At 43.4% G+C, this 144,179-nt stretch overlaps 1 protein-coding gene across 1 annotated transcript; it reads left to right on the top strand.

Annotated features, from left to right (window-relative positions):
- Positions 1-65,492: 65,492 nt before the first annotated feature.
- FEM1C (fem-1 homolog C) lies at positions 65,493-127,363 on the top strand. The gene is made up of 3 exons (XM_073624642.1): positions 65,493-65,682; positions 71,621-72,331; positions 121,825-127,363. Exons 2-3 carry the CDS (start codon positions 71,788-71,790, stop codon positions 123,132-123,134), a joined length of 1,854 nt encoding a protein of 617 aa, XP_073480743.1. The 5' UTR covers positions 65,493-65,682; positions 71,621-71,787; the 3' UTR covers positions 123,135-127,363.
- The last annotated feature ends 16,816 nt before the right edge of the window (positions 127,364-144,179 follow it).

Raw genomic sequence — 144,179 nt, 5'->3', positions numbered from 1 at the left:
GCACCCACTATATTGCCATGAATGCAGCACCCACTCCATTGCCATGAATGCAGCACCCACTCCATTGCCATGAATGCAGCACCCACCATATTGCCATGAATGCAGCACCCACCATATTGCCATGAATGCAGCACCCGCTCCATTGCCATGAATGCAGCACCCACTCCATTGCCATGAATGCCGCACTCCATTGCCATGAACGCAGCACCCACAGTATTGCCATGAATGCAGCACCCACTGTATTGCCATGAATGCAGCACCCACCGTATTGCCATGAATGCAGCACCCACTCCATTGCCATGAATGCAGCACCCACTGTATTGCCATGAATGCAGCACCCACTCCATTGCCATGAATGCAGCACCCATCGTATTGCCATGAATGCAGCATCCATCGTATTGCCATGAATGCAGAACCCACCGTATTGCCATGAATGCAGCACCCACTCCATTGCCATGAATGCAGCACCCACCGTATTGCCATGAATGCAGCACCCACCGTATTGCCATGAATGCAGCACCCACAATATTGCCATGAATGCAGCACCTTCTCCATTGCCATGAATTCAGCACCCCCTCCATTGCCATTAATGCAGCACCCACTGTATTGCCATGAATGCAGGACCCACTGTATTGCCATGAATGCAGCACCCACCGTATTGCCATGAATGCAGCACCCACTGTATTGCCATAAATGCAGCAACCACCATATTGCCATGAATGCAGCACCCACTCCATTGCCATGAATGCCGCACTCCATTGCCATAATTGCAGCACCCACTGTATTGCCATGAATGCAGCACCCACTCCATTGCCATGAATGCAGCACCCACTGTATTGCCATGAATGCAGCACCCACTCCATTGCCATGAATGCAGCACCCATCGTATTGCCATGAATGCAGCACCCACCGTATTGCCATGAATGCAGAACCCACCGTATTGCCATGAATGCAGCACCCACTCCATTGGCATGAATGCAGCACCCACCGTATTGCCATGAATGCAGCACCCACAATATTGCCATGAATGCAGCACCTACTCCATTGCCATGAATGCAGCACCCCCTCCATTGCCATTAATGCAGCACCCACTGTATTGCCATGAATGCAGGGCCCACTGTATTGCCATGAATGCAGCACCCACCGTATTGCCACGATTGCAGCACCCACTGTATTGCCATGAATGCAGCAACCACCATATTGCCATGAATGCAGCACCCACTCCATTGCCATGAATGCCGCACTCCATTGCCATAATTACAGCACCCACTGTATTGCCATGAATGCAGCTCCCACTGTATTGCCATGAATGCAGCACCCACCGTATTGCCATAAATGCAGCACCCACAGACCCACTCCATCCCTCAGGGCATTCGACATGCCAAATAAATACCCAGCAGGATTCATCCTTTAACCCCTCATTTACATGCTCTCCCTAACTGCTGCTGACTTGCGGCTGGTCCCATCTGAGATGGCTCCCTCACAGGCTCACACACACTCACCTCTTTTTTTGTTCTCCAGTCCATCGATCACTCACTGTATGCTGCCACACTGCCGACAGGGAATGATTCCAGATGAAGTCCCACGCAATTCCAGATCCGGCGCGGTCAGGAGGAAGGGTGGAGGAGAAGACAGCTTACAGAAGCAAGGGCGGGACTCCAGGAGCAGCCTTTGTGCATGTGCCACCCGCGTTCAAGGACTCGACAGCCCTGCCGCAGCACATGACCACATTCGCCCAATCACAAGATGCCAGCTGCCGCAACATGGCGGCCGTATCACAGGGCACACAGTGACACAAACTGGTGCGGGATTTCGCCCCCCCAATGTTGCGCCCGGTGCCATGGCCTGCCAATTTGCCCCCCCTCAGCCTGCGCCCCTGGCAGACGCTGGTCTCACCAGCCGTTTGGTACACCCCTGATTACACTTGGTCTGCGGTTGTGAGGCCGGTTGGATGTACTGCCAAATTCTCTGAAACGCCTTTGGAGATGGCTTATGGTAGAGAAATGAACATTCAATTCAAGGCCAATTGCGTGCTCCCTCAAAACTTGCTACATCTGTGGCATTGTGCTGTGTGATAGTTACATAGTTACATAGTTAGGTTGAAAAAAGACACAAGTCCATCCAGTTCAACCATAAAAAAAAACAAAAAAACCCCAAAAAAACAAAAAAAAATATTGTACAATCCAATATACCCAATTCTTTACCCACAGTTGATCCAGAGGAAGGCAAAAAACCCCAGCAGAGCATGCTCCAATTTGCTACAGCAGGGGAAAAATTTCCTTCCTGATCCCCCAAGAGGCAATCGGATTTTCCCTGGATCAACTTTACCTATAAATGCTAGTACCCAGTTATATTCTGTACATTTAGGAAAGTATCCAGGCCTTTCTTAAAGCAATCTACTGAGCTGGCCAGAACCACCTCTGGCGGGAGTCTATTCCACATTTTCACAGCTCTTACTGTGAAGAAACCTTTCCGTATTTGGAGATTAAATATCTTTTCCTCCAGTCGTAAAGAGTGCCGCCGTGTCCTCTGTGTTGACCGTAAAGTGAATAACTCAACACCAAGTTCACTATATGGACCTCTTATATATTTGAACATGTTGATCATATCCCCCCCCTTATTCTCCTCTTCTCTAGAGTGAATAAATTCAGTTCCTCTAATCTTTCCTCATAGCTGAGTTCCCCCATGCCTCTTATCAGTTTGGTTGCCCTTAAAACTGCACATTTTAGAGTGGCCTTTTATTGTGGCTAACTTAAGGCACACCTGTGCAATAATCATGCCATCTAATCAGCATCTGGATATACCACATCTGTGAGGTGGATGGATAATCTCGGCAAAGGAGAAGTGCTCACTAACACAGATTTAGACAGGATTTGTGAACAATATTTGAGAGAAATAGGACTTTTGTGTACATAGAAAAAATTTTAGATCTTTGAGTTCAGCTCATGATATATAGCGGCAAACACAAAAGTGTTGCGTTTATAATTTTGCTTAGTGTAGAAAGAATTAAGGAGGGTAGGGAGGTTAGCTGATAAATGGCCCTAAAAATAGTACTAATGGCCCTCACGGTATTATCTCTTGCCTCCCTATCCGAAATAAACCCAGTTTGATCAGGGTGGACTAGACGAGCAATAATAGGTTGCAAACTCCGGGCCAGGAATTTCAAGATACGTTTTATATTGCAGTTAAAGCATTTGTTACCCCCCCCCCCCCAAAAAAAATGGACCCTGATCCTTTAAAGCATGTTATATGACACAGTGGTTGTGCTAAGTCATTTGGCCCCCTGTAACACCTAAAAAAAACCTGTCTGATCCTGCCAGTTTCTCCCCACCCCTCCACCCCTCTGTAAACTGACCACGGTGTATCATGGCTGCTGAGACCAGACACCATGGTCAGTTTATGTGCCTCTGTCATCAGCAGCCTCCTATCTGCTCTCCTCTCTGCTCCTGTGTCCTCCCCTCTCTGTCAGTGTGTGAGCCGCCCCGCCCCCCTCCTGCTGCTCTCATAACACTAACCTGTATACACCATTAGCACTGCCTCCTATTGCAGTGTCCCCCTCTGTGAATGATTTATAAATATAAATGCTGTAAATACCTCATTTAAGAGCCAAAATGACCAGCCAGCTCTCTCCTCTTCTCCTCCACACTGACATCAGCAGAGGAATCTCAGCCCCACCCACTGCATCTCTCAGAGCAGGAAAGGAGAAAGCTGGCCAGTCATGTGATCGCAATCTCAGTAGTGAAATTAGGTATTTGCATCATTTATTTTTATAAATCACACACAGAGGGGGATACTACAATAGGAGGCAGTTCTGATTAGGGATGGGCGAACGGTTCAGCCCGAGCATTAGTTCGAGCCGAACTTTGTTGTTCGGACGTTCGGCTAACAGCCAAACAAACGGGTCGTCTGTTTGTTCGCCCCCCCTGAACTGACCACAATGCATTGTGGCGTTGAACAGTGCATTGCAAGCCCTGATTGGCTGAAGCAGTCAAAGCTTCAGCCAATCAGGGCACAGAGCACTGTCAGAGTCATGATTGGACACTGCCATCATGACTTTATCCAATCATGGCTCATTCCCGCCCCACAGTATAAAAGTATTCTTTCAATGGCAGCCATTTTCAGTTTGATTTTGGTGTGGAGAGATAGAACAGGGCTCTGTTCAGTGCTATTAGTTAGTGTGCTATACTGTGCTATTTTGCTTCAATCTTCAGTGTAAAATACTAGTTTAGTGTCTGTCTAGGGATAGTGTGAGTGTAGTGAGGAGGATCAACATTCAGCTTTTCATAGTGTGCAGCTAGAGTAGGGACAGTTCAGATAGCTTCAGTGTAGTGACGGTTGAACACTGTCTATTTGATTGCATTACTGCCAGTTTAACGCCATATTGTATTGCGTGCATTACTGCCAGTTTAAAGCCATATAGTTTTGCGTGCGTTACTGCCAGTTTAACGCCATATTGTATTGCGTGCGTTACTGCCAGTTTAACGCCATATAGTTTTGCGTGCGTTACTGCCAGTTTAATGCCATATAGTTTTGCGTGCGTTACTGCCAGTTTAACTACATATCGTTTTGCGTGCGTTACTGACAGTTTAACGCCATATCGTTTTGCGTGCGTTACTGCCTGTTTAACGCCATATAGTTTTGCGTGCGTTACTGCCAGTTTAACTCCATATCGTTTTGTGTGCGTTACTGCCAGTTTAACGCCATATCGTTTTGCGTGCGTTACTGCCAGTTTAACGCCATATAGTTTTGCGTGCGTTACTGCCTGTTTAACGCCATATAGTTTTGCGTGCGTTACTGCCTGTTTAACGCCATATCGTTTTGCGTGCGTTACTGCCAGTTTAACTACATATCGTTTTGTGTGCGTTACTGCCAGTTTAACGCCATATCGTTTTGCGTGCGTTACTGCCAGTTTAACGGCTTATTGTTTTGCGTGCGTTACTGCCGGTTTAATGCCATATAGTTTTGTGTGCGTTACAGCCAGTTTAAGGCCATAGTTCTGTGTGCGTTACTACAAGTTTAACGCCATATAATTTTGTGCGTTACTGCCAGTTTAATGCCATATCATTTTGCGTGCGTTACTGCCAGTTTAACGCCATATCGTATTGCATGCGTTACTGCCAGTTTAGCACCATATAGTTCTGTGCATCACTGTATATTTGGCGCATTATATTGCAGTATATTATATTGTATCCATGGAGTGTCTCTCTGTAGTGTGAGTGCTCAAATTAAAGGGCACCAAACACCTCTTTACATTGATTAAAGTGCATCTACGTACATATTTCAACTTCTCCTTTACATTTGTTTATAAGCACCGCCCCCTCCCTCCCAATAATGTCTGGGAGAACAACAAGGAGAGGCAGACGTTCCCTTGGCACTGTAAGGGGGCCAGCAACAAATGTGTTCACAGGCAAAGGTGGACGTGGTGGTCAGTCCTCAGGCAGGGCATAATTTCCTCTGTTTAGTGAGTTTGCCCGTGCTATCCAGCCACAGCATGCAGAGGAGGTGGTGGACTGGCTTACTAATCCTTCCTCATCCTCCTCATCCTCTGTTACACAAGCAGAGACCAGTGTGCAGTCCCCTGCAGTTGCCAGAGTGGATAAACTTGCCTCCTTGTCCACATCTATTCCTGCCATAGCCCTAGCCCACAGCGTTAGCCACTTGCTCCTTGATGATGCCCAGCCATTACTGGATTCAGATTTTGGTTCTGAGGTTGAGGATGACAGGAACATGAGCCTAGAGAGAGGGAGGAACACTGGTAGACAAATTGGCATTCATGTTCCCCAAGCCGCAGCGTATTGCCAAGTTGTCTTCAGTGGTAATGATGAAGATGGAGGAGATGGAGATGATGATGATGATGATGAGGTCACTGATGTGACCTGGGTGCCAGATAGAGCAGAGAAGGAAACTGAAGGTGAGGCGGCACAACCCCAAGGAGGTTGGCATCAAGTAAGAGTAGAGAGCAGCCACCCTATTCCATCACATTCTGCAGCTGTTATCTCCCGGCCCACTCCCCACAGCTCAGCTTAGGTTAGAGTGGCTTAAAAACCACTTTAATAAGCAAATTTGGTTTGTAATTTTGACATAATGTGTGATCTTTCCCTGGTTTAGGAATAACCGTAATATTTGCTAATAATGCTTCACTGGGTAATGGCGAGTCAGCTGTATTAGGATTAAAATACTCAACCATAGGGTCTAGTAAGATTGTCTTAAATCTTTCATAATAAGCATTAATAAAGCCATCCGGGCCTGGGCTTTTTCCATTTAGAGAGGAAGAGATCACCTCCCCAAGCTTGTTGGCTGTGATTGGCTTTTCTAAGCTTCTCACATCTTCTTGGACTAGCCTTGGAAGGTTGACCCCCCAAATAATACTTAAAGAGGAGGTCCACACAAATTACTGACTTAATGCTATCCCCTTCCATGCATTGCATAGATGCGCAAATGACAAAAACATTTTTTAAGTGCTGTATTTACCTTATAATTTGTCTTTTATTGTGGCACTTCCTGTCTGTTACTCCCGCGGGAGTAGGCGTGTACATTCCTTTTCCCCAGCGGCACACTGTCTCCTGGGAGCTAAGTGTCAGCATTTCCAGGAGTCAGTGCGGATCGCGACCTCAAAATCTCGCAAGATCGTCTGCTCTCCCTCCCCGTACTGACCCTTGCTTCGTCTGTGTTTGTTGTGTATATTTTTGGTTGCCATCACAATGGGGTGGGAACTTCCGACGCCGCTGCCCGTTGTGATGGCAACCTGCTTAGTTTACGGCGCTCCGAGCATGCGCGGAAACGAGCAGTGAATGCTGGTAGCTCAGCATTCACTGGAACCACGAAGTTAATGCTTGTGGGCTTCACATGCCCACAAGCAAGATGAAACAAGATGAAACCGGCCGTACCCTTTTTTTCATAACTTCGTTTCTTAATGGAAACCAGACATCGGGGGAGATAAATCACCAGAACAGTGAGTGTAACATTGAGATTATTTGATTGTGTGCATGGTTGAAAAAAAAAAAAAAAAAGGAAAAGTCGGTGGACCTCCGCTTTAACTAACTGTTGTCGCTGTTCGGTTGTCTTAGTCAAATCATTTGTTTTAATATTAAACAGGGGGGCATATTATGAATATAGGTACTATATTTATTCCCTTTTATTGTACTACAGGCAGTCCCCGAGTTACGAACATCCGAGTTGCGAACGACTCCTACTTACGAACGGAGTTGGCGTGACGTCACTGCCGGCCGCTTGCGTTCCACGCTGGTCCCGGAAACTGCCGAGTAGCCATCTTGCAGAACAGGACACATCTCACACTGCAGATGTACTGCACGCCCCACATACAGTACAGGACTGCATGCCCAAAAGCGCCCAAAAAAACACCTCCTGTGGAGCTGGTGAGATCACATACTGTTCTCTGTGTGCACTACTATATGCCCTGTACCGTACTTGTACCTGTAACTTATGTGATAGCTGGACTGTGTTACTGTACATTCTATCCCTGTGTCCCAGCATGAGCTCATGTCATCTGCCTATGTGGAGCTCTCATTCAATCGTGAGTTTTTTATACAGTACTGTACAGAGGTTGCTTGGTCCTGAATGTAACTCTCCTTCTGGGTCTCTTTTAGCCCTGTTTTTTGTACTGGATCCCACATTTAATCTCACTTCCTGTCTCTGAGACTGGAGTTACACTTAGAAATGTACTGTTCCCACTTACAAACAAATTCGACTTAAGAACAAACCTACAGTCCCTATCTTGTTTGTAACCTGGGGACTGCCTGTAGTAAGCATCTTGCCGCATTGGTTACCTGACTCATAAGCTTTGTGAGTCTTATATCTAAATTTGCTCTTATTCTATGAGTATCTGTTCATCACACATATATATATATATATATATATTGGATTAAATAAGTGTAAAACACGGCCTACCTACACTGCTCAGCGCTAAGTTACTTATGAGTTATTAAACAGATGGAAAATATTCAAGCACTTTTTGTGCAAATCCCCTTAATCACTATCAATAAACGGATATAGAAAAGCTGCTGTTATGAAATCAAGTAAAAATATAAAACAATAAACATAAGAAAGTTCAGTTGGATCTATAACAGCGCTTATGTTAGTCCACCAGATTTCAGACCGACATACATATGTTCCTAAACATGTAACTTGATGTGATGACAGTTAGTGAGTTCCACTCTGGAAATAGCAGATGATCCTAAATGGTTGTCAAAACGTGCACCAAACACCAAGATCTTCACCACGTGAGGCACACTCCCCCAAGGGGTTACACTCACCAAAGCTCAGAATATCTCAAGCCTTAAAGTGAATCCTTACGATACTTTAAAGAACAGTCATCAGCATTGCAGGCGGGTTTGGACAGTGTGAATCGCTCCAATTAGATAGTCATAAAAAAACCAAAAAGATTCCAACATAGCGTAATCCTGTTTCACACATTTATTAGAACCCAAAAACCCATCCCTTATACAAAATACATACAAGCTGTTAAAAATCAATAAAGCATGTATAAAAGCGTAATCACCAGTCTGCTGCTCAGGATAGCGTCTATGTAGATTCCACAGCCACGTGGTGTCCTTCCTGATAGTATCCAGCTGACTGAGACGCAAACGTCACTTTCTGTTGCCGTGGAGGTCAAGCCCTGACCCTTTCCGTCATATCTGACTTCAACTGAGGGCGTGATCTCACAGCGTGACAACCAGGCTTTCCATCACGCCTAATGGGAATCGGGCCCAGTATTGCGTTCGGGTTTTCAAGTAGGTGAACAGCAGCTCTATGTTGTTAGGTATATATTCTAGGAGTTCTCTGGTAACCTGTATTCCTAGATATTGTATGGAGGACACCCTGTGTAGTGGAAGAGACGCAGCATCACGTGTAGGCGGGGACAGGTCTAGGGGTAAGGTCTGCGACTTAGCCCAATTTATGCGCAGTCCTGAGTGTTTTCCAAAGTCTTCAATGGTCTGGAGGGCAGCTTGCAAAGACGGGCCCGTATCCTCCAAGTACAAGAGCATGTCATGCGCATACATGCTCACCGTCTCCACTAGGGATCCCAACTGTAGACCACGGATATTTGGATTTGTTCTGAGTGATATGGCAAGTGGTTCTGCAGCTAGGGCATATAGTATTGGGGATAATGGGCAGCCCTGCCGAGTCCCCCGCCCCAGAGGGAAGGGGTCAGACAACCACCCATTCGCTGCCACTCGGGCCTCAGGGGAGAAGTATAGCAACCTAACCCATTTAATAAAGTTCTGACCAAATCTGTATCCCCTCAGGCATTCCCACAGGAATCCCAACTCCACAGAATCAAACTCCTTAGCGGCGTTTAACGTTATCACTGCTCTAGTGCCCACTGTCTCATGACACGCCTGAAGGTTCATGTGGAGTGTAGGGATATTCATGGCTGTATTTTTTCCGGGCATAAATCCCGTTTGATCAGGATGAATAAGGGATAAAATAATTGGGTTAAGACGGGTAGCTAATATTTTTGCCAATATTTGATGTCTAGCTGCAGTAAAGAAATTGGACGGTAGGAGTTGGGATAATGGGGATTCTTGCCTGGCTTTGGAAGCACGATAATTACCGCTTGCCGGAGGGATTCGGGGAGGGACTCGGATTCAAATATATAATTGTAAAGTTTCAGAAGTTCAGGGATCAGAACCTCTGAATATGCTGCATAGAAGTCTAACGGTAGACCATCACAACCAGGCTTATATTGGTCTGCCTCTCAGCCTGTTTAACCTTCAAGGGTAAGGGTAACCAAGCAGACTCAAGTGATCGGATCCTCCATCTACACATTGCACAATTACGTGCACCTTTTGACAACCATTTAGGATCATCTGCTATTTCCAGAGTGGAACTCACTAACTCATCATTTCAAGTTACATGTTTAGGAACATATGTATGTCCATGTGAAATCTGGTGGACTAACATAAGCGCTGTTATAACATAGGACTGATGCAACGATCCAACTGAACTTTCTTATGTTATATATATATATATATATATATATATATATATATATAATTGGATTTCAGCAAGATTATCAACTTCTTGTTGTTTTTCCTTTTTAATACATGTACCATGTGCAATGAATAGCCCACTTTTTACTGCCTTATGTCCTTCCCAAATAAGCTTGGGGAGAACACAGCTGTTCTGTGAATCCCTCAGGGGTGTGTTAGAGAATCTTAGTGAACAATCAGCATCATGAAGGCAAAGAAACACACAAGACAGAGATAAAATTGTTGAGAAGTTTACAGCAGGATTAGGTTATAAAAAAAATATCCCAAGCTTTGAACATCTCATAAAGCACTGTTCAATCCATCATTTGAAAATGGAAAGAGTATGGCACAACTGCAAACCTTAACCTACCAAGACATGGCCATCCACCTAAACTGACAAGCCAGGCAAGGAGAACATTAATCAGAGAAGCAGCCAAGAGGCCCATGGTTACTCTGGAGGAGCTGCAGAGATCCACGGCTCAGGTGGGAGAATCTGTCTACAGGACAACTATTAGTTGTGCACTCCACAAATCTGGCCTTTATGGAAGAGTGGAAAGAAGAAAGCCATTGTTGAAAGAATGCCATAAAAAGTCCTGTTTTTAGTTTGCAAGAAGCCATGTGGGGGACACCGCAAACATGTGGAAGAAGGTGCTCTGGTCAGATGAGAAAAAAATGTAACTTTTTGGACTAAAAGCAAAACGCTATGGGGGTTATTTACTAAAGCTGGAGAGTGCAAAATCTGGTGCAACTCTAAATAGAAACCAATCAGCTTCCAGTTTTATTGCGAAAGCTTAATTGAACAAGTTGAGGTAAGACCCCATTCACACAGGGACGACTTGTCAGGCGACCTAGTCGCCTGACAAGTCGCCTCCCGTTCTGTACTATGGAGCCGTTCTAAGGGGAGCGACGCAAGTCGCTCCGACTTAGAAAAAGGTTCCTGTACGACTTCGGGGGCGACTTGGGGCGACTTGCATAGACTTCTACGCAGAAGTCGTTTTGCAAGTCGCCCGGGCATTCGTTTGCAGGTCGCCTCACTGAGGCGACCTGCAAGTCGTGTTGCCCCTGTGTGAATGGGGTCTTAGAAGCTGATTGGCTACCATGCACAGCTGCACCAGATTCTGAGTGCTCCAGTTTTAGTAAATCTACCACTATATGTGGTGAAAAACTAACACTGCACATCACCCTGAACACACCATCCCCACTGTGAAACATGGTGGCAGCATCATGTTGTGGGGATGCTTTTCTTCAACAGGGACAGGGCAGCTGGTCAGAGTTGATGAGAAGATGGATGGAGCCAAATACAGGGCAATCTTAGAAGAAAACCCATTAGAGTCTGCAAAAGACTTGAGACTGGGGCGGAGGTTCACCTTACAGCAGGACAACAACCCTAAACATACAGTCAGAGCTACAAGGGAATTGTTTAGATCAAAGCATATTCATGTGTTTGAATGGCCCAGTCAAAAGTCCAGACCTAAATCCAATTGAGAATCTGTGGCAAGACTTGAAAATTGTTGTTCACAGACGCTCTCCATCCAATCTGACAGAGCTTGAGCTATTTTGCAAAGAAGAATGGACAAAGATCTCACTCTCTAGATGTGCAAAGCTGGTAGAGACATACCCAAAAAGAGCGAAAGGTGGTTCTACAAAAGTATGTACTCAGGGGGGCTGAATACAAATGCACACCATACTTTTCACATATTTAATTATAAAAACATTAAAAATATTTATAATTTTCTTTCCACTTCACAATTATGTCTTACTTTGTGTTGGTCTATAACATAAAATTCCAATAAAATACATTTACGTTTTTGATTGTAACATGACAAAATGTGAAAAATTTCAAGGGGTATGAACACTTTTTCAAGGCACAGTAATGAGGCCCAGTTCACACTGCTGCGTTGGAAATTTAGCGCTAATTTGATTCAATTGTCTTGAAATTTTTTCATTGCAAAATCTTTATGTTTCCTTGCGAATATACTGCGATTCTACTGCAAATATTGCGAACTGGTGGGAGGGGATCGCGATTTATGTCTGACCAATAGAACCCATTGTTTATGCTGACGTAAAAATAGCTGTATTTACTTCCTGTTCTCTTCCTGGTTTTTGTGGAGTGTGTAGAGAGGAGCATGGACAGCATGTATCACTATTCATTGCCTTTGGTTATGGCTGCAGTAATAACTGCTACTGCTGCAGTCATAATTAAAAAAAAAAAAAAAAACAGTTTGAGGAGGAGGAGGATGATGCTGCCAAGTAGAAGATACTGGGTCCACCCTGTTATTGCAAATAGGGAGGAGAGAGGCCAGTTCAGGATCATCTATAATGACCTACGTGCACTTGATGTGAAATTTTACAACTATACTCGTATGTCAGTGGGCAGGTGAGTAATTATGTAAAAATTCAACTTTCTCCCCATTCCTCCATTCAACCCTACATCCCTCACCCCTCTATCCACCCTCCCCCCCCACTATCCATAACCCCTCTATCCCTCCCCCCCCACTATCCCTCACCCCTCTATCCATCACCCTCCATAACACCCAGTACATCCCTCTTCTGCACAGCCAACCTCCCTCCCCCCCACTTACCTCTCACTCTTATCCTAACTGTCCACACTTTCACCCCACTTCCTCATCTGATACCTTTTCCACTATCTATGTAATCTTACCTCTTCAGTTTTGATGAATTGCTTCGACTGATCTACAGCCATTTGGAGCATCATAACACCAACTTCCGCAAGAGTGTGGAGTCAGCTGAGCGATTACTAATCACCTTAAGGTAACATATTTTTTTAAATAATATGCTATATTTCAGATTTAGTACCCATCCCCATGCAAACAGAAACCACTTCAAAGTATCTTATAGATTTTTTTTTTTATTTTCCCAATTTTTTGAGAAAATAAAATTAGCCACCTTGTCTTTAGAGCGAAAACTGTAAAAAAGACTAATAATTATCCTTCTCATTCCTTTCAGGTATTTAGCTACCGGCAGTTCATTCGCCAGTTTACAATATGAATTCAAGCTGGGCAAATCGACTGTGAGTTCTATTGTGCATGAAACCTGTGCAGCTATCTGGCAAGTTTAGAAAGATTAGGTGATGAAGAAGCCGACTAGTGAAGACTGGATTAAAGTTGCCAAAGGTTTTTGGGAGCGGTGCAATTTTCCAAATTGTGTGGGTGCAGTAGATGGAAAGCACATAAGAATAATATGCCCAATTGGTACTGGCTCAAAATACTTTAACTACAAAGAATATTTCTCATTCATTCTAATGGCAGTGGCTGATGCCAATTATTAATTTACCTATGTGGATATAAGATCATATGGAAGTAGCTCTGACTCCAGCATCTTCTCTCATTCTTCTTTTGGCAAGATGCTACGTGAAAACTCACTGAACCTTCCTGATAATCACCAACTTCCTGGAACAAATCAACCTCTAGAGCAATATGTCTTTGTTGGGGATGAGGCATTCCTAATTTCTGAGCTCCTTCTACGCCCACACAGGGGCGGATGCAGAGCCTAGTCTCGGGAGGGGCACTGCCAGAAAATACAATTTTTTGCAGGCAATTTATCAGGGTAATGGCTGGTTTTGGCGCTTCAATCATCACGGCACCATGGTTGTTATGGTGTAAGGATGATTGTATCGCATTATTTCTATCATTACATTGTAATATAAAATGAAATAGTTCAACTCACCATAGTGCAGAATCAGTGGGAGCCCCGAGTGTGTCACTTGCCACATCACCTGCCACACGTGCGGATTGTCCACTTGCCACGTCACCTGCCACAAGTTGCAGATTGTCACTTGCCACGTCACCTGCCACACGTTGCGGATTATCCACTTGCAACTTCACCTGCCACACGTTACGGATTGTCCACTTGCCACGTCACCTGCCACATGTTGCGGATTGTCACTTGCCACAAGTTGCAGATTGTCACTTGCCATGTCACCTGCCACGCGTTGCGGATTGTCACTTGCCACATCACCTGCCACAAGTTGCAGATTGTCACTTGCCACAAGTTGCAGATTGTCACTTGCCATGCCACCTGCCACAAGTTACAGATTGTCATTTGCCACACGTTGCAGATTGTCACTTGCCACGTCACCTGCCACACATTGCGGATTGTCACTTGCTACATCACCTGCCCCAAGTTGCAGATTGTCACTTGCCACATCACCTGCCACACGTTGCAGATTGTCACTTGCCACGCCACCTGCCACAAGTTGCAGATTGTCACTTGCCACATCACCTGCCACAAGTTGCAGATTGTCCACTTGCCACGTCACTCTGCAGACTGCAAGGTGGAGAAGATAGAGAGAGGAGGTGGGTGGAGCCAACACTCACTCAGAGAAGGAAGAATGCTGTGCCACTGACAGTGGACGCTGGACATTTTAACTAGTCTGTCTAAATTGCAGCATTAACTGTTCCCCTATTTGTGGCTCCTGTCACGTCGGCTCTGGGACTCACTGACGTCACTTGTCTGAGACTCGAGTCCGACGTGGCTCACTGACTTCACTCGTTGCTAGATGCCAGGCGGCCCAGGCGCTAGCAACGAGTGCAGGGAAGAGGCTCCACCCACCTCCTCCACCTCCTGGTTAGTGCGGCGCAGCGGCTTAATAACATTAGACGAGTCTCTCTCTCGGCACCGCTGATCGGCTGATGTGAGAGAGAAACTCGAGCAGAGGCAAGTGACAACATGACATGTCAGTGTGGTAATTTCGGGGAGGGGGCAATTGCCCTGTTGCCCCCCCTGGATCCGCCCCTGCGCCCATATGCAAACAGAACACTTACCATTGACAGGAGGGTTTAATTACCGACTATCAAGGGCAAGACATGGAGTGGAGTGTGCTTTTGGCATACTTGCCAATAAGTGGCGTTTCCTGCACTCACCTATCTGCCTGAGTACGGAGCATGCCCTTGGTGCAGTGCAAGCAGCATGTGCATTACACAATTTTGTTCGCGCTCGAGATGGGTACATATTTGAGGACTCTTTGATGCATGACCTCAAACAGCCAACATGGATCAGAACCTATGGCAACTACAGTGGGAAAAATGTTCGCCAGGATTTTACAGAGTACTTTATGTCAGCAAATGGGCAGCTATCGTGGCAGCTAGATGCAATTGAGGCTTAGGTCAAAACACTCTACTCTGCTGAACCTACTGCATGGTGTCAATTTTCCTTGATCAAAATAAAGAATTATTTGATAGTGTTAACGTGAGTGTAATATGGTCGTTATTTTATAAGGTGTGTGTGTGTTTGTGTACATATAGATCTTCCTATACCATATCACAGATAACCCTAACCAAGCTAACCCTAACAAAGGAAGGAAAAAGGGGAGTAGGATGAAGAGAAGGAGAAGATGGTCATGGTACATGAGATGGATTATTTGCACCATAGTAAGAAATAGTAAGCAATACAAGCAATGCAGACAGATATCACACCCAAGTTGTCTTCCAAAAAAGTATTTATTAATTCTTTTTACAATCAAACTTTGTAAAAATAAAAAGAACCACATAACGTGGAGACAACACTCTCCGTCTCCTTTTATCTTTCCCTTTCTCTCACCCTTCATCCTCATCCTCCCGATCCATCTCTTCCTGCAGTCTAACTTCCTCTGACCCTCCAACTTCCTCTGACCCTCTAATTTCCTCTGACCCTACAACTTCCTCTGACCCTACAACTTCCTCTGACCCTACAACTTCCTCTGACCATACAACTTCCTCTGACCCTACAACTTCCTCTGACTCTCCAATTTCCTCTGACACGCCAACTTCCTCTGACCCTCCAACTTCCTCTGACCCTCCAATTTCCTCTGACCCGCCAACTTCCTCTGATCCGCCAACTTCCTCTGACCCTCCAACTTCCTCTGACCCTCTAACTTCCTCTGACCCTCTAACTTCCTCTGACCCTCCAATTTCTTCTGACCCTACAACTTCCTCTGACCCTTAACTCTTTATCTGTCTGTCTTTAACACACATGTAAGTCAGGTCCATAAATATTGGGACATCGACACAATTATAATCTTTTTGGCTCTATACACCACCACAATGAATTTGAAATGAAACAAACAAGATGTGCTTTAACTGCAGACTTTCAGCTTTAATTTGAGGGTATTTACATCCAAATCAGGTGAACTGTGTAGGAATTACAACAGTTTGTATATGTGCCTCCCACTTTTTAAGGGACCAAAAGTAATGGGACAGATTAACAATCATCCATCAAACTTTCACTTTTTAATACTTGGTTGCAAATCCTTTGCAGTCAATTACAGCCTGAAGTCTGGAACGCATAGACATCACCAGGTGCTGTGTTTCATCCCTGGTGATGCTCTGCCAGGCCTCTACTGCAACTGTCTTCAGTTCCTGCTTGTTCTTGGGGAATTTTCCCTTCAGTTTTGTCTTCAGCAAGTGAAGCACATGCTCAATCGGATTCAGGTCAGGTGACTGACTTGGCCATTGCATAACATTCCACTTCTTTCCCTTAAAAAACTCTTTGGTTGCTTTTGCAGTATGCTTCAGGTCATTGTCCATCTGCACTGTGAAGCGCCGTCCAATGACCTCTGAAGCATTTTATTTATTTATTTATTTCAGGTACTTATATAGCGCTGTCAATTTACGCAGCGCTTTATATATACATTGTACATTCACATCATTTTGCTGAATATGAGCAGATAATATTGCCCGAAACACTTCAGAATTCATCCTGCTGCTTTTGTCAGCAGTCACATCATCAATAAATACAAGAGAACCAGTTCCCATTGTCAGCCATACATGCCCATGCAATGACACTACCACCACCATGCTTCACTGATGAGGTGGTATGCTTTGGATCATGAGCAGTTCCTTTCCTTCTCCATACGCTTCTCTTCCTATCACTCTGGTACAAGTTGATCTTGGTCTTATCTGTCCATAGGATGTTGTTCCAGAACTGTGAAGGCTTTTTTAGATGTTGTTTAGCAAACTGTAATCTGGCCTTCCTGTTTTTGAGGCTCACCAATGGTTTACATCTTGTGGTAAACCTTCTGTATTCACTCTGGTGAAGTCTTCTCCTAAATGTTGACTTTGACACACATACACCTACCTCCTGGAGAGTGTTCTTGGTCTGGCCAACTGTTGTGAAGTGTGTTTTCTTTACCAGGGAAAGAATTCTTCAGTCATCCACAGTTGTTTTCCATGGTCTTCCGGGTCTTTTGGTGTTGCTGAGCTCACCGGTGCGTTCTTTCTTTATAAGGATGTTCCAAACAGTTGATTTGGCCACACCTAATGTTTTTGCTATCTCTCTGATGGGTTTGTTTTGTTTTTTTCAGCCTAATGATGGCTTGCTTCACTGATAGTGACAGCTCTTTGGATCTCATATTGACAGTTGACAGCAACAGATTCCAAATGCAAATAGCACACTTGAAATTAACTCTGGACCTTTTATCTGCTTCTTGTAAATGGGATAATGAGGGAATAACACACACCTGGCCATGGAACAGCTGAGCAGCCAATTTTCTTATTACTTTTGGTCCCTTAAAAAGTGGGAGGCACATATACAAACTGTTGTAATTCCTACACTGTTCACCTGATTTGGATGTAAATACCCTCAAATTAAAGCTGAAAGTCTGCAGTTAAAGCACATCTTGTTCGTTTCATTTCAAATCCATTTTGGTGGTGTATAGAGCCTAAAAGATTAGAATTGTGTCGATGTCCCAATATTTATGGACCTGACTGTACATAATGTAAATTTTAGAATGTATACAAAAAACTGCACCAAAACCTCCACCTCATCCTCCCTCTCATATCCCACTCTCTCATCCTCCCTCCCTCGCATGTTCATCTCCCCTCTCACCCTAATCTTTTTTCTCTGCCTCTCTCTTTCCCTAGCTGAGACCTCAAGAATAGGAACAAATATAAAAATATGACATTCACATTTAGAAAACATAATGTAAAAAAATATATATAAATTAACATGAAAGTGGCAGTGCCATTAACAGGTAGGCATCTGTAAATTCAAATAAGTAGTTGAACTCTGTTCCTCTGGTTTTGATTTTGATGCTGAGGGATATTGCCTCAATGACACAGGCAGGGATATCACTGTATCTGGTGGTCCACTTGGGGGCCCATATTGTGGATTGATTGGAGGCATGATGGTGGTAACTTCAAGTGATTGATTTCTATATTGATATTGACTTGGTTTGTGCTGTTCCATAGGTCTTGACGCCCCAGTGGATATTGGCATGGGTGGTATTTGCTCGTAGAGCTGTGGTGGTCTGTTTTGTTGTGGGAAATGCTACGAATTTGAGTTGAGTGGTCTCATATCCATTGTTCTTGTCATATCCGGGGCTCTCATTGGTGGGGATATTACTGAGGCAATTGGTGAAGGAATGGGATAGGGAATTCGTGAACTAGGGGTCTCATACATGCTAGAGTGGTCAGCAAAACTAGAGGGATAAGGGTTTGGTGCAGGGTTTGAGGCAGAAGCAATAGGAGTAATATTTTGAGTACTAGTACTCTCGTGCCTTAGCACTGAAACTTGGCGTGGCATACTGAAGGAATGTATGCAATGTTGCACTGCAATCCTCATGTCAAAGTAAAGGTCTGGCAAGACCTCTTTGAGAAGAGGCACCAAACTAATGGCAAACATAGTATGAGGGCATCGCTCGGCATCGATTTGTTCAGTGATCCCTGACACTATGTGGAGTAATCTGTTCTGCTGCCCTGCTGCCCTGCTGCTTCGCTTCCTGCGGGAGGTAGATGTTTGACCTTGCCCTCTGCTGGAAGGTCTAGAAATGTCAGTATCCTCATTATCTTGCTCCTGAGTAGATGACAAGGCCTGTACCTAAATCCCCTCACCCTGTACCTCCATTGTTGAATCCTCTCGATTTGTGCAAGCAAATGATATTCCTTCTTCAACCTCAACAGTAGCAGCATCAACAGTAGCAGTATGCTCCTCTTCCTCCCAACTTGCTTCTGTGCTGAAATACAAATATGTGAAATTATGAAATACAAAATATGAAGATGATAGGGTGAGAAGTGAAGGTTAGGGGAAGGAAAGGTTAATTAGAGAGAGAGAGAGAGAGAGAGAGAGATGATAGAGCGAACTATTCTTGTCTGATAACTTACTTCCTTAATTCTAGAACTGGCTTGAGAAAATCCATGTATCTGGCGAAGGCATAGGGATGCTTTGGGGGGGCACCAGACCCACTTCTTGATTCACGATCCAGTCTCTGGTGTCTTTGAAGTGTGTCCTTGAGGCTCCGCCACCTAGTAAGTATGAGTTCTTCAGTAATAAAATAATACATAAATAATTCATTATATATTTTTCTTCCAGGTACATAGCAACTGGAAATGCATATGGCAGTATAAATGTATTATTGTTCAGCAGTGCTTCCAATTATTTTTTGCGCTTTCTGTGTCAACATACATTATCATTCCATAACATTACATTGGTGGTGGTCAGTGGGATTGGTGGTCAGTGGGAAGAATGTGCCTTGTGGGATGCATGCCCTTACATTAGTGGTCGGTGGGATTGGTGGTCAGTGGGAAGAATGTGCCTTGTGAGATGCATGCTGCCTTGTGGGATACATACTCTTACATTGGTGGTCAGCGGGAAGAATGTGCCTTGTGGGATGCATGCCCTTACATTGGTGGTCAGTGGGATTGGTGGTCAGTGGGAAGAATGTGCCTTGTGGGATGCATGCCCTTACATAGGTGGTCAGTGGGATTGGTGGTCAGTAGGAAGAATGTGCCTTGTGGGATGCATGCTGCCTTGTGGGATGCATGCCCTTTCATTGGTGGTCAGTGGGATTGGTGGTCAGTGGTATGAATACATAGAAATATACTTACGTTTATGTTTGCGAACTTGAGATGTGAAGGCTTCCCAGTCTGCATACAAACTTTTACAAAATCTCATCCCAGCCTCTGCTCTTCCAGGCATTATTTTTATATTCAGGTATACGGCTGTCCCATATATATATAGCCTGGCATGGACTAATCTGATGAGCTCCTCATTGTTGATGCTGTTCCGACGCCTGGGGGCCATGATGGTCTTATCTGTTTGCAGATGGACACGAGACAGGAAACAGGAAGTGAGGGGGCAGAACTGGGAGGAGGAGCAGGAGGTGAGTAATTCGCAGCATATCTGAACCAACAATGCGATTCCTGAACGATTTGCATTGATGTCTATAGAGACTATATTCGCAACGCAACGCTGTAAACTCGCACTAGACCCTTTTTATTATCGCATTGCATTAGTAGAGGATTCGCAACACATAGATGTGAACGACCGTCATTGAAAACAATGACTTTTAAGGATGACATGCATATTTGGCTTTTTTTTAGCACATCGCATTCGTTATCAACTCGCAGCAGTGTGAACCGCGCCTTACTGAGTTTAAACCCTGCATGTTATATGGCAAACATTTAAGCACTACTATGAGGTTTTTTTAATCCAATGAGTTGAAATTATAATACCGCCTTCGTAACAATAATTCTCCTTTCCCAGCCCACTTATATACTGTATGTATCTGACCCCCGCAAGTACATAGTAAAGCTCATAGTGGAAAAAGAAAGAAGACACCCCCCCCCCAAAAAAAAAACCTTTGGAGACATTTGGGAGGTATGGGCAGTCCTTCCCCAGGGCCGCCTACATCTCCCCCAAATATACTGCATGTCGCAGTTATAACTCCTATCCAGGGAGCTACGCCCCTTGGGGGAAAAAGTAACCCAAGACGATACCAGTAGCAGGCACCCCATCCCCAGCATATATGCATTACGTATTGAATCACTACCAACAATCATTCAACCTACAATCCTTTAGTGAACTAAGCATAGCAAATTATATATCTGAGGATCCTTAAAGCAGAACTCCGGCCAAATTTTTTTTCCGTGTCCTTGTTGCTGAATCTGATCTCCTACCTTCACCCACTTTACCATCCATGTTCTTCTGTAGTTCCTCTGTAATAGGCTGCTGAACTTGCTGAAAAAACATTATTGCCTGCTGACATCCTGTTTATAAGACTGCTGGCTGCTATCCCTCTCCTCAGCTCAGCCAGCGGTCTGGCACGTCCCCTTGTAGTCCTCTGAAAGCCGAGCAGGAGGAAGCAGACATGTGGGCGGATGGGCTCTCACAGCCCCCCGGTCTGTGCCGCCTATGGAGGAGGTGTCCTTCTCCTCCCTGACACCACCATCCCCGCCACCTGCTATCTCCGTGCAGAGCGGGGATGATTATCATCAGTAATCCCTTCTATGACACAGCAGGGATCTCCCACGGTGTCAGGTATTGTATACGAGAATGCCGAGCGCTGATGTCCTGCCCCCCCCCCCCATTATTGGCACAGTGCGCTGTCAATCATAATAATGGTGGGGCATCAGTGCTCAGCGTTCTTGTATACTAAACCTAACACAGCGGGAGATACGCGCTGTGTATATACAAGTACCGTATTTATCGGCGTATAACACGCACCGGCGTATAACACGCACCTCAATTTAGGAGGGAATTTTAAGGAAAAAAAACTTTTAGGAGGGAAGTTGAAGGGAAAAAAACTTACATTTAAATGCCCATCATTGCAGCCTTCTCAGTGCAGCCTTGCCCCAGTCCAGCCTTGCCCAGTGCAGCCTTGTCAGTGCAGCCTTGCCAGTGCAGCCTTGCCAGTGCAGCCATGTCAGTGCAGCCTTGCTAGTGCAGCCATGTCAGTGCAGCCATGTCAGTGCAGCCTTGCTAGTGCAGCCATGTCAGTGCAGCCATGTCAGTGCAGCCTTGCTAGTGCAGCCATGTCAGTGCAGCCATGTCAGTGCAGCCATGTCAGTGCAGCCATGTCAGTGCAGCCTTGCTAGTGCAGCCATGTCAGTGCAGCCATGTCAGTGCAGCCATGTCAGTGCAGCCTTCCCCAGTGTCCAGTCCAGCCTTGCCCCAATCCAGCCTTGCTGAAGCCTGTGAGCTTCAAAATCGCCGACCGCGATTTGAAAATGGCGCCGCCGGTGCCGAAATACACAGAGCCGGTCCTCGGCTCTTCTCGGCGACTCTCGTTTACTTTCGGTTCCACTCGGACGGTGAGCGGAGCTATCCGAAACTAGCTGAGTATACTCGGCTAGGTTCGGGCGGCGCTCGAGTGAAACCGAAAGCCGCCGAGAAGAGCCGAGGACCGGCACTGTGTATTTCGGCGCCGGCGGCGCCATTTTCAAATCGCGGTCAGCGATTTTTTAATTCTGACAGGTCAGGATCGCAGGGGATCGGCGTATAACACGCACCCGCGATTTTCCCCTGATTTTAAGGGGAAAAAAGTGCGTGTTATACGCCGATAAATACGGTAGTTACTGATGATAATCATCCCCGCTCTGCACTGGTGGTCCCTGACATGCTGGTCCCATGCTGGTCCCTGACATTCGGCACTGGTGGTCCCTGACGAGCGGCACTGGTGGTCCCTGACGAGCAGCACTGGTGGTCCCTGACATTCGGCACTGGTGGACACTGATAAGCTGCACTGGATTGCATTTATATTAAATGCATTAAATTTATTCATTTAAAATGTATTAAATATTATATTAATATGCATTTACATTAAAATGCTTTGCATTTATAAGGCTGTAACCTATCATACTGTATGTTATGTATGGCTTTCTGGCTGCAGAATGAGGGGTGTGATTTATGTTGAAGTGGGCGATTTCACATTTACATGTACAAGCCTAGTGTACCTCCCACATTCACTCCCATCCCAAGTATTCATGGGAAATGTAGGCTGATTACAGTTAGAGAGAGAAGAGGATATGATGCAATCACTGTTCTAACACCTCCTCCTTGACAGAAAAGATGAAGCATTTTTTAAATCAGAAAACTGACTTCCTGAAAATTAAATCAGTCATATCTCTTAAGCGGTAAGAAATTTCACAAATATAGTACCTGTTTACACCCTGTTCCAAATTATTATGCCAATTATATTTTTCGCCTTTACCTAAATAATTGATGTAAAGTTGTAAACAACAGTCAGCATAATTCTTATGTTATCATCTATTAAGAGTACAATTCAAATTTTATTGAACAAACCTCCTAATGATAACAGTTTTTATTTTTCAAAATAAAAAACTTACAATGCACTGTTCCAAATGATTACACGCAGTGGGGGTTATTTACGAAAGGCAAATCCACTTTGCACTGCAAGTGCACTTAAAAGTGCACTTGGAAGTGCAGTTGCTCTAAATCTAAGGTGTAGATCTGAAATGAGTGGAAGCTCTGCTGATTTTATCATCCAATCATGTACAAGCTAAAATGCTGTTTTTTTATTTTCTTTGCATGCCCCCCTCGGATCTAGAGTGACTTTACTTCCAAGTGCACTTTCAGTGCAATTTCAAGTGCACTTGCAGTGCAAAGTGGATTTTCCTTTAGTAAATAACCCCCAGTAAGTTTCAAAACACTTTGTCATTTGTTGTGTTTGCAGCATATTTACTGAAATCTAAAGCTATTTCATTCAAACTTTGAACAACATTTTAACTTTATAAACATTTTAACAGATCAAGTTACATTTTAACCCCTAGACCCCTTATTTGATAGCAGCTTCAGTCTTGCATCCATTGAACTTGTGAGTTTTGCTTGTGAGTTTCTGCTTGAATTTGTTTGCAAGATGTCAGAATAGCCTCCCAGAGCTGCTGTTTGGATGTAATCTGCCTCCCACCTTCATAGATCTTTTGCTTGAGGATGCTCCAAAGGTTCTCAATAGGATTGAGGTCAGGGGAGTATGGAGGCCACACCATGACTTTCTCTCCTTTTATCCACATAGTAGTCATTGATGCAGAGGTATTCTTTGCAGCATGAGATGGTGCATTGTCATGCATGAATATGATTTATTACGGAAAGCATAGTTCTTCCTTCTGTACCAGTAAAGGAAGTGGTCAGTCAGGAACTCCACATACTTTGCAGAGGTCATCTTTACACCTTCGGGGACCCTAAAGGGGCCGACCAGCTCTCTTCCCATGATTCCGGCACAAAACATGACTCCCCCACCGCACCACTTAACAACCGGTCCATAGCCAAGGCTACAAGGCGGTTGCTTAACTCCGGGAGGGCGTATAGTGACGTCCTCCCAGAATTCTGCTCTCGCGCGCACCCGAGAACATCCGTGACCGCCGGGTTTTCATGGATCCCGGTAAATGTCCGCTAATCGCAGCCGTTTACCATGTGATCGCTCCGTCAAATGACAGAGCGATCACATGTAAACAAACCAGCGTCATCTCATGACGCCGGTTCCTCTCCTCCCCTCTCTGTACCGACCGGTACACTGCGAGCGGAGAGGGGGAGGGATCGGATGGCAGCAGCGCTGTGGGCTGGATCTGTAGTGCCCACAGCGCTGATCTGTGACAACTGCCATCCATCTAATGCTCTGCAATACCCTGCACTACTCTGCAATGCCCTGCAATACTGTGCAATACTCTGCAATACCCCACAATACTGTGCATTACCCTGCAATACCACGAAATACTCTGCAATACCCCAAAATACTCTGCAATACTCTGCAATACCCCACAATACTGTGCAATACTCTGCAATACCCCGAAATACCCGCAATACCCCGCAATACCCTGCCATACCCCGCAATACTCTGCCATACCCCGCCATACTCTGCCATACCCAGCCATGCTCAGCCATACTCGACAATACCCTGCTATACTCTGCCATACTATGCAATACCCCGCCATAATCTGCAATACCCCACCATACTCTGCAATACCCCCCAAACTCTGCCATACCCCGCAATACTCTGCCATACCCAGCCATACCCTACCATACCCAGCCATACTCTGCAATACTCAGTGATACCCAGCCATACTTTGTCATACTCGGCGATACCCTGCCATACTTGGCCATACCCAGCCATACTCGGCCATCCCCAGCCATGCTCAGCCATACTCGGCCATGCTCAGCCATGCTCAGCCATACTAGGCCATGCTCGGCCATACTCGGCCATACTCGGCCTCTGTATGTATACCACATGTGGAAGTCTCACACATGTGGTATCGCCGTACTCAGGAGGAGTAGGAAAATCTATTTTGGGGTGTCTTTTTTGGTATGTACATGCTATGTGTTAGAAATATTCCACCTGCTTAAATATCATATATTGTGTAAATGCATCTCGCTGTGACATCAAACAGGGCAAAGGAGTATATAAAAACAAGGGGTGCAAAGAAAGGTACAAATGGGAAAGTCAGATGTGCATATGTACTCAGAGAGATTACATTAGCATAATAATATAAAAGGAAATTGGTGACACATGTCTATCATAACAGAAAATATAAAAATGTTGCTCAAAAATTATAAGAATGGATATGATATGATAAACAAGTCCATGTGTGTAATAAAAATCACAGGGAGAGTAAAAAGTTCCAAACTTGTGCAAATGCTCTTCACTACGAAGTGTAAGGCATATTAAATGATAAGCAGGATCTTCTTAAAGCACACACTCCATCATGGGAAAATATAATGCCCTTACCGGATAAGTTGGACTCACAGGCCGTTGGCGGTGAGTCATACAAGCTTGCACCGTCAAGACGGTAGGGTTAGGTGTAATTCCAATCCAGAGGAAGTGTCTGGTAGGTCAAGAAGAGCCACCGGCTCCGATCTTCAAATCTTGGTAGGGTTTGGGATCATCCGCTGAGTTTGCCGCGATCTCCGACAATGTTCACAGTACAAACGAGGAGAGAGCCAAGAAGGAAAGGAACAAAGGCCTCCACATAGTGTAAATCCGGTTAAGCAAGGAAAATTTATTTGTATAAAAAATTCCATAAAAATTCCAAAATAAAAAGGGTAGTAAAAATTCGGTTCAATTGAACAAAAATGGCGCAGTAAGTGGTAGCTGGGATAGCACAGAGAATCTGACGCGTTTCGTCTTCTAAGACTTCTGCTGGGGTATGGGTTATTCAGCCACCAACTGCGCTTTTTATAATAATGAAATAAAAACAGTAAAACATCTATTCCCAACACCTGTGCGGCGTGACATCCGGGTTTGCTGACGTCCATACCGGTCAGCTGTCATGTGACAATTTGCAGGCCAATCATATGTTGACTAAAGGTATAGAGCCAAGCCTCACTATCAACCTCCAATCAACTCTTCCATCTTGGTCATCTGTAGAACAAAGCACGTGACAACCATGTATTTCAGCGTCAATGTGATGACGCAATGTATACTCGGGGAGGGTGTATCATCAGAGACAGGAAGCAGGAAGTTATTCCGGGCTCGTAAAGCCGGAAATGGCTTCACAATAGATGGATATATAAAAATGAAGCCCAAACTGGCTACTTAGTGGATGGATGTAAGTCATCCTGAAGAGTGTAAATAGCATGATAGGTCATCAAACCGCACAGTAGACATTACAGCCATATATGAGATAAAAATGTATATGAAAAATATAAAATATATATAAAAATATATATAAAACGTCACCGTATAGATGAAGTGTGGTACGCAAAGCCCCGAACCATATATAAATCGGAGGATATACGCACCACACTCAATCTGCATATACCCAATAATAAGAGAAACATTTTAAAAGGAGGAACGAAGAAAGAAGAAATATACAGGACAAAAACGAAATACAAAGAACGAAAAAATGGCATACTCCCCAGAGATGGGTGGTAACTAAATAGTCAAAAATAAATAATCCAAAAAAAGGACCCGATTTACCAAGGAAAGGAGGACAATATATAAGTATGAAAATATGAGTGTATATATCCAATGTATATATACATCTCCTGAGAGTGCATCAAGTTCCAAAAATATATAAATACAAATCCCCTTGGAAAAAGGGAAAACACCTATTACACGTGACCCAGAAGTGGTTATGACTTATGATTGGTTTATAAATGCATTGATATCCCAATCAATGTTGAGCCCATGGGGTGTATAACATTTCATTTGGTGTATCCAGAAGGTTTCAAGTCTGGATACCCCTCTAAGGTTGGACTCTCCTCTCCAATGGGGTACGAACTTATCTATGATTTGAAAGGTAGTACAAATTGGGTTTTGATTATGGTAAAGTAGATAGTGTTTAGGCACACTGTGGTTTGTACGTCTTTTTTTATAGCTGTAATATGTTCGTTGACTCTTGTGGCAAAATTGCGTATTGTCCGGCCTATATACTGCTTCCTGCAGGGGCAGGTGATAAGATAGACAATATACTTCGTTGCACATGTTGCAAATTGCTTCATCTCATATTTTCTTCCCGTAGAGGAAGATGTAAAGGTTTCTATCTTACGTGCTTTGCATGCATTATATTGACACACTGTACACTTACGGCATGGGAAGAACCCTTTCATATTATGAAAGAAAGATGGAATGTTGGGGGATCTATTACATTGGGTGCGATTTGGCCTCTAACAGATGGAGCACCTCTGAAGGTCACTCCAGCTCGTTCAGGGAGTAAAGGGCCTAATATAGGATAATTTTTTAACACTTTTCAGTGTCTGCAAATTATATCTTTGATCTGCTTGTGTTGGATTGAAAAATTGGTCATGAAAGACCATCTATGTTTATGTTCTTGAGATCGCTTTGGCTGTTCCTACCATCATTCCTAAAAGACACTAGAGACACTATTGCAACATTACAACAGGTAACATACAGTGATGATTTGATATTGGTTACACGTTACATCTTTGTATACGTGTATACCTCATGATTTGGGTCTAGGGGCAGTGGATCTATTTCTGTCGAGAGACAAGACCATCCCTAGAACTCAGAAGAGATTCATTATGGACCTCCTACGGTTTGCCACTATGTCCAATTACTTTTGGTACAATAATCAATTTTACCTGCAGACGAAGGGCGTAGCCATTGGGGCTAAATTTGCCCCCAGTTTGGCCAATATCTTCATGGCCAAATGGGAGGAGGATGTAGTCTATACCCTGGATCTGCCACAATTGGTCTTGTGGGCCAGGTATATTGACGACATCCTCCTCCTATTTAGAGGCAGCATGGAATCCTTAGATAGATTTATGTCTACTTTGAATGACAACCATATAGGAATCCATTTATCATACCAAGCGAGTGTCTCTACAATCCACTTTTTAGATCTGGAAATCATTGCCATTAATGGCCAACTTGAGACAAAAACGTTCTACCGATCGCAACGGATATATTCCGATCGATAGCTGCCATCATGCGGCATTAGTGCCTAGGAGCCAACTGTTGAGGATTAGACAAAATTGCTCCCATCTCGCAGATTATTTCCAACAAGCAGAAATTCTAAAATCAGGTTCATTGATAAAGGTTACCAAATCTCCCAGATCAATGACGAAATCCAACGAGTTGCCTTAGTTGACAGAACGTCTAACAGTTGAACAGCCAAAGAGATCTCAAGAACATAAACATAGATGGTCTTTCATGACCAATTTTTCAATCCAACACAAGCAGATCAAAGACATAATTTGCATACACTGGAAAATGTTAAAAAATGATCCTATATTAGGCCCTTTACTCCCTGAACGAGCTGGAGTGACCTTCAGAGGTGCTCCATCTGTTAGGGGCCAAATCGCACCCAATGTAATAGATCCCCCCAACATTCCATCTTTCTTTCATAATATGAAAGGGTTCTTCCCATGCCGTAAGTGTACAGTGTGTCAATATAATGCATGCAAAGCACGTAAGATAGAAACCTTTACATCTTCCTCTACGGGAAGAAAATATGAGATGAAGCAATTTGCAACATGTGCAACGAAGTATATTGTCTATCTTATCACCTGCCCCTGCGGGAAGCAGTATATAGGTCGGACAATACGCAATTTTGCCATAAGAGTCAACGAACATATTACAGCTATAAAAAAAGGACGTACAAACCACAGTTAGCCTAAACACTATCTACTTTACCATAATCAAAACCAAATGGGTACTACCTTTCAAATCATAGATAAGTTTGTACCCCATTGGAGAGGAGAGTCCAACCTGAGAGGGGTATCCAGACTTGAAACCTTCTGGATACACCAAATGAAATGTTATACACCCCATGGACTCAACATTGCTTGGGATATCAATGCATTTATAAACCAATCATAAGTCATAACGACTTCTGGGTCACTTGTAATAGGCGTTTTCCCTTTTTCCAAGGGGATTTGTATTGATATATTTTTGGAACTTGATGCACTCTCAGGAGATGTATATATACACTCATATTTTCATACTTATATATTGTCCTCCTTTCCTTGGTAAATCGGGTCCTTTTTTTTGGATTATTTATTTTTGACTATTTGGTTACCACCCATCTCTGGGGAGTATGCCATTTTTTCATCCTTTGTATTTTGTTTTTGTCCTGTATATTTCTTCTTTCTTCGTTCCTCCTTTTAAAATGTTTCTCTTATTATTGGGTATATGCAGACTGAGTGTAGTGCGTATATCCTCCGATTTATATATGGTTCGGGGCTTTGCGTACCACACTCCATCTATACGGTGACGTTTTATATATATTTTTTTATATATTTTATATTTTTCATATACATTTTTATCTCATATATGGCTGTAATGTCTAATGTGCGGTTTGATGACCTATCATGCTATTTACACTCCTCAGGACAACTTACATCCATCCACTAAGTAGCCAGTTTGGGCTTCATTTTTATATATCCATCTATTGTGAAGCCATTTCCGGCTTTACGAGCCCGTTGGAGAGCTTTTGCGTTCCAAATTGAGCCGGAATAACTTCCTGCTTCCTGTCTCTGATGATACACCCTCCCCGAGTATACATCATGTCATCACGTTGACGCTGAAATATGTGGTCATCACGTGCTTTGTTCTATGACCAAGCTGGAGGAGTTGATTGGAGGTTGATAGTGAGGCTTGGCTCTATACCTTTAGTCCACATATGATTGGCCTGCAAATTGTCACATGACAGCTGACCGGTATGGACATCAGGAAACACGGAAGTCACGCCGCACAGGTGTTGGGAATAGATGTTTTACTGTTTTTATTTCATTATTATAAAAAGCGCAGTTGGTGGCTGAATAACCCATACCCCAGCAGAAGTCTTAGAAGACAGAACGCGTCGGGTTCTCTGTGCTATCCCAGCTACCACTTACTGCGCCATTTTTGTTCAATTGAACCAAATTTTTACCACCCTTTTTATTTGTTGGAATTTTTTATACAAATACATTTTCCTTGCTTAACCGGATTTACACTATGTTGAGGCCTTTGTTCCTTTCCTTCTTGGCTCTCTCCTCGTTTGTACTGTGAACGTTGTCGGAGATCGCGGCAAACTCATCGGATGATCCCAAACTCTACCAAGATTTGAAGATCGGAGCCGGTGGCTCTTTTTGACCTACCAGACACATCCTCTGGATTGGAATCACACCTAACCCTACCGTCTTGACGGTGCAAGCTTGTATGACTCACCGCCAACGGCCTGTGGGTCCAACTTATCCGGTAAGGGCATTATATTTTCCCATGATGGAGTGTGTGCTTTAAGAAGATCTTGCTTATCAGTTGATATGCCTTACACTTCGTAGTGAAGAGCATTTGCACAAGTTTGGAACTTTTTACTCTCCCTGTGATTTTTATTACACACATGGACTTGTTTATCATATCATATCCATTCTTATAATTTTTGATCAACATTTTTATATTTTCTGTTATGATAGACATGTGTCACCAATTTCCTTTTATATTATTATGCTAATGTAATCTCTCGGAGTACATATGCATGTCTGACTTTCCAATTTGTACCTTTCTTTGCACCCCTTGATTTTTATATACTCCTTTGCCCTGTTTGATGTCACAGCGAGATGCATTTACACAGTATATGATTTTTAAGCAGGTGGAATATTCCTTTGACATAGGAGTTGCCTTTTTGATGCTATACACCTTATAAGGGTTATTTTTACACTTTGTCACCAAGGTGATTTTACTTTTATTTAGATTTATGATTGTAGCGCTACACTTTGTTGTTTTCTACTTTTCACAATTAGTCAGATTGTAGTGTTGGCTGCTTTTAGAGTTGGCGCGGCAGTTCTCCTTATTCACTTATGTGTTAGAAATATTGTATAAATGGACAACTTTGTGTTAAAAAAAAAAAAAAAAAAAAGCATTTTAACCACTTCCCGCCCGCCGGCCGTCATACGACGTCCTTGACTTTGTGCGGGGATATCTGAATGATGGGTGCAGCTACAGGCATCTTTCAGATATCAGCTTGTTCAGCCAGCGATTCCCTACAGCATAAGAACAATCATAGTGGCTCTTCCACTGCTTGATAGTTCTTACGGGAGGCGAGAGGGGACATCCCCCCTCCCACCACCGTCCGGTGCTTCTACCGACTCACTGCTACGATCGAAGCCAGGATCTTTTTTTTTATTTCAGGCTTCCCAGCCTAGAGGTGAGATGTGGGGTCTTATTGACCCCATATCTCACTGTAAAGAGGACCTGTCATGCCATATTCCTATTACAAGGGATGTTTACATTCCTTGTAATAGGAATAAAAGTGACCAAAAATTTTTTTTTTTGGAAAAAAGTGTCAAACTAAAATAAATAAAGTAAAATGAACAATAAAAAAAAATAAAAAATTTTAAAGCCCCCCTGTCCCTGTGTGCTCGCATGCAGAAATGAACACATACGTAAGTCCCGCCCACATATGAAAACGGTGTTCAAACCACACATGTGAGGTATCGCTGTGATTGGTAGAGCAGGAGCAATAATTTTGGCCCTAGACCTCCTCTGTAACTCAAAACATGTAACCAGTAAAAAATGTTAAATTGTCGCCTATGGGGATTTTTAAGTAGTGAAGTTTGGTGCCATTCCACAAGCGTGTGCAATTTTGAAAGGTGACATGTTGGGTATCTATTTACTCAGAGTAACTTCATCTTTCACATTATTCAAAAACATTGGGCTAACTTTACTGTTTTGTTCTTTTTTTTAAAGCACAAAACTGTTTTTCTTTTTTAAAAAACGCGTTCGAAAAATTGCTGCGCAAATACCGTGCGATATAAAAAGTTGCAATGACCGCCATTGTATTCTCTAGGGTCTTTGATAAAAAAACATATATAATGTTTTGGGGTTCTATGTAATTTTCTAGCAAATAAATGATGATTTTCACATGTAGGAGAGAAATGTCAGAATTGGTCTGGGTGCTCTAGAACGCCTGAAGGTGCTCCCTGCATGTTGGGTCTCTGTATGTGGCCACGCTGTGTAAAAGTCTCACACATGTGGTATCGCCATACTCTGGAGTAATATCAGAATGTGTTTTGGGGTGTAATTTGTGGTATGCATATGCTGTGTGTGAGAAATAACCTGCTAATATGACAATTTTGTGAAGAAAAAGAAAAAACTCACCATGCATCTTTCTAAATACCTTGGAATGTCTTCTTTCCAAAAAGGGGTCATTTGGAGGGTATTTGTACTTTTCTGGCATGTTAGGGTCTCAAGAAATTAGATAGGCCGTCAGTACTTCAGGTGTGATCAATTTTCAGATATTGGCACCATAGCTATGGACTCTATAACTTTCACAAAGACCAAATAATATCCACCGATTTGGGTTATTTTTACCAAAGATATGTAGCGGTATAAATTTTGGCCAAAATATACGGGGAAAAATTACTAATTTGCTAAATTTTATAACAGAAACGAAGAAAAATGCATTTTTTTTACAGATTTTTCGGTCTTTTTCCTTTTATAGCACAAAAATAAAGAACCCAGCGGTGATTAAATACCACCAAAAGAAAGCTCTATTTGTGTGAAAAAAGGGACAAAAATTTCTTGTACAAATTGGTTTATTGATCAGAAATATCAACATGTCAATACAGATAGATAGCGAAAGACACATTATGTGTACATACTAAAACAACTTATAGTATAACAAACATAATAGTGAACAACATTAGGATCTGCATCAGATCCCCAGATTACCCTTGGATTCTTATGGTAACAACAATTAACATTTCTACGGCGAGACACTGGGTTCCGCCACTTTCATGAAACTATTTGCAGAATTTTTTATTAAATTTGTGGTGAGAACTGTGAATAGAAATGAGTATACTTGAAATATGGCAAATGGTATTGAAAATAAATAAAGATATTACCAATTTGGTTCACAATATGTGGCAAAGGCCCACAAGGCGTATCCTGTGGGCTATGAAGGCTGAGAAAGGAGAAAGAAAAAAAAGAAAGGATAACAAGGGGGAGGACCAGAAAGAGAATGAAATAGGAGTATAGGTTATAGTGAAAGGGGAAGTAGCAGCGAAAGGAGAAAGAAGAAAAAAGGGGGGGAGTCCACGCGGTGGGGAGGATGGAGCTGTACGAGAGAGTAATGTGGAATCAAACAGAGATGGGTGGGAGTACGTTACCCACGGCTGCCATACTCGAAGAAATCTATCATGCGTATCTGATGCCACGGCCGTCAATTTCTCGTTAACCATAATATCATTTACCAGATTTTTGACTGCCTCGAAACTGAGAGCCGGGATCTTCCAGGCCCTTGCTATGGTTAATTTAGTTGCAGTAAAGATATAAGATGCCAGTTGGCGTTCTGGCCTTAGTAATTCAATTATCGGTTTCCCCAATATAGCTTCAAAGGGATCCCTCTTTATATTAGTATTGAAGAGGTTACGAAGCAATGCATAGACTCTGACCCAGTCTACAAAGCCTGGGGCACTGCCACCAGATGTGTGCCATTGTACCCTCATGAGAACACCCACGAAAACACAACGGGGAATATGTTGGGATAAAACTCGCCAATCTGGCTGGAGTGTAATACCATCTATAAAGTACTTTATAGGCATTTTCCAAAAAGAGTACATTTTTAGAGCATTTGGACAGTGTAATGGTCATGACCTGCCAGTCCTCTGGGTCCAATCTCCTCCCCAATTCTGCTTCCCATTGAAGGTGATATGATCTCAGGGGTAGTCTCTTGGAGCCTATTATGGCCGTATATATTAAAGAAATCAAACCCAGAGACTGGGGCCGTGATCTGCAAAGGCTTTCGAATAAAGTTAATGTGTAGGGGAGTGATTGATTGATCCCTGAGGGGAATGTCATAGGAGGAACGTAAGGCTGCGAATGGAATGATCTTGGTAGAGGTGAACATAGAGTGGACATCAGTGAAGCCATTTTCAGTCCACCAGGAAAATTGCAACAGATTATCGCATCCAGGTGGGAATAATGGGCATTGTAGAAGGTGCAGTAGGGGAAGATGAGGAGAGATTAAGCCTGCAGAATATTTGACTGAGTCCCATACACGCAGAGAGTGGGCCAAACATGGGCCTATAGTGGTAGGGTGATGGGCTTGAGGAAGCCAAGGGAGGGAGGCCACTGGTATCGGATATGAATCCACCATATCAATAGTGGCCCATATTGGCATTTGCTGTTTCTCATGGAGATGGGATAGTGGGGCAACGGTCACTGCCGTATAATAAGCTTGAAGGTTGGGAACCGAGAGGCCACCATTAATCCTACGGGCATACAACACTTGTCTTTTAATCCTAGGTTTTCTTGCACACCAAATAAATTGCATAATTTTTCGTTGATGTACATGGAGAACATGGGAAGGGACCTGGACCGGTAAGACCCGAAAATAGTATAGCAACTTTGGGAGATAAGTCATACGGATGGTTGCAATCCTTCCGAACCACAACAGTGGAAGGGTGGACCAGGAGGAAAGCATAGCCGATAGTTTGCGAAATAATAAAGGATAGTTGGCCTGGTATAGGCCTGAGTAGTTTGGAGTGAGCCGAATCCCAAGGTAGGGTAATGCTTCCATCCATTGGAAAGGAAATGTGGATTGTAGGACTTCCAATTCTGAGGTGGAGAGGTTGATTTACATTGCTCTGGATTTGGTGGGGTTGGCTGCTAGACCCAAAAAGGCAAAGGTATCTAGGAGTGTAAGCAGATTCGGGAGGGAAATTTTTGGTTTAGTGATGGTCAGTAGGATGTCATCCGCAAATAAAGATAACTTATGCGAGGTGTCTGCCACCTCGACTCCCGCTATATATCCGGATGAGATCGTACGGCCTCCGCCAGGGGTTCCAGTGCCAAAATAAATAAAAGTGGGGAGAGAGGGCAGCCTTGGCGGGTACCCCTATTAATAGGAAAGGCGTTTGACTCAAACCCACAGTATTTCACTTTAACTTGAGGGGAATCGTAGATAGCAGAAACCCACCTCGTAAAGGAGGCCCTGAATCCATATCGCTTAAGTACCTGTATCAAGTAGGGCCAAGATAAGGTGTCAAAAGCTTTGTTGATATCTAATGACAAAAACATTGTTTCTAGGGATCTGTTATGAACGATGTGCTGTATTTGGAGGAGGCGCCTTATAGCATCACTAGCCTGTCTTCTTGGGACAAAGCCCACTTGATCCTTTTTTATCAGGCGTGGTAGAAAAGAATTGAGGCGGTTAGCTAAGATTTTGGTTAAAATTTTCATGTCAATGTTGATTAATGAGATTAGCCGGAAATTAGCCCACGAGGAGTGATCTCTGTTAGGTTTATGGATCATAACAACATTGGCGGTCAGCAAATTAGATGTGAATAGGCGACCTTCCTTGACTGAATTATTGTCAGTACCAGGATCCCTTTAGGACCCAGCACAACTCACCTGACACAGCCTTTGCCTGCGAAACAACAATGATTGGCCAGATCACCTTTAAAACACTTGTATCAGCATTCAATCATTGCTCGTGTTAGAGTTTACCTTGTGTCTGATCCAGTTGATATCTGCTCTGTGTATTTCGTTTATGACCCGGCTCGTTTGACTCTGTTTGCTTGCTTCTGATTCGGTACCATTTGGACTCTGATCTTCCTGTGTATGACCCAGCTTGCCTAGACTACGCTTTGCCTGATTCTACTGTAGTACTCATCTGCAGTGGTGAACTACAAGGTCCAGCAAACATCTACAGTGGTGAACTACAAGTCCCAGCTGACCTGCTCTGCTCAGACCTGCTCATGGTATGTGCTCTTGTTCTTTGAACTCTTTGCATAATCAGAACACCTGAACTGTTACCTGTTATATGCTCCTAGCCTGACATTAACACGAGCCATACATAATAAAGGAAACCTATCATGGATCCTGAGCAGGCTCAGTTGTTTGCACAGGAACTTTGCCGCTTATCCCATCAAGTTCAGGAAATGGCCACAGAGCTCACCAAGGTGCAATCTCCTTCTATTACCACCGCTACAAAAACTCCATCTGAACCAAAAATTCCTTTGCCTGACTGGTTATCTGGTGACCATAAAGGGTTTTGCAACATTAAAAACAGCTGCAAATTATATTTCAAGTTAAGGCCATCCTCGTCTGGCCCTGAAACTCAGAGGGTTCAAATCATTATCTCTCTACTACAGGGTGACCTCCAGGCTTGGGCCTTTAACTTGGAACCAAACCATCCAGCCTTGCTAACAGTAGATGCCTTCTTTGAAGCCCTAGGGTTGCTTTATGATGATCCAGATCGTGCTGCTACTGCAGAATCAACCCTGCGTAACTTAAAGCAAGGAACTACCACAGCTGAAATGTATTGCTCAGAGTTTCGCAGGTGGGCCCCGGAATCTGGCTGGAATGATGCAGCACTCCGCAGCCAGTTTAGAATGGGCCTTTCAGATGCAATTAAGGATGCTCTGGTCAACTTCTCCTACCCAGCCTCACTGGAGGAGGCTATGAGTCTAGCCATCAGAATTAACCGCCGCCAGCGAGAGAGGAGACGAGAACAAACTACAGCTGTGGCAAACTATATACCTCCCTTGCCACCTGACTATTCCACCTCCAGTGCCAAATCTGAGGAAGAACCTATGCAGTTAGGCTCCACCCAGTTATCTGCCCAGGAACACATGCGCCGGCGTAACATGGGACTCTGCTTGAATTGTGGCCTCAAGGGTCATATGCTCCGTTCGTGCCCTACACGTCCGGGAAACTCCAGGACCTAGGTAATTGCGGGGAGGTTACCTTAGGTCTGCTCCCATCTCCCCAGGGGGACAATCGTATTCTTTTACCCGCTGTCATTCACTTTGGGACAGGGGCTCATGAACTGCTGGCCTTGGTAGATTCTGGAGCAGCTGAAAATTTTATTGATAAGACTCTGATTACCTCTTTGTCCCTGGAAACTCATGCTCTAGATTGCCCAGTCCGCCTGATTTCCGTGGATAATCAGCCTCTCTCACAAGGTCTAGTGCTCCAAGCCACCAACCCTTTCCAGTTACAATTGGGGGCTTTGCATTGGGAGAAGATTTCATGTCTTGTCATTGACTCTCTATCCACTCCTTTGATCCTAGGCCTTCCTTGGCTTCAGAAGCACAATCCTGTAATTGACTGGCGAACAGGAAATATTCTGGCTTGGTCCAATCAGTGTAAAAAGAACTGCATCCAGCACCCTGTTCGACTTGCTACCTGTCAAGTGGGAATGGAACAGATTCCACTTTGTTATAAGGAATTTTGGGATGTGTTTTCTAAAGGGATCGCTGACACTTTACCACCTCATCGCAGTTATGATTGCCCCATTGACCTCTTGCCTGACACTACACCTCCTCGAGGGAGAGTCTTTACACTGTCTGAGCCAGAGAATCTTGCCTTGCAAGAATACATCCAGGAAAACCTAGCTAAGGGTTTCATCCGTCCCTCCACTTCTCCCGCAGGAGCAGGATGCTTCTTTTTCCCCAAAGAAGGATGGGGTACTGAGACTTTGTGTTGATTACAGAGGTCTAAATAAAATAACTGTTCCCAATCGGTATCCTCTTCCTCTCATCACAGAATTGTTCTCTCAAATCCAGGGAGCCAAAATCTTCTCCAAACTGGACTTAAGGGAAGCCTATAATCTGGTGCGCATACCTGCAGGCGACGAGTGGAAGACAGCCTTTAACACCAAGGATGGTCATTACGAATGTCTTGTCATGCCTTTCGGTCTCAGAAATGCACCAGCTGTCTTTCAGAACTTTATGAATGACATTTTCCGTGACATGTTGGGTCGCTTCATGCTTGTATATTTAGACGACATTTTGATATATTCTCCCAATCTTGAAACACATCAGAAACATGTCTGCTCAGTATTGGCCCGATTAAAGACTCACTCCCTTTTTGTAAAGCCTGAAAAATGTTCTTTCCATGTTAACCACTTGCCGACCGCCGCACGACGATGTACGTCGACAGAGCGGCACGGGCAGGCAAAAGGACTTACAGGTACGTCCTTGCCTGCCCGCGGGTGGGGGGTCCGATCGGACCCCCCCCCGGTGCCTGCGGTGGTCGGCAAATCTCCCCCGGCGATCGGTGGTGAGGGGGAGGCCATCCATTCGTGGCCCCCCCCTCGCGATCGCTCCCAGCCAATGGGATCATTTCCCTGCCTCTGTATTGTACACAGAGGCAGAGGAAATGATGTCATCTCTCCTCGGCTCGGTAATTTCCGTTCCGGCCCGAGGAGAGAAGACAGGTATGTGAGTGCACCAACACTACACACACAGTAGAACATGCCAGGCACACTAAACACCCCGATCGCCCCCCGATCCCCCCCCCAATCACCCCCCCCCTGTCACAAACTGACACCAAGCAGGTTTTATTTTTTTTCTGATTACTGCATTGGTGTCAGTTTGTGACAGTTACAGTGTTAGGGCAGTGAGTGTTAGGCCCCCTTTAGGTCTAGGGTACCCCCCTAACCCCCCCTAATAAAGTTTTAACCCCTTGATCACCCCCTGTCACCAGTGTCACTAAGCGATCATTTTTCTGATCGCTGTATTAGTGTCGCTGGTGACGATAGTTAGGGACGTAAATATTTAGGTTCGCCGTCAGCGTTTTATAGCGACATGGACCCCCATATACTATCTAATAAATGTTTTAACCCCTTGATTGCCCCCTAGTTAACCCTTTCACCACTGATCACCGTATAACCGTTACGGGTGACGCTGGTTAGTTTGTTTATTTTTTATAGTGTCAGGGCAACCGCTGTTTATTACCGAATAAAGGTTTAGCCCCCTGATCACCCGGCGGTGATATGCGTCGCCCCAGGCAGCGTCAGGTTAGCACCAGTAGCGCTAACACCCACGCATGCAGCATACGCCTCCCTTAGTGGTATAGTATCTGATCGCATCAATATCTGATCCGTTCAGATCTATACTAGCTTCCCCAGCAGTTTAGGGTTCCCAAAAACGCAGTGTTAGCGGGATCAGCCCAGATACCTGCTAGAACCAGCGTTTTGCCCCTCCGCCCGGCCCAGCCCAGCCCACCCAAGTGCAGTATCGATTGATCACTGTCACTTACAAAACACTAAACGCATAACTGCAGCGTTCGCAGAGTCAGGCCTGATCCCTGCGATCGCTAACAGTTTTTTTGGTAGCGTTTTGGTGAACTGGCAAGCACCAGCCCCAGGCAGCATCAGGTTAGCGCCAGTAGCGCTAACACCCACGCACGCACCGTACACCTCCCTTAGTGGTATAGTATCTGATTGGATCAATATCTGATCCGTTCAGATCTATACTAGCGTCCCCAGCAGTTTAGGGTTCCCAAAAACGCAGTGTTAGCGGGATCAGCCCAGATACCTGCTAGCACCAGCGTTTTGCCCCTCCGCCCGGCCCAGCCCAGCCCACCCAAGTGCAGTATCGATCGATCACTGTCACTTACAAAACACTAAACGCATAACTGCAGCGTTCGCAGAGTCAGGCCTGATCCCTGCGATCGCTAACAGTTTTTTTGGTAGCGTTTTGGTGAACTGGCAAGCTCCAGCCCCAGGCAGCGTCAGGTTAGCGCCGGTAGCGCTAACACCCACGCACGCACCGTACACCTCCCTTAGTGGTATAGTATCTGAACTGATCAATATCTGATCCGATCAGATCTATACTGGCGTCCCCAGCAGTTTAGGGTTCCCAAAAACGCAGTGTTAGTGGGATCAGCCCAGATACCTGCTAGCACCTGCGTTTTGCCCCTCCGCCCGGCCCAGCCCAGCCCACCCAAGTGCAGTATCGATCGATCACTGTCACTTACAAAACACTAAACGCATAACTGCAGCGTTCGCAGAGTCAGGCCTGATCCCTGCGATCGCTAACAGTTTTTTTGGTAGCGTTTTGGTGAACTGGCAAGCGCCAGCGGCCTAGTACACCCCGGTTGTAGTCAAACCAGCACTGCAGTAACACTTGGTGACGTGGCGAGTCCCATAAATGCAGTTCAGGCTGGTGAGGTGGCAAGCACAAGTAGTGTCCCGCTGCCACCAAGAAGACAAACACAGGCCCGTCGTGCCCATAATGCCCTTCCTGCTGCATTCGCCAATCCTAATTGGGAACCCACCACTTCTGCAGCGCCCGTACTTCCCCCATTCACATCCCCAACCAAATGCAGTCGGCTGCATGAGAGGCATTTTTATGTCCTCCCGAGTACCCCTACCCAACGAACCCCCCCAAAAAAGATGTTGTGTCTGCAGCAAACGCGGATATAGGCGTGACACCCGCTATTATTGTCCCTCCTGTCAATCCTGGTCTTTGCATTGGTGAATGTTTTGAACGCTACCATTCACTAGTTGAGTATTAGCGTAGGGTACAGCATTGCACAGACTAGGACACACTTTCACAGGGTCTCCCAAGATGCCATCGCATTTTGAGAGACCCGAACCTGGAACCGGTTACAGTTATAAAAGTTACAGTTACAAAAAAAGTGTAAAAAAAAAAAAAAAAAAAAACACAAACAAAAATATAAAATAAAAAATAATAGTTGTCGTTTTATTGTTCTCTCTCTATTCTCTCTCTCTCTCTATTCTCTCTATTGTTCTGCTCTTTTTTACTGTATTCTATTCTGCAATGTTTTATTGTTATCATGTTTTATCATGTTTGCTTTTCAGGTATGCAATTTTTTATACTTTACCGTTTACTGTGCTTTATTGTTAACCATTTTTTTGTCTTCAGGTACACCATTCACGACTTTGAGTGGTTATACCAGAATGATGCTTGCAGGTTTAGGTATCATCTTAGTATCATTCTTCTCAGCCAGCGGTCGGCTTTCATGTAAAAGCAATCCTAGCGGCTAATTAGCCTCTAGACTGCTTTTACAAGCAGTGGGAGAGAATGCCCCCCCCCCCACCGTCTTCCGTGTTTTTCTCTGGCTCTCCTGTCTCAACAGGGAACCTGAGAATGCAGCCGGTGATTCAGCCAGCTGACCATAGAGCTGATCAGAGACCAGAGTGGCTCCAAACATCTCTATGGCCTAAGAAACCGGAAGCCAAGAGCATTTTATGACTTAGATTTCGCCGGATGTAAATAGCGCCATTGGGAAATTGGGGAAGCATTTTATCACACCGATCTTGGTGTGGTCAGATGCTTTGAGGGCAGAGGAGAAATCTAGGGTCTAATAGACCCCAATTTTTTCAAAAAAGAGTACCTGTCACTACCTATTGCTATCATAGGGGATATTTACATTCCCTGAGATAACAATAAAAATGATAAAAAAAAAAAAAATGAAAGGAACAGTTTTAAAATAAGATAAAAAAGCAAAAAAATAATAAAGAAAAAAAAAAAAAAAAAAAAAAAAAGCACCCCTGTCCCCCCTGCTCTCGCGCTAAGGCGAACGCAAGCGTCGGTCTGGCGTCAAATGTAAACAGCAATTGCACCATGCATGTGAGGTATCACCGCGACGGTCAGATCGAGGGCAGTAATTTTAGCAGTAGACCTCCTCTGTAAATCTAAAGTGGTAACCTGTAAAGGCTTTTAAAGGCTTTTAAAAATGTATTTATTTTGTTGCCACTGCACGTTTGTGCGCAATTGTAAAGCATGTCATGTTTGGTATCCATGTACTCGGCCTAAGATCATCTTTTTTATTTCATCAAACATTTGGGCAATATAGTGTGTTTTAGTGCATTAAAATGTAAAAAAGTGTGTTTTTTCCCCAAAAAATGCGTTTGAAAAATCGCTGCGCAAATACTGTGTGAAAAAAAAAATGAAACACCCACCATTTTAATCTGTAGGGCATTTGCTTTAAAAAAATATATAATGTGTGGGGGTTCAAAGTAATTTTCTTGCAAAAAAAAATAATTTTTTCATGTAATCAAAAAGTGTCAGAAAGGGCTTTGTCTTCAAGTGGTTAGAAGAGTGGGTGATGTGTGACATAAGCTTCTAAATGTTGTGCATAAAATGCCAGGACAGTTCAAACCCCCCCCCAAATTTTGGAAAGTAGACACCCCAAGCTATTTGCTGAGAGGCATGTCGAGTCCATGGAATATTTTATATTGTGACACAAGTTGCGGGAAAGAGACAAATTTTTTTTTTTTTTTTTTTTTGCACAAAGTTGTCACTAAATGATATATTGCTCAAACATGCCATGGGAATATGTGAAATTACACCCCAAAATACATTCTGCTGCTTCTCCTGAGTACGGGGATACCACATATGTGAGACTTTTTGGGAGCCTAGCCGCGTATGGGACCCCGAAAACCAAGCACCGCCTTCAGGCTTTCTAAGGGCGTAAATTTTTGATTTCACTCTTCACTGCCTATCACAGTCTCGGAGGCCATGGAATGCCCAGGTGGCACAAAACCCCCCCAAATGACCCCATTTTGGAAAGTAGACACCCAAAGCTATTTGCTGAGCGGTATAGTGAGTATTTTGCAGACCTCACTTTTTGTCACAAAGTTTTGAAAATTAAAAAAAGAAAAAAAAAATTTTTTTTTTGTCTTTCTTCATTTTCAAAAACAAATGAGAACTGCAAAATACTCACCATGCCTCTCAGCAAATAGCTTGGGGTGTCTACTTTCCAAAATGGGGTCATTTGGGGGGGGTTTGTGCCACCTGGGCATTCCATGACCTCTGAAACTGTGATAGGCAGTGAAGAGTGAAATCAAAAATGTACACCCTTAGAAATCCTGAAGGCGGTGATTGGTTTTCGGGGGCCCGTACGCGGCTAGGCTCCTAAAAAGTCCCACACATGTGGTATCCCCGTACTCAAGAGAAGCAGCAGAATGTATTTTGGGGTGCAATTCCACATATGCCCATGACCTGTGTGAGCAATATATCATTTAGTGACAACTTTGTGCAAAAAAAAAAATAAATAAATAAATAAAAAAATTGTCACTTTCCCGCAACTTGTGTCAAAATATAAAATATTCCATGGACTCAACATGCCTCTCAGCAAATAGCTTGGGGTGTCTACTTTCCAAAATGGGGTCATTTGGGGGGGGGTTTGTGCCATCTGGGCATTTTATGGCCTTCAAAACTGTGATAGGTAGTGAGGAGTAAAATCAAAAATGTACGCCCTTAGAAATCCTGAAGGCAGTGATTGGTTTTCGGGGCCCCGTATGTGGCTAGGCTCCCAAAAAGTCCCACACATGTGGTATCCCCATACTCAGGAGAAGCAGCTAAATGTATTTTGGGGTGCAATTCCACATATGCCCATGGCCTGTGTGAGCAATATATCATTTAGTGACAACTTTTTGTAATTTTTTTTTTTTTTTTGTCATTATTCAATCACTTGGGACAAAAAAAATGAATATTCAATGGGCTCAACATGCCTCTCAGCAATTTCCTTGGGGTGTTTACTTTCCAAAATGGGGTCATTTGGGGGGGTTTTGTACTGCCCTGCCATTTTAGCACCTCAAGAAACGACATAGGCAGTCATAAATTAAAGGCTGTGTAAATTCCAGAAAATGTACCCTAGTTTGTAGGCGCTATAACTTTTGTGCAAACCAATAAATATACACTTATTGACATTTTTTTTACCAAAGACATGTGGCCAAATACATTTTGGCCTAAATGTATGACTAAAATTGAGCTTATTGGATTTTTTTTAGAACAAAAAGTAGAAAATATCTTTTTTTTTCAAAATTTTCGGTCTTTTTCCGTGTATAGCGCAAAAAATAAAAACGGCAGAGGTGATCAAATACCATCAAAAGAAAGCTCTATTTGTGGGAAGAAAAGGACGCAAATTTCGTTTGGGTACAGCATTGCATGACCGCGCAATTAGCAGTTAAAGCGACGCAGTGCCAAATTGGAAAAAGTGCTCTGGTCAGGAAGGGGGTAAATCCTTCCGGGGCTGAAGTGGTTAAACAAGTACCTTTCCTGGGCTACCTAATTTCTGACACAGGCCTCACCATGGATCCAGCCAAGATTCAAGCCATTTTAGACTGGGCACCACCTTCAGACCTGAAGGCAGTTAGGCGCTTCCTGGGCTTTGCAAATATCTACCAGAAATTCATTAAGAACTTTGCCACATTGCACATCCCATCACCTCTCTCACCAGGAAGACTCCGACTACCTTTAAATGGACTACTGAAGCCCAGGCAGCCTTCACTCAGTTAAAGAAAGCCTTTACCTCTGCACCAATCCAACGCCATCCTGTTCCTGAGCTGCCTTTTATTGTGGAGGTAGATGCATCTGAAGTAGGGGTGGGGGCGCTTTTGTCACAAAAGGATCCTGTAAATGCTGCCATCCACCCCTGTGCCTTCTTGTCTCGGAAATATTCCCCAGAAGAGCGCAATTATGATATAGGCAACAGAGAACTTCTAGCCATAAAGCTCGCTTTGGAGGAATGGAGACATTGGCTGGAGGGAGTTCGCTATCCATTCATAGTTCTGACTGACCACAAAAACCTTGAATACATCCGTTCTGCTACAAGACTGAACTCACGTCAAGCCAGGTGGTCATTGTTCTTCTCCAGATTTGACTTCACAATTTCATATTTACCAGGACCAAAAAACATTAAGGCTGACGCCTTGTCTCGCAGCTTTTTATCAGAGTCTCCTCCTCCGCTTCCTCCACAACCCATTATCTCTGAGGATAGGATTTTTGCTTTCACCCAGACTGACATCTCTGAGGCCTTGTTACCTGCACAGGCTGAAGCCCCTCCCTCCACTCCCTCCTGTATGCTTTTTGTGCCCCTGGCTCTTCGTTTGCAGGTATTGCAGTAGGTACATGCATCAAAACCTGCAGCACATCCGGGGTTTAGACAAACTTTTGAGATTATCTCTTGCAACCTCTGGTGGCCATCGATTAGGCAGGATGTGTTAGCCTTCGTCCAGGCCAGTGAAGTTTGTGGCAGAAGCAAGAGCAGTACCTCTAAGCCGCCTGGTCTCCTACGTCCTCTACCAATACCTACCTGTCCCTGGACCCATTTATCTATGGACTTTATCACTGACTTGCCTCCGTCCCAGGGATGTTCCACAATCTGGGTGGTGGTAGACAGGTTCAGTAAAATGGCCCACTTTATTCCGCTTCCGAAACTTCCATCTGCTAAAGAACTGGCATCTTTATTCATTAAACATGTTTTCAGGCTCCATGGGGCACCAATTAACATTGTCTCAGACCGTGGCTCTCAGTTTATAGCCCAGTTTTGGAAGGCCCTTTGCTCTCAGCTGGGGAATAAGTTATCATATTCTTCAGCATATCATCCTGAGACAAAAGGCCAAACAGAAAGGACTAATCAGACTCTATAGAAGATGGTACGTTGTCTGATGGCCAATGATGAGGTGGAGTGGGTCAACGTCCTGCCATGGGCAGAGTTTGCCTTTAATAATTGTGCCAGCACATCTACAGGGACCTCTCCATTCTTCTGTGTTTACGGGTTGCATCCTCGTGTGTGCTCCTTTGATCTGCCACCCTCTGATGTGCCAGATGCCAACACCACAATTGAAAATTTCTCCAAAATCTGGTCCGATGTTAATCGTGCTATTTCTCGCTCTGTGCAGGCTTTTAAGAAAATGGCTGACAAGAGGCGCTCAAAGGCACCAGGATATAAAGTTGGTGACAAAGTGTGGCTATCATCTAGGAATCTGTCCCTGCATGTTCCATCTAAAAAACTTGGCCCAAAATTCATCGGGCCCTATGAAATTTTGGAGATTGTTAATCCTGTATCCTATAGATTAAAACTCCCTCCATCTATGCGCATTCCAAATGTCTTTCATGTTTCATTGTTGAAACCTGTTCTTTCCAGCCTCCAAGTAAATGAACCAGAACCTGTGGATGTGTTGGACAGTCAGGAATATGAAGTGGCATTTATTCTTGATTCCAGACGGGTGCACAATTCCTTACAATATCTCGTTCATTGGAAAGGTTTTGGCCCAGAGGATCGATCTTGGGTCCCAGCTCGTGATTTTCATGCTGACCGACTTAAGAAGAAGTTCCATCTTCGTTATCCAAGTAAGCCTGGGGGTGCAGGAGCAACCCCTCGAGAAAGGGGGGGTACTGTCAGTACTGGGATCCCTTTAGGACCCAGCACAACTCACCTGACACAGCCTTTGCCTGGGAAACAACAATGATTGGCCAGATCACCTTTAAAACACTTGTATCAGCATTCAATCATTGCTCGTGTTAGAGTTTACCTTGTGTTTGATCCAGTTGATATCTGCTCTGTGTATTTCGTGTATGACCCGGCTCGTTTGACTCTGTTTGCTTGCTTCTGATTGGGTACCATTTGGACTCTGATCTTCCTGTGTATGACCCAGCTTGCCTAGACTACGCTTTGCCTGGTTCTACTGTAGTACTCATCTGCAGTGGTGAACTACAAGGTCCAGCAAACATCTACAGCGGTGAACTACAAGTCCCAGCTGACCTGCTCTGCTCAGACCTGCTCATGGTATGTGCTCTTGTTCTTTGAACTCTTTGCATAATCAGAACACCTGAACTGTTATCTGTTATATGCTCCTAGCCTGACAATTATACATATTTGTTAAGTGGGGGGAGATAACATCAGCTGTTTTCCGGTAGTAAAGTGCTGTAAATCCATCAGGGCCCGGTCTTTTACCCACCTTCAGTTCTTTAATACACTGGAGGACCTCCGAGACTTGTAGGTCCCGGTCCATCAGGGATGTATGGGCTTCAGACGAGGAAGGTAAAGATAGATTGGTCAAAAAGGCTTCAGGGTCTTGGGTGGGAGAATAGTCAGGTGCAGAGTATAGTTTAGTAAGGGGATACCGGAATTCCTCCAGTACTCGCTGTGGGTTACTGGTAAGAGTGTTGTTACGGGTACGTAGTGTAATGGGAGCAAATTTAGGAACAAATGTTCGCAATTTATTTGCCAACATTGCATTTGGTTTGTTGGATTTGGCATACCATTTTTGTCGGGTCCATCGTAATGTGCGTTATGCTTGACGGACGAAGCGGAAGTCAAGCTCTGTGCGGGCTTTATCTAAAAGTTTGCGGTTAGCGGGGGTGGGGGATTGTTTAAAGGTTTTTGCTATTGTTTCCAGCTTAGCCTCCAGATCATGGCGTACCCGTTCCCTTTTCCTTTTGCGTTTGGACGCCAGGCAGATAATGTGGCCCCTTAGAACTGCTTTATATGCTTCCCATAGTGTAACAGGAGATGAAACTGAGCCTGAATTCAATTTAAAATATTCTACCGAGGCCTTGTGGATGTCCTTAAGGATCTCTTTTTGTATGACAGAAGAGAGTCATTCATCATCCAAGGGGAGAATTGTGGTTTACAGAGTAGAGAATTACACACCGTAATAATAGGGTCGTGATCCGACCATGGAACCGACAATATGGAACTGGATTCTATTAAAGGAAGGTGTTTGCGGAGAACGTACATATGATCAATCCTGGAATGAGAGTGGTGAAGGTGGGAATAGTGGGTGTAATCTCTGCCCATAGGATGGAATTCCCTCCAAACATCTACTAAATGATGCTGCTGCAGTTAATGTTGAAATGTTTTAGCTGCTGGGGAAAGGAATTTGTGATCTGAGGGGTAATTGTCTAGGGAGGGGTTCAATGCCACATTAGAGTCACCCGCCAAAAGCACTGTGCCTCTCTGGTGAGAGCTCAACAAGGCGCAGACATGGGTCAGGAAAGGTCCCGGGTTTTTATTCGGGGCATAATAAGTCATAATCGTAACCTCTGAATCTTGGATGGTTCCCTGGAGAATTAGATACCTGCCATTTGGGTCTGCTATTTGTTTACTGCAAGTAAATGTGACCGACTTGCGTAGGGCGATCGTGACACCCCTGTTTAGTAGAGGCGTTGGCCAGAAAAACATGGGGATAATCCGCCGCAAAATATTTGGGATAGGAGGAGGAAGCAAAATGAGTTTCCTGCAGACAAGCAATAACTATCTTTTGTTGTTTGAGGTACTTAAAAATCTTGACCCTTTTCTGAGGGGAATTCATGCCCTGGACATTCAGGGACAACCAATTTATTGTCATTTGAGCGAGGGGGGACTCCTATACATTGTTCCAGCCGAACACCCCGTGGACTGAGAAAAAGGGGGAAGAGGAGAGAAAAGAGAGGAGCCTAGGAGAGGGGGGAAGAAGAAAAGCAAGACAAAAAAGATAAGTGTATTGAGGAGAGCTCGAAAGAGAGCAAACCTTAAGTGTATAATTGCTACTTTTTGTGGGTTGTACGACCCACAGGTGGGTGGGACATTGGCCAAGACAGCCGTCTTAGCCAAGTGCCGACACATAAGGGGGAGCAGTGGTCCGACAAACCACCGGCCTATGTCATAACATTATGAACTGTTAAATAAAATTGTGCACAGAATCTAAAAAGCTTCAAATAAACCATTCAGCTAGAACCAGCATAAGCAACGAAAATCAAACATATAAAACAAAACAATTGAAGGTAGAATTATATGAAATCCCCAGGCCCCCGGAGATGGCGGCTAACCCGCCATCACCCCCATGTAAGTGTGGAGACCACCCCGACCTTACTGCGCCAGCATCCCCCCCGAACCCCCAAACAGGGCCGAGGATCCGCCGCGCAGGAGCTGGGGCCACAACCAGGTTGGTAAACCAGTAACATTACCCTAATAAGGTATACATACCCCCCCCCCACACACTCTTCATAAAAAAAAAAAAACAAGCTCAGAAAAAATATAAAAAAAGAAATAGAAAAATAAAAGCCACTCTTTCAAACTTCGGGATATCCATTGTGTGGGGAAGTGTCAGTCGGATCAGCCCACGCCCCTGTCTCTGGATTAATCATAAGGATAACGATTCACACCCTCGCCGCCATCTCACAGGTGGGGCGGCCAATTTTGGGTGTTCAATGATAACTCCGGGGCAAAGGACTATAGGCAAATCAAAGTGCAAAGAAATCAAGGGGGGGGCATTCCAAATAGTTCCCATATGTTTTGGGTAATAAACGGATTAACTGCAATCCTCGGTTGTGGGATGTGGGCTGGTAGGAAAAAGGTCAGGAATCATTAAAGTGTAAACCAAGTACCTTCAACCATTCGCAGATTTAAGAAAACGTTGAGCCTGTAGATCCCTCAACTCCTGGGATCCTGGCTGAGAACGTTGAGAGGATTGTCGCAGAGGCCTGGGTGGTCCCGGTCTGGAAGAGGAGGACGATAACGACGTTACCGGCTGGGAGGCAGGAAGGTCCAACTGCAGATCCTGGAAATGCCTTTTCAGGTCAGCTGGGGAAGTAGCGTGGAACTGGCGGCCCAAGTGGGAGAAAGACAGCTTAAAGGTAAATCCCCATCTATATTTGATCTCATGAGACTGAAGGACCTGGAGATAGGATTTAAGGCCTCGTCGTCTGGCTATGGTGACCGGAGATAGGTCCGCAAACAACTGAAGAGAATTACCCTGAAAAGAGAGGTCAGGTTGATTTCTTGCCGCTTGCAGAAGCTTCTCTTTGGTGCGGTAATAATGAAATTTAATGATGACATCCCTCGGAGGGCCTTCTGAGGGTTTGGGTGCCAGGGACCGGTGAATACGGTCAAATTCGAGCCTCTCCACTGGGATCTCGGGGGGGCCAATTCCTGAAAAAAGGCAGTGACTGTGCCGTGCAGGTCAGTAATGAGCTCCAGGATACCACGTATGCGTAGGTTGTCCCTGCGGGCCCTATTCTCAGCATCCTCCAATTTATCTTTTAGGGTCTCAATCTCGGCGGACATTTTGTCAACCTCCTAATCATGGCCCTCAAGGACCGTGGTAGCCAAGTCCATGCGTTGTTCTAACTGATTGGTGCGGTGGCCTATCTCTTTAAGGCCCCAGGTCTGAGGAGAGCTTGCGGGACGTTACGGTGATCTCGTCCCTCACTATGCAGCGGAATTTGTCCAGCAAGGTGTCCGGGTCTGTGGGGACAGGACTCCTCAAATCTGTGGGGAATTGGTGCATGCTGTCCGCCGGAGACGCCGGGTCCTCAGCAGAAAGCTGGGTGGCGTCATCTGACTCCGGAGGCTCAGGCGCCATTTTGGATTTCCCCCTGCCAGGGCCTGAAGAAAGTTTGTGGGACTGCCGGCTTTTGGGTTTATTTTTAGCGGGTCGGTACATTACCGATCGGTGCCCGAGGTGTTCCGGAACCCGAGGGGGGGTGTGGGCTGTATCCCCGCTCTCTCTGTGCTGCAGCTGGCCGGTTGTTAGCTTCCGTCGGCGCGGAGCAGAGGAGTCAGGCGGCCATCTCCGTCGCTTGCGCGCATGCTCCCCCAAAAAGGACAAAAATTTCATATAGATACAGTGTTGCATGACTGAGTAATTGTCATTCAAAATGTGAGCGCACCAAAAGCTGAAAATTGGTCTGGTTATTAAGGGGGTTTAAGTGCTCAGTGGTCAATTGGTTAAAGCAACAGTGTACAAAAAACAAAAAAAACAAACACAAAATTAAAACATTAAAGTGCCCCCACCCCCCTGTGCTTGAGCGCAAAAGCGAACGCATGCGTTGGTAACGCATGCACACATACAACGATCTTCCCACACATGTAAGGTATCCAGACCTCCTCTGTAAAGTGGTAATCTGTAAAGGCTTTTAAAGCGCCTCCTATGGATAGTAAAGTTTACCTTGTTTGTCACCGCTGCACGGTGCTTGCGCAATGTTAAAGCGTGACATGTTTGGTATCTATTTTACTCGACGTAACATTATCTGTTGTATGCAAACTCACGCAGAGTTTGGCAGAATTCTAGCATGGCCAAATGGACCCCTTCAGACACAAAGATCTTATCTTCGAGTCATCCCCCCCAGTGTATGTAGTAAGTGAGCCCGAGTAACCTGCAGCGCAGAGACAGGTAATTAAAAACTGAACACTCAGGGCTAGTGTACCCACACCGTGGTGGGTAGTCGTGCAGGTGTAATGAAATGAAGCGTTCATCGTATGACGTGTGTTATACAGGCGAGAAGATTGTGGTCAACAATCATTTAAAAAGGAAACCTCAGCCCATATGGATCTGTAGACATGACAGATCCTGAGATGTGAGCACTCACTAACTAAACCCCGGTGTGCGAAGAACCCTGAGCGAAAAGGTACGATGAGACATGGAAACAAACGGAGATTAAACGGATATTGGTGTATTACAAAAGTTATCCCCGCACTAGTTTAGATCTCACCAGGTATGAAGCTGATCTTACTCTCCAGAGATGAGAGGTTCCAGGTGCTGGCTCATGCTAGTAGAGACTATATGCAAACGAGAAGATCCGGACAGCCGCACTCCAGAAAGTAATAATCCAAATTTCTTTATTTTAAAATCAGGAACACATCAGATACAGGACATCATGGACAGAGTGTACAGATCATAGGCTAACGCATTTCACACTTATCCAAGTGCTTACTCATAGCTAATGATAATAGAAAATAAGACCACATATATATACTAACTATTGTTGATCACGTGATCAAGTAATCAATGCAAACACACAAAACAGCTGAAATTCAGTTGTGGGGAATGTGAGTGTGGGTGAGCATTTAAAGCTTGACAGTCACTATGTGTATAAAGTATATAGTATATGTGTGTGAGCGGTAGAAATGAATATGAAAGTGTCAAAATCATTTGCTGTGAAAAAAAGTGCATAAAAAGTGGTTTGTAATGTGGAATGATGAAATATCAAATATAAAATTTGGAATAAAAATTCCAAAATAGAGTTGTGATGAATACTAAAAAACATCATAAACAGGTACCTTCCCATCCTATTTAATGACCCAGTTTACAGCAAAATCCTCTCTGGAGGCATAAAAGTGGTCTCACGGAGGGCACCCACTTTGGGAAACTATCACCGAGTTTGTTCCCAAAAAACGTAACAAAACAAATTGGTTGAATTTCACAGGAAGCTATAGATTTGGGAAGACGGGCTGCAATTATTGCCGCTACATCAAGGTGGGCAAAAATATCCATTCATGTACCAATGGTAAAAACTTTAAAGTCTCTTCTTTTATTAATTGCAACACACAGTTTTTAGTGTATGTCATCACTTGTGACATATGCCAAGTCCAGTACGTCGGCCGCACAACACGGCGACTTAAAGATCGCTTACACGATCATTTATATGATATATATGATATAACAAAAGACAAATTAAGGAATGTGGCCAAACACTGGATTTTTTACACACCATAAGATGTTTCCAGTTTATTTATCCAAGGAGTAGAGAAAATAGTGATGCCCACAAGGGGAGGGGACAAATTCCATCTTTTATGTAAACGCAAAGTTTTTTGGATTTTTTCTTTAAACACCAGAATTCCCCTTGGCTTAAACTTTGAATGGGACGTTTCCTACTACTATGACTAATATACAGGCTATTTACGGTGGTCTTTGATCATCTAGCCCCACCCTACATATACTTTTTCAGTTCATAAGTGTCCCCCTACATAGATAAAATAATGACTAATAATATATTTAATAGACGCTACAATATATTTCTCTTATTTGTGATCATTAACATGATCACAATGGGAATTATGTCTATTTTTATATATTTACAAATAAAAATTGGTCGTCACATGAGATTATATATACTTGATTACAATCACAATAAATTATTGTCTGTGTAGAAGTAACATATATAAAACGTCTTTATGTAGTCATATCTAATACTTGGAGCATATTACACAAATAAATAATATAGTTTTATTGATATAGCCTAATGAAACTGCACATATATAAAAAACTGTAGTCAATGCTGGTCATAACCACTTTATTATATTTGTGCACATAGATTTGTTGCGATTTGATTTTACTTTGTTCCTATCTTCATAAATTGATTTGTACATGCACTGGTATACCATAATTTAAACACTTAGTAAGTTTTACCAACAATAGTGCCTATACACACGACGACTTTATAGTTCCGATCCTTGTTTCCACAGAGTCAGATATCTCCTGACGGTGTTCACACATGATTCTACTTTCCCATTTTACCCTCCTGTGTCTCCAATAGACCATTGCATTTATGGACATAGAGACACATATACCGGACTATTATGGTTATGTCTATGTGTGTCTACTTATTTGCTTGCCATTTAAATCACTAATAGGTTGATGCCATTAGATCCCCCCTATTATTATTTTTAATTTTACTATCATGTTCAAGGGGAAGTGGTTTCACTCCCTCTTAACTAACACGGGGACGTTTGTAGTTCTGCCACTTAATAGTATGACCGACTTTATGTTTATTTGAATACGCTTCAACACCTCAAACATTTTGAATTTCATTCCCTTTAACGAACATGAATATCAAGGTGGTTCAAATGTTGGTCAGAGTAACCAATTTTATGTCGAACCTAATGCTTATAACACTCTAGATACCCCTAAAATAAATTTCACTATGGCTTGACATAGCGGTAAGAAAGTTCTTGATAAACAATAATAAGAACACCAATATAAACCAAATTAACAAACAAAAATAAAATTACTTATTCACAATGTCAATGTCAATGTCATTTTATTAACTAATCTGTGAGAGTTCCCTCTATTTTTCTCGCCATCCTTCACTCTGGGAATCCGCCATCAAGTTTGGTTCTTTTTTACTCTCTATTAAACTTTCTATCCCTCTTCCTGGAAATTTATTACCAAACTTGACCAACAATTTTTAGCAAATATTCCCTTGATTGATGGTTTAGACTTAGAACTACACATTCATTTCTATAGACCTTTTCAATGGTTTTTCATTCAGCCAACATATACATATTGGCTGAAACATGCTTTTTTACTTTCTATAGACAATTGTAGTCCTAATGAGCAAGATCTTTATGTGTATGTGAGTGCAGGAGTTTATTGACACAGAAGCAGATTGATTTCGGCTGAAATGAACCTTTCCACACTCATATATACACACGCCTGCATATACGCACAGCTCTGTGCGTGTCAACGTTTTGCAATATATGTTTTAAACTAAATATAATCTAGTTTTGTCATGAATGTAGTTTTATATTCCATCAAATGATGTTTTCCTATCACAGCACTCAAGAGTTTACTTGTTTCTTCTTGACTTTTCATTGTTCATTTAGAAGAAATGTTTTATCATTTTTACAAACTACGAAAAGTTGTTATTATATGTTAACAAAATACTGGAGCAAATATAAACAGCAAAAGTATATCCAAATAGAACTTTTTGATACAATTATATAACTTTTACTATAAATAGCGGAGACATGTATTCACTGACTCTTTCCTCTGTGTATTTTTCTTCCCTTTCCTTTTACGTGATCAGGTACTCTTTACAACACAAATGATATTAATAACAATGTCAGTTTCATGTACCTCTATTTGCGGTCTGGCCACAAATGTCACAAATGTCATTTATCACATTTATCACGTACATAAATTTAGCTTTGATTTTTGTAAATATATCACCATTCACTCTATCCGAATTTATTTTCATGTATACTTCTTTATTCATTTTGTCATTTTTATTCATTCATGACACTAATAATAAAATTCACATAAAACACTTTTTACTACCTATTATAATTAATTCATGTTTGTATCACAACATTCACACCTATTCTGTGGTCTTTTCACTTATAGTTGATTTTAGTATTCATCACAACTATATTTTGGAATTTTTATTCCAAATTTTATATTTGATATTTCATCATCCACATTACAAACCACTTTTTATGCACTTTTTTCACAGCAAATAATTTTGACACTTTCATATTCATTTCTACTGCTCACACACATATACTATATACTTTATACACATAGTGAGTTTCAAGCTTTAAATGCTCATCCACACTCACATTCCCCACAGCTGAATTTCAGCTGTTTTGTGTGTTTGCATTGATTACTTGGTCACGTGATCAACAATAGTATATATGTGGTCTTATTTTCTGTTATCATTAGCTATGAGTAAGCACTTGGATAAGTGTGAAATGCGTTAGCCTATGATCTGTACACTCTGTCCATGATGTCCTGTATCTGATGTGTTCCTGATTTTAAAATAAAGAAATTTGGATTATTACTTTCTGGAGTGCGGCTGTCCGGATCTTCTCGTTTGGATATTGGTGTATGCTGTGACTGTATGGCACCGACATGTTACAACATAACCGCTATGATGGAAACACATTGTGACAGAAAGTGCTATGAAGAGCACGCTAGACAAGAACCGCTGTGACGATCCGCTATGATAGAACATGCTATGACGGAATACGCTCTGACTGGACCCGCTCTGACAAAACCCGGTGCGACTGGAACCGCTGTGACTGAACACGCTATGTCTGAACACGCTATGACCGAAAGCGCTACGACAGAACACGCTCTGACAGTACACGCTGATAACGGCACTGGCTATGACTGAATATGCTATGACTGGAACCCTTATGATAGTATCTACTATGGCAGCACCCACTACGACAGCACCCGCTATGACAGCCCCCCCCGAAAGAACATGCTATAACAGGAACGCTATGACTGAACACGTTGTGACCAACACGCTGTGACTGAACGTGCTAAAACAGACAGCGCTAGGACAGCACCCACTATGACAGAACAAGTTATGACAACACCCGCTATGACTGTAACACGCTATGACAGTCCCGCAATGACAGGAATACTATGCCTGAACCCGTTGTGACAGCACCCGCTATGACTAAAAACGCTGTGCCTGAACACGCTATGACTGAACACGCTATGACTGCACCAGTGACAGCACCCGCTACTACTTAAAACACTATGACAGGAAAGCTATGACTGAACACGTTCTGACAGTACCCGCTACGACTGACCACGCCATGACTGAACAATCTATGACAAAACACATCGTTACTCGAGTTAATATCTAAAAACATTCTTGCCAAAACTACCCCTTTAGTCTGTGATAAGCTGGATATTTAATTAACCAAGCCTGACTATGTTTCATTTTCAAAAAACGCTGTGTGCAACAAGTGACACCTCTCCAGTGATAACAGTGGAACTTTGGCTGCCGGTGTCGCTATCGCATTAGCATGTCCATACACAAATGCCAACAGATGACTCACGCATCCTAATCTCTCATTAAATGATCTCTAGCTTAACCACATGCTGACCAAGCACGACAATATACGTCGGCACAATGACTGGGCAAATGGGCGTACAGGTACGTCCCCTTTAAATCACGGTATAGTGGGCACGCGCACGCCCACCACGTGCTCCGTGGGCATGCCCCCCGGACTCGATGTCCACTGGGGGCCCGCGATCGTGTCACGGAGTGGCAGAACGGGGAGATGTCTATGTAAACAAGGCATTTCCCTGTTCTGCCTAGCAACATAACAGAGATCCACTGCTCCCTGTCATCGGGAGCAGTGACCTCCGTCATGTTCTAGTGAGACAATCCCCCTACAGTTAGAATCACTCCCTAGGACACACTTAACCCCTTGATCGCCCCCTAGTGTTTAACCCCTTCCCTGTTAGTGTCAGTGCATTTTTATAGCACCGATCGCTGTATAAATGACAGTGGTCCCAAAATAGTGTCAAAAGTGTTGCAGATCGCCGCCATTACTAATAAAAAAATGTAATAATAAAAAATGCCATAAATCTATCCCCTATTTTGTAGACGCTATAACTTTTGCGCAAACCAATCAATAGACACTCATTGTGATTTTTTTTTACCAAAAATAAGTAGAAGAATTCATATTGGCCTAAACTGAGAAAGGAAATTAGTTTTTTTATATTTTTTTGGGGATATTTATTATAGCAAAAAGTAAATAAATATTGCTTTTTTTTTCAAAATTGTCACTCTTTTTGTTTATATCGCAAAAAATAAAAACCACAGAGGATCAAATACCACCAAAAGAAAGTTCTATTAGTGGGGGAAAAAAAAGGACGTCAATTTTGTTTTGGTTCAGCGTCGCACGACCGCGCAATTGTCAGTTAAAGCGACGCAGTGACGTATCGCAAAAAGTGCTCTGGTCAGGAAGGGGGTAAATCCTTCCGGGGCTGAAGTGGTTAAGACAACATTTTGAAGTGCCTTGTTCCTTAACATGGCAATGCATGTATAAATGCATTACCAATCTACAATCCTGCCCATTCTATTATCTTTATCTGATGGTTATGGTAATTAGCACACTTCAGTAAAAAATTGATTGCAACATGAGAGGTGTGTACAGTATGCAGATATGCAGCCCAATTTGAATTGGGAGGGGTTGGCCCCTTCAATAAGCTCTGTAAGAAGGGGTGGAGAATGCTTAGTGCAGCTTCAGCAAGTGGGGCTTGGAAGGCTTTGAAATGGCCATATACAGCTATGAACCTTGGGTTGCCCACAGTCATTACAGGGCAGTCAGATATGAAGATGTCAAATTTCCTGCTATCCATAAACTTGCAAAATCAGCTCTATGATCCCAGCAAGTTTATATAGATGGAAAGGGGAGGTGTAAGGTCACAACCCTTGAGACCGGTTGCCTATTCTTCCCAATTGACATTTGAGAAGTGGGAGCTCCCCCCCCCCCCATGATGCACGGCGTGAGGACTGGGAGAAGCAGGCGTTGGCCCCCCTTGATGATAATGGCGGAGCCTTCTTACTTGCAGAAAGGAAAGTGGTATTCCCACCGATGCTTGCTTGATCTGAGTCAGGGGGTCTGCTTGAAGTAGTAAGACGTTTCCAACTGACAATATAGGGGGTTATTTACTAAAGGAAAATCCACTTTGCACTACAAGTGCACTTGGAAGTGCAGCTGCCGTAGATCTGAGGGGGACATACAAGGAAAATAAAAAGCAGCATTTTTGCTTGCACATGATTGGATGATAAAAACAGCAGAGCTTCCCCTCATTTCAGAGCTTCCCCTCAGATCTACAGTGACTGCACTTACAAGTGCACTTTTAAGTGCACTTGTAGTGCAGAGTGGATTTGCCCTTAGTAAATCAACCCCATAGTGTCAGAAGAGAGTGGCTGCTTGGGATCATCGAACATCCAAAAAGGGCCTCTGGTTTAATGTTCTTGGACCCAGGCCTGTACATGATGTGAAACACAAATCTGGAGAAGAAAAGTGCCTACTTGGCCTGCAGTGGTTTCAGTCGGTTAGCAGTATTCAGGTATTTTAAATTTTTATGATCAGTGTAAATCAGGATGGGATGAGCCGAAACTTCCAGAAGGTACATCCACTCCTCCAAAGTGAACTTGATTGCTAATAACTAAAGGGTCACCCGTGTCTTCATTGTTCTCAGCAGAAAAGAGGTTACGTCAGAAATATGTTACTGGATGTAGCAAGGTCTTTAGTCCCTGGCGTTGCGATAGAATAGCTCCTACCGCATTCTCAGGAGGCATCTACCTCAACGATGTAAGGTAAAGCTGGTTCGGGATGACTCAGGATAAGTGCAGAAGTGAATAATTCTTTCAGCTTTACAAAAGCAGTCTGTGCTGTGACCAGAAGAAACACATGCTTTGCTCAGTTAACTTTCTAATTGGAGCAATAATTGCAGACAAGCCCCTGATGAATTTGATAGAGGTTTGTGAAACCGATAAAACATTGAACACTTTTCTTATCGGTTGGAGCTGGCCAGTCTAAGATGGCAGAAACTTCTGTCGCTGACATTCCTCTAGCTGCATAGGATCAGGTTCATTGGCTGCAAGAGGAGCAGAAGGGCCTGGGCTAGCTGGTGGTGGTACCCTGGGTAGCATTCACACGGGATGAACTTGGCCAGTGGGTTTCTCCAGGCGACATTCTCTGAGCTGCCGGTCAATCTGAATTGACAGCAAAATCAGCCCTAACTTATCATCCTCTTTCTCCAGTAGACAATGAGCCCATGTCTGAGATTCCCTTTGTAGCAGGGAAATAATGAATCCCACCTTGGTAGTTTCCAGCAAAAAGGTGTGGGGTTGCAATGCAACATAAAGCTGACATGCATTGCAGAACGCACAAAACTTGGTCTTATTGCCGGAAAACCTTTCTGGCATGGGAAACCTTAGCTCAGGTGGCAACATCATCATAGTAGGAAGCAGTGGCCTGGGCTGTGGAAGGAGCTGATGAGACCATACTGGTTGTAGTTGCCGTGGTCACAGGTGCGGGCAAGGCATGGAAACGGCTCTCAAGCTGTGTATACCCCCCTTGTAGGCTCTTGACGGCTTAGGTTAGCACAATAATATGCTGGCAAATTTCATACTGCGGGCAGGTTCCTCTTTCAGGCTCTGACATCACCGTTTCGTACTGTAATGTACCTGGTGATGACGTCTGAAGCGCAGAGGTAGGCCTCTCTTACAGCTCTGGCTCAGGAGCCCCAGTAGGGTACACCAGAGCACAAAGTAGCACGAGTGCCTGTAAAGTCTTCTGCAAGCAGGTGCTGATGTGCATTAGGGTGCGTAGAGATGACTGGCTGAATTCACATAAGCGGAAGGACCAGAGCTGGAGGCATGCATGGGTCAGCTGATGCAGGTATAAGAGCCAACGCAAGGTCTGACAGTGAAGGTCAGCAACGTTCGGGCAGATCAAGGTACAGACAGCAGGCAGCAGAGTGGACAGGAATCAGGCCGGGGTTGGGAACAGCAAGGCAGATCATACAAAGGAAGGAACAGCCAGAAGAATGCCAGCCAGGGGTCGATACAGGCAGATTTAAGGCAAAGTTAGGTATAGATGAGGTCGGCAACAGAGGATCAACACAGAAACCGATGCGCAGATGTTCAGGAGCATAACAGACCAAACGGCACTGACACAGAGGACTAGTAGCACCCATCACATGGCCAGTGGTTCTTAGGCCTATGCGCCTGCAAATATCTTTTCTGACAGACAGGTACTGTTTATATCTCCCCTACCCCTCATAGCATCTGATCGAACACAGATCTGTTTGGTCAGATGCTTCCCTGGCTGAATCAGCCAGGCAATGATAGCTGTGAATCCTTGTTGCTTCCGACTTAGTCACAAAGGAAATTGGAGACCGGATGTTTCTCAATCTCCTTTGTGGGCAGCTAACCCAGTCCTGGGCGCTCCGGCGGAAGGGAGAGCCTGGGAACGGTGGCGAGCCCTCCGAGCCTTATAAAAGTGATTGGGTGGCTGTAAAGCTGCTTGGATCACTTTTACTGGAAAGCTGATCACTGCCTCTAAAAAATAACAGCTACAGCCATGATCCTGGTATAACTGCTATACTAACTGCTAAAACCAACAGCGCGTACTCCATACTCCTACTACTTGACCTCTCTGCGGCCTTTGATAATGTTGACCACCCGCTCCTTCTCAATAAACTACATTCCCTTGGCCTCTGAGATTCTGCTCTATCCTGGTTCTCTACCTATTTATCACAGTGCTCCTTCAGTGTCACCTACAACTCTGTCTCCTCCTCTCCATTGCCCCTTTCTTGGGGGTCCCCCAAGGCTCTGTTCTTGGACCCCTTCTCTTCTCTATCTACACCTCCTCCCTTGGTCACTTGATAGCCGCCCACGGCTTCCAATACCACTTATACGCTGATGACACCCAAATTTATCTGTCTACTCTTCACCTCACTCCTTCAGTCTCCTCTCACATTACTAACTTACTAACTGACATATCAGCATGGATGTCACTAAATCTCTCTAAAACTGAGCTATTATATATCCCCCCCCCCCCCATCCGTGCCCCCCTCCATGACTTTTCCATCAAAATCAACAATTAAACCATCAGTCCCTCCCCTGACGCCAGGGTACTACGTGTAAACCTAGACTCTGACTTGTCATTTCAGCCTCAAATCCAATCGTTGTCAAAAGTTTGTAGAATTCACCTCCGTAACATCTCTATAATTCGCCCCTTTTTAACAAATGAAACCACCAAGCTCCTCATTCACTCCCTTGTTATCTCTCGCCTTGACTATTGCAACTCCCTTCTCATTGGCCTGCCTCTCCATAGGCTATCCCCTCTTCAGTCTATCATGAATTCTGCTGCCAGACCTATACACCTTACCAACCGCTCAGTGTCTGCCAACCCTCTCCTCCAATCCCTACACTGGCTCCTAATCACCCAGCGAATTAAATTCAAAATACTAACCGCAACATACAAAGCCATTCACAACTCTGCCCCGAGCTACATAATGTCACCAATCTTGCTTCCAAATATCACCCAAATCATTCTGTCCGCTCTTCTCAAGACCTCCTGCTCTCAAGCTCTCTCGTCTCCTCCTCCCATGCTTGTCTCCAGGATTTCTCCAGAGCCTCTTCCATCCTCTGAAACTCGCTGCCTCAACCTGTCCAGCTATACTCTTGCTACCTTCAGGCGATCCCTGAAAACTCATCTCTTCAGGAAAGCCTATCACGTCTCCAACTAATCTCCTACCACTTCCACCAGCTCATTCCCCACAGTTACAACCTCTTGTACCACCTGCCCACCCTATTAGATTGTAAGCTCTTCTGAGCAGGGCCCTCTTAATCCTCTTGTATTTTTATTGTATCATAACTGTATTGTCTCCGTTTTATATTGTAAAGCACTGCGTAAACTGTTGGTGCTATATAAATCCTGTATAATAATAACTACTTGCTGCCCACAACGTTTATATACATACGCTCGGCAGCAAGTGGTTAAAGTGTTGTTGCTACCTGTGTGGATATAATTCTTGGATATCCTCTTATAGAATCATGCACACTGGCCATTTAGCCCTGATGTATGGGATCCTGGCACTTTGGTGTGGACATAAGGCACAGGCTTACCATCTCTGGCAATCTGTAAACTCTATGAGAGGCTGACAGCTACTGTGGCTAGATGGTACATGGAGCGTACTCAGGAAGGAATGCCTGGAACACAGGCAGTCTGTGATTCAGGCATTTGTCGAAGAAGCTGTACAGGCTGCCAAATGGTGCGGCTGTGCCTTTTGAACACCAGGATCTAGGGTTGTCAACCTCCCACACCATTTTTATTGATGGACAGTGAAAACTGTTAAGAGGGAGCCTAGGCTGCCTCATAAAAGATGGGATTTTTATAGTGGACCAATTTATCTGTATAATAAGGCAAGCACAAACTTAGAAAATATGATAAAAATGTTTACATTTTATTGATTACAAACATATGTAGTATAATAAAATCACAGGCTACAAAGAGTACACTATAAGTACTTGATACTAAAATCGCTGTCACGCAAAAAGCTGGAGAGATGCTAGAGTATGCGGTAGGCCAACATGTTTCACAGTTTCCTGCTTCTTCAAGGGCGTCGCTTGCATCTGTAGATATCTCTAAATTACATAAATTCATATTAGGAGCCATAGTTTCTACAGTACATAATCCAAAAATATTTACTTTGGCTAATAAAGGTGCTTACCCAATCATAGTTACCAGTGCCTAAAGTAGGGTGTGCATAGCCAGACTCACATCAAAGGCCCAATGGGTTATCAGCCGATCACGATTATTACCCCAGGGCAGTCAGAGCCTAAGGGGTTGGATAGTGGGGTGTCGGATCATGCAGTGATCAACCTATCAGATGGGTATGTCCTGTGTAGGAAGATGTTTTTAACTATTAATTGCACCAGAAAAAGGGGTTTAATTGCCATTATTCATAATCCTAATGTAATAGGTCCCTCTGGTTTTTATTATCTATGCACATTAAATAATACTGATATAGGTAATGCTCATGGCCATATTGCGCCACCCTAAATGCCAGTTGGAGATATACACCTAGGTGGATATTGTTTACTTATATTTATAATATAATTCATCTCAATATAAGTCGCCCTGCACTATATCTATATTGCTGTGGATGCCAGAGTGTCAGCCAGCTTGAATAACTGATACACACCTAGCACCAACAGCAAGGTACAGCCATCTGGTCAATAACAGCATGTAACGCATTGTGTATAACCTCAGGTCTGGGTTTTTTCATAGTGGAAGGGGTGAATCAATATTGGGCTACTGTCTACACAGTTTAGTAGAAAACCCTGAGTAAAATGTGCAGTCACAGTAAATCGTAACAGAATTTCTCAATAGTAAGTAAGCAAGGGAAATATCCATCTGTCATTTACCTCCAATTGATCTTAATGTCCTATACTGTAGCTTCAAAGCCGAGAGCCTCCGGGTGTTGTCTGTAATAACTGCTGCCGTGATAGGTGGCTAAGGAGACGCTAGTCGCGTCTCCTTAAATCTGCGTGATCCCCCCGGAAGCAGAGGGTCAGCTGACCCCTGACTTTGCTTCCGGAGCGGGAGCCCCTGTATTGCGCATGCGCAAGACGGCCGGAATTGGCCGTCATTGCGTCAACGCACACCACGCACTGGATCGTGCGCGGGGAGGGAGGAAAGGAGTTGGAATGGCCCTAACCTCCCACCAGGGGCGCCCGAACACCCACACTCATTTCCTAATCGCCGCCGGCTGAATTCCTGAGCCCCCCATGTGAGATGCCACGCAAGTCCACCAGCACCGATGTTGTAACCAACCTATAGGATTATATAACACCAATTCACATACAAAGGAAACATAACACATATTTTTGCCCTAGAACAGAAATGTAAGAAAACATCAACACTCATCGATTATCAATTAAGTTAGTCATGATGAGTTACATTAAACGCCTAAAGCACTTTATGATGCTACACTGTCACAAAATAAAATATATATTAGAAAAAAGAGGGGAGAGAAAACCAGAATAAAGAAACAGAAAAAGAAAAAAGATATACAAAACGGAAAATAAGAAGAGAAATCGCAGAAAGAATAACAAATCTTATGGGGAGGTTGTGACCCTGCTCAGGGTCTTATCCCCCCTATAGTATTCAATAAGCCAGCTATGTCACGAACAACTCATAGAGACATGCCAGTCAAAAAGACAATATTCTATCAATCAGGGTAAATGTATAAATGGGGTCTGCATTATATTTATGAAGAGGAGAGTAAAAACAAAACAAAAAAAAATTTAAAAATTTTATCATATTTTCTAAGTTTGTGCTTGCCTTATTATACAGATAAATTGGTCCACTATAAAAATCCCATCTTTTATGAGGCAGCCTAGGCTCCCTCTTAACAGTTTTGTTTGTGATTTAATATTAGGGATTGGGGACCTTTGTCTGTATCTGGAAATAATCCAACATTATTCAGAATCCTATTGATGGACAGTGGCGGATGGTGTTTTTTTTGGGGGGGGCGGCAAACAACCACCCGCCCCCGTTGGTCGGTCGTCAGCAACCCTCCCGGCACTTACCCCACCTAGGTGTCGGCCGGATTGCAGGCTCCAAGCAAGCGGGTTGCGGGCAGCGTCTCCTATGTCCTCTCCTCCTCGGCTTCTGCGGCGGGCAGCGTGGCTTTTATGTACTCTCCTCCATGGCTTCGATGCCGGGCAGCACGGCTCCCATGTCCTCTCCTTCTCAGCTTTAGCGGTGGGCAGCGTGGCTCCTGTGTTCTCTCCTCCTCAGCTTTGGCGGTGGGCAGCGTGGCTCCTGTGTCCTCTCCTCCTTAGTTTTGGCGGTGGGCAGCGTGGCTCCTGTGTCCTCTCCTCCTCGGCTTTGGCGGCAGGCAGAGTGGCTCCTGTGTCCTCTCCTTCACAGCTTTGACAGCGGGCAGCGCAGCTCCTGTGTCCCCTCCTCCTCGGTTTTGGCAGCGGGCAGCACTGCTCCTGTGTCCCCTCCTCGACAGCTTTGATGGCGGGCAGCGTGGCTCCTGTGTCCTCTCCTCCTCGACTGTGGCGGCGCGGCTCCTCCTCCAATAGGATCTCTTGTCCTTTTAGCCAATCAAGTGATGGGTCTCGAGACCCGCTTCCTGATTGGCCGGGAGGAGGATCGGTGTGGCAATAGCAAATATTCACTCGCTATTGTCACACAACTGGGTGGTATTAGGGCACAATGCTCTGCGCCCCCCGAGCCCACCCTTTTTTTGAAGCCTATTAGAGCCTCTAGCTCTAATCATATGCTTCAAACCCCCCCCCCCCCCAATGGGCGCCCTTTATGTAGATCAGGGGGCCAGACGCATGGATGGGGGGGGGGGGCAGCACCCATGCACCCCTAAAAGACGGGCCGCCGCTGCTGATGGAGCACATTTTTTACTGACAACCTCAAAAATCACAAAACTTCTATTAAGAACTAAGACAATCAATATTTAAACAGTATAAACATGACATTGAAACACTGACAATACATATAACAAGTCATTTTAAAAAGTAAGCACTGCACGACAAATTATCAGCCCGACATTTATAGAGTTGTAAAAATCACTGATCTTTACAGTCTATAAATTTACTGACGTTTGGCAACCCAGCCAGGAGCTCATACATCAGCACTAAATGATCAATGTCCACGAGGTCACATTAGAACTGGCCTATAGAAGCTATGAGACACCAAGTCCAAGTGAAATTGAGCTCCTCACGGATATACTTCCTGTACTCTCTCCTGTCAGGAACTCTCTGAGGTGAACTAGCAGCACGCCCCACACACAGAGAGAACGTTCTGACACAACCAGTCCCAACATTCCAGAGCTATAGTCAGTCCGCTTCCCTGAGACCTCCCCCTACTCCGCCCACACCATTGTCGTCTCCCTCCCTCCGCCCAACCATTCGACGCCGCTGTCATCTCAACCAAACCCGAGACGTGGCTACGTCAGCATGCGTTCAACGAATGTGCGCGATTCATTCTCCTGCCACGCCTTCTGCCTTTCATTGGCTGAGGACGGTTCTGTTAGTAGCGAGCGGTGGCCAGCAGGTTAGGTGAGTCTGCTATCAGACGGAGGAGAGCCCCGCCTGCAACCGTCACACCGGCCGCGGCTTGGCGCAGGCTGGATCGGTAGACGCGGTGACGTGGGAGGGGAGAGCCGGGCTACAGGCAGCGACCATGGCCGCGGTAATGTCTCTTCTACTGTGTCTGTATATATGTGCGGGGGAGCGGGTGACCGTCTGCTTCCGCCTACACTGTGTTTTCTATGGGGGAGGGAGAAGTACAGTCCTCTCTATGTCTCTGCGCCTACAACTTCCTTCTCCTTACACACGGAGCCCTACCAGGGCAGAGCGGACTGTACGGAGGAAGTTCACTCCCAGGAGCCGCCATAGTGCTCTCCGGATTCCTCCGCTCACCCTGAACAGGCTGCTGCTCCCTGGATGATCAGGACCAAGGGTGGGGGATGGGACAGGAATCGGTGTCTACTAATGTTTATGGCATTCGGGGCTTGCTGATAGTACTGTAGGTTAGGTATGGGGGAGACTGTTAGTACCGAGGAAGGTATGGGGGGGGGGGGGACTGTTAGTACCGAGGAAGGTATGGGGGAGACTGTTAGTACCGAGGAAGGTATGGGGGGGGGGGGACTGTTAGTACCGAGGAAGGTATGGGTAGGGGGGGGGACTGTTAGTACCGAGGAAGGTATGGGTAGGGGGGGGGACTGTTAGTACCGAGGAAGGTATGGGTAGGGGGGGGGACTGTTAGTACCGAGGAAGGTATGGGTAGGGGGGGGGGACTGTTAGTACCGAGGAAGGTATGGGTAGGGGGGGGGACTGTTAGTACCGAGGAAGGTATGGGGGGGGACTGTTAGTACCGAGGAAGGTATGGGGGGGGGGGACTGTTAGTACCGAGGAAGGTATGGGGGGGGGGACTGTTAGTACCGAGGAAGGTATGGGGGGGGGGGACTGTTAGTACCGAGGAAGGTATGGGGGGGGGGACTGTTAGTACCGAGGAAGGTATGGGGGGGGGGGACTGTTAGTACCGAGGAAGGTATGGGGGGGGGGGACTGTTAGTACCGAGGAAGGTATGGGGGGGGGGGACTGTTAGTACCGAGGAAGGTATGGGGGGGGGGACTGTTAGTACCGAGGAAGGTATGGGGGGGGGGGACTGTTAGTACCGAGGAAGGTATGGGGGGGGACTGTTAGTACCGAGGAAGGTATGGGGGGGGACTGTTAGTACCGAGGAAGGTATGGGGGGGGGACTGTTAGTACCGAGGAAGGTATGGGGGGGGGGGACTGTTAGTACCGAGGAAGGTATGGGGGGGGGGACTGTTAGTACCGAGGAAGGTATGGGGGAGGGGACTGTTAGTACCGAGGAAGGTATGGGGGGGGGGGGGACTGTTAGTACCGAGGAAGGTATGGGGGGGGGAGTTAGTACCGAGGAAGGTATGGGGGGGGGACTGTTAGTACCGAGGAAGGTATGGGGGGGGACTGTTAGTACCGAGGAAGGTATGGGGGGGGGGACTGTTAGTACCGAGGAAGGTATGGGGGGGGGGGACTGTTAGTACCGAGGAAGGTATGGGGGGGGGGACTGTTAGTACCGAGGAAGGTATGGGGGGGGGGACTGTTAGTACCGAGGAAGGTATGGGGGGGGACTGTTAGTACCGAGGAAGGTATGGGGGGGGGGACTGTTAGTACCGAGGAAGGTATGGGGGAGGGGACTGTTAGTACCGAGGAAGGTATGGGGGAGGGGACTGTTAGTACCGAGGAAGGTATGGGGGGGGGGGACTGTTAGTACCGAGGAAGGTATGGGGGAGGGGACTGTTAGTACCGAGGAAGGTATGGGGGGGGGGACTGTTAGTACCGAGGAAGGTATGGGGGGGGAGTTAGTACCGAGGAAGGTATGGGGGGGGACTGTTAGTACCGAGGAAGGTATGGGGGGGGGACTGTTAGTACCGAGGAAGGTATGGGGGGGGGGACTGTTAGTACCGAGGAAGGTATGGGGGGGGGGGGGACTGTTAGTACCGAGGAAGGTATGGGGGGGGGGACTGTTAGTACCGAGGAAGGTATGGGGGGGGGGGGACTGTTAGTACCGAGGAAGGTATGGGGGGGGGGACTGTTAGTACCGAGGAAGGTATGGGGGGGGGGGACTGTTAGTACCGAGGAAGGTATGGGGGGGGGGGACTGTTAGTACCGAGGAAGGTATGGGGGGGGGGACTGTTAGTACCGAGGAAGGTATGGGGGGGGGGGACTGTTAGTACCGAGGAAGGTATGGGGGGGGGGGACTGTTAGTACCGAGGAAGGTATGGGGGGGGGGGGACTGTTAGTACCGAGGAAGGTATGGGGGGGGGGGACTGTTAGTACCGAGGAAGGTATGGGGGGGGGGACTGTTAGTACCGAGGAAGGTATGGGGGGGGGGGACTGTTAGTACCGAGGAAGGTATGGGGGGGGGGGGGACTGTTAGTACCGAGGAAGGTATGGGGGGGGGGGGACTGTTAGTACCGAGGAAGGTATGGGGGGGGGGGACTGTTAGTACCGAGGAAGGTATGGGGGGGGGGACTGTTAGTACCGAGGAAGGTATGGGGGGGGGGACTGTTAGTACCGAGGAAGGTATGGGGGGGGGGGGACTGTTAGTACCGAGGAAGGTATGGGGGGGGGGACTGTTAGTACCGAGGAAGGTATGGGGGGGGGACTGTTAGTACCGAGGAAGGTATGGGGGGCTGCTAGTACGGAGGCAGCACATGGGGTGGTGATATACTTCTCATCTGGGGCATGGAAGAGCCAGTAGTATTTATCCAGGTCATAGTAGAGCTGGTAGTACTAATCTGGGTCATGTTGGGGTTCATATTACTGATCCAGATCATAGTGGTCCTGGTATAGCTAAAGCTAGTATTACTAATCTAGGTCATGTGGAGTTGGTAGTATATAATCTATATTCAGAGTTGCAGAAGAGCTGGTGGCATATGACCCGGGTCGCGGCGTAGCTGGTGGCATATGACCCGGGTCGCAGAAGAGCTGCTAGTCCCATTTATCTGTCGATGAATAATTTCCACTTTGCTCCTGTTCCAGTGGATCTATAGTTGGGCACTCTTCAGTTCCACCAATGTTATAGGCTGAATTCACAAAGCAATCACAGCAGGATAAGTGATTTTTTTTTTTTTTTGTAAAGTGTATTTACACCTTTGCAGTCAAACAAGAACACACACACTATATATTTGTATTCCCATTCATAAAACATAACTAAAAATTATGTAAAAAAATATACAAAATGCCCCCCCCCCCACCTTAATACATAGTAAAGGAAAGCTTAAGCTGGGTACACACAGGAAGTTTTTTTCATTCAGCCCGCATACAGATTGCTGTACTAACATATCTGATATTAGTGCAGCAAACTCCCCACTGAGCTATCGTATTCCGATGGGGGATGCCCCCCCACTGATCAGTGCTTGTAGCAATTAACTGTTTTTCCAGCATGCTGCTTTGACAGAAGCGGTTGTGCGACTGCCTTCTGTCAGACAAGGAGTTGTTCACCTAGGCTGACTGAAGTATGGCCAGTTTCTGCTGAACCAACCGTTTTTTGGCCAGTTTTCTGCTGGAGAGTATTTAACAGAAGTACGATTTTTCAGAAAGTAATCTCTCTCTCTCTGTGTTGTCATCAATAGTAGGACAACGGCCATAGGCCCCTTTTACACTGATGCGACTTAAAAGTCGTGCGATTTCAGGGAATGCCTGTGTAAACTTGGTCTATGGACCTCAACTCGCATCAAATTCGGACCAAAGTAGTAGAAGGACTACGTTGGAGTCGCACAGGTATGAATGGTACTCGTGGGATACAATTTGTCATGCGACTTTGCAGTCCCAAGTCACAGGACAAGTCGCACAAGTGTGAAAGGGGCCATATACATAGCCTGTGTAACCTGTGTGTGTGAAATATATATGTATATTGATCACATGTTTATGAAGCTGTACCTACTAGCTCACAACATACTCTTTCCTGACAGTTGGGTTTATTCTAATTTTTGTTCTGGCTCTATGTTGGTGCCCGAGGTTGTTACATGAAGAGATGTCTCTTTTCCTATTTATTTATGTTTTTAACATTTAAGAAACACAACATATTGTGGTTAAAAGTCCTATTCTGGTTGGTTCTCATCATTCAAAAAAAGCTGCTAATAAGCCTTACACTCAATATTCTGATGATATGTTTATTCATTTTCTGCCTCTGCTAGTAACACAAACACATACCTGAGCCAAATGATAACTATGTCATTGTTCCATATTGGTTGTCATGTAAACAATACAGAAGCGAGGCATAAAGAATGTGACTAATGCTAAGACTGGTGTGTGTATTGCAACTGTGTGTTTGCTTAGAGTAGTCTTCTTAGTATAGTAGCCAAAACAAACCTTATTGCAAATGTTCAGCTGATAAAAAATGCACTTCTGTAAATGTTATTTTATTTCAAGTAGGACTTTACTAGTTGAAAGGATCTGGATATTGCAACCATGGCTGATTTTCCTTGTGTCTCTGACAGAAATCAGCAGTTGTTTTGTATTAAGACCAGTGAATGATGTTACGAGACCTGGATAAAGGTTGTGAGGTCATCCCTCTCTTCTCACACGATTGGACATTGGGGTATATTTACTAAAGGCAAATCCACTGTGCACTACAAGTGCTCTTGGAAATGCAGTTGCTGTAGATCTAAGGGGAAGATTTTAAATGAGGGGACGCTGTGCTGATTTCTATCATCCAATCATGCGCAAGCAAAAATGCTTTTTTTTTTTTTTCCCTTGCATGTCCCCCTCAGATCTACAGCGACTGCCCTTCCAAGTGCACAGTGGATTTGCCTTTAGTAAATAAACCCCATTGTGTTGGAATTACTGTGCCCATCCATTATACTGTAGGTTGCTAGCATACCGGGATGAGAATGAGTGCACTTTTTATGTGAACAGATGCAGTATTTGGAATTAGTATCAGTTTGAAATAAAGGCAGCTTGGAAGCTTAGCTTGCTCCAAATGACTGAATGCTGCTTTTCAGTTTATGATTTTATTCTTGAAAGATATGTTCTGCCAGCTCTTGTGGTGAAGTAGGAACAAAAGCATGAGACAGTCACTGCCAGCACCATACTTTGATAAGGACACAGAGCACATTGCTTTTAGAGTTAAGCAGTAGTTTAGTCATGATTGCATTCTGTAGGTTTGTATGGAACTCAAATGCTGTTCTGTTACATAACTTTACATAAGTGGAAGATGAGGCTAATACTTGCTGTTCTTAGACATGTTGACATCCCATCAAACCTGTATGAACAAAAAAATCTGTGTACTCAATTATTTTTCATACACTCCAATGTGATCCTGCAGCTCCAGCTCCCCTGTGCCAGTGAGTGGCTCTGCCATGAACGGCTGGGCCAATTGAGCCTATAGGTCATGTTGCGGCTCCGGGAATTCACATCTCTTGTCTAGTGCTCCCATACACAGGGGAGTCAGAGCTGCTGGATCACATGACCAGATTATAAATGGGTAAATGCACAGATTTTTTATTTTTTTTTAAATATACAGGGTATGCAGTATAGGTTGGAGTGGTGGGAAAGGAAACTTTAAGAATATTTAGTACCTATTAGCCTTTATTACCACTTTTTTAATTTTTTTTTTTTTTTTTTTTATCAAAAAGGTTTTTATTGAACATGTCAAGAAACATAAGTACATAAAGGAATCTCCAACCAATAACATATACACAAGCAATGTTAACCTTACCGTTACTACTCATCAAAGTACTCCTAGCACTTGCATTCCACCACTCCATCTCCCCATTGATACAGCCCACAGCATGCATGGTATATATGCGGTATATCTTCACCCCTAGGGACACTGTAAAAGTCGAGACATCACAAGTTCTCTAGGGCTTAAACCAGGTGTATCTAACCAGCGTGACCATATGCGTTCGAACCTGTCTGGGCATCACCTGTGCTGGTAAATGTATTTTTCCATAATAAGGGTCTTTCCCATGTGTGTTATCCAGGAGGTGCCTTTACTACCACTTTAAACCTAATGTTCATGTGATGCTAAGTGTTTCTAAGATTGACTAGTGATCTGTTAAGCTAACCATTTCTTTCTCTTCTTTCTCTTTATTCAGCGTTATGCATTTGTGAGCCCATATTTATGCTTCTCTTGAGACGTGGTGGAACTCCTTTCTTTTTTTTTTTTTTTTTTTTCTTGTGCCTTTCCTGGAAAACTCTGGCTGCCATTCTGAACAGATCTGGGCTTCTGTGACTCACACAAGGCTATCATAACACAACAACCATGGATATCAAGACTGCAGTATTCAATGCTGCCCGTGATGGCAAGCTACGCCTTCTTTCCAAGTTGCTGGAAAACAAGGCCAAAGATGAAGTTGTTTTGCTGATGTCTGAGAAAACCAATGGGGCAACACCTCTTTTAATGGCAGCCCGTTATGGTCACCTAGACATGGTAGATTACCTGCTGGATCAGTGCAGTGCCTCTGTGGAAATCGGGGGATCTGTCAATTTTGATGGAGAGACCATAGAAGGAGCACCACCACTGTGGGCTGCATCTGCAGCCGGCCACCTTAAAGTGGTTCAGTCGCTACTGGATCATGGAGCTTCCGTGAACAACACAACCCTCACCAACTCTACGCCTTTGCGGGCTGCCTGCTTTGATGGGCATTTGGACATTGTGAAATATCTAATTGAGCACAAAGCGGACTTGGAGGTGGCCAACCGTCATGGCCACACTTGTTTGATGATCTCCTGTTACAAAGGTCACAAAGAGATAGCCCAGTTCCTGCTAGAACAGGGAGCAGATGTTAATAGGAAAAGTGTGAAAGGTAATTTTGCTTCCATATGATTAAATGGCTTCTAAGTTAATAATCAGAGGGATCGGAATCCCCCTTCCCCTAATTCCCTTGTAATAATGGTATGAAACTTGATACAGTGCTCCTTTTTGAAGCATCGTTTGGTTTTTGTGTGAATTAAGGTAACCACATATAAAGGGATCTGATCTTTTCTTACCGTCATATTTGCTGTTGAGCTTATTTTGGCTCTCATAGACAGTTTAGAGTTTGATGGTCTTTTCCACGTGTGTGTGTATATAGGCTGAGGAGAGTAGTGAATACGGAAAGTTTTTCTGATAGTTTTAATTCCCTAATTCTGATCATCAGAGGTTTACTCTTGTGATTTAAGGCTGCCATTACAAGGTGCAATAATTATACGAAATGCAGTAGGGGTGCACCGAATGGGTTTTTTGGTGCCAAAACCGATACCGAAAATGGAAAAATACACTTGGCAGAAAACCGATAGCGAAAATGACCGATACCAAAAATGACTGTTTTTAAAAAAATATTTTTATACAGGAGATGGTCAGAGACTGCAGACACGGTACAGGAGATGGTCAGAGACTGCAGACACGGTACAGGCCTCACCAGTGCCCATCATGCAGCCTGCCCTAGTATGTGAGACAGGATCAGGACAGGGCAGTGTTAGCAAGGCAAAGTCAAGAACAGTGCTCTATCTATGGAGGAAAGCTGTCAGCACACCCGCGTTAAGGAGCAGCTTGTCGGTATGATCAGCGGGAGGAACATTATCAGTGTGCAGCACCGTGGGGGTTAAGAGTGCAGGACTTGTTGTTTAACATGCTGTTAGAAACAGTGAGCCAGCTTGGTGAAGTGCTCAGGGGTTAAAAGAATTGAGGGAGCTGTGGCAGGCACTCTTTAAGAAGTCTTCACTATGCCTGCACTTTTCTCTCAACTCCTCCATTCATCAAAGCTGAATGGAGGATGGGCAGATGATTGAAAGCTCCTCTCCCTCCATTCATAGATCACATTTCATTCATAGAAACTATAGTATCTGATTTCACATGGACCAGGAGACAGTAGCACAAGGGACACATCCCATTCCCTTGTACTGATTGATTTTTTTTTTTTAACCACTTTAGGACCACCCACAGTGTATATATACATCATTACTTTGAAGTTCTATACCGTTTTTATGGCAGCAGCTAGCTGCCATAACTCCGGTTTTTATTTATACAGGGGGCGATTCTCTTTCACATAAAAGTGATCGCGGCGCTAGATTTGCCACGGGATCATTTTTAGAGGTGACGGGAGAGGTGCCTCCCTCCCACTGCTTCCCGGTCATCTCCAGGCTTACTTGACTTTTCGGTTAGCCCGGAGCCGATCCGATGCTTTCCGTGGCTGGGCAAGAAACCGAGTGAGGGTAAGATGGCCCCCACTCTGCTCCATGGCCTTGGAGGAATGAAGCAACAACAAACGTCACTTATGCATTCCAGCCTTAAAGGAACAGTATAAAAATAAAAAGGAAAAAAAAAAAAAAATTAAAGCACCCGTCCCTCCGAGCTCACGTGCAGAAGCGAACGCACGTGTAAGTCGCGCCCACGTATGTAAACGGTGTTCAAACAACATGTGTGAGGTATTGCCGTGATAATTAGAGCAGGAGCAATTATTCTAACACTAGACCTCCTCTCCTCTGTAACTCTAAGCGGGTAACCTGTAAAAATTTGGAGAATTGAAAAATTGGAGTTTAAGTATCATAGCGTGCGCAATTTTAAAGCATGACATGTGAGGCATCTATTTTCCTGGCGTAACATCATCTTTTCTATTATACAAAAAAATCGGGCTAACTTTACTGTTTTCTTTTTAATTCAAAAAAGTCGATTTCCCCCCCCCAAAATTGCATTTGTAAGAACACTCTGCAAATACAGTGTGACATAAAATATTGCCACAATCGCTATTTTATTCTTTAGGGTCTCTGCTTAAAAGAAAAAAAAATATATATATATATAATATACTGTTTGGGGGTTCTAAGTAATTTTCTAGCAAAAAATACTAATTTAAACTTGTAAACAAAAAGTTCCAGAAAAGGCCTGGTCTTGAAGTGGTTAACTGAACTGTAATGTGGGAGGCTGAGGCACTGACTGGGCTGTTCAGGCAGACAGATAATTGATGACTCTGTTAAGGGGGGGGGGGGGGGTGTCAATGCCTAAAGATTAAAGTAGGAGAGTCTGCTAATGGAGCTATTCCCCCCCCCCCCCCCCCCTCTTTCTTTTTTTCTTTTTCATTTTTCTAATGTTAAAATCTGCATTTTTGGCTGGAATACTTCTTTAAACCCAGGAAACATGTTTTCTGAATGCTGCTTACTTATTACAGTGTCACATGATATTTGGGCAGTTTATCAAATCCTATATTTTTCAGGAAAAAATACTGTAAAATGAATTTTAGTGCACACAAACACAAAATGGAGGAGGAGATTGTGTTGAGCAAATACTAAATATGTCAGACCTCAGTAGGGCTGCAACTAACGATTATTTTCATAATCGATTAGTTGGCCGATTATTGTTTCAATTAATCGGTTAATAACCTTAAAAAAAAAATGTGGTGTATAATTTAGTTAATATGTAAAGTTTTAAAAAAAGGCAATTTATTCTTAAATAACTATATGCAGTGGTAAATATAAATAACCAACTATATGGTTGGGAGCAAAATATCGAATCCACTCTGAGAATAACAGACAGAAGAGAGATATACTGTATATACTATTAGAGGAGAGATATACTGTATATACTATTAGAGGGGAAATATTGTATAAACTATTAGAGGAGATATACTGTATATACTATTAAAGGGTGAATCTGGTAAATATCAGACTCAGAGATCAAATTTTTTTAATTTAAAAAACAAAAAAAAAAACAAAACAATGTCTTCAAAAAAAAAAATGTAATTTTAAGAACGTTCGTTTGATTTTCTAATCGTTTCAACCACAGTGACGAGAAAATTTGGAAATAATCAAAGGAATTTTCAGACTGGATGTGGTTTTCGTTCAGAAATGACATTCATTTTAAAAACAGAATGTTAAAAACAAGTGAAAATTTCAAACAACGTTCTTTTATTCAGCGAATTTACAAAGATTTTTCGTCTGAATATTCTCGTTTGAAAAAAATTGATCCATGTGGCCAGCATAAGGCTCCGTACACACCTATGCAGTTTGCTTTTGATGTGTTTCTGCAGTGCTTTTTGCTGTGCGTTTTGATTTTAACACATGTGATTTTGCTGCGATTTGTGTTTTTACATTTATTTTGGCCAATTTGTTGTTGGGCAGATTAAAAAACACAAATTGCTGCAAAAACGCATTACATGCTTTTCTGCAGCATCTCCATTGAAGTATATTGAACCAAAAAAGCACAGTTTTGCATTAAAAAAAAGTCCCTGACCCTTTCCAAATAGGCAGCCGCTGAAAAAAAGCATAGATGTGAACGTGTCCCATAGGAAACCATATAAATGAACTGTAGTGCGTTTCTACAAAAAGCACCAAAAAACCACATAGATGTGAACCAGGTCTAAGACGTTTAGTAACATAATGGGGTAAAAAAACTAAAATTAGCCCTTCATAGTACAAAAAAAGCAGATAATCAGTAAGGGGTTCATTTTTTTTTACTGTAGAACTGTGAAAGTAATATTTACAGTAGCGATTATTTGCTCTATTTGTATTATAAGGGGCTCATTTTAGTTTTAACCCCATTATGTTACTGGCCGATTAATCGATTATGAAAATAGTAATCGATTAATTTCATAATCGATTAGTTGTCGATTAATCGATTTAGTTGTTTCAGCCCTAGACCTCAGTACTGTGAACCGCCAAAACAGCAAAATAACTTGGTGTTCAGAATTATCCATAGGCAACACTTTAAATACCTTTACAGATCATCAATTTAGAGTTAATTATACACAAGGGACCTAGAATTATCTCATTCTGACATGCGTAGCGATACCTAATATGTGATGTGCAATTGTGGTTTACGTACACACCCAACATGCGCTTCTATGTTTAAGGTGATGGGGAAGCTATCACTTTATTTTGTTTTAATTTTTAAAAAAAACTTTTTTTTTTTTTTTTTTTTTTTTTCTGTGGTGCTATTGCATGGAGGATAAGAAACCCTCCATAAGATGGCTTTGAGCTGGTGACAGGTACTCTTTATTTGAGACATCAGGGTTGGTTAAATCCTCTGTCTCCCATGCCAGACTATGATTGATTCTGGACCCAAAATTGCTCAGATCTGCTCACTTCTGGGTACATTGGGAGGTCAGGGGACATTGAGAAGCAGATGTTCTGGATGTCCCCCTGTTGCCATCCTGACAGGGTTTTTATTTTGTAGTCCCAGGCTCCTGAGAGGAGCGTTAGAGCTTGGAAATGGGGGGATGGGGTATTTGCATTGTCGGGTGGCTGATGTTTATGTGTTGTAAAGACATCTCTCAGTCAGGGCAAACTATCATTGCCCAACAGGACCACTGTGACAGTGGGGTTCATAGACAGCCACGTGTGACTCCTTTTAATTATTAGGTTGGAAGAAATGAGGCCGAGACTGACAATCTAAAATATAAGGCACTTTTTATGTGCTGCAATCCCCATCCCTTTGGCGTTGACTAAAACCATAGCCCCAGGAGTGCCGCAGATAAAGATTACATGGTTTGTAGTCCTTCTCCCCTGTCGATGTGGGGAAAAAGTAAGCTTGTACTAGAAATGCATTCGGTACATTTTGCTTAATGAAGACTAATGAGAGAGATTTTGTGTTTTTCATTTTTTTGCGTTTCTCTTTTTTGGCTATGACCTTTTTGAGCTGAAATGTCAGTAATCTCACACGGCACTGCTCGTAACCCTAAATCAACTTTGACGTGTGCTACTGTACAGAAGCTTCTAAGTTAGTTTAATGTAACACCATCATGCTAATTTATACCCCAATACCAATCGGTTCTATATTTAATACGTGTTTTGTATTTTTCTATTTTGAAATGGGCCTTTCATTAAAAATCAATTAAGTCATAAAGAACAGGAATCGGTAGGGCATAGGTTTTCATTATCTGGTAACAAAATATTTTTGAGTTTAAGGCTGGGGTCACACCTATGGGAATTGGATGCAGGTTTCTCCACATCCAATTCACGTGTGTTTCTGCAAAAATCGCCAAAAATTGCATAGGTGTGAACCAGGCCTAAGATGTTTAGTAGTAGCAGCATGTTTTTTTTATTTATTTATTTGTATCGCCTGTCATCATGGGGTTAAAAAAAAAAACGTAAATTAGCCCTTTTATAGTACAAAAAGAGAAGATAATGGCTACTATAAGTAGTTAATTTATACTGGGAAACAGTGAAAGTAATTGCCGTATATACTTGAGTATAAGCCGACCTGAATATAAGCCGAGGACCTAATTTTTGACTCGAGTATAAGCCTAGGGTGGGAAATGCAGCAACTACTACTTATAAACGATGCTCATTTGCAGCCTCACTGTGCCCACCTGTACCTTTGATTACAAACAACTGGTGTCTCCCGCTGTGTCATGCAACTGCAGTCTTAACTGTTCGGCGGCCGTCCACTGTAACAAAGCCCCGCCTCCTCCTTGTTCGTGATAGACGGAGCACTGATTCAGTTTCCCAGCACTGTATCGGTGTTCCGTCTATCAGAGGAGGAGGAGGCGGCGCTTTGTTACAGTGGACGGCCGCCGACACAGCGGGAGACCCTCACTCGAGTATAAGCCGAGGGGGGCTTTTTCAGCATAAAAAAAAAGTGCTGAAAGTCAGCTTATACTCGAGTATATACGGTGTGTATGTATATATGGGTTCAGATGCTGATCTTCCCCGCAGAGAGTCTTTTAACCACTTCAGCACCGGAAGATTTTACCCCCTTCCTGACCAGAGCACTTTTTAGAATTTGGCACTGCATCGCTTTAACTGGCAATTGCCAAATTTGCGTTGCAGAGGTATTTGATCACCTTTTGATCAGTTTTCATTTTTTGTGCTATAAACAAAAAAAGCGTCAATTTTGAAAAAAATATTTTTTACTTTTTGCTAGAATAAATAAATATCCCCCCCCAAAAAAAAAAAAAAAAAAAAAACATTTCTTCATCCAGTTGAGGCCAATATGTATTTTTCTACATATTTTTGTTAAAATAAAACCGCAATAAGCGTATATTGATTGGCTTGCGCAAAAAGTTATGGCGTCTGCAAACTATGGGAAAGATTTATGGCATGTTTATTTTTTACTAGTAATGGTGGTGATCTGCTTTTTTCTTTTTTTGTGGTATTGCAACGGACAGATCGGAGACTTTTGACACTTCTTTGGGACCATTGGCATTTATACAGCGATCAGTGCTATAAAAATGCACTGATTACTGTGTAAATGTCACTGACAGGGAAGGGGTTAACACTAGGGTGTGATCAAGGGGTTAATTATGTGTTCCCTCAGTGTGTTCTAACTGTATGGGGATAGGATTGACTAGGAGAGGAGACATACCATTTTTCCTACTTAGTAGGAACAAAAGATATGGCTCCTCTCCTCTGACAGCACAGGGATTTGTGGGTTTACACCCACAAATCCCCGTGCTGGTGCTCGTGATCACACGTGGCCAGCGGAATAATGGTGTGTGTGTGTGTGTGTGTGTGTGTGTGTGTGTGTGTGTGTGTATGTATATATATAATTTACAGGTTCCCCTTTAAGAGCGACCAGAGGGCACGCGTCCACTACATGGCGGGGGGGGGGATGTGGGGGGGGGGGCCACTGCGTGTGATCGCGTGCACGGGTTTCTTTTGTGCGTGTGTGTGTGTCCTTGTCCTGTCAGAGGGGAGGAGACATATTGTGTGTTCCTACTAAGTAGGAACAACAATCTGTACCCTCTCCTAGTCAGTCCAATCCCCTCACAGTTAGAACACAGTTAACCCCTTGATTGCCCCCTAGTGTTAACCTCTTCCCTGCCAGTGACATTTACACAGTAATCGGTGCATATTTATAGCACTGATCGCTGTATAAATGTCAAGTGTCCCATCTGTCCATCGTAATGTCGCAGTACCGCTAAAATCGCAGATCACCGGCATTACTAGTAAAAATAATAAAAATGCCATAAGTCTTTTCCATAGTTTGTAGATGTTATAACTTTTGCACAAATCAATCAATATACGCTTATTGGGTTATTTTTGGTAAAAAAAAAAAAAAAAAGTAGAATATTATATATTGGCCTAAACTGATGAAGAAATTTTGTTTTTTATAAACATTTTTGGGGATATTTATTTTAGCAAAAAGTAAATAAAAAAAAAAATAAAAAAAAAAAATATATATTTTATAAAAAAAATATTATATATATATATATATATATATATATATATATATATATATATATATATATATATATATATATATATATATATATATATATATATATATATATATATATATATATATATATATATATATATAAATTTCGCAAAAAATAAAAACCGCAGAGGTGATCAAATTCCACCAAAAGAAAGCTCTATTTGGGGCGGGGAATGCAAATTTTTGTTTGGCACTGCGTCGCTTTAACTGACATTTGCGCGGATGTGTGACGCTGTACCCAAACAAAATTTGCGTCTTTTTTTTTTTTTTTTTTTTTTTTTTTCCCCCCACAAATAGAGCTTTCTTTTGGTGGTATTTGATCACCTCTGCGGTTTTTATTTTTTGCGCTATATAAAAAAAAAAATGTCATGCTTACCTGCTCTGTAATAGTTCTGTACAGAGCAGCCCTAATTCTTCTCTTTTGGGGCCCCCCAACGACGCTTCTGGCTCCTCCTACCTTCAGAGTGCCCCTATAGCAAGGTAAAAAAAAAATAAAAAAATCTTCCTTTAGAACCACTCACTTCCTGCCCAAGACTACATGTCCCATGAGGCATTCCTCCGCTCACATTCACAAGTTCTGAGGCACTTACAGCTCAGTATTTCCTGATATGTAAACAAATAATGTATTCTGTATGCAGGCCAACTAATGGATTATGAAATAGTTAACTATTCTTTTCATAATCGATTTGTTTCGGTCTTGGTCGCGTGACCATGGTTTTAGGCAAATTAAAAGGGCTTTATATATCAGTTACTGTTTCACCAGTCTGGATGTAGCTGAGTGCAGGCATTAGTAAGAGGGATTTTGCTGAAACTATTTTTCTGTTCGAAAAAATACACTTTAATGAATTAAAAAATCAAACAATGTATAACCCAATTATTTTGTATAATATTAAATATTACACTGAGTAAATAGATGCCTAACGTCATGCTTTAAAATAGTGCACGCTTGTGGAATGGCGCCAAACTATGGAATTTAAAAATCTCCGAAGGCCAAGCTTTAACATTTTTTACAGGTTACCAGTTTAGAGTTACAGAAGAGATCTAGAGCTAGAATTATTGCTGATGTTCACAGTGATACGTCATGTGTGGTACAAACACAGTTTACATATGTGGGCATGACTTATATATGCGTTCACCGCTGCGTGTGTGCGGGGGCCCTTAAAATAACTTTATTTTTTAATTTTATTTTTTCACTGTCCCTTTTTTTTTAAAAAAAAAAAACAAAAATCACTTTTATTCCTATCACAAGGAATGTAAACATCCCATGTGATAGAAATAAGGCATGACAGGTCCTCCTTATGGAGAGATCTTGGGGTCAATAAGACCTCACATCTCTCCTCCTACAATGGAAAGCATAATGTAAAAAAAACAAAAAAAAAAAAAAAGGCCTTGTTTACATCGGCTGTTAATCGAAAGGGATGTTATAATGTCTCTCGATTCCTCTTAGGTCGTAGAGATGAGCGGAGGCCATCTTTGCCCTGTTAAACTCTATGGCCAACTGTCTGGTTCTCGGGCTTCCCGATGAGCCAGCAGAGCCTAAGGATCACCGCAAACCTGCTCAGGTCGCTTTTATCGCAAAGAGCAGCGAAACAGTATTAAACCGTATTTATCGGCAAATAACACGCACCCCAATTTAAGAGGGAAGTTGCAGGAATATTTATTTATTTTTTTAAATAAACCACTTTGAAGCAAAATAATGGTCAGTGAACATCCATGCAGCCTGATTAGCGCCCATCTGCAGCCTCAATGCCGCCTGATTTGTGCCCATCTCCCCCATCAATGCAGCTCACCATCTCTCATCTCTTGCAGGAAATCATCGAGCCGTCATCTCCTGTTTACTCGGCTCTTAGTCGGCAGTCATACACAAAGTCCCGCCTCCGCCATCGGCATTGGACCAGCTCCTGTGATAGACAGAACACTGGTCCAATGCCGGTGGCGGAGGCGGGACTGTGTGTGTGACGTGAGAGCCGAGTGGAGAGGAGATGAAGGCTCTGTGAATTCCGGCGGCACTCGTTCCCCTCTGAGGTACGCTGTCGGTGTACAGCACGCACCCACGACTTTCCCCCTATTTTCAAGGGGAAAAAAGTGCATGTTATATTCTGATTAAATACGGTATTTTCCCAGTTAGGCGGTGGCCAAATGTTTTAAACTGAACTCTAAGCAGATATAAAAGACACACATTATTGCAGCTCTGTGATGATTAAAGTGGTTGTATAACCGCTGACACTTCCCTTTTTTTTTTTTTTTTTATACCCCTGTAAGGCAAAAGACATAATGAGCTAGTATGCATGGCATACTTACCTTAGGCGTCGGTATCTTACCTGGTCCAGGCCGATGTAGCTGACATGTTGCCTCGGCGTGTCTTCCGGGTATCGCGGCTCTAGCGGTGTGAGTGGCTGGAACCGCAATGTCACTCCCGTGTGTGCGCGCGGGAGATTTCTTTCCGGTAAGGTCCGGCATCTGCCGGGCCTTCAGCCGAGAATCCCCTGTGTGCATGCGCCACTGCAGTCAGCGGCTCATTGCAAGGGGAATAACTCCTAAACCGTATAGGTTTAGGAGATATTTTTTTTACCTACAGGTAAGCCTTATTATAGGCTTACTTGTAGGTAAAAGTAAAAAAATTGACTATACAACAGCTTTAATACATCATATAAATGTATTTTTTAAATGCAATCCTGGTAAGTACCTGAATTTGACCCAGCATACGCCTCCAGTCCCTGTACAACACAACTGGAGTGTGAGAGAGAGAGAACCAGTACAAGGAGCCAATCAGTTTGTTTGCTGTCGAAGCATGCAGATTAGGAAGTGAAAGCAGAATGAGAGAGATGATCTCATCGCTTTAATGCTTTCACTTTCCAGTCACGTGTTGGAGTGGGTCTTGGATAAACTGGGCTCAGAGGAAGTAGTTTTGTTGTTTTTACTTTTTCATTTTGGGCTATTCATTTCTATCTTCTGGAGTTCTGTTTTTAAGGAAACCCAGAGAGTGGGTTTGCAGACTTCTGAAGATGCTAATTCCCTTGTCTCTGGCTTCAGTATATTTGATACCTGCTGGTTCAAAATAATTGGTAATCAAGCCAGTGAATCATAAAATATTCAAGCCATTGGATTAGCAATACAGCCAGGGAACTGGCATTTGTTGAAGGAGTGTATGACAGTGAAGTATAGGCAGTCTGTGTCAGCACAGGTATCCTTTTGGCTACTTTCACACTGAGGCGTTTTACAGGCATTTTCTCCCTTCGTCTTTCAGGACAGCACCTGGAGAGAGAGTGCAGCTCCGCCCACTTTCACAGGAAACACTGCAGTCAGTTTTCTTTAAAGACCGGACGCTTCCACCATGGCCTCAGTTGTAGTGTTTCCTCTGCCATGGTGGAAGCGCTGCAGGGAACCAGGGGTGTGCTACACTTTCTCCAGGTGGGGAGAGTATGGGGCATACCGGTATACGTTTTTTTCTTTTCAGCAGGCCAGCCCAGCATCCTCCCTCTCGTGTGATGGATGCTCCGGCGTCCCCTCCTCTTCATGCTCGGCGAGAGCCAGGCTGCTGGAGGTCCCTGCTCCTATAGACCGGCAGCACGGCTAGGGAGAAACGAATGGCGTCTCCTACATCCCCAGAGCCTCATGCCTTCCGGGTCCCGATGACGAGCGCGTCATTCCGGCCGGGGGCGGGACTTCTAGGGGCGCGATGCGGCTTCCGGTTCCGGCCGCTGGAACGCAGGAAGAGGGTCGGTCTCTTGTGGCTGACGTCATTTCTGGCCCTCGCAGCAGCGAGCGGACCGGGAAAATCAAATAAAAAAAGCATGCAGATGCCACTGTAGACCTCGCAGCGATGGAGGACGAACAAACGGCGGTGGCAGGAGCCACACCAGCCAACCAGGCCCAGGTAAGCAGGGACAGTGATCTCTGTCCTTTACTCTATGAGCATATATTTATATTACTTCCCTTCCTAAAATTCTATGGGGGAATTTGGAAGCCTGCAAATCACTCTTCCTGTATGTTGTAAACATGAAGAATGTTTGATTATCCTCTTAAAAGTGGATCTGTGGGGGGATTCACTGGCTGTGGTAGCAAAGCACACGGGTTAAAGAGTTAACTCCTCTATTTTGGCAGCATGCTGTGTTTATCTATGATTTAGATACAAGGATAAATGGAGGAAAATGTTTTTTTTTTTTTTTTTTTCTTTTTTTTTTTTTTTGGTGTATTTCAGAAAGCTAAAGAAAAGACCAAACATTCCTCCCCTCCTGCTAAAAAGAAATGTCCGTCATGTAAAAATGTACTTAAAGAGTCCTGAACTAAGGCTTTATGCAGGCCCTGCATTGCAGATATAGTTAAGGAGGAAACCACTCCTGCTACACCTGCGACTCAACAAGGAGAATTACTAAACTCCTTCCGGAAGGAACTGGCGGACACCTTTTTGAGTCGTTCCGGTCCTATCTGGATGAACGCCCAGCTGCAAGTGGCAGCTCAGTACCTCGTTCATCTGCATCCAGAGGGGGCAGTGACTCAGGATGAAGAGCATAGTGTTTCCCCAAACTCCGAGGAAAAAGTGGATGAAGAAAGAGATTTCTTCTTCTTCTTCTCGGTATAAATTATCCCTAGAGGAGGTGGATGATCTTCTAAAAACTATCCACACTACCCTAAATATCACAGAGGATAAAGAGCCCAGTTGTCATTACATAAGATTTTCCAAGGCATGGGTGAGGTGAAACACAGGGTATTCCCAGTGCATAAGTTTCTATCGGAAACTATAAAAAGAGAATGGAGGGACCCAGAGAGGGCCCCTTTCTTTTCAAAATTCCTCAAACGGAGATTTCCTTTTGAAGAAGATAGCTCTCAAGTCTGGAACAAAAAACCAAAGCTTGACGCAGCTTTTTCTCGAGTATCAAGGAATACTGACCTTGCGCTTTGAGGATATGGGTATCCTAAAAGATACCATGGATAAGAGGGCAGACTCCCTATTAAGGAAAGCATGGGATTCAACCCTAGCAAATTTGAAACCAGCCATGGCCTCAACGGTGGTAGCCAGGAACCTGGAGCACTGGCTAGAACAGTTGAAGGCCCATATCGAGGCAGGAACTCCCCGTAAAGATCTGTTGGATACGCTGCCTGTGCTACTAAAAGCAGTGGGGTACATAGCAGATGCTTTGGCTGAATCGGTTAGAATGTCAGCCAGATCCTCAGCTTTAATAAACTCAACTCGTAGAGCTTTATGGGTCAAGACATGGACCGGGGATACAGCCTCAAAGACCAAACTATGTGGTCTACCCTTTGAGGGAGATTTGGTTTTTGGCCTGGGTCTTGAAGCCATACTTGATAGAACGGCTGACAAGAAAAAGGTCTTCCCTATAAAGAAAAAGGTGATCTCTCAAGGCAATAAAAATTTTCGTGCTTTTCGGAAAACCCCGGACACAAAAGAGACAGGTTATAAAAAAACCATGGAGCTCTCAGAGAGGGAGGGGCAAGTCAGGAGTACTATTTCGCCCCCCCCCCCCCCACCCCCAAATACAAAAAACAGTGACTGTCCTCCGACTGTGGGAGCAAGGTTACAAACCTTCTTTTCACAGTGGAAGATAAGAGAGTCTGTTTATCCTCAAAACAATAGAGGGTTACAGACTGGAATTCTCTCAACCCCCACCTGTTCGTTTTTACGTAACCCAGGCTCCCCGAGACGCAGAGAAATCTGTAGCAATTACATCAATCCTACAGGAATTGATTCAACAGAGGGTGATCATAAATGTTCCTCCCAAAGAAGTAGAACAGGGGTGCTATTCGCACATATTTCTTGTAAAGAAGCCTTCAGGCAAATTCAGATTAATTCTGAACCTGAAGATCCTCAACAGATCTATCAGGTACAAGTAATTCAAAATGGACACAATCTTTTCAGTAAAGGGTCTCCTGACCCCAAACTGTTTTATGGCATCCTTAGACCTGAGAGATGCATATCTCCATGTGCCTATAGCACCAGCATCCCAAAAGCACCTAAGGTTTGCGATCAAGAGGGGAGACTCAATCCTACATCTTCAGTTCAGAGCTCTTCCTTTCGGGCTGTCATCCTCTCCGAGGATATTAACAAAGAACTTAGCAAAGGCCTTAGCCCCACTCAGAGTAGAGGGAATATTGATTGTCCCATATTTAGACGATCTTCTAATATTTGCCAAGACAAGGGATCTATTAGGGAAGGATCTGGAAAGGACAAAGAGACACTTGGAGAGTCTCGGCTGGATAATAAACAAGGAAAAATCAAACTTGATTCCATCGCAGACAATAAATTTCCTGGGATATACTATCGATTCCATACAGGAGAGAATCTTTCTCCCCGAGGAAAAGATAGAGAAGCTTCAGAATGTGGTAAAAAAAGACCCAGACAAACCTGCCTATGTCCATCAGGGTAGCTATGTCTGTCTTGGGGCTCCTCACTGCATCAATACCAGCAGTACAATGGGCACGTTTCCACGCAAGGGATCTCCAGCAGGCAATCCCTGAGAAATTGGTCCTATGGAGAGTCCCTGGAAAAATTGCTAAAAATACCCCTTTAAGTTCAGAGGAAGCTCTGGTGGTGGAGGAGCCACTCAAACCTGGACAGGGGCCTGCTCTGGTGTTTTCCCTTGGAGAGGAGGTTAACAGCGGATGTAAGTTCTTGGGGTCGGGGCGCCCACCTGGAAGGACAGATGGCTCAGGGGAATTTGACAAACAGGGAAGCCTGGAGATCCTCCAATTGGAGGGAACTAAGGGCTAGTCTCCTAGGACTATGGACTTTCAAGAAACTAGTCCAGGGTCACCATGTCCAAGTTTTGTCAGACAACGCCACAGCAGTGGCATATATGACAAGGAATGTTTCATATTCCCATCGCACACGTTCCTGGTATAAGCTCTTAAAGGTCGGGTGCTGCAGCAACAACCAGCTGGATACTGGTTCAAGTCACAATGTAGATATTTGCCAGCACACCAAGGATCAGCACACGGTGGCGTCCAAGCGGTTTAATTTATTGCATGATCAAAACACAAAAGGTGCAACGTTTTGGAGTCGCGCAGGACCCCTTCGTCAGGCATGTGATATCACATGCCTGACGAAGGGGTCCTGCGCGACTCCGAAACGTTGCACCTTTTGTGTTTTGATCATGCAATAAATTAAACCGCTTGGACGCCACCGTGTGCTGATCCTTGGTGTGCTGGCAAATATCTACATATATGACAAGGAGGCACGAGAAGCAAGGTTTTGCTATCCTCGTCCCTTCAGATTCTATCCTGGGCAGAAAACAACCTGAGGTCCCTAACAGCAGTGCACCTGAAGGGAGATCTGAATCTAGTAGCAGACTTTCTGAGCAGAGAAAGAATGCTAGAAGCAGAGTGGAGTCTGAACACAGAAATATTCCAAAGGTTAATAGAAAAGTGGGGAGCTCCTCAAATAGATCTATTTGCATCCCAGAAAAATACAAAGGTGAAGGCCTATTTTTCACTAAACGGGCAAGATCAAGCAAGAGGATTGGATGCGCTGGCACAACCATGGAACTTCCACTTGTGCTACGCCTTTCCCCCCTTTCAAATGATCCCTTTGGTATTAAGCTACAAAAAGAGGCCACGAGTATGATTCTAGTGGCTCCTTTTTGGCCCAAAAGGGCTTGGTTTGCAACTGTACATAGGATGGCGGTGGAACCTTACTGGGTTCTTCCACTTCGGAAAGATCTCCTAACCCAGGGACCCCCTTCATCATCCAAATATCGAGCACCTCAGACTGACAGGGTGGTTACTGAGGAGCAGATCCTAAAAAGAAAAGTCTTCTCAGATAAACTGGTCTCAACCCTTTTAAGTAGTCGAAAAAAGGTTACCAGAGCAATTTATTTTAAGACATGGAAAAGGATTAATTCCTGGTGCACGAATAAAAAGTTCTCACCACAGGAAATGCTTTCGTTCTTAGAGTTCCTCCCATGAGGGAATGGAGTTGGGGTTGGCAGCTAATACCCTGAAGGTCCAAGTAGCCGCTTTATCGGTTTTCCTTGAGAGACAGCTATCTCAGGAGCCGCTTATTATAATGCCGCGTACACATGGTCGGACTTTACGGCAGACTTTGCCCGGCGGACTTTTCGACGTACTTTACGACGGACTTTCTGAATGAACGGACTTGCCTACACACAGTGCACCAAAGTCTGTCGAATTCGTACGTGATGACGTACGACCGGACTAAAACAAGGAAGTTCATAGCCAGTAGCCAATAGCTGCTCTAGCTTGGCTTTTTGTCCGTCGAACTAGCATACAGACGAGCGGACTTTTCGACCGGACTCGATTTCGACGGATTAATTTAAAACGCTGGAGCCCACACACGATCGAATTGTCTGACGAAATCCAGTCTGCCGGGCAAAGTCTGCCGTAAAGTCCGCTCGTGTGTACGTGGCATTAGATTTTTTTATTTATTTATTTTTTTTATTTAAGGCATTGGCCAGAGCTAGGCCAATACCTTTTTTAATTTTTTTCCAAAATGGGACTTATCATTGGTTCTACAAGGTTTGATCAAAAGTCCTTTTGAACCTCCAGAGGAAGCGACAATCAAATTATGGTCGCTAAAACTAGTTTTTAGTAGCAGTTACATCAGTTAGAAGGGTAAGCGAGTTGCAAGCTCTATCTATAAAATATCCTTTCTGTTATATATTTCCAGACCGGGTAGTGCTAAAAACTGACCCGGGTTTTTTTGCCAAAAGTTTCAACAGCATTTCATAGGGCACAAGAAATAATTCTCCCTACCTTTTGCCCTACACCATCCAGTTCTAAGCAGAAGTCTTTCCATACCCTGGACGTAAGAAGGTGTTTACTACACTATCTAGAAATAACGAGAGATTTCAGAAAATCAAATTCTCTTTGTTCTATTCTCTGGACCTCCTTTTATTCTCTAGAGGATCTCCTCTAGAGCAGTGATGTTTTGGGGCTGTCGCTGGGCATCACGGGCTTTCAACTCCCTCCAAAGCTTTTCCATGGGGTTGAGATCTGGAGACTGGCTAGGCCACTCCAGGACCTTGAAATGCTTCTTACGAAGCCACTCCTTCATTGCCCGGGCGGTGTGTTTGGGATCATTGTCATGCTGAAACACCCAGCCACGTTTCATCTTCAATGCCCTTGCTGATGGGAGGAGGTTTGCACTCAAAATCTCACGATACATGGCCCCATTCATTCTTTCATGTACATAAATCAGTCGTCCTGTTCCCTTTGCAGAGAAACAGCCCCAAAGCATGATGTTGCCACCCCCATGCTTCACAGTAGGTATGGTGTTCTTTGGTTGCAACTCAGCATCCTCTCTCCTCCAAACACGACGAGTTGTGTTTCTACCAAACAGTTCTACTTTGGTTTCATCTGACAATGACATTCTCCCAATCCTCTTCTGAATCATCATCCAAATGCTCTCTAGCAAACCTCAGACGGGCCCGGACATGTACTGGCTTAAGCAGGAGGACACATCTGGCACTGCAGGATCTGAGTCCCTGGCGGCATAGTGTGTTACTGATGGTAGCCTTTGTTACGTTGGTCCCAGCTCTCTGCAGGTCATTCACTAGGTCCCCCCGTGTGGTTCTGGGATTTTTGTTCATTTTGTTCTTGTGTTCATTTTGACCCCACAGAGTGAGATCTTGCGTGGAGCCCCAGATCGAGGGAGATTATCAGTGGTCTTGTATGTCTTCCATTTTCTAATTATTGCTCCCACAGTTGATTTCTTCACACCAAGCTACTTGCCTATTGCAGATTCAGTCTTCCCAGCCTGGTGCGGGTCTACAATTTTGTTTCTGGTGTCCTTCGACAGCTTTTTGGTCTTCACCATGGTGGAGTTTGGAGTGTGACTGTTTGAAGTTGTGGATAGGTGTATTTTATACTGATAACAAGTTCAAACAGGTGCCATTAATACAGGTAATGAGTGGAGGACAGACTAGCCTCTTAAAGAAGAAGATACAGGTCTGTGAGACAGAAATCTTGCTTGTTTGTAGGTGACCAAATACTTATTTTCCACCATAATTTGCAAATAAATTCTTTCAAAAATCGGACAATGTGATTGTCTGGATTTGTTTCCACATTTTGTCTCTCGTAGTTTATGTATACCTATGATGACAATTACAGGCCTCTCTCATCTTTTTAAGTGGGAAAACTTGCACAATTGGTGGTTGACTAAATACTTTTTTGCCCCACTGTAAGGGGTATAGTGCTTCCAAAAAACACTATAGGTAGATGGCTGCGAATGGCCATCAATGAAGCCTATAGAGCTTCAGGGCAGATCCTCCTACAGGGATAGTGACCCACTCAACACGGGCAGTAGCAACGTCCTGGGCAGAAAGAGCAGGGGCTTCTCCGGGTCGGATCTGTAAAGCAGCCACGTGGACAAGTTTTTCCTCCTTCACCCGCCACTACAGTTTGGACTTGCTATCAGCATCAGAACAATCATTCGGCAGAAAAGTCCTGCAGGCGGTGGTCCCACCCTAGAGTAAGTACTCTTATCTCCAGGTGCTGTCCTGAAAGATGAAGGGAGAAAACCTTAGTTAGACTTACCGGTAACGGTATTTCTACGAGTCTTTCAGGACAGCGCCGATGACCCGCCCTAATGGTGTTACAAAATGTGGTGTTATTGCTATGTTCTGCTTATCTAATTTCAGCATGGCTGGAGGTACTCTACGAACAACTGAGGCCACGGTGGCAGCGTCCGGTCTTTAAAGAAAACTGACTGCAGTGTTACCTGGGAAAGTGGGCGGAGTCTCTCTCTCTCTCTCTCTCTCTCTCTCTCTCTCTCTCTCTCTCTCTCTCTCTCTCTCTCTCTCTCTCTCTCTCTCTCTCTCTCTCTCTCTCTCTCTCTCTCTCTCTCTCTCTCTCTCTCTCTCTCTCTCTCCTAACTAAGTTTTTTACCTTAAAAATAGTGCCTGTAAACTGCCTCTTCTGCAGCCTCAGCGCTTGCAGAATGGGAAAAAAGTCCTGCAAGCAGCATTTTTGGGGCAGTGCGGGAGCGGTGTATACACTACACTGCTCCTAAACCACCCCTGCCATTGAAATCAATGGGCACCGCTAACGAAACGCCGCATTTCGGGCACTTTTAACCATTTCCTTGGCCGCTAGCAGGGGTTAAAAGTGCCCAGCTAGCGGCCGAAAAGCTAGAACAGTGGTAAAGCGCCTGCTAAAATTAGCGGCGCTCTACTGCTAACCCCCCACCCCAGTGTGAAAGTAGCCTTAATGGAAAGCTGCAGTGTGGGAAATATGTAGACTGCTATAGATGACTTCTGAAAATGCTGCTAGTTTTGCTGTCATGGTGACGGTTTGGCTTCGGTACTTTGAGTCGCTGACTCAGAACAAGTATGTAGACCTTGCTCTGGCTTCACTAGCTGTATTCTTTTTTCAGGTCAGTACATTTTCATTAACAGCCAGGCAGTTCTTTTCAAAATTTTGGCATTGCCAGCCTTCATACAGTGAAAGTATTCACAGCGCTTCACTTTTTCCACATTTTGTTATGTTACAGCCTTATTCCAAAATGGATTAAATTCATTATTTTCCCAGCCAGAGCCCAGACTTAAACCCAATTTAAAATCTCTGGAGATCTGAAGATGGCTGTGCACTGACGCTCCCCATCCATCCTGATGGAGCTTGAGAGGTCCTGCAAAGAAGAATGGGAGAAACTGCCCAAAAATAGGTGTGCCAAGCTCATAGCATCATACTCAAATAGACTTGAAGCTGTAATTGATGCCAAAGGAGCTTCAACAAAGTATTGAGCAAAAGCTGTGAATACTTATGTACATGGCATTTATTTTTTTTTCCTTAATAAATTTGCAAAGATTTCAAACAAACTTCTTTCACATTGTCATTATGGGCTATTGTTTGTAGAATTTTAAGGAAAATAATGAATTTAATCCATTTTGCAGTAAGGCTGTAGCATAACAAAATGTGGAAAAAGTGAAGCGCTGTGAATACTTTCCGGATGCACTGTATCTCTTTGCTGGTTTCTTTAAGGCTCTTTTCACACTGTTGGACCGTTCAGGTCCATCTGTCAGTTTTGACGGCGGACCTGAACGGGCGCTCCATGCTAGTCTATGGAGCGATGGATGTCAGTGGTGACCATGTCCGCTGGCATCCGACTTGCTAAAATCAGACGGATGCCCCGACGTTCGCATCCGTCCCTGGCGGATTGGGTGAGATCTGATGAATACGGACATGCTGTCCGTTTTTCGTCCGATCTCTCCATAGTAACTAGCGGCGCTGGACAAGCCCCTCCCTGCTCAGTGAGCAGAGAGAGACCTGTCATCTGCCGGCTCAGCGGAGATCAACGGAGAGATCTCCCGCTGAGCTGGCAGACTCCGAGGCAGCGGATCCGCCTCGTGAGAATGATGCCTTAGGCTTTTGGTCAGCACTGGAGGGAGCCTCCCAAAGCACTTTGTCTGGGAAATGCAAGTATTTCTGCCCTTCTTTTACTACTTTTATCTTTTGCAGCAAGATTGTGTACATTGCTTTAGTGTTAGTGTAGAAAAGTCTCCAGTTATTAAAATACTGGACTGTACTTGTATAGTAGCTCAGTATGTTTGCTCAGTAAGTTTGCTAAAGGTTTGGTTAACACTACTGCGACCTGAAAGTTGCGCTACTTACAGTGCGACTTTGCCAGGCGACTTGCTGGCGACTACTGGGATGCGACTTTAGAAGTGACTTATGGGAATGCCTGGTAATCTTTTTGTAATGCCCGGATCCAAATCGCATCAATATTGATGAGAATCCGACTTGGAGGCAACTTCCATTAAGGTCTATGGGCACAAGTTGGACAGAAGTCGCCTTGAAGTAGTACAGGAACCTTCAGTAGTGCTAATTAAGACAGCTCTCATTTGACTAACATGGGATTTCACATATCATGCGACTTGGGATCTCACAAGTCGGATCCCAAGTCGCAGCAGTGTGAAAGGGATTTTACAGGAGCACATTTATAAAGCAGTGAATGTGTAATTTACTATAAGTGAATCATTATTAATAGAAAAACACTGGGAGAATACTAGGGATTAGAGCTGCACGATTAATCGTCAAGAATCGTTATCGCGATCTTGACTAAAGTTTTTCCCGATTCTTTCTATGAAAAGAATTCTCTTTGCTCTTCTGAAGCCACAGCCATCAAAAGAAAGGAAGGAAAAAATGGGCAGTCTGCCAAGAATCAAAACCATTCTTTATCCGTTGAACTTAAAGGGGTTATAAAGGTAAAGTTTTTAGCCAATATGTGTTCTCTGTGCTATATACATAGTGAATACAGGTAAAAGCCAGTAAATTAGAATATTTTGAAAAACTTGATTTATTTCAGTAATTGCATTCAAAAGGTGTAACTTGTACATTATATTTATTCATTGCACACAGACTGATGCATTCAAATGTTTATTTCATTTAATTTTGATGATTTGAAGTGGCAACAAATGAAAATCCAAAATTCCGTGTGTCACAAAATTAGAATATTGTGTAAGGGTTAAATTTTGAAGACACCTGGTGCCACAAACTAATCAGCTGATTAACTCAAAACACCTGCAAAGGGCTTTAAATGGTCTCTCAGTCCAGTTCTGAAGCCTACACAAACATGGGGAAGACTTCAGATTTGACAGCTGTCCAAAAGGCGACCATCGACACATTGCACAAGGAGGGAAAGACACAAAAGGTTATTGCTGAAGAGGCTGGCTGTTCTCAGAGCTCTGTGTCCAAACACATTAATAGAGAGGCAAAGGGAAGGAAAAACTGTGGTCAGAAAAAGTGTACAAGCGATAGGGATCACCGCGCCCTAGTCAAGATTGTGAAAAAAAACCCATTCAAAAATGTGGGGGAGATTCACAAGGAGTGGACAGCTGCTGGAGTCAGTGCTTCAAGATCCACCACCAAGAGACGCTTGAAAGACATGGGTTTCAACTGCCGCATACCTCGTGTCAAGCCACTGTTGACCAAGAAACAGCGCGAAAACCGTCTCACCTGGGCTAAGGAAAAAAAGAGCTGGACTGCTGCTGAGTGGTCCAAAGTCATGTTTTCTGACGAAAGCAAATTTTGCATTTCCTTTGGAAATCGAGGTCCCAGAGTCTGGAGGAAGACAGGAGAGGCACAGGATCCACGTTGCCTGAAGTCTAGTGTAAAGTTTCCACCATCAGTGATGGTTTGGGGTGCCATGTCATCTGCTGGTGTCGGTCCACTCTGTTTCCTGAGATCCAGGGTCAACGCAGCCGTCTACCAGCAAGTTTTAGAGCACTTCATGCTTCCTGCTGCTGACCTGCTCTATGGAGATGGAGATTTCAGGTTCCAACAGGACTTGGCGCCTGCACACAGCGCAAAATCTACCCGTGCCTGGTTTACGGACCATGGTATTTCTGTTCTAAATTGGCCAGCCAACTCCCCTGACCTTAGCCCCATAGAAAATCTGTGGGGTATTGTGAAAAGGAAGATGCAGAATGCCAGACCCAACAACGCAGAAGAGTTGAAGGCCACTATCAGAGCAACCTGGGCTCTCATAACACCTGAGCAGTGCCAGAAACTCATCGACTCCATGCCACGCCGCATTAATGCAGTAATTGAGGCAAAAGGAGCTCCAACCAAGTATTGAGTATTGTACATGCTCATATTTTTCATTTTCATACTTTTCAGTTGGCCAACATTTCTAAAAAATCCCTTTTTTGTATTAGCCTTAAGTAATATTCTAATTTTGTGACACACGGAATTTTGGATTTTCATTTGTTGCCACTTCAAATCATCAAAATTAAATGAAATAAACATTTGAATGCATCAGTCTGTGTGCAATGAATAAATATAATGTACAAGTTACACCTTTTGAATGCAATTACTGAAATAAATCAAGTTTTTCAAAATATTCTAATTTACTGGCTTTTACCTGTATAGTTGTTATTTCTGCTGAAAATATTTAGTTACCCGTTAAATAATTGTCATTTCTCCACTTCCTCGTTCTCTCTTGATTCTCTCCTCAACTTCTGGGTTTTGGAGTGCGTTCACTAAAGCTACGTTGCGGCATCAAAGGAACTACAATTCCCTTGAGGCTTAGCGGCATTGCGTATGCGCAGTGCCGCTTTTTTGCCGTGTCACATAATGAGAACAAGCCTAGTTCTCGTTTCAATTTCTGGCTTGGATGAGCTCACTCCACCCATTCCCTCCTCCCCAGCACGCCCATAACATAAATAAACAAATACTAGCAACTATTGGAATAAATATATTTAATTCTTTATTGATAATGCTTTCGTCGTGTTTCGCTTAGATGGTCATTCAGTACAATAACAAGGCACGGGAGGCGGAGCTACAGCGTCTTAGACACGCCCGCGGATCCCCTGCCTCCCGTGCCTGTGAACATACACAGCGTCTCCCCGCAAGCATGTAGTCCCAAGGGAGGGGGCGAGCAAGCTGGCTAACCCCCCAGCCAGAACAGCTCGGATGATGGGGGCAAGGTGACAGAGGAGGAACAGGAAGTGAGAAATTCAGACAAAGAAAAAATATATTTGGGAAATCAAAGGAAAAGGTAAGTGAACCAACAATGCACTAGCTTAAAGGAACCCGATTAGAAAATAAAAAACGAACCTTTACAACCCCTTTAAGTATAAACATTGTAACAATTTGTCAGTGGAAAAGACTAAGTGTTGGTTCACACTGAGGCAGCACGACTTGCAGCGCGACTGCCTCAGGCGACCCAGGACACGACTCAGCGGCGGCTTGCAAAACGACTTCTGTATAGAAGTCAATGCAAGTCGCCCCCAAAGTTGTACAGGAACCTTTTTCTAAGTCAGAGCGACGATTAGAATGGTTCCATTGCACAGAACGGGACGCTACTTGTCAGGCGGCTAGGTCCCCTGACAAGTCGTCCCAGTGTGAACCGAGGCTTAGTGTGTAAGTGAGGAAAGTTTTAACCACTTAAATACTAAACCTTTTTCTGACATATGTTGGTTTCAAGTTAAAATCATTTTTTTTTGCTAGAAAATTACTTAGAACTTACTTAGAACCCCCAAATAAATATATAAATATAAATATAAATATATATATATATATATATATATATATATATATATATATATATATATATATATATATATATATATATATATATATATATATATATATATATATATATATATATATATATATATATATATATATATATTTTAATATTAGTAGACACCCTAGAGACTAAAACGGTGGTTGTTGCAATATTTTATGTCAAACTGTATTTGCACAGCGGTCTTTCAAATGCAATTTTTTGGGAAAAAATTACTTTAATGAATTAAAAAAAAAAAAAAAAAAAAAAAAAACAGTAAAGTTAGCCCTTTTTTGTATAATGTGAAAGATTTTACGTCGCAAGAATTGTTATCTTTTTATTCTAAGCAAAAAAAAATCGTGATTATCATTTTGGCTAGAATCGTGCAGCTTTTTTTTTTTTTTTTTTTTTTTTTTTTTTTTTAGTGAGTACAAGTACCGATACTACTACTTCTTCCTTTTTGTGTGTGGTTTTTTTTATTTTTTTTTTTTGTTTTTTTTCTGATACCTACCGCAACTGTTTTTTGTTTTAACTTCAGCTGTCAGCAATGGTACAAAGCATTGAAAAGTTATTTTACAAATTATTTTTTTTTTTTTTTTTTTTTTATTTAGCGCTTTTTCAATGTGAAATGTGTAAATGTTAATATATATGTGTCTAAAAATATTCACTAACAAAGCAAACAAAAGTTTTAATTGTTTATCATTTATAAAATGTGAACAAAAGGAAAAAAACCAGGAAAATAATAGGAGAATAGGGCGTTAATTAAGGCTGATTAGAGTAAATTAAGGGTTATTAAAGGGTTAAACAGAGGAACATTTGTTTGATCTGCAGATGTAGAAATATACAAAAAGAAACAACGTTTCCTTTTTATTTTAGTGTTTCAGGGTTGAGCAGTGTTGTTAATAAATGTCACTGCTGTGTAAATTTTACTCTAGTCTTGTCAATTTTTTTTTTTTTTATATATAAACAAGTAAAAGTCAAAAGCTCAAAATACAAAAAAGATATTGCACGAAAAAAAAATTGCTTGTTTTATTCCCCCCATCAATGCAGACCATGTTGCTGGGGGGAAATCCCTACTGTGGAGCTACTGTGTTCTCCCGGTGGGAGAACCGAGATTACAGCTTGCAGCTATAATAGCCACTAGCAATAATCAAATGTAAAATCCAACAGGCTGGTTACACCCCAGTCTATCAATCGATTTAACTTGGCTACATCCATCCTGCCCATACATGGTTTGAATCTCGGCCAGGCCCTGCTGAACCGGCCAAGATTGGACTGTCTATGACTGGTTTTAGACTAGCTGTCAGAGGCAGCAGTGCCTTAGGCCTCACTGTAGACATTGTCACCTGGACTAGAAGAGATTTAAAAAAAAAAAGTGTGTGTTTATATGTATGTATATATTATATCGATCTGCGCTCATCTATTCTATTACAAAAAGGGTTTATTGCTATCTGTATCCTTGGAGTTTTCCTCTCCCACATGCTGCTCTGCTGATATACTGTTGCTAGGCCCAGGACCACTAATTAAAGTGGTTCTAAATCCTAAACATTTTTATAACCTTAATTAACCCTGCATTAAGGTAAAACAGTTTCAGTAACCATATAGCCTACTCCTTCTCAGTACAGTAGTGCTATTGATGGGGCAGAGTTGGTAAAGTCATGAATGACAAAACTAGAGTTACAACACCGCTTCACTGAGCTCAGAAATGTGGTATTCTGTCATCAAGGTGTAATGACTATTGATTAAATATGATTGATGGACCGCCTTCTGTCCTGTTGGAAAACCAGCATTCAGTTGGCAGAACGGTGTGTAGTGCAGTAGGAGAGATCCCTGTATCCACATCACTTGTGTGGATTGAGAAATCTGAGGTTTTTTTTTTTTTTTTTTTTTTTTCATTTTTGTTCAACCTGCTGGTTGAAAGAAAAACTACTCAGTGTATACACTGCTTCAGATAAAGAGTGCAAGAGCCTAAAAACATATCTGTTGTCCTTTTGCTGAGGTTTATAGGCCACATAATTGAATATTATATGCAGCTAAATGCTAATGGCCTGTACACATCCCGAAAATCGTTCGTACGTTAATCTGAGCATTAGTATATAGCCTTCAAGAGACCATCACAACAATTCATGCAAAATTATCCGATGGGACAAGCAAGAAAATGTTTCTTGTACTTTACCGAATTAGACGATTTTCTTTGAATCGGTACAGTTGTCCGAAAATACAACACATTATATCACTTCCGAATTTTTATTGGCAGAATTTTCGTAATTTTAGTAAACTCTTCATTTTCAACATGAAACTAGCGTGAAAAAAAAAATGAACGTCAATTCGATCTCATTGTGTGTACCAAGCATTACTCCGGGCAACTGCTCCAGATTTCCTTTGCTTGAGTATTATGGCCATGAAAATTTGGTTGGTTGTGGCTTGAGCATTTTTAAGATAATTTGACATCTCCAGCACTTTTTGTTTTGTATGCAGTTCATGTTTGTATTAGGGCAGACCTTTCTACTATCCAGTATCTGAGGCTGGAATACTCAGACTTTTGAAGGGAGTCCAGCAGGGATCAGCTTTTTCTTTTTTAAGTACTATTACGTGACAAGGATTTGTGTGGCAACAGCAGCTTCAAAAATAACTTCTGGACAGGCATCTGTACAAGCTTTCTTCTTGCACATAATTTATTTCTCTGAGCAGGGAAAGAGCTGTACCTAAAATCTACATCGCGCTGACCAGTTTTAACACAAGACATCTTGACACGTATTTGGGCTATTTCAAGGCTTTGCAGTAAACAAAGATGTGACTTACTTTTTTAATGTATCTCTGCAATAGCCTGTTCTTCCGCTGTATGAATATTCTATACCTATATTGATGGTAACGGTATGCCTAGAGGAGTAGGCAACCTTTTGAGCACAGTGTGCCGAAAAATGGTTTCAAAGAAAGTTAGCGTGCCGATTTTATAACAAAAAAAAAAAATGTCAACTTGACACTCTCTCAATCACAAAAAGGATTTTTTCTAAAGTAAATGTAAACTACTTTAGTAGTGAGAAATTAACATCCTGCACTCACGCCTCAGATCAGCCCCAATTCCTGCAAGTCCACACCTCAGATGAGCCCCAATTCATACACCTTCACACCTCAGATCACTGTCCCCCTCTGCTCATCTGCTCTGCCGCTGTACCCCCTCTGCTCATCTGCTCTGCCGCTGTACCCCCTCTGCTCATCTGCTCTGCCGCTGTACCCCCTCTGCTCTGCCGCTGTACCCCCTCTGCTCATCTGCTCTGCCGCTGTACCCCCTCTGCTCTGCCGCTGTACCCCCTCTGCTCATCAGCTCTGCCGCTGTACCCCCTCTGCTTATCTGCTTTAAAAGTAAGATTAAAATGGCAAAATGGTATCAACCACTATGATGTATTGTAACAATGGACTGCAGAACTTGTGTACAACACATTTCGGCACACGTGGGTTATGTGCACCATAAAACATGCCACTGAAGTAAATACGTCGATGGCAGTGAAAGGGATAAAATAGAGAGCATGCTTTCACTGCCAGGTCCAAGTACACACACCAGAAGCAGGGCTCGACAAACCCCAGACGCTAGGTTGCCATGGCAACAAAGTTTCAGAATGGGCTGCCGCCCAAATGCTCCCCATCCCCCACTAGGTATCCTGGGCTCCGCTTGCCCTTCTGCAGGCCCGGTACCGGCTTAGTGGCTCCCGTCAGGTAAAGGGGAGGGAAAAGAGCAGCCACACATCCGCTCTTCTCCCCTTCTAGTTGTTGACCCCGGTCCCCTTCTAGTGTGACGCCAATTCCAGGTCCCCAGTCAGAGTTTCCCTGGCCATCAAGGCTGGGGGAAGAATGTAATATGGTGTAATCTGCATTGCATTACATTCAGTGGAACACAGGGAAGACATGCAGGGTCTTTTAGAGAACCCGTCACCAAAAAAAAAAATCACATGGGGACTTTTTGTTCCTTATGTAATGGATAAATAAAGTTCAATAAAAAAACAGAACTCCTTCATAACGCTAAACTGATGACCTATAGGGGGCTTTTAAAGTGTCCACGGAACATATAAAGTACTGACATTTTTAAGGCTTGACATGTTGGGTATCTATCTACTCCGTGCAACCTCAGCTTTTATATTTTACCCCCAAAAAATGTGTAATTTATTGCATCTTTGTGCCCCCTAAAATTAACTTTATGTGGGGTTTTTTTTTTTTTTTTGTTACCGACATTTTGTTTTTTAGACCTTTTTGCGGTAATATCGTGTGACATAAATTGGAACTACCATATAATGTATGAATTGTATATAAATGTTTGGGGGTTTTATGAAATCTTCAGGCCCCAAATGATTTGTTTTAAACGTTTGCAAAAAATGTCTCTGGCTATGGAAGGGTTAAAGGATAAGTTCACTTTTCTGGAGCGTGTTGTATGTTCCACACGTAACAAAAGCTGGCTCCTAGATTCAAAGCTAATTTGTCAAGCCCTGACAAACCAATTTCTAGCGGTAACTTTGCTTCCACGTTCCCGCTGATAAGGGGCTCAAGACCCAACCCAGGCACATGCAAAACTAAACTGCGTATCTATTTACTTGGTGCAACTTCATCTTTTTGTTTTATCAAAATGGGTAACTTATTGTGGTCCAGTGCCATAAGTTTAACTTTACTTTTTTTTTTTTTTTTTAACCGAAATTTTGCATTTCCTTTGCAGTACTGTAATATCATGCAACATAAAAAATTTAAACTACCACTATTTTATTCTGTAGGCTATCTACATTCAGAAAAAATAGATAATGTTTTTGGGCTTTTATGCAATTTTTAGGCCTAAAATTATTTTTTAAACATGTGCAAAAAACCCCAGCAAAAACCGCTCTGCCAGTGAAAGGGTTAGATTCACACCACCTAATCTTTTTGCAAGTACATACAATTTTTAAACATCTATTTTTCTAATTGGGTGCCTTCAGAATGGATTCTCAGAATATGAACATTAAAATACGCCATGTACGTCACACCCATAGAAACTGCTGAATCACTGTGGACTTCTTGGTTTCTATGTGACACACTGAAAAAAATGACCCATGGAACTTTTAATTGGTCCTTAGTCTTAGTGGTAGAGAGGGAGCTTGTTCAAACTTGTATTGTTTTTGTAATGCGTACGCTGCACTGAATCACATTTCCTATTGTGTATGTGTGGTTGTGTTTTTTTTTTTTTTTTATAGTGGAAATTCTGAATGAATGGAAAATCTGCACCAGTTTATAAGGGGAAGGTAACTATTTTTGTTGCGGTGGTTCAGTTATCCTGACTGGACGTCATATGATAACTGCCGGCTCGCGCCCGTGGGGGCGCGCAGCCCTGCGATGAGTGGTGCGGCGTGTGAGTCTGACACACCGATGCCTTTGACGGAGGCTCTTTACCACGTGATCAGCCATATCCAATCACGGCTTATCACGATGTAAACAGGAGAGGAGCCGTTTATCAGTTTTTTCTCACTCGCGTCTGACAGACATGAGTAGAGGAGAGCCGATTTAGTGGCTCTCCTGACAGGGGGGGGGGTCTGTGCTGATTGTTTATCAGTGCAGCAGGCCCCCCCACGCGGATGCCTGCCCAGGACCTCCAGGGATGGTCACCCTAGACCACCAGGGATATGCCAATCAATGGCCATTAAAAATGCGTGCCAGTAGCGATGCCTGTGCCTATCAGTGCCACCCATAGGTAACCTTCAGTGCTGCCTATCAATGCTCATCAGTGCCCATCAAATCGAATACCACCAAAAGAAAGCTCTAATTTTGGGCTATGCGCAGTTACGCATCCTCTGAACTAAAAAGGAAAAGAATGACCCTGTACCAACTTTTTTGGAATTGCAGTTGTACTTGGCCAGCTTTTTTTTTTTTTTTTTTTTTTTTTTTTTTTTTTTTTTTTTTTTTTTTTTTGTCCTAGCCCAACTTTTTTGAGACGTGTTGCTGCCATCAATTCCAAAATTATCTTATTTTTTTTCTTTAAAATGTTACATTTTGACAGACAAAAACGAAGGAGTCATAGGAGTGACACGTGCCTTTTCAGATGCTTCCATCTAGTTTTCAGTGAGGGACTAAGGAATAGTTGAGCTGTGCTTCCTTCAACTAACCCATACTGCTCTGGTAATCATTGTCATGTATTAGAGGATGGGTTTTACTTCCTCTTTTGCTCCCTGCAAAGCCTGCAAATTAAAAGCATAATGGGCTTGTATGCATCACATACGAGCCCATTATGTGACACTTGCCTACAAACGAATCCATCGCTGTCCCCTGTGCAGACTGCGTCCATCTTCACCCCTCTTCTGGGGGCCTCGGACTCCAGCTCTGTGACTGGCCGGAGCCACGTGATGTCACTCCCGCGCATGCGCACGGGAGCCGTCGGTAACGGCACACGCTGGGGGAAGAAACACAGAGGTCAGGTTCTTCACAGCGCATGCACTGATTACATCATCGGCACACTACAAGTGAAATATCTCAAACATCCCACATTTAGGAGATATTTCCATTACCTATAGGTAAACCTTATTCTAGGCTTGCCTATAATAAGTCGCTAGGTAGGGTTTACAACCACTTTAAAATACCATTGTAGTTTCCTTTTTAACAATTTTGCTGCCTTCGATGTACTTCAGCAGCAGTGGCGGAAGCATGTATATATTTCTTCAACGGACTGTCAAGTTTCTTGTGTAAGTGGTCCAGGCAGCTGTGGTTTTTGTTTTTTTAGTATGGTTAACAGGGTTCTTAGCTGAACGTTCTTCTCTGAGCACTTCTGTCCACGAATGGATTTCTTGACAGAAGATTGTTCAATCCATATGTACAGAAAGAATGGAGTAGAACTGGAATATCTTGCGTGAAACTCCAAATTCAGTAGAAATTTGCCACAGAAGTTGGCATGCAGGACAATGCAATGTTTCCTAGACGGCGGTTCCCCCAGCCACCAATTATCCTTTAATAAATGTGTGTTTCTTATTACTAGTGATGCACAGATCCCAGGCATTTGAGCGAGTATTAGTACTTGCCCAAATGCTCCCTATACTGAAACCAATACTTCCTGATCGATGGACGTCCTCGGTTGCCCGCACAATACTGTCTCCATAGTGGAGCACTTCTGCCCGCTCCTTGCATTTCCCTGGCCTGTGATGACTAGTCCTGATGGCAGCTGTCCTTTTCTGGGTGTGCCAGCCATTGCCAGCTCTGTCCATTGAGCCGGTGTTCTGCCGAGAAAGTTCCGCTGCGCTCGGCTCTTTTAGATTCCCCCTCTGGGTCCACTTGGATGGTGGGGAAGGAACCTGGACCCAGGGCGCAGGCGCCGTGTACAGCTGATTGTAGATTTTGTTGTTCGGCTATCTCCGGCGGCTGCTAGTAGTTGGTACTGCGCAGGAGGGAACTTTCTCGGCAAGACACCGGCATCCATTTGGCTCACCGCTCTGCATGGCAACCAATTCTGCTTCTGTTTTCAGCTTGTTCACTAAAGCCTTGTACACACGGGCTGAATGTCTGGCAACATTGACCTGCTTCAATAGAAATTTGGCCCGTGTGTACTGCAGTCGGTCCGACAGAAGCTGCCTGTTTGTCCGGCTTCTGTCGAAAGGGGTGACCGAAAAAGGTCTGCTGACCAGAGTGTTATGGCGTGGGGGACGTCCCCCTGTCAGATGATAGAACAGCAGGGGAGATCGCTGTACTAACATTGGATAGTTAGTACAGCTGTTCCTTCGGCGCCGTCAGGTTTTTTTTCTGAACGAAAAAAAAAACTACTAGTGTGTGTTAGGTAGAGCTGCATGATTCTGGCTAAAATGAGAATCACGATTTTTTTGCTTAGAAGATAGATCACGATTCTCTCACGAATGGCATAACATCTTTCACATTACAACAAAAAAAATTGGGCTAACTTTACTGTTTCGTTTTTTTTTTTTTTTTTTTTTTTTTGATTCATTGAAGTGTATTTTTTCCCAAAAAATTGCATTTGAAAGACCGCTGGGCAAATAGTGTGACATAAAATATTGCAGCAGATGCCATTTATTCCCTAGGGTCTCTGCTAAAATATATATAATATTTGGGGGTTCCAAGTAATTTTCTAGCAAAAAATATTGATTTTTAACTTGAAGTGTCAGAAAAAGATTTAGACTTTACGTGGTTAAACTTCCTGCATTTACACTGTTGAAAACTTGGCAGACTGCCCAGATTATTTACACAGTTATATCCTTTGATCTAAGAAGGAAGCTTAAGCTGGCCATACACCATACAATTTTCTTATTCAATTTTCTTTAGATTTACCTTCAACTATGTAGTGCAAGGGCCTGCCTGATTGCATACAAATTGAAAATGTTAAGGTTTGACCTCCTATTATATGGTTTTGGTAAATCTAAAGGAAAGTTGTACAAGAAAATTGTATAATGTATGGCCAGCCTTAGTTACAATGTTTCAAGTTAAGACTTGGCAGAATGCTTTCTTTTGACAGCTGAGTGAGCAGATAAAGTCTCTCCACTTGTTTATATGAAAGAATCCTCTGCAGGAGAGGTCGTCAGGGGAGGTGACTCGAGATTAATTGTGCAGCTCTAGTGCTAGGCTTAAGGCTGCATTCACACTTGAGTGTTTGAAGCAGCAAAAATGGCCAAATTAAAAACAAAAAGCAATTGTTGTCTATGGTGCCTGCTCACAAACAATGTGAACGGACACCATAGGGAACAATTGATTTGTTTTTTTTTTTGGATTGTAAAGGTTTGCTTTTGTATTTTATTAATAACAGACATACCTGCTCTGTGCAGCCCTGCTCCTCTTCTCAGGTTCTCTGCCGGCACTCTTGGTGCCAATTCCCACCTGCTGAGTGCCCCCATAGCAATGGCTCTGACAGCAGCAGGAACCATTGAGGAGTGAGAGATCTGAGACAACCTCGGCTTTCCTGCACATCGCTGGATCCAGGTCTGGGCCCAGGTATGTATTTGGGGGGGGGGAGCTGCATGCAGGGTTTTTTTTTTTTTTTTTTTTTTTTTTTTTTTTTTTTTACATTTTGTGCATAGAATGCAATAAGGTTAAAAAAAAAAAAAAAAAAAAAAAAAAAACCCTGTCTGTACAGCCACTTTGAGGGTTTTTTTTTTTTTTTTTTTTTTGTAGCTTCATCCTACAAGACGCTCGAGTGTAAATGCAGCCTTGACCTTAGAAAGTGAAAAGCCTTGCACCATTGCTCCAGATTCTGTATGCTCCAATTTTTAAGAATTTCCCCTCAATGTTTCCAGTGTACAGTTCGTTGTTCTTCTCTAGCTTTGTTTCTATTGTCATTCAGTTGATGAAGTGCTTGGAAAAATCTCTGGCATTCCAATGCCAATTTGTTTCCTAGAGTATATTGCAAACGTTGGAGGTTAAAGTCTGTGTGAAATACTTGGCAAGCTGCTATGTAAATAGAGTACTGTACAAAAGGTTCTGGCCTAGGTACAAGCACATTCCTACTTTGGGCGTGTCTGCATATTGAGAACTTGAAAAGTTTGTTCAGTTTGTATGCGTTTTGCTCAGCAGCTACACACTTGGTTTGTGGTTGTAGTTGTTTTTTTTTCTTTTTTTGCACAACTGCAAAAAAATATTTGTATCTACCATAAAAGCCAACTGCTACAGTTTGCAGTTGCTGGTGCTGTATATGAATGTCAAGTGTCCCTTTATATGGCAAATGACTATTTAATTTTCTTTTGTTTGACTGCATTTTCAGTTATTGGATTCTGTATCAAATATTTGTGGGGGTTCTAAAATGTTGGATTGATCACTTACTGCTGAACACCAGGAGGTTAATGAAATTACTGTTCTTTTCAGTTACTAACCTAAAACTGTTATGTTTTTGTGTGTAAAATGTAACACCTTTTGTAAAAACTTGCTGTTTTGAAAATCTGATACCATTGCTTCATCCCAGATATTTGCTAAAACCTGGGATCCAGGAGGAGGTATCTCAGGAGTGGCAAGCCACTATGTTCGTGTTCATTACTGCCTACGAAGGCTACAAATCCCGTCATGCCCCTCCAAAAAGTGTCTGAATGGGTGGGCATATGTGGGACAAATTAAAGTTTGTATGAACAGGCTACAGACATTAAAGTATTCAGTAAACGAGCTTAAGCCCGCGTTCACATTAGAGCAACAAGTCGCACCATATTGTTGGCAATGGCCATGTTCAAATCGTTGTGACTTTGCAGTGCCGCATCGATTTGAAAAAGTAGTTCCTGCACTGCTTTTGGCGATTTTCGGGTGCGACTTGCATAGACCTCTGTGCATGAGGCTGCACAGATGTTTTCAAAGATGCACCTGAAGTCGCACTGACATGTGGCTTTGAAATCGTGCGGTTTCAAACCTGCATTCAATGTAAATGAGCGCTTAAAACAAGCCGTCATTGACCTCTAACTGTAGGCTAGTTAAATTCACAATTGGCAATCTGACTTGCCCTACTCCTCCTCCTAGAGCACCTGCTCTATTTACATTAGAAGACTGAGAACCGTCTTCATTGTAAATGGCACTCCAACACACTTGCACCGCAACATCCAGTAATGCACTACCACATGTTTACAAACTGCCAACAAGAGTGCAGCTGGTCTAAATTATTATTTTTTATATTTTTTTTCCCTTTTTGTTGTGTGTTCGGTAGATCACTTCAATGAACCTGACTTGTGTGAAAGACCCTGCCGGGAGGGGAAAGGGGGTGATCTGAGCTGGTTTGGATAGGGTTTCAGTGTTTCTGCGTATATTTGACTATAGGCTCGCCACAGTTAGGCCCCATTCACACTTGCAAATGGGACCGTTTGCAATTACATGCTGGAGACCAGTGGAGGTTCCTAGCAATTGGCTTCAGAATGCAGCCCTGTTAAAGGCAACGAGAGGCTGACAGTTCCCGCAGCTGCTAGCATGTAATTGCTCGTGGAGTGGTTACTGGGAACAATCAGGCCTGGACGCATACAGTCTGGGGTTGATTTACTAAAGCTGGATAGTGCAAAATCTGGTGCAGCTGTGCATAGTAGCTAATCCGCTTCCAGGTGGTGATGTCAAACAAGCCGAAGTTAGAAGCTTATTGTCTACCATGCACAGCTACACTAGATTTTGCACTCTCCAGTTTTAGTAAATCAGCCCTTCTGTGTCAAGGGCTAATCATGCGGGCTATTCGCATGTCATCACTCATGGAGAGACTACCTGCAAACGACTGATTCGCTGCGGGAGCTGTAAGCCCATTAATGCTTTCAATCAGGCTATGGTCCACAGTTAATTGGCAGAAACCCCCAATGGCTTTTCTGCAAGTGTGAATGGGGCCTTAAACTTTAAGATGTCTGACTTGCATGCTTTTTTCAGGTAAGTAATATTTTGTGGGTTACTGCTTGTGTGGTATTTTGCTTTTCTAATGTATTATATTATTATACTGTAGTAAGGCTGCCCATTCGTTTTGATGCAACGCATATTTTAATGAATGTATGCTATTTTATGTAACGTGGTGTGCCACAGTGCATGAGTTCAGATCTGTGTGTTGTGGTACAAAAATACTGTTGCATTAAAATGATTGCCACTTCACACCAAAGACATGTTTTATGGCAGAGTATAGTGTGAATGGGCCCTATTGCTGCAAGGCCCTGTACTATACGTTTAAGGCCAGTTAACACAGGAAAACACTGCCCTTCTGATCTGTAGGTGTTAGTGTTAACGACACCCCAAACGCAGGTTGCAAACGCAGTGGGTGTGCATGCACAGGATCACTGGGTACAGTAGTACCATGCGATCTGGGTGCTGTGCATTTCTTAAAGTATTGTGGTACAGCACAATTTCAGCCCACTTACACACACCCAGATCGCATGTGAACCACCTCTTGAAGTGGTTCTACGGGCTGAATGCCCCCCACCCCCCCAATACTTACCTGAGTTTGTTCTCGATCCAACGATGTGCATGAGAGCAGCTGCTCTCTTCTCTTAGGCTCATTCACAGCAGTGGGAGCCATTGTGCATTCAGGCTGTATTCGTACAGCTGTGGTGTCCACATAGAGTAAGGCTCGGTTCACACTGGGGCGACTTGGGATCCGACTTGTACGCCCTCAAGTCGCCCCAAGTCGCTCCAGAAATAGTTTCAATGGGAGTTAACGTTAGCGTCTTAATAGACACTACTGAAGTCGCTCCGACTTCAGAGCGTACTCCCTGTACTACTTTGATCCGACTTTGATCCGACTTCAGCCTATTGACTATCATTGAAGTCGGATCGCCGTCTCGCATGATCCGACTTCGGCATGCGACTTGTGCTCAGATGATCTTGAGGGGAACTCCGCGCCAAATTTTAAATAAAAATCCGGCATGGGTTCCCCCTCCAAGGGCATACCAGGCCCTTGGGTCTGGTATGGACCTTGAGGAGAACCCCCTACGCCGAAAAAACGGCGTGGGGGGTCCCCCCCCCAATCCATACCAGACCCTTATCCGAGCACGCAGCCCGGCCGGACAGGAATGGGGGTGGGGACGAGCGAGCGCCCCCCCCTCCTGAACCGTACCAGGCCGCATGCCCTCAACATGGGGGGTTTGGTGCCTTGGGGGAGGGGGGCGCGCTGCGGCCCCCCCCCCCCACCCCAAAGCACCTTGTCCCCATGTTGATGAGGACAAGGGCCTCTTCCCGACAACCCTGGCCGTTGGTTGTCGGGGTCTGCGGGCGGGGGGCTTATCGGAATCTGGGAGCCCCCTTTAATAAGGGGGCCCCCAGATCCCGGCCCCCCACCCTATGTGAATAGGTATGGGGTACATGGTACCCCTACCCATTCACCTAGGGAAAAAAGCGTCAATAAAAAACACAGTACACAGGTATTTAAAATAATTTATTAGGCAGCTCCGGGATCTTCTTCCCACTTCGGGGGTCTCTCCGGCGTCTTCTCCCGCTGTCCGCATCTTCTGCCGGCTCCACCGCTATCTTCTGGCGCTCTTTTGCCAGCGGTGGTCCGGACCTGTGGATCATCTTCTTCCCTCTTCTCTTCCAGAGATGTTGACACGACGCTCTCCCCAGCCAGAATGGTTTCTGTGCGCTCTGCAAGGGACTTATATAGGCGGTGACCCCGCCCCCTTATGCCGTCACAGTCCCTGGGCATGCTGGGTCTGTGACGTTTTAGGAGGCGTGGTCACCGGGTGATGACCACGCCCCCTTATGACGGCACAGCCCCAGCATGCCCTGGGACAGTGACCTCATAAGGGGGCGGGGTCACCGCCTATATAAGTCCGTTGCGGAGCGTTCAGAGACCATTCCAGCTGGAGAGAGCGTCGTGTCAACATCTCTGGAAGAAAAGAAGAAGGCAGAAGTCCGGACCACCGCTAGCAATTGAGCTGCAGAAGATAGCGGAGGAGCCGGCAGAAGATGCGGACACCGGGAGGAGACGGTGGAGAGACCCCCGAAGTCGGAAGAGGACCCCCGGAGCTGCCTAATAAATTATTTTAAAAACCTGTGTACTGTTTGTTTTATTGACGCTTTTTTTCCCTAGGTGAATGGGTAGGGGTACCATGTACCCCATACTCATTCACATAGGGTGGGGGGCCGGGATCTGGGGGCCCCCTTATTAAAGGGGGCTCCCAGATTCCGATAAGCCCCCCGCCCGCAGACCCCGACAACCAACGGCCAGGGTTGTCGGGAAGAGGTCCTTGTCCTCATCAACATGGGGACAAGGTGCTTTGGGGGGGGGCGCACACTGCGCCCCCCATGCCCCAAAGCACCCCCCATGTTAAGGGCATGCGGCCTGGTACGGTGGGGGGGGGCCGCCAGTGAAGTCGCCCGTCATGGAGGCGACTTGAAGTCGCCTCGTAATTTGCTGAAGTCGTGCCAAAGTCGCGCTGAAGCCGCGTTGAAGTCGCGGTACAAAGTCGCGTTAAAGTCGTGTTGCCCATGTGTGAACCGACCCTAACGAGGCTGCCTGCAAACTGCTCCAGGTGGTGACTGTTTGTTGCCACTTTCCACTTGCCTTTGGATTAGGGTGTTTTGGCAAACAGATCTTGGATGTTTCAAATGGACTGATATTGCTCCTCTGAGAAGACCGTTAAACATTGGATCCTTACAGGGTTGTGTGCTGAGCCCCTTTCTTTATGCACTTTATACTTACGGTTGTACTTCATATTATTGTAGAAACTGCATCAATTTGCTGCGGTAGTCTGTTGCATTAAAGAAGGGGGCGACATATCTTTATAGTGGAGGTTGGTAAGATAGTTGAGTGGTCTGCAGCAAATTAAAGTGATATTAAAGGCCTTGTGTTTTTTTTTTTTTTTTTTTTTTTTTTTTTTTGTTTAAAAAAAAAAAAAAACAAAAACATGTTCTACTCATCTGCTCTGTGCAGTGATTTTGTACAGAGCAGCCCTGATCATCCACTTCTCTGGTCCCTCATTGGCACTCCTAGCCCCTCCCTCCTGTCAAAAGTATCACATTTTAATTTCAGTTCTTTAATTTTTTTTCCAATCAATGGTGGTGGTCTGCGATTTTTTAACAGTATTGTGATGGACAGATCAGACACTTGACACATTTGACACATTTTTGGGACCATTGACATTTATACAGTGATCAGTGCTATAAACATGCACTGATTACTGTATAAATGTCACTTGCAGGGAAGGGTTTAACACTAGGGGGCTATCAAGAGGTTAAATGTTTGTTCCCTTGTGTGTGTTCTAACTGTATGGGGATAGGACTGACTAGGAGAGGAGACGTAGGAGACATATAGTTGTTCCTACTTAGTAAGAACAAACGACATGTCTCATCTCCCCTGACAGAACAGGGATTTGTGTGTTTACACACACAAATCCCCGTGCTGACTCTTGTGCTTCGCGCTCTGGCGGCTCTTAAAGGGAACGCTGTACCGGGTTTTGTGCAGGGGTGCTATTCTGCCCCCGTAAAAAGACGTGAGCCGGTCGGGAACCAGTTGTCATATCGTGAAATTCATTATCAAAATTTAGCTGAGGCTCCGGCTGGCGGCCGTTTTGCGTGAAATTTTTTTCACACAAAATGGCCACCAGCCGGAGCCTCAGCTAAATTTCGTTGTCCTCTAGTGTTTGGCGGACAAGACAGGAAGAAGCCTTGTATTGAGAGAATATCTGTTTGTGGCCTTCCATTGAGATTCTATTTCCATGACTGTTGAGATTTACTGTGGATGCCAAGCAGCTGCCCATTTTGGATTATTTTGAGGATACGCTAAAGGGGAATACCTTTCCGACCAGTTGGTCACTATGCCTGTTTGACTTGGATGACATAAGTCTTCCCAGGTCAACAACCTCTGGTAAGCCTTTAACATGTTCAGGTGACGGCTTTTCCCTACCATTGTTGCCTTTCCCGGGAATTCTGGTTGCTTCTACATAGCCTCTTCATACATCTTTGTTCCACTCTTCAATCCAATATGGGCATTTAAAATACTACACTGGTCCCATAGCCTGCTATGACTTGGCCGGCATACGTTGTTCCAAGTCATTTACTTCTGGTAAGCCCCCTATGATCCCAGGTGGTGGCTTCTTCACTTCTTTTTTACACTGTTGGTGGACTTTAACTTGCTGGCTCTTGGTGGTGCCAATTCATCTTCTTGGACTTTTATAATTTATCTGGCATCACTTTTCACATGTTTTGATATACACATGTTTTGATTATATATATATATATATATATATATATATATATATATATATATATATATATATATATATTTTTTGGTATATGTATAGTGTATACACAGTATAATCGTAATTTACACTAATACTGTAGAATTTTCTCATACATTGGTTCACACCTTTGTATATTATATAGATATTTGGTTTCTCATATCACATGTAACCAAATGGTATATTTATATTTACTCGCTGCATTTGACCTTAGATATGTCACCTATGTTATTATAATCCTTTCTTTGAGTCTATAGCGCCACACTTTTTACATATTTTTCAACTACCTGGGTCTATAGGTGTGTTGGCAGCTGTTCACTCACATTTTTACGCAGCGCTGTTTTATTTATATTTTTTTAGTATTCTGTCTGACTGTTTTGATGTTGAATTTTTAAAGCAGCAGTGTTCTGTCACATTAGCAAACCTGTGAGATCAGCAGGCCCTGCTATTGCTTTTAAAATTCAACATCCAAACAGTCAGATGGATTTAAAAATCCTGTATTTCACTATATAAGCTCCGTTTTGCTGTCAAAAATAAGTATAAAATGTAAAACTTCAGTGAATCTGTGACAAGCTGTCCGCTTTCCACCATCTCACTGTATCCTTACTGTGGACGAGTGCGGGGTGTAGCAAGATGGCCATGACAGAACGTCACTTTCATTACAATTTCTGACTGGTCGCCTAATCTGACGAAACGTGTCTGTGTAAATCCAGGTAGTGAACAGGCAGCAGCTTCAGCTGCCCACAGTTAAAATGGATGCAGCCAGACTTAGAATGCATTAAAGTGAAAAAAAACACAAGGGTCTACAATCCCTTTAAGCCCAGTACACACTAACGATCACCAGGTTTTCCTCATTGTTTCACAGCAAGTCGAAACCGAGGATGGTACTAATTGTACGAAAACTCTTGTATGGCAGGCTTTTATTTTATAATTTTTGTTATCAAATGAAAACCGGTCACATCACTCAAATTGTTCTGTTCACGTACGAGAGACGTTTTGGGGTTTGTCCCTTCGAAAATTTTCGTTTGGTAAGTCTGAATCGTATGTTAAATGTTGTGCGTGCAATGCACTATACGAAAATCAGATTGTGCCTTGTATGGAATTTTTCTTTCGACAGTTTACCCCACTTTAGTAAATTTTGAGACACAATAAGGAGTTAACATAATTTTGTGCGTCAGTTCCCAAATGTTCACGCTTCTGGTAGCAATGTAAGTAGCTTTTAAAGCTTTCTGCCATTGGTTAGTAGAGTAGGAAAACAGACATATGCAAATTTTGCATTTAGTTACTGATTTATAATACTGTCCTAATTGCTGCTGAAGTCTGCATGAAATACAAGTGTTTTGCTTGCAGGTAAGAGAATATCTGGAGGAACTTGAAGTGGTTCTAAAACCTAAACATTTTCCACCTTAATGCATGTTTAGGCATCAGTACCCCCCCCACCTTTACTTACCTGAGACCTCATTCGATCTAGTGCTGTGCACGTCTACTGCTTTTCTTAAGATGTATGATTAAGGCTGCATTCACACTCACTGCTGTGAATCAGCCTGTGATTTGAAAGCGCCGATGTGTGATTGACAAATCGCGGGACTCACATTTGAGATGCCATTCATTTGAATGACCCCTCAAATCGTGGAGCAGGGCTGCCGCAAGCATGTTGCTGGAAAAAATTCAGGAGCCACTTTTGGACATCGTGCTTCCCGCAATTGCAGCGCGATTTATCGAGGCAGACCAGCACTGCAATTTGAAGTCTCATTCAAATGAATGGCATCTCAAATGAGAGTCCTGCGATTTGTCATTCACACATCGGCGCTTTAAAATTGCGGACATATTCGTGGCAAATCTACCTTCAAAACGCTGAAGTGTGAATGCAGCCTTAGTATCGTTGCTTTTGTAATATATCTTGTTGAACAATTAAAGCGTTTCGTGTGCCACAGTCAGCATTAAAAGAAAAAAAAAATCACATCATCTGCAAACAAATTGATGACATAATCTCTAGTGCCAATTGAAAAGCCTTTTAACTTTTGATGTGCTTTTATATAAGCGGATAGTGGTTCCATTAGGGGATTGAAAATTGATGGAGATAAAAGGCAACCCTGTCGGGTTCCATTCATTATCTGGAAGGGTTGAGATCAAATACCTGATGAGTAAATGGCGATTGCGCAACACATGTGAGGTATTGCCTCGACCATTGGAGCGAGAGCAATAATTTTAGCGTCAGACCACCTGTGTAGCTCTAAACTGGTAACCTGTAAAGGGTTTTAAAACTTTGCCTGTGGATAATTTTAATGTACTGTTGCTTGTCACCATTTCTCAGGCGTGCAACATCATTTCTATCAAAAATGGGGTATTGTGTGTGTTCACTAAAATTCATTAAAGTGTACTTTTTCCAAAAAAAATTGCATTTGAAAAGCCGCTGCTCAAATTTCGCGTGACGTAAAAGAAACTGCAACCCCCACCGTTTTATTCTCTGGGGCCTCTGCCTAAAACAATATATAGTTTGTGGGTTCAAAGTAATTTTCTAGCGAAAAATGCAGATTTTTACATGTATGAGCAAAAGGTTAGACTTGGCTTGGGTTGGGGGGGGTCAAGTGGTTAAAATATACAGTGATAACATGTCTGCTATCTGAACGCATCAAAATTGCATTCAGGGAAGGAACACTTAGGCAGAAAAAATGCCTATAACTGACTATTCTGACCAATGAAATGAATGAAGGCCCTAGCGCTTGATGTGCCTGAAGGTCCACATTAAAGACTATACTTTCTGTATACCCAAGGGTGACCTAAACATTCATTTTAATCCACATGTTATTGTGAAACTGGGAGAGCAAAGCCTTGCATCCTACTTCCCAAACCTTGCTGTCAGTGATAGTCTCAGGCTAACGATTGGGACCCACACCAATTGTTTCCCGATTTATATGAGCCCCATAAACTCCAAAAAGACCTACCATGACAGCGGTCACTGATCCTCAGTCATGGTACATATGGTAAAAAAATTTATACACAGAATAAAGAAAAGATTTATTTTAAATGTGTTTTCCATCTGTCAATTTATAATAAAAATGTTTGTACCAAATTAAAAAAAATTTCCTTTTAAATAGGTTAACTAATGCTGCCAAATGTGGTCTGGCCATGTAAGGTTTTAAAGCAGGGTTAAAATGGTCATGAAGGTAAAATGTTTTTTTACCTTTTATGCATTGTCTGCATGAAGGTAAAAAAAAAAAAAAATTTAATAGTGGCTCCCACTCAGCCACCTGCTAAATACGTACCTGGGCCCAATCCAGCGCTGTGCTTGTCTGCAGCAGCTATTCTGTCCTCTCCCCTCTCACAGGCTTGGCTGAGAGCAGCGGGAGCCATTGTCTCCTATTGCTATCAGTCAGAACAAGAGAGGGGGGGACGGAGCCGAGCCAGGCTGTGTGTCTGAATAGATGCAAGCAGCCCAACTCAGGGTGGAGCACGCAGTGGGTAAATATGACATGTTTAGTAATTTAATAAGTAAAACTTTTTTTTTTTTTTTTTTTTTACCTGTTTAAACCCCAAAACAAAAAATATATTGCAGCCTACCAATCGTGCAGCCACCACGTCTTCTAATTTTTTTTTTTTTTTTTTTTTTTTATATTCTCGTATATTGATATGGCCATTATTTTCCAGCTTCCTTTTAACAGAACAAGCTGTCCAGGAAAAGTGTCAGAGGGTTGAGACAAACAATTTACCACTGACTGGTGCTTACAATGGTCAGCTATTATCTATGTAAAATCTTTACTATTTTGCTGTACAAAGATGTCTCAGTTGCTCCTCTATCCAGAGTAGAGACACCCTAAGACAAAGTGTGTTACTGGCCAGATTATCAGGTGAAAATATAGAAAAAAAGAAAATGAATGCAGCCACCACACTATGGCCTCGTTCACGTGGAACCTATAAATCCGTGCCCTGTGCACCCACACAGATGTCACATTGGTGTACATTGACGTCCTCCCAGAATCGTGCTCTTGCGCGCCCCCTGGGGAGCGATCGCTTGTAAACAAACCGGCGTCACGTCCGGTTCCTCTCTCCCCTCTCTGTACCGATTGGTACAGTGCGAGGGGAGAGATTGGTGGCAGCAGTGCTGTGGGCTGGATTTGTAGTGCCCACAGCGCTGCTGTGTGCCCATTCCAGCCATCCATCCATGCTCAGCATACCCATCCATCCATGTTCACCCATCCATACTCGGCATACTCACCCATCCATACTCGGCATACTCACCCATCCATACTCGGCATACTCACCCATCCATACTCTGCATACTCATCCATCCATCCATTCTCACCCATCCATAATCCTCCATCCATTCATGCTCCGCCCATTCATGCTCGCCCATCCATACTCGGCATGCTCGCCCATCCATACTCGGCATACTCATCCATCCATACTCGGCATACTCATCCATCCATACTCGGCATACTCATCCATCCATACTCGGCATACTCATCCATCCATACTCGGCATACTCATCCATCCATACTCGGCATACTCATCCATCCATACTCGGCATACTCATCCATCCATACTCGGCATACTCATCCATCCATACTCGGCATACTCATCCATCCATACTCGGCATACTCATCCATCCATACTCGGCATACTCATCCATCCATACTCTGCATACTCATCCATCCATACTCTGCATACTCATCCATCCATACTCTGCATACTCATCCATCCATACTCTGCATACTCATCCATCCATACTCTGCATACTCATCCATCCATACTCAGCCATCCCATCCCCCACCATTCATAATTAGCCGTACCCAGCCGTACTCAGCCATACTTAGCCATCCCCATCCACGGCTCATCCATCCCCATTCCTGCTCATCCATGCCACTACAGTGTCTCACAAAAGTGTAATAGGTAGTCAAATTAGATTTGAACTTATGCCCCTAGAACACCTGACGGTGCTCCCTGCATGTTGGGCCTCTCTATGTAGCCAGGCTGTGTAAAAGTCTCACATGTGATATCGCTGTACTCAGGAGGAGTAGGAGAATCTATTTTGGGGTGTAATTTTTGGTATGTACATGCTATATGTTAGAAACATTGTGTAAGTGGACAACATTGTGTTTAAAAAAAAAAAAAATGCATTTTCTTTACACATTTTCCAAAAACTTGTAGAAAAAAATGACATGTTCAAAAGACTCATTATGCCTCATAGATTATACATTGGGGTGTTTTCTTTCCAAAATGGGGTCATTTTTGGGGCGTTTCCATTGTCCTGGTTCTCCAGGGCCTTCAAAAGTGTAATAGGTAGTCAAGAAATTATATGTGTAATTTATGTTCCAAGAACACCTGATGGCACTTCCTGCATGTTGGCCCTTTGTATGTGGCCAGGTAGTGAAAAAGTCTCACATGTGGTATCGCCATACTCAGGAGGGGTAGCAGAATGTGTTTTGGGGTGTAATTTGTGCTATGCATATGCTGTGTGTGAGAAATAACCTGCTAATATAACAATTTTGTGGAAAAAAAGACAAAAAAATCTTGCTTTTGCAAAGAATTGTGGGAAAAAATTACAACTTCAAAAAAACTCACCATGCCTCTAACTAAATACATTGGAATGTCTACTTTCCGAAAAGGGGTAATTTGGGGGGTATTTGTACTTTCCTGGCTTGTTAGGGCCTCAAGAAAAGAGATAGGCCATCAGTGCATCAGGTGTGATCAATTTTCAGAGATTGGCACCATAGCTTGTGGACTCTATAACTTTCACAAAGACCAAATAATATACACCTATTTTGGTTATTTTTTCCAAAGATAATGTAGCAGTATAAATTTTGGCCAAAATATATGATGAAAAATTACTAATTTGCAAAATTTTATAACAGAAACGAAGAAAAATGCATTTTTTACAGAATTTTCTGTCTTTTTTTTTTTTTTTTCTTTTATAGCGCAAAAAATAAAAAACCCATTGTGATTAAATACCACCAAAAGAAAGCTCTATTTGTGTGAAAACAAGGGCAAAAATTTCATATAGGTACAGTGTTGCATGACTGAGTAATTGCCATTCAAAATGTGAGAGCACCGAAAGCTAAAAATTGGTCTGGTTAGGAAGGGGGTTTAAGTTTTTTTTTTTTTTTTTTTTTTTTTGTTAAGGTGAACTTCTCCTGTGATCAGTATACATTGTAAGGATTCTAACAAGCAGTTACAAACTTTCCGCTCTGAAGAAAAAGCTGTTCAACTTTATGTCTTTGGATATTGATTCTGAATTGGAGTGACTAATTGTAGTCACCTGGTGCACTTACATGGTTCTGATGGGAAAAGTTGCAGGGTCTGCATCCCTTTAGTAGCGATTAAATCTTAGTAAATATCTCAGCAAAAATTACCATTCTATTGCAGAGAATGCCTAAAGCCTGATTTATAACTTTGTGCAGAGTTATTTACGTATAAAAGGAATGACATTTCTGTATATCAGCTGTGTACAGAACATCTTCAGGTTGCAATATTAAAGAAAATGACAGCACTGCAGTTGAAGAGGTTAGTTTTAGAGGTGCACCGAATGGAAATTTTGTTGTCTGAGCTGAAAGTTCAGGATGCACTTGGCCAAAAATGAGATTTAAAAAAATGCATATCTTTACCACACGATCAGCCGTGTCCAATCACGGCTAATCACGATGTAAACAGGTATAGCCGGTGATCGGCTTTTCCTCACTCGCGTCTGACAGACGCGAGTAGAGGAGAGCCGATCGGCGGCTCTCCTGACACGGGGGGGGGGGTCCTGTGCTGATTATCAGATTATCAGTGCAGCCCCCCCTCGGATGCCCACACTAGACCACCAGGGAAGCCCCCAGCATGTGGATGGCCAGGTACATCCCCCCCCCCCCCCCCCCATGGCCATCCACATTTGAAAATCAATACCCAACATATGCCAATCAGTGCCCACAAATGGGCACTGACTGGCACCTCTATGGCACAATAAAAATTAGTGATGCCCAGCAATGCCACCCATCAGTGCCGCCTATGAGTGCCCACCAGTGCAGCCATATCAGTGCCCGTCATTGAAGAAGAAAACTTGCTTATTTACAAAAAATTTTAACAGAAACACTTTTTTTTTTTTTTTTCTCAATTTTCTGTCTTTTTTTTTTTTTTTTTTTTTTTTGTTGCGCAAAAAATAAAAATCGCAGAGGTGATCAAATACCACCAAAAGAAAGCTCTATTTGTGGGAACAAAGTGATAAAAATGTGTTTGGGTACAGTGTAGCACGACTGCGCAATTGTCATTCAATTTGCGACAGCGCTGAAAGCTGAAAATTGGCTTGGGCAGGAAGGTGTATAAGTGCCTGGTATTGAAGTGGTTAACACTGGTCTGTTGCACTTCCGTTGTGGGGTTAAAAATCTTGCTTGCTGCATTTTTGGTCAGTTAAAAAAAAAAAAACGCACCTCCCTGTTAAAATGCATTGAAAACGCATCAATAACGCACCCGTCTTACATTTTTGATGCAGTTTGTGAGTCACATGACGTATGAAAAAAACACCATAAGCACAGTAAAATCGCCACAAAATTGTGTGCATTATTGGCACTATTATCGGCACCTTTTTCTGTCGGCAAAATGCTGATAACACCATTTTCAGACAAAATTTCAGTGCATCTCTAATTTTTATAACATAAATGGCTTGTGAAGCAATTGTATGTTATATTTTGGTTTTTGTTTGGAGTTACTTTTAAGGCGTTGTAAGCTGCAATATTTGTTTTTAGGCTTAATACTGCTTTAAGGGTACCAGATGTGAAAGAATCCTAGAGGCTGCTTCTTGAATCACTAGTAGGTTAGCGTAACAGCCAAGCAAACAGCATTTTCTAAAGGAGATCTGTAATGACAGATGGTTCTCTCGTGTAAGCTTTATTTTAAAGGCCCACTTTCTAGGTGAACTCTGCCTTGTATCCAAGTATATGTGTTTGTTTATACTAGGTAAGGAGGTGTGAGTGCAGGGTATCTTATTTAGTTGAGATCAGTCAGCCAGGGCTTGCCGCACAGATAAGTGCCCATACAGATACATTTCTTATCCAACCTAAACTGGACAGATCAGGAGATGATGGCCTTTTGTCTGTGGACATATTTAGGCATGTTTTGCTTCCTGGGATTTTCATGACTCTGTGGGGGATACTTCCATGTGTTGCTGTTATGTCGTTTATAATATTTTATATTCTGAATTATTTTTGGTGTATGTGTGGTGTTTTTTTTTTTTTTTTTTTTTTTTATATTAAACAGCTTGATAAGTTTCTAAGGAGGATATGTACATAGCAGATCTGAAAACATTAGTGACTCATGCTGTCATCTTTGTGCAATAAGTCTTTACTTAAGAATCAGTATCTTAATACCTCTGATCAGTTAATTAGGATTCGCCTGCTTAGCTGCTTCTTTGTCTATTTTCAGCACTGTAGTGTGAATCATGGGGGCTGGAGGTTACAGGAAAAGCAATCTGGGAGCTGCAACATGCTCAGTTTATCAGTTGTTTGGACTTTTTGTAGGACTATCAATGTAAACTGTATTTCCAGGCACCACCTAACTACTCATAAAAATGCCTCCCCTCCCTTTTCCCAACACATATTCTGACTAACCTGTGTAAGAAAAATGTGTATACTTGCCTATTAGATTGTAAGCTCTTCTGAGCAGGGCCCTCTTAATCCTCCTGTATCTTATTGTATTATAACTGTATTGTCTCCCTTTTATATTGTAAAGCGCTGCGTAAACTGTTGGCGCTATTTAAATCCTGTATAATAATAATAATTTTCAGACCCCTTCAATCTGGTCATGTGATCCTGGCCCCCTGTCAGCCAGCATGGCTTTAGGGGAGAGGAGGGAGCACCAACAATAGATGGGCCACAGTAAGCCTGTGGTGTGACGTCACCACTCCAAGTTTACTAGCCTTTGAGTGCTCTCTCCTCTCCAGCTGCACTGGCTAACGCTGGAGATCACATGACCAAAGCAGAGAGCCCTGAAAATAGGCAAGTATCTTTCTTATACCCCTTTCACACTGGGGCGTTTAGGTGCTTTAGCGTTAAGAAAAGCGCCTGAAAGAAGCCTCATCTGCAATCCCAATGTGAAAGCCCAAGCCCTTTCACACTGCCAGCACCCAAAAAATGCTGGTAAAGCACTGCTCAAGACCCCTTTCACACTGGGGCCTTTTTCAGGCATTTTTCGGGCGCTGGCAGTGTGAAAGGGCTCGGGTCATCCAGCCCGGTGGCAAAAACACGAAAGCGCTGCAAAGAAGCTGCTTGCAGGACTTTTTTTTTTTTTTTACCCCCTGCCAGCTCAGCGCCCCAGTGTGAAAACACTCGGGCTTTCACATTGGGATTGCAGATGAGGCTTCTTTCAGGTGCTTTACAGGCGCTTTTTTTAACACTAAAGCCCCTGAAAAATGCCCCAGTGTGAAAGGGGTCTTACACAGGTTTATCAGAATAGATGTTAGGAGAGGCAACATTTTTTAGATTAGTTAGGTAGTGCCTGGAATTCCACTTTGAGTAGCCTTTTTTTATATTGATATAGACATATGGTTTTGTAATGTCTTACCCTAAATTTATAAATAATACAGTATAAACTTTTTTTCCCCTTATAGGAGCTGCCATGGGTAGACTTTCACACAGTAAAGGTGTGACAGTACATTTTTATAACATGCTTACACTCAGTATTAGGTGACCAAAGCTTACAGATCCTAATGTCCAAGCACCACCACTTCAGGGACAAAAGCAGGGCTCTCCAAACGTTCTAAACAAGGGGCCAGTTTTCTGTCCTTCAGGCTTCAGGGGTGCTGGACTGTGGCCACTGGGAGTAGAAAATGCCCTATCTTGGTTCCAGTGGGTAGAATAATGTCCCATTGTTGATATTAAAGGGAGAGATGGTGCCCCATTGTTGCTGTCTGTGAGAGAAATACTGCCCCATCATTGGTGTCTATTGGAGGAGGGGTGCCCCATCAATGGTGTTTGTGGGAGGAACGGTGCCCCAAGGGCCAGAAAAAGGCAAGCAAAGGGCCACACCTGGCCCTTTGGCCGCAGTTTGGGGAATCGCTGGACTAAAGAAATATAACTGATTGCACACACATTCATAGAGGCCAGTTGAAAAATTCTGTGTTAAGCTTGTATAACAGGTACTTCTCATACATGGGTTGATTATTACCAAATTAGATTTAAAATCATTTCATATACAAGTAGATCCCAGGCCAGTGTAGCAAAAATTGTTACACAATTCATTTTCTGCAATATTGCCCACCAAAAGATTTAACTCCATGTAGATTGATTTCAAAGAAGCTAACCACAGATTTGCTTACCACCTACATTGATCTGGACTTCCTAAAGTAAGTGGGATTTATAGTTTATGCTTCTATGGCACTAGTGTAATGATCACAATATTTCTCTTCACTTTTCAAATCTCTGCTACACAGGTATAGACCCCAGCTTATCTGTAGGAGACTGCTGCTTCCATGCATACATTAGAATGTATTTAGCACCAGACCATCTACCAAGTGAGCTGTAACTGCCTTTGTGCATGCTTCTTTATTTGTATATGTTTATACCATTAATATATATTAACTTTTTATTTATTTTTTAATTTGTTTAGGAAACACCGCCTTGCATGACTGTGCAGAATCTGGAAGCCTAGAAATCATGAAAATGCTTCTGAAATATGGAGCCAGAATGGAGAAGGATGGCTATGGAATGACACCGCTACTCTCAGCCAGTGTAACTGGTCACACAAACATTGTGGACTTCCTGACTCAGCACCCACAGACCAGTAAGCGGGAGCGCATCAATGCCCTTGAACTTCTTGGAGCTACATTTGTTGATAAAAAACGGGACCTTCTTGGTGCCTTAAAGTATTGGAAGAGAGCTATGGATATGAGATACAGTGATAGGACTAACGTTGTTAGCAAGCCTGTTCCACAGGAATTAATTATGGCATATGATTATGCCAAGGAAGTAAATACTGCTGAAGAGCTAGATAACCTTATTGCTGACCCTGATGAGATGAGAATGCAAGCTCTTTTAATTAGAGAACGAATTTTGGGCCCTTCACATCCAGATACATCTTATTACATCAGGTATCGGGGTGCAGTCTATGCTGACTCTGGGAACTTCAAGCGATGCATCAATCTGTGGAAGTATGCTTTGGACATGCAGCAGAACAACCTGGATCCTTTAAGTCCAATGACAGCCAGTAGCCTACTGTCATTTGCTGAGTTATTTTCCTTCATGCTTCAGGATCGGGCTAAAGGATTGCTTGGTACTACAGTTACATTTGATGATCTTATGGGTATACTGTGTAAAAGCGTACTGGAAATAGACCGAGCGGTCAGACAAGCATTGATGCCTCCTGACCAAGTCCAGTTAAACAAGGCCCTCTCTATAATTTTGCACTTGATCTGTTTGCTGGAGAAAGTGCCCTGCAGCCCGGACCAAGAGCACTTCAAAAAGCAGAACATTTATAGGTTCCTTAAGCTGCAACCCAAAGGTAAAAATAACTTTAGCCCTCTTCACCTGGCTGTGGATAAGAACACCACTTGTGTCGGCCGCTACCCTGTTTGCAAATTTCCTTCTCTTCAGGTGACTGCCATCTTGTTGGAGTGTGGTGCTGATGTTAATGTCCGAGACTCTGAACAGAACAGTCCACTACACGTTGCTGCTCTCAACAACCACCCAGATATCATGAATCTGCTTATAAAAGCCGGGGCACATTTTGACTCTACAAATTCGCACAACCAAACTGCCTGTGATTTGCTGGATGAGAAGGAAATGGCAAAGAACTTAATCCAGCCCATCAACCACACCACTCTGCAGTGTTTAGCTGCACGTGTGATTGTCAAACACAATATAACCTACAGAAAGCAAATTCCCGAGAAGCTGGAGAGCTTTGTTTTGCTTCATAGATGATGCTTTGCCTGGACCTCTAGTACAACTGAAGGATGTGCGCTTTGACTGTTGGCTTATTAATAAAGAACTGTTGATAGGAGACATCGGTATGCTTCAGCTGGTAATGTCATGATCCACTTGTCTCCGACATAGCATCATCTCCTCTGGAAGGATTTGTTACCCATATTTAAATCTGAAAATATATCAAATTTGATTTTCTATGTCCTTTTAAATTGTATTTTCTGCACCCGACTTGTACAATCTGCCAAATTCTGTTTCCATCTGGTTTGTTTTCTGCCTGTTCAGTAGGGGAGAGTGGCACACTTTTTTTCTTTTTTTTTTTTTTTTTCTATATGCCTTTTCTGGTGGCTTCCTGCTATTTTGCTAGTTTTGTGGATTTTTTTTTTTCTTACCTGAGTTCAGGCCATTTCTGCTCTTGTAATCTTCAAGCCTTTCACTCCCAATGTTTCGATGGGTATCTTTCTATGGACCATTGCTAATTTGTAAAAGCTTTATGAACATGTTAATGTTTGCAATTACCATAAGTGCTTTATCTCCTCTATGCACTGGCTTAGACATGACTGTTGTGTGTTAGCATACTTCTATGCAGCATTTTGCCAGCCCAATTAGAACACGATTTGTAGTTTTGTTTTCAAGTCAGTTTCCATTCTGCACTAAACAGCATGGCTATTTTGTAAGAGTTTTGCTGGCTTCTGCAGGCAAAACAGCATTTGACTTTACAACTGCCTTCCCTTGATCTAGAAATACAAGAAAAGAGTTATCTTGTGGGTTTTGAGTATCCTGGCTCTTCAGATCCTTTGAATTAAATTTAATGCTTAAAATTACAAGAGTGTGCAGAAATCCTCTTACTTGTTATTTGTCCTTGGATACCTCCTCATTTAGTGAACTGTCAGAAATGAGAACTGTCTTGGCCTGTAGCAATCATGATTCCATTCAGAACTGCTACCCTTTTCTGCTGCCATTTTATTGCCAATACGTCTCATTGCAGACATACATAAATTAGACTAATGGTACTTTTTAATTACCCTTTCTTAAAGGGACACTATCAAGAATGTTTTTAAACCTAGAGCTGTGAGGTTTTTAACAAAAGTGAGCCGTGTTTTAATATGGAGAGATTTTCACATCCCCATCCTAATCTAGTGACTTCCATATATAAAACCAGAAGTAATAGTGTATTTGTCCATAATTGCATGATAGAATGATTATTTTTCTTTCTGCAGTTGCCAGCCACCTTTTATTTCTCTTTGGTTTTTATAACTCACTGCATTATGAGTGTAGAAACAAAACTGCACTAAACAAAAGCAGCCTTGGAAAGTGCGATAAAACATATATTAATACACCAATGTGCAAAAAAAAGTACTAACATGGATATGAAGATTTGACAGTGTCCCTTTTTGGATGAAATTTATAATAGATGTATGTGTGGTATGCTGCATTATCAGTCAATCCTAATGCATAGGTAGTATGATTGATTTATATAATGGGTAGGAAGTTGGACTGAGGCCAGAGCTTCTTATAGTTTGTATTTATGCTCTTTCTGTTTTCAGTAATTTGTTCAGGTAACCTGCATGCGTTGGTATGCCTCTTTAATCAGCGACATGCCTTTTTGTTTTTCAAAGAAGCAGAAACAACATCTTTATGAAACAAACAAAAAAAAAACATCCTTTGTGTATGGCGCCCATACATCCAGATAACTCTGATTTGTCAAGTCAACCCATCATGCTTCTTTGTCCTTTAGCAGGAAGAGCTCTCTTGTTTTGACCAGTTGGAAGGAAATTTGAATAAGATTCAGGTGACTAATTTAACACAGCACTTTACTGTTGCTCCAGAATAACATTTTTATTGGCCTTGCAAATGTCTTACAATAAAACTCTTGAGTGGAAAAAAAAATCTTGCTTACTTGGGCAGAATTTAGTGTTTGTTGACAACTCCTTAATAATTGATATTCAGAAACATTAATTTTTTGCATGAATCCCCCCCCCCCCCCCCAATTCCCTAGACCTGTAATAAAACTAGTTGTTTTACCAGCACTTGGAGAAACCTGGGGGCTGACATGTCACGCTGCAAATGCTACCTGCCGGTCAATTATGCTGACTATCTTGGTTCAATACTTTGACTTTTTACCAGAGAACAAGTATGCAAATAAGGGCTTCTGAATATATATATTTTTTTCTTTTCTGGTCTATATACTTGTTCTGGGTCATGTACTCAGGAAGTGTTGATGCCTGCGAGTCAATATAAAGGTCCAGAAACTTGCATTTTCAGAAAGTTTGCAATACAGGCTCCATATTCTGGAAATCTCTTCCATGATAATGAAGTAGATCTTCAGGCAAATGGAAAAAATCGCATCTAAAAGACATGTGTTTTTAATGTTTTATCTGCAAAAAAAAGTGTCATTTTTGTTTGGGCTCTATCACACTTGGTTCATTTCAACTACTTTAAAAAAAAATCCCTGCTATGTGAACTGAGGTGATGATGCCGACTTGAGCCAGCCATAGACGGAGCAAATTTTTTTGGTTGCAGGAAAAATTTGTTCGATTTCCCCCCCCTGCTCATACATGGTCTATGGCTGGCTTTATTACTGAGGCAACATTTACATGTGGCATCTGCTTGACTATCCCAACTGTATTTTGCTCTTTGCTCAGCTATTTATACATCATATATACCACAAGTAAGATCTCTGCATTTGTGCCCTTGTGTACAGTCATATGCAGGCCTTGTATGAAGCAGGGAGATTCAGAAAGGAAAGGCAGAGCAAAGTTCCTGAAACTTCATGAAAGGTAAAACAAAACAAACGAAAAAAAAAAAAACGCATGGGCCACCATTACTGAAATATCAGGTTTTTTTCTTTTTTGTTGTTTTTTTTTTTTTTTGTCGGGACCTTTACGATGTTTACCATGTAATTCCCAGTAACATAACATATTACATTTAGATACTTGGTCATCTGGAAAGAGGCTTTTTGTCATAATAAATCCTTTTTCATATCGAATCTGGAAAATTCTCATTTAATATAGATTTTTTTGTTACCCTAATTCTCTATCTTGCACAGTGTAACATTATAAAATATTTTGGTTAAATTTCCACTAAATGCAGTTCACATATAGATTATCTTCTCATTCTTGAAGCTTTAACTGCAATTTTACAATCTTCCTTGTAAGGGAAAAGAACCGGAGGTACCGTATTTATCGGCGTATAACACGCACCCCAAGTTTAGGAGGGAAAAACTTACATTTAAATGCTCATCAATACAGCCTTATCAGTGTACATCTGCAGCCTTGTCCATCATTGCATAATAATCAGTAACCATCTGCAGCCTTTTGCCCAGTGTCATTTGCGGCATGTAACCATTTAAAATTACCGCCGCCAAGATAGACAGAGCCTGTGTGCTCGTCTCGCAGTCCCGCCCATTGGCCTAGCTCCTATGATGGACATAGTGCAGGTCCAATGGCGGGACTGCGAGCCGAGTACACTCGGCTCGGTCTTTTTCGGCAGCGCTCGCAGTCCCCACAGAGACAGTAGGGAGGCTGGACTGTGAGCCGAGCCGAGTGTCTTTTTCGCCGGCGCTCGCTCTTCTTCCCCTCAGTGGGGATCGGCGTATAACACGCACCCACGATTTTCCCCTGCTTTTAAGGGGAAAAAAGTGCGTGTTATACGCCGATAAATACGGTATCTGTGTATATATTTTGATTTAATTATTTTTTTTGTGTGGTAAAAGACAGCTCCTGTCACTCTTTCTGCATGATGGGCCTCCCTTTAGAAGACGAGAGTTCCTAACATTCAGGGGTGTGAATATCTGAGTGATGCTGAGTTTGTATAATTATGTGGTGATCCTGCGTGGACAGAAATTATGTCTGTAGCGGAATATTGGTGTAAATGGAAATGGATAGTGGTGTAAATGGAAACAAAGCAGTTCTTGGGAAATTACTAATGGAAAACTGAAAATTAAAATTTGGTTCCTGTATTTATTTATTTTTGGTGGACTTGAATGTACATACAGTCAACAGTGGGTGTCCCTGATCCATTGATATTTGTACATGTTGGATTATTTCCTCAATTATCCCTCATACATGGCCCACATGTTTCTAATTCTTTTCCCCATAGCCATCTATGCTTGCATCGCTGACTAGCCACACGTCGTCGTTCTCAGTCTCCTGCTACAGTAGTCCAATAAAACACCAGTGACTATTGCACAAAAGATATCTTGGATCTAGCAAGTCTTATTATCCACATTGCTTCTAGTGGTACATTTTTTTTTTTTTTTTTTTTAATATATATTTCTATGCATTGTCCTAAACTTGCTATGGTAATGCATATATTATTAAAAAAAAAAATCCTGTGGTTTATCCCAAAGCTATTACAACTACTACCGTGTGTGTGTGTGTGTGTGTGTGTGTGTGTGTGTGTGTGTATATAAAATTGCATTTGGTAATTTTTGTTTTTCAGAGATTGGGGGCAGTAGCAGTGAGCTTTTAAACCCCCTACTAGCGGCCGAAAAAGGGTTAAGAGCACCCGCGAAGCGCTGGCCATTGATTTTAATGGCAGGGGCGGTTTAGGAGCGGTGTATACACCACCCCAAATATGCTTGCAGGACTTTTTTTTTTTTTTTCTTGTCCTACAAGGGCACTGCCCCAGTGTGAAATCACTCGGGCTGCAAAAGATGCAGTTTATTGGTGATTTTTTTTTTTTGCGCAAAAACGCCTGTAAAATGCCTCAGTATGAAAGTGGCCTTACACTACCTCTGTTTTCCCTTGTAATGGCCTGGCGCCTGTGTTATCTTCCTTGTCCAATGTGCCTTCAACATCCAGACCCTTGTAATGCCTCCAATAGTTTAATATTTAAGTTGTAAAATGATCTTTGCCAGGAAGATTGAGTGGTCATTTTTTCAATAAGTGTTTGTCACGTTGCTTAGAAAAGCAGATAATGACATTTTCAAACTAAAGAGCTGCATTGATGTCTTAAACCTACTACAGATCATTGTATCATTGTATTAATGTTTGATTTCCTTTGAGAAAATTCAGTATGGTTATAAAAATCTACACACCCTTGTTAAAATGTCAGGTTTATTGATGTAAATAAACAAAGATCATTTTAGAACTTTTTTCCACCTTTTTTTAATGTGACCGGCAACTTAATTGAAAAACTGAAATCTTTTTTTTTTTTTTTTTTTGGGGGGGGGGAGAAAAAGAGAGAAAAAAAATGTGGTTGCAGAAGTGTGCACACCCTCTTATAACTGGGCATGTAGCTGTGTTGAGAATTAAGCAATCGCATTCAGACTCATGTTAAATAGGAGTCAGTACACACCTGCCATCATTTAAAGTGTCTGATTAACACCAAATAAAGTTCAACTGTTCTAGTAGGTCTTTACTGACATTTTCTTAGTCGCATCTTACAGCAAAAAGTCATGGTCCACAGACCTTCCAAAGCATCAGCGTTGTCTCATTGTTAAAAGGTATCAGTCAGGAGAAGGGTACAAAAGAATTTTCAAGGCATTGAGTATACCATGGAACACAGTCACCAAGTGGAGAAAATATGGCACAACAGTGACATTACCAAGAACTGGATGTCCCTCCAAAATTGATGAAAAGACAAGAAGAAAACTGGTCTGGGAGGCTGCCAAGAGGCCTACAGCATCATTAAAGGAGCTGCAGGAATATCTGGCAAGTAGTGGTTGTGTGGTATATGTGACAGCAATCTCCCATATCCTTCATATGTCTGGGCTACAAGGTAGCAAGACTGAAGCCTTTTCTTATGAAGAAAAACATCCAAGCCTGGCTAAATTTTGCATAAACCCATCTGAAGTCTCCGTAAAGCATGTGGGAAAATGTGTTATGGTCTGAAACCAAGGCTGAACTTTTTGGCCATAATTCGAAAAGATATATTTGGCGTAAAAATACCACTGCATATCGCCAAAAGAACACCATAGCCACAGTGAAGCATGGTGGTGGCAGCATCATGCTTTGGGGCTGTTATTCTTTAGCTGAAACAGGGGCCTTAGTCAAGGTAGAGGGAATGATGTACTGTTCCAAATGCCAATCAATATTGGCACAAAACTTTCAGGCTTCTGCTAGAAAGCTGAACATGAAGAGGAACTTCATCTTTCAGCATGACAACGACCCAAAATCTACATCCAAATTGACAAATGAGTGGCTTCACCAGAAGAAGATTAAAGTTTTGGAATGGCCCAGGCAAAGCCCAGACCTGAATCCAATTGAAAATCTGTGGGGTGATCTGAAGAGGGCTATGCACAGGAGTTGCCCTTGCAATCTGACAGATTTGGAGTGTTTTTGCAAAGAAGTCAAGATGTGCCATGCTGATAGTTGTTTTGGGTATGAGTCGAAGTGCTGTAATAAAATCAAAAGGTGCTTCAAAAAAGTATTACTTTACGGGTATGCACTCTTATGCAACCATAATATTTTTTATTTTTACTTCCCTCCACCTAAAAGATTTGTTTGTTCAACTGAGTTGTACAGTTTATGGTCACATTAACCTCTTGCCATCCGGAGGACGTCATATGACGTCCTCGACTTTCGGGGCTTATATCTGAATGATGTCTGAGGCTACAGACATCATTCAGATACCGGCATTTTCAGCCGGCGATTCCGTACACCATAAGAATGATCATAGCGGCTGTTCCGCCGCTTGATCGTTCTTACGGGCGGCGGGAGGGGACGTGTCCCCCCGCGCGCCCTCCGGTGCTACTACTGACTCACCTCAGCGATCGGTGAGTCGGACAGCGGATCCGCCGGCGCCGGATGTTCACCATAGAGATTTCCGGCGGACCAGATGGTCGCCGGAGTCTCTATGATCGTTCGGAGGCCGGGCGCGATGTTATGACGTCACGCCCGGCCTCTACATTAAAAAAAAACGGCGCCGCTTCGGCTGTGAAGCGGCGATCGTTTTTATTTTTTTATTTTAGGCTTCCCAGCCTAGAGGTGAGATGTGGGGTCTTATTGACCCCATATCTCACTGTAAAGAGGACTGATCGTGTCATATTCCTATTACAAGGGTTGTTTACATTCCTTGTAATAGGAATAAAAGTGATCAAAAAAAAAAATAAATTTTTTTTAAAGTGTAAAAATAAAAATTTTTAAGTAAAATTAACAATAAAAAAAAAAAAAAAAAATTTTAAAGCGCCCCTGTCCCCGTGAGCTCGCACGCAGAAGCACACATATGAAAACGGTGTTCAAACCACACATGTGAGGTATCGCCGCGAACGTTAGAGCGAGAGCAATAATTTTGGCCCTAGACCTCCTCTGTAACTCAAAACATGTAACCAGTAAAAAATTTGAAAGCGTCGCCTATGAGGATTTTTAAGTACCAAAGTTTGGCGCCATTCCACGAGCGTGTTCAATTTTGAAGCGTGACATGTTAGGTATCTATTTACTCGGCGTAGCTTCATCTTTCACACAATGCAAAAAAATTTGGCTAACTTTGCTGTTTTTTTTTTTTTTTTTTTTTTTTTTAAAGCATGAAACTGTTTTTTTTTTTCAAAAAAACGCGTTTGAAAAATTGCTGCGCAAATACCGTGCAAGATAAAAAGTTGCAATGACTGCCATTGTATTCTCTAGGGTCTCTGCTAAATAAACATATATAATGTTTGGGGGTTCTATGTAATTTTATAGCAAAGAAATGATGATTTTTGACATGTAGGAGCGAAGTGTCAGAAATGGCCTGGATGCGAAGTGGTTAAAGGTGGAAAAAGTTCTGATATTATTTCTGTCTCACTTTTTTTTAACATCACAGAAACCTGACATTTTAACAGGGGTGCTTAGACTTTTTATATCCACTGTAGTAGGACATGAACATCTGGAAATGGGAATGCCATAATTATTTGCAGAAGGATTTTACAGGTGCAAGAATGTCTGTTGTAGAGGAATATGTAGAGGTCCCAGAGTATAAATCCTGAATGGGTAACCTACTTTGCATATAAGTACTAGTTGTCATATGTGCCCATAAATACTGCATCTGCTTGTTGTTATATGGCAGTTTTCCTTTTGTAAGGGTTTTCTTTATATTCTTTGGCTGTAGCAGGCAGAACACACAAATTGCCAATTGGAAAGGGTGGGATACCTCAGGTTCAATTAATACAATCTCTATAACCTCAACAAATTGTCATTTTTATTATATGTGACATTCAGATGGCTGGTACGAACGCATTATAAAGCTTGTATAGGCTTTCATCTATTAGTATAAGTTACATGGGCAGCTTGTTGCTAGGATACAATCTGTTTCCACTATAATTCAGGCACTAAAACCTGTTCATAGCATATAAGTGCTATTTTTTCCAGGACAGCACATAAAATGGGCAGATACTCCAACAGCAAACACATCAAAAGAAGTTCTTCTGTCAAGCTAGCCAGATATTGCATTTTCTTTTCCTGGAGCGAACACATTTCTTGGAACCTGGTGAAAGGAGGCTCAGGATTCTCATCTGCAGTCCACCTACCCCATATACCTCCCTTTTTTTTCTGGTGGAGCTCATTTCCATCCTTGCACTCTTGTACTTTCATCTTTACAGGCAGATCTGAGTCCACTTTTTTTTACATTTTTTTATATTCAGTGCCTGGGGAGGACCGTTACTGGGAGCTGACTTGCCCCCTTGGGAGACCAGCCTGGGCCAATCTACTTGACCGCCTTGGGCATTACAGCTCCTGGTTCAAGGGCTGCAAAAGCACATGGCGATGTGTCCAGGCCTGCTGGTAACTCTACCAGCCAGGTCTTCTAGGGAAGGTGGTGTAAATGCTGGAACAAAATTTGAGGAGTATTCCTTCCCTGTGTTTTATCACCTGGAGGTCAGGGCAGGTGTCTGTTTACCACATTTTTTTCCCTCTCCAGGTTCCTTGAGGGTGGGCTTGAGATGTCTTGGCATGGTTGGCCATATTTCACCCTCGGCAGACACTGTTTTAGGGGTTACCTAGGTCAGGTTTCATTTGAAACCTGATTGTTTGCTCTGCTGCCATAAAGTCTTAGGCCCCCTGCTAATAATAATTTTTATTATAATACAGAATTAATATAGCGCCAACCGTTTGTGCAACGTTTTACAGCATTAAGGCAGACAGTATAGTCACAATACAATTCAACACAAGGGGATGCTGAACCTTGGCACCCCAGATGTTTTGGAGCTATGTTTCCCATGCTCAACTACACTGCAGAGTGCATAAGCATTATGGGAATTGTAGTTCCAAAACTTCTGGGGTGGCAAGGTTCGCCATAACTGTGTGGTAAGTAGAAATTAAAATAATCCCCACACTACTAAAAACCATCAGTCTACCACAAGATCTCACAGGAGCTGCTACCACTAGTCTATGCAATCACAACACACACACACACACACTGCAAAAACAATCGATACAGCATAAAGAACTTGCAGTATCTCACAAAAGCAGTACACCTCTCACATTTTATGTAAATATGTTATCTTTTCATGTCATGTTTGCTTGTATAACAGTGTAAATTTGCTGTCCCCTCAAAATAACTCAACCCACAGCCATTAATGTCTAAACCACTGGCAACAAAAGTGAGTACACTCCTAAGTAAAAAATGTCCAAATTGGGCCCATTTAGCCATTTTCCTTTCCTGGTGTCACGTGACTCGTTAGTGTTAGGTCTCAGGTGTGAATGGGGAGCTCTCTTATACTGGTCACTGGAAGTTCAACATGGCACCTCATGGCAAAGAACTCTTAGGATCGAAAAAAAAAATTGCTCTACATAAAGATGGCCTAGGCTATGAGAAGATTGCTAAGACCCTGAAATTGAGCTGCAGCACGGTGGCCAAGACCATACAGCGTTTTAAAAGGACAGGTTCCACTCAGACCAGGCCTCGCCATGGGCGCCCAAAAAAGTTGATTGCACGTGCTCAGCATCATATCCAGAGGTTTTCTTTGGGAAATAGACATATGAGTGCTTCCAGCATTGCTGCAGAGGTTGAAGGGGTGGGGGTCAGCCTGTCAGTGCTCAGACCATACACCGCACACTGCATCAAATTGGTCTGCATGGCTGTCATCCCAGAAGGAAGCCTCTTCTAAAGATAATGCACAAGAAAGCCTGCAGTTTGCTAAAGACAAGCAGACTAAGAACATGGATTACTGGGAATCATGTCCTGTGGTCTGATGAGACCATGATAAACTTATTTGGTTCAGATGGTGTCAAGTGTGTGTGGCGGCAACCAGGGGAGGAGTACAAAGACAAGTGTGTGTGTCTTGCTTACAGTCAAGCATGGTGGTAGGAGTGTCATGGTCTGGGGCTGCATGAGTGCTGCCGGCACTGGGGAGCTACAGTCCATTGAGGGAACCATGAATGGCAACATGTACTGTTACATACTGAAGCTGAGACTGGGCCACAGGGCAGTATTCCAACATAACGACCCCAAACACACCTCCAAGATGACCACTGCCTTGCTAAAGAAGCTGAGGGTAAAGGTTATGGACTGGCCAAGCATGTCTCCAGACCTAAACCCTATTGAGCATCTGTGGAGCATCCTCAAACAGAAGGTGGAGGAGCGCAAGGTCTCTAACATCCACCAGCTCCGTGATGTCATCATGGAGGTGTGGAAGAGGACTCCAGTGGCAACCTGTGAAGCTCTGGTGAACTCCATGCCCAAGAGAGTTAAGGTAGTGCTGGAAAATAATGGTGGCCACACAAACTATTGACACTTTGGGCCCAATTTGGACGTTTTCACTTAGGGGTGTTCTCACTTTTGCCAGTGGTTTGGACATTAATGGCTGTGTGTTTGAGGGGACGGCAAATTTACACTGTTATACAAGCTGTACACTCACTACTTTACATTGTAGGAACGTGTCATTTCTTCAGTGCTGTCACATGAAAAGATATAATAAAATATTTACAAAGATGTGAGGTGTGTACTCACTTTTGTGAGATACTGTATCTGGCTTCTAAGAATAAGTAACCTAAACATATATGCATTTTTGTTAAAGCACTATAGCAATAAAATATTAAAAATGCAAGTGCACAAAAAAGGTAGTATCCAGGGCATATGTGACTGATTTATAAATAGTCCCAATAATAAAGTGTTCTTATTGACACAATTTTTAAAAAACTTCACCATGAGCCACAAAATTTCCACCATCACCATGCAGAAAATGTGTGCACCCCTCACCTTCAAAGTTGGACCCTCTGCTATACATGGAGGTCAAACATCGCTTAAATTAATCGGCCCCCAGCAATTTAATCCTCTTTTTCACAATGCAGCCTTTCTTCCTTCCACTCATAAAAGAGCTTTGGCCATACAATAAAATTATACAGTGGGAGTAGTTGGGTATAAGCCGATATGAAGAAGCTGCACTCTCAAAATCTTTCGCAGGCCATTTCTGCTATGATAGCAGTTGTGTTGGACACACGTAAAGTGCATGTCAAGACCTATCTTGACCTATTGCAGACAGAGGGTCAGATCAGGCCATTGGCTGTCTATTAGCTTTATTAGTCACAAGGCTGAAATCTTGGTTGTACAATATAAACAAGTTGCTGTCAGGGATTGGTACTACCTTTTTGGAAAGGTGTAACTTCCCAACATTTCCTGTGTATCATAGTCTCCCTTGACATAAGAGTCCTATATATGTGGGGCAACCTTATTTACCTTGAGACAGCAGTGGAGTTATCCAGAAATGTGTTTGAGTTTTTTTAAACCCTTGCTTTCTTCACCTTTTTTGTCCAAATTTTTATTTTTTAAATCAGAAGTCTTATCAAAATTTTACTTGCTATTGGATTATTTTATGTCTCGGGTAATGTTCCCTTAATTGTTGCAGCATTCTTATGCCTGTGGGTGTCTGCCTCACAGATGTTTGACCTTCCTGACGGCACTGGTTAGGACCATTAAGCTGTTTGCTGCAAGCTCGGCATTGCACTATTTTACCTCTTTTAGGCCTAAAATATTATCTTAAAGTAGTTCTAAAGCCTAAAGTTTTTTTAACCTTAATTCATTACCTTAAGGTAAGAAAACCTGTGTCACAGGATCCTCCCCTTATACTACCTAAGCCCGAACTCTCTGCTCTCTCCTTCCTCACTGGGCAGATTGATAGCAGAAGGAGCCATTGACTGCTGTAAATCAAATCCTGTGGAGGGGGTAGGGCTGAGCTGTGCTGCGCTGTCTGTGTCAATAGATGCAGGCAGGGTGGCTTGGGATCAAATCGATATCAACAAAACCTGGGGAATGCCCAGGAAAAAACTCCAAGCCTACTTGCAACTAGCTCGCAGACAACCAATTGACCTGTCTAACAGTATGCGTTAAAAACAGGAGTTCAGTCCACACACATTTGCAAACGCATGCTTAAGCCACAGAGCCACATCACGGCACCCTGTAATCTGTGGTCCTAACACTAAAGTTTGGGTGTCCCCACGGTGGAGGCACATGCATTCTAATGGATAAGTGAGGGCAGGTGGACTGAAGGGAGCCCACCCCTTCTTAAAAGGTACAGGAGCACACCAAACACCCAGCAAGTAGCACAATGGCTGCAAAGGTGCTGGTGCGTTCCTGGACATACACACACCAACGTGATCACAAAACCTTGCCACCACCCTCACTTATAGCTGGCTATCACAGTAAGAGGCATTGGAAGGCCACAAACAGATATCAACAAAACCTGGGGATCAAGCCTGTATGCCAGGAGCACCGGCAGGGGACCCCAGAAGAGAAGGATCGGGGTTGTTCTGTACTCTTGCTTGAGCAGGTAAATATGACATGTTAAAAAAAAATCTAGAACAATTAAAGCTTTACAACCACTTGCCGTCCGTGTTATAGGCGAAAGACGGCTACAGTGTGGACTTAATTTGCCGGGAGGGCGTCCCTGGACTTCCTCCTGTGCTTGAGCGACCTGCGCGCCCCCTGCAGGGCACACGCGGCGCTCTGTGATCAGGCGAGTCTCAGGTCGATCCTGACCCCTTACCACATAATCAGCTGTCAGCCAATGACAGCTGATCATGTAAAGTAAACAGAGCCGGTAATCGTCTATTTTTCCTCACTGAAAAAAAGCAGATCACCGGCAGCTGCGAGAAGAGGGACATCGGTCCTGATCGTGGAGGTACCTACCAGTGCCCACCAGCACCATCTACCAGTGCCGCCTATAAAATTAATCAGTGCGTCATTACCAGTGCTGCCTATCAATACCACCTACCAGTGCCACCCAACAGGGCTCATCAGCGCAGCCTCATCAGCGAATATCAATGAAAGAAAAAAATTACCTGTTTGCAAAATTTTATAACAAACTATGAAACGTGTGTTGTTTTTTTTTTTGTTTTTTTTAATTTCTGTCTTTTTTTGTTTAGCAAAAAATAAAAACCCAAATGGTGATTAAATACCACCAAAAGAAAGCTCCATTTGTGTGAAAAAAATGATAAACATTTCATTTAAGTACAGTATAGCATGACCACGCAATTGTCATTCAAAGTGTGACAGTGCTGAAAGCTGAAAATTGGTCTGGGCAGGAGGGGGGTTAAGTGCCCAGTAAGCAAGAGGTTAATGCCTTTATGTGAAGTAAGCCTTTTTGTGCTATTCATGTTAATTGAGTGTTTGTGTCTGCATGTGACTCATTTGCTTACACTCTTGCAGGATCTCTGGTATGTTCTGGTCTGGTTTGAAAACTGCCTGTTTTTTTGTAACAGTGTTTTGCTATGAGTAACAGTGTTTTACTGTGCTTACCACTGCTGTATTTAAGCTCTTCTCACCTCAGCCGATAACCCCTAGGGGTGCTCCAGTAAAATATATCCCAGATCAATAGATAATGACCATGACGACACATCGTGCTTTGATGAGGCTGTACAATTTCAGCTTTTATAAAGGGTTTTCTTCAATAGGGATGCACAAATTCTGCATATGTCAGTGTAAGTACAATGTGGGACAGTGTCCAGGGGTCAGTAGTAGGTAGGGCAGCATCCAGGGGTCAATAGGATGTAGGAAAGTGTACAGAGGTCAGTAGTATGTACGGCAGTGGGCGGGGGTCATCAGGGCAGAGGATGGTGGTTAGTAGGGCTGAAGATAGCAGTTGAGCAGAGGACTATGGTAGCTCAGCAGCATGCAACTTGCAGGTATAGAGTAAGTCATGAGTGCTCAACCTGTGGCCCTCCAGCTGTTGCGGAACTACCATCATGCCTCTGCCTTTGGGAGTCATGCTTGTAACTCAGCCTTGCAATGTCTCATGGGACTTGAAGTTCCGCAACAGCTGGGAGGGCCACAGGTTGAGCACCCATGGAGTAAGTAATGGAGAGCACAGGGGTCAGTAGTAAGTCATGCAGAGTTCAGAGGTCAGTATTAACACAGGGCGCAGGGTCAGTGGAATGTAAGCAGAAGTCAGATGTACATATGGCATAATGCAGCAGTCACTGGCATGTAACAAGCAGCTGCCTGTTTGTATCTATAGCCCATGCCATTAACTATTTCCTCTGCTCAGGCAGTTGCCACTATATTGCAAAATAAATGTTGATATCAGGTTCACACATCTGCATTGTTGGAAGCAGCCTAATATAACACTGTCAGCTCATCACTGAGGGGCCAGCCATTACAGCCTACTGCCTTCTAACACCAAACCATGATGTATTTTCACAAATATCCAGCCTTCAGTTATCGGTTTGTTTTTCAGCCTACTTCCCATTAGACGCTATTGTGACTGCGATAACACAGATACAGTGCCGTGCTGGCTGGGCGGGGACTCCCATTGGGTTTCTGGATTAACCCAATTGTCATAGATTACCCATTATTATTTTTTTATGAACAGGGAAGGTGATTTAGCATCTCTTTGTATCCAAAGGAGCATAGAAAGATGCAAGAGGATCAAATGCGACACGACTAAGGCTTTTGTACACAGAATAAGTGAGGATATACAAATTAGCAAGCATATTGTGTGAAGCTGCAACTTCAGTTGTGTAGGAGAGTCTGGGTGTGAGAGATCCTCTGACGCATCCCCCAACATTGCCTCGAGGTCAACTTCATTCCCTTTTAGGCTTTAAAATTAGGTCTTGCCCTGATGCAAGGAAAGAATAATCACGCTGGGGGTAAGTGTTGCACCGGCCTTCAGCAGAGCAAATGTTTAAGATTTTGCCATTTCTCCCTTTCGTCTGGGTTCAGCCATATCTACGGGTGAGGGGGATCCCTTGTGGGGGGAGTAGGGTGTGGAATATAGGGTAATAGTGCTCAGACGTAGTCTACTCCAGGGTTGCAGTGCACGGTCTTGTAGCGAAGCACTCAAGGGGAGAAAGCGATTGAGTACTTTATAAGGGCTCAAGGCAGAAGTAGCTATAATGTTTGTGACCAGTGGTAATATAGAACACCTGGTCATCTAACTGAGAACTAAGTGGATGAGCTTTGGTGCTGAAAAGTTTACATAATCTTACATTTCCATGTTGCTACTCCCTAAATAAGGTTAAAAACTGATCTTGGTCCAGAGCAAGAGAAGCATTGCGGCCTCTAGCTCCTGACTCAAAGAAATATATATTCTAATAAGACCACCAAACCAAGGGGACACCTTGGTCGAATAGGACATACACAAACCCAGATAGCTGATGCAGCTTAACATAAAAGGGTAATCAAGGAGCCATCAATTTGACTGGTATTACATACAGCAATGGGCATATTCTCCATATAGGAGAGAAGTATGCAGGATTTGTGCATCCCTATTGAAGAAAACCCTTTTATAAAGCTGAAATTGTACAGCCTCCTCAAAGCAAGATGTGTGTTGACTTGGTCATTACCTAATGACCTGGGATATATTTAACTACTGGAGCACCCCTAGGGGTTATAGGCTGATGTGAGAAGAGTAGGGATGAGCCGAACACCCCCCTGTTCGGTTCGCACCAGAACTTGCGAACAGGCAAAAAAATTTGTGCGAACACCGTTAAAGTCTATGGGACACGAACATGAATAATCAAAAGTGCTAATTTTAAAGGCTTATATGCAAGTTATTGTCATAAAAAATGTTTGGGGACCTGGGTCCTGCCCCAGGGGACATGGATCAATGCAAAAAAAGTTTTAAAAACTGACGTTTTTTCGGGAGCAGTGATTTTAATAATGCTTAAAGTGAAACAATAAAAGTGTAATATTCCTTTAAATTTCGTACCTGTGTGTGTGTGTGGGGGGGGGGGGGGGTGTCTATAGTATGCCTGTAAAGGGGCGCATGTTTCCCGTGTTTAGAACAGTCTGACAGCAAAATGACATTTCAAAGGAAAAAAAGTCATTTAAAAATTTAAAACTACTTTCGGCTATTAATGAATTCGACAATACACATAAAAGTTCATTGATAAAAACGGCATGGGAATTCCCCACAGGGGAACCCCGAACCAAAATTTAAAAGAAAAAAATGACGTCGGGGGTCCCCCTAAATTCCATACCAGGCCCTTCATGTCTGGTATGGATATTATGGGGAACCCCGGCCAAAATGTTTTTAAAAAATGGTGTGGGGTCCCCCTCAAAATCTATACCAGACCCTTCAGGTCTGATATAGGTTTTAAGGGGAACCCCGCGCCAAAATTTTTTAAAAAATGGCATGGGGCAAAAATCCATACCAGACCCTTATCCGAGCACGCAACCTGGCAGGCCGCAGGAAAAGAGGGGGGGACGAGAGCGCCCCCCCTCTCCTGAACCGTACCAGGCCACATGCCCTCAACATTGGGAGGGTGCTTTGGGGTAGCTCCCCAAAACACCTTGTCTCCATGTTGATGGGGACAAGGGCCTCATCTCCACAACCCTTGCCCGGTGGTTGTGGGGGTCTGCGGGCGGGGGGCTTATCGGCATCTGGAAGCCCCCTTTAACAATGGGACCCCCAGATCCCGGCCCTCCCCCCTGTGTGAAATGGTAAGGGAGTACAAAAGTACCCCTACCATTTCACAAAAAAACTTAAAAATGACAGACAGTTTTTGACAATTCCTTTATTTAAATGCTTCTATCTTCTTTCTTCTATCTTCCTTCGGTTTCTTCCTCCATCTTCTTTTTCTGGTTCTTCCTCCGGTGTTTTCGTCTGGCATCTTCCTCCGCGGCGTCTTCTTCTCCTCGGGCCACTCCGCATACATGATGGCATGATGGGAGGCTCCCGCTGTGTGGCGCTTCTCCTCTTCTGACGGTTCTTAAATAACGGGGGCGGGGCCACCCGGTGACCCCGCTCCCCTCTGACGCACAGAGACTTCCCTGTGGCATTCCCTGTGATGTCCGAGGTGGCGGGGTCACCCATCACGTAACCCTGCCCCCTTCTGACGTCCCGGGGAATGCCACAGGGAAGTCCCCATGCGTCAAAGTGGAGCGGGGTCACCGGGTGGCCCTGCCCCCCGTTATTTAAGAACCGTCAGAAGAGGAGAAGCGTCACACAGCGGGAGCCTCCCATCATGTATGGGGAGTGGCCCGAGGAGAAGGGAAGAAGATGCCGCGGAGGAAGATGCCGGATGAGAACACCGGAGGAAGAACCAGAAGAAGATGGAGGAAGAAACTGAAGGAAGACAGCAGATAGAAGAAAGAAGAAGCATTTAAATAAAGGAATTGTCAAAAACGTCTCTTGTCATTTTTGACAGTTTTTTTGTGAAATGGTAGGGATACTTTTGTACCCCCTTACCATTTCACACAGGGGGGAGGGCCGGGATCTGGGGGTCCCCTTGTTAAAGGGGGCTTCCAGATTCCGATAAGCCCCCCGCCCGCAGACCCCCACAACCACCGGGCAAGGGTTGTGGGGACGAGGCCCTTGTCCCCATCAACATGGGGACAAGGTGTTTTGGGGGGCTACCCCAAAGCACCCTCCCAATGTTGAGGGCATGTGGCCTGGTACGGTTCAGGAGGGGGGGGGCGCTCTCTCGTCCCCCCCCTCTTTTCCTGCGGCCTGCCAGGTTGTGTGCTCGGATAAGGGTCTGGCATGGATTTTTGGAGGGACCCCATGCCATTTTTTTTTTATTTTAGCGCTGGGTTCCCCTTAAAATTCATACCAGACCTGAAGGGTCTGGTTTAGATTTTGAGGGGGACCCCACGCCATTTTTTAAAATTTTGGACAGGGTTCCCTTTAATATCCTTACCAGACCTGAAGGGCCTGGTATGGAATTTAAGGGGACCCCCATGTCTTTTTTTTTTTTTTTTTTTTTTTTAATTTTGGTTCGGGGTTCCCCTGTGGGGAATTCCCATGCCATTTTTATCAATAAACTTTTATGTGTATTGTCGGACCGGCAATTCATTAATAGCCGTGAGTAGTTTTTAAATTACTTTTTTTCCTTTTAAAATGTCATTTTGCTGTCGGACTGTTCTAAACACGGGAAACATGCGCCCCTTTACAGGCATACTATAGCCACCCCCCAGGTACGAAATTTAAAGGAATATTACACTTTTATTTCACTTTAAGCATTATTAAAATCACTGCTCCCGAAAAAACAGCCGTTTTTTAAACCTTTTTTTTGCATTGATCCATGTCCCCTGGGGCAGGACCCAGGTCCCCAAACGCTTTTTATGACCATACCATGCATATAAGCATTTAAAATTAGCACTTTTGATGTCTCCCATAGACTTTTAAAGGGTGTTCTGCGGCTTTCGAATTTGCCGCTAACGCCCCAAATTGATCGCTGTTTGGCGAGCTGGCGAACAGCCGATGTTTGAGTCGAACATGAGTTTGACTCGAACTCTAAGCTCATCCCTAGAGAAGAGGTTAAATACAGCAGTGGGATGCATAGCAATCCTCTGTTACACAAAAATAGGGAGTTTTCAGACTAGAACATACCATAACTTGCTTTGTGCACTGGTCCAAATCATTTGGTGGAGGGGGGGGGTGCTATGGTGTGGGGTTGTTTTTCAGGGGTTGGGCTTGGCCACTCACTTCCAGTGAAGGGAACACTTAAGATGCCAGCATACCAAGACATTTTGGACAATTTCATGCTCTCAACTTTGTGAGAACAGTTTGGGATGGCCCCTTCCTGTTCCAACATGACTACCCACCAGTGCACAAAGCAAGGTCCATAAAGACATGGATGAGCGAGTTTGAGGTGGACGAACTTGACTGGCCTTCAGAAAGTGCTGACCACAACCCGATAGAACACCTTTGGGGTGAATTAGAGTGGAGCGTGCGAGCTCGGCCTTCTCGTTCAATACCGATGGCTGACCTCACAAATGCGCTTCTGGAAGAATGGTCAAACATTCTCATAGACACTCCTAAACCTTGTGGACAGCCTTCCCAGAAGAGTTGAAGCGGTTATAGCTGCAAAGGGTGAGCCAACTCAATATTGAACCCTACGGACTAAGGCTGGATTCACACCTATGCATTTTTAGTGTTTTTTGCATTTTGCAGATTTGCACTACAGTCCATTTAACATGGTTAACTATGGAACATGTTATATAGTACTAATCTGCAAAATGCAAAAAACACTAAAAATGCATAGGTGTGAATCCAGCCTTCGACTGGGATGCCATTAAAGTTCATGTGTGTGTAAAGGCAGGCGGCCTGATACTTTTGGTAATTATAGTGTATGTAAAGCGCAACGTAAATTGACAACGCTGTGGGGTTGATTTACTAAAGGCAACTAGACTGTGAACTTTGCAAAGTGCAGTTGCACTCTGCAGGTGCAATTGCCCCAGAGCTTAGTAAATGAGGTAAAGCATCAGTTTGCAAAGAACACCCAATCACATGCAAAGGAAAATATAAAAAACAGCATGTTTGCTTGCATGTGATTGGATGATGGAAGTCAGCAGAGCTTCTGCTCATTTACTAAGCTCTGTAGCAACTGCTCTTGTAGAATGCAACTGCACTTAGCGAAGTGCAGTCTATTTGCCTTTAGTAAATCAACCTCTATGTAAGTACCTGTAATAATAACTCTGCTGTCCCCATCACAGGGGTGGACAATTGGAAGGTGGATTACCTCAGCTGCCGCTGCCTGGACTCTGAGTTTGGATATCCCAAGCTTCAGGTTCAACAAATTGCCTCTTTGTAGCCAGGACCAAAGACCCTTTAGCACTGGAATAGGATGCTTTAATAATTCCCTTGTCTAGGGTATGTTCAACCACGAGGAGAACTAGGGGCAGATTCAGATCAGTTTGTTAGAAACAAAATCACTCTCAGATGACCTTGGGAATGGAGGGCTGTAGTACAAACTGGGCATATAAGGGATGGCATTAGCAACATTGAGGGTAGACAAATGACCGCAAGAGTGTGTATGGTAGTAGGGGGGTTGTATTTTTGGATGGCATGGTGAACTGTGTTCGCACTCCTGCCTGTTTTTAATGCAGCGCCATCTGAGGGCCCAAAGTTTATGGACCTCCAATATTTTGGCGTTTCAGCCTTGTTCCATGTGCACAGAGATTTCTCAGTGGTCCCCAGACTGCTTCTCGAGGGCAAGATGTAGCCCTTTGTATGCCATTTATCTGGCCCTTGGGGCGCTATTCCTTCCACTGACACCACCGATGGGGCACTATTCCTCGCACTGACACCAACAATAGGGCACTATTGCTCCTACTGACCACAGGTGCTAAAGTAATTTTACTCCACCAACCATGAGACTTTGACAGCTCCCACTGGCCCGCTAAAGTCTGAAGGACATAAAACTGGCCCTTTGTTTAGAAAGTTTGGGGACCCATGCTCTAGAGTCTCAATTTTTTGATATGTACTGTAGATCTATTTAAAGTCTTTGCAGTTTTACACTGAGGAATATTATTCTGAAATTGACAATGTTTAGATGCAGCTTTTCACAGATTAGTGAACCTCTGCCCAAACTGTCTCAGTTTAAACATATGATATATTTCTAATTTCTATTGTGAATAAAATATGGGTTTATGAGCCTTGCAAATCATTGCAGTCTGTTTTCATGTAGATTTTACACAGCGTCCCAACTCTTCAGGTTCATCTACAAAGTTACCCTTGTTTTTGTCAAGAACCAAGAATCTTTTAACACTGGCATCAAATGCTTTGGTAATCCTATGGACTGTTCAGGTTAATATGCCTTCCATCCAGTGTGGACTCTTCTTTGACTGCTGCACAAAATAGAGAGAGAAGAAATCAGTGATTCCCAATGCACCAAACTGGCTGAGATGGGACTGTTACACAGACATACTCAAAATTCTAGGAGACAACCTCTCACCTCTCCCAAACAG

Source organism: Aquarana catesbeiana, linkage group LG01, assembly GCF_042186555.1.
Source record: "Aquarana catesbeiana isolate 2022-GZ linkage group LG01, ASM4218655v1, whole genome shotgun sequence".
In the NCBI taxonomy this organism is placed as follows: domain Eukaryota; kingdom Metazoa; phylum Chordata; class Amphibia; order Anura; family Ranidae; genus Aquarana; species Aquarana catesbeiana.
This window is presented reverse-complemented; position numbering and strand designations above follow the sequence as displayed.

Excerpts from the sequence above, each read along its gene's own strand:
- FEM1C (XM_073624642.1), top strand. The coding sequence starts at position 71,788 with ATGGATATCAAGACTGCAGTATTCAATGCTGCCCGTGATGGCAAGCTA. Across the intron at positions 72,332-121,824 it reads TAATAGGAAAAGTGTGAAAG|GAAACACCGCCTTGCATGAC; the intron begins GTAATTTTGCTT and ends TAATTTGTTTAG.